At 46.6% G+C, this 144179-nt stretch overlaps 3 protein-coding genes across 3 annotated transcripts; all 3 read right to left on the reverse strand.

Moving 5' to 3' along the window:
* Positions 1–8098: 8098 nt before the first annotated feature.
* LOC119452962 (myophilin) lies at positions 8099–16145 on the reverse strand. The gene is made up of 4 exons (XM_037714923.2): positions 15949–16145; positions 13040–13149; positions 10669–10879; positions 8099–9171 (listed from the first exon to the last, which is right to left on the reverse strand). Exons 1-4 carry the CDS (start codon positions 16012–16014, stop codon positions 8977–8979), a joined length of 582 nt encoding a protein of 193 aa, XP_037570851.1. The 5' UTR covers positions 16015–16145; the 3' UTR covers positions 8099–8976.
* Positions 16146–20503: 4358 nt separating this feature from the next.
* LOC119452963 (polycystic kidney disease protein 1-like 2) lies at positions 20504–75982 on the reverse strand. The gene is made up of 31 exons (XM_037714924.2): positions 75698–75982; positions 75285–75469; positions 74689–74899; positions 73271–73439; positions 72448–72632; positions 71127–71396; positions 70384–70535; positions 68532–68700; positions 67364–67533; positions 66160–66282; positions 57716–57824; positions 55201–55274; positions 54668–54798; positions 50613–50739; positions 49931–50110; positions 48913–49132; positions 46342–46577; positions 44942–45166; positions 43106–43207; positions 42926–43041; positions 38962–39127; positions 37990–38268; positions 36116–36245; positions 34647–35002; positions 33230–33350; positions 31843–32081; positions 30419–30590; positions 28557–28894; positions 26725–27081; positions 24652–24843; positions 20504–23406 (listed from the first exon to the last, which is right to left on the reverse strand). Exons 1-31 carry the CDS (start codon positions 75789–75791, stop codon positions 22810–22812), a joined length of 6195 nt encoding a protein of 2064 aa, XP_037570852.2. The 5' UTR covers positions 75792–75982; the 3' UTR covers positions 20504–22809.
* A 2549-nt stretch (positions 75983–78531) lies between these two features.
* On the reverse strand, positions 78532–101367 carry LOC125945548 (uncharacterized). Its single transcript, XM_049667444.1, has 13 exons — positions 100706–101367; positions 94918–95106; positions 93220–93533; positions 92204–92399; positions 90605–90780; positions 89187–89406; positions 88194–88424; positions 85786–85995; positions 83173–83352; positions 81715–81938; positions 80378–80525; positions 79107–79202; positions 78532–78648 (listed from the first exon to the last, which is right to left on the reverse strand). The coding sequence occupies exons 1-12, from the start codon at positions 100836–100838 to the stop codon at positions 79108–79110; spliced, it is 2316 nt and encodes a 771-aa protein (XP_049523401.1). The 5' UTR covers positions 100839–101367; the 3' UTR covers positions 78532–78648; position 79107.
* Positions 101368–144179: the final 42812 nt, after the last annotated feature.

The following is a 144179-nucleotide window of genomic DNA, read 5'->3' on the forward strand; positions in this document are numbered from 1 at the left end:
TTTGTTCAAGGCTCCGGGCAGTGTCTCGTACATTATACACTATCAGATACTATACGCCACTATCAGTTCGCAAAATGATACTGCAAGCCTTAGGTTATAGAAGAAAGTATTGAAGGACCCTGGTTATAGTGTTCTTCGGTATGGTATTACGACGTTCGGTCACTGCGCGAATCGTTGGAAAAATAGAATAAACTCTATCCTTCTCTCTATTTTGAAAGTGATTAGTTATGATTTAAGACTGCCCTCAGGCACAGACCTTTTTAAATCATTACGATGCTCTAACTTTGATGCCCTTCTGAATGAGACGGCTGTCCTGAGGCATTTTTGGTTTAACAAGTATAAAGTTCCTTACGTCCCTACACGCTGCCTTCGACCTAAAAACCGTTTTCGGGTGATTCGCTGCTCCACCAGATATGGTCAGCGCACTCGTAGCTACTTTATACCGTCTTGCTTTAATCAACTACCCCCGAGTGTCTTTCGTGCAAAAACAAAATTCAAGCTGAAGCAACTGCTTCGTCGCATTCATCTCTAACTCTTCCGTAACTCTTCCGTACCCGCCGTGGTTGCTCAGTGGCTATGGTGTTGGGCTGCTGAGCACGAGGTCGCGGGATCGAATCCCGGCCACGGCGGCCGCATTTCGATGGGGGCGAAATGCGAAAACACCCGTGTACTTAGATTTAGGTGCACGTTAAAGAACCCCAGGTGGTCCAAATTTCCGGAGTCCCCCACTACGGCGTGCCTCATAATCAGAACTGGTTTTGGCACGTAAAACCCCATAATTCAATTTTTTCTAACTCTTCCGTGATATCTGTACTTTTCCTTCGTTAAATGCCGCTGCAGTATCAAAAACCTTAAGGTAACCATGTATTTCGGGCTGCACATAGCTGTTGATGTATTAAAGGCATTAGAAATTTTTTCTCTTCCTCGAAACTATGATGGTGATCTATTATTGTATTTTTGCCATTGCATGTACGAATGGTCAACTCATGTAAGGCTGGGTGACGTTATATGTATTACCATCAGTTTTTCTTCTTCTTCATGCACTGCTGTACACGCGCGTCTAGTGTTTGCATGTATGCGCGAAAGGAAAAAAAATGTATCTGCACTAGAGTGGTCCTAGGTAAATGAATTCCTGTTGTCTGCTGTCTGTCGGCTCTGCCCTTCAAGCCCAATGAGGCTTTGGCAGGCCAATTTTGTATTTGTTTCTGTACCAAATGTCAATAAAGTATTATTATTATTATTATTATTATTATTATTATTATTATTATTATTATTTATCGGCTGCATAAACTTGGACACATTCGCTTACTAACTGAATTGACAAGCGTGGTGTCATGGCGCACAAGTAACATGAATAGATCACACTGAATGACCGCAGACAACGACTGTCAAAACGCTGGCAGCAAGGGCAGCCGCCGCCGGTTCGTGCGGTCTATCGCTTCGACGGAAACTGAGCGGCGAATGCACAGCGCATACAAAGGTCAGAGCCGCGTGGAGAAAGAGACGGTGCGGGCGACAGCCACCACAGCCAGTGTAAGCGTAGTTGTTGGCAGAGTAGAAGCTGTGTAGAAGGTGTTACGTAGAATCTGTTAATTGAACGGCGCGGCTCACATTTGTGCGCTTATCATGGGTCATCTGCCACGTGCTACACTACATGCCATCCCGATGAGCTGTCTTAGTTCGACGTCCTACCACGTGGGGCGCATGCTTCGAAGGCTGTCAATGACCTCAGCTATCCATACACACAAGGATGGAAAAGGCAGTGCCCATGGTACGGTGGCTAGATGGGTAGGTGTGCCGACCGAGCGTAGTTCACCACTTCTCCGCATCATGACGCAAAATTGACGCTGCGGACAGTAGAACGGTTCAGCGGCGCGCAACGGCGGCTGCGCTGTGTAGACGCGTGTCTGATAGTATCGCTTGCCTCTGATTGTATCTTTGAAGTGCGCGTTATAATACCGTTCTGAGCAGTGTAGGCCAAGCCTGAATGAGGAACTTGTTGTTGTCGCTGAGTCAGAAAAAACGAAATACTGAAGTAAATTTTCTAGCTTGGCAATCGGTCACATTTATTGATATAAACGCGGCGCTCCAGCCCATTGCATTAAAGACGTAAATGCATTTTTTCCATGCATAAAACAATACTGCAATGGTTTTATACGGTATGTGGAACAATGTTTACATGATATTTAGCGAGTCCTAATGTTTCAATTTCGAGAAATCCAGCTATTGTTTTATTGCTGCGTCAGTTACGGTATCTAAATTGGTGCGAGAAGAATTGTGTTGGTAAGTGCATATGGTTCACTGTTTCATTGTAATAAAATAAAGCAATATGCCTTGGACTAGATTCGTGAATATATTTAAAATACAAGAAAAGCTCTCGTAACTTGAGTCAGCAAACGCACCAACATAAATAGCTTAGCGCCAGCAAGGCCGCAACGTTGGTCCACCACATCATAGCATTGTTCACAGCACACGCCTCATCTTCAGGTGCTTCCTCTTCTCCCTGTTGCTTTCGCGCGCTATGTTATTGCCCTTGACAAGAAAGTAAAGGCGTGTAATTGAATAGAACTTCACAACATCGTTTGTGAGCTCTTTCTTGTGCCGCTTACAGCCGATCAAATTCGGGTGATTCAGCTGCAGAAAGGATGCAAAGTCAGCGATACACTGTTCCTTCGTAACTCATTTAAACTGAAGCACAGCTTGAAGGCGTCTTCGAGCGATGCTACCAGTTTTTTTAGTGCTTCAGAAGGGAGTAACAGCCCTGACCTACTCATTCTGTTGAATTCAGTAATGTCCCTGAGCAATCGGAGCACTTGGCTCTTTGCAGGAACTTCCTTGCTACATAGCCTGCTATATAGAATATCAGCCTAGAATCACTTTTCTTTTCCCTGTAGCAGCGCAGCGGTGCTCGATGTCGCAGGCGCTGAGCACCTTATGTGCGGCTTGCAAATTTACAATGTCGAGGAGCTCATGGACGTACGCTTTTCGGTGTACCGCTTGCTCATTAACGTCGCCGACACAATCTAGCCACCGTAGCGATACTGAGCAAGCTACTGAGCAGCTCGGGGCGAACATTTCCGCTGTCAGACAGCGGAACAATTCCGCTGTCTTTCTCACAAATTTAGAGCCCGACTTGCAGTTTGGAGCGAAGCAGTAGGTCTCCTTGGTGGTCTTCTTTGGTGGAGCAACGCCGCCGCTAATCTTGCCGGTCATCTTTCCTACCTGGAACATTCCACATCGCTTAGGAACTTACAAACAGTACGAGAGATGCGGAGCTCTTCACCTTTGAAACTGACACGAACAGACGACATACAACTACTCCAATACGGGCTTTATTTTTTTTTTATTTTTTTGCTCGCCGCCAGTCCGCCAGCCCCCTGTAGCAGACGACGTGCGCTGCGGAACCGTTCTACTGACCGCAGCGCCAATTTTGCGTCATGACGCGGAGAAGCGGTGAACTACGCTCCAGAGGCGCCGGTCGGCACACCTACCCATCTAGCCACCGTACCCATGGTGCTTCCCGCCGGTGCAACCATTTTATTCGCATAGTCTCCGCTCCTGCGTCCCGAGTCGTGGTTGTAGCTGTCTTTGGCGCATGGTCGTTCCTTATCCTAAAGCCGTGATCGAGCAACGGTCATGCATTGCTGTGCAAATTGCCTTGTGGCCGCGAATGCTGGTTGCTGTGCTCTGGCGCGCCACTAGGCATGTCACGAAGAACAAGTGAGTTGTGAGCGTCACCACCTGCGTGTAGACGAGCGGTACGGTGACCCAGTCGTAGCACCATAGGAGCGAACACTTTGCGCGGAACTGATTGAGCTCTTCGAGTAGGTGTTTGACCGGTGGTCCGGGCTGAAGCCGTCCTTGCTGTACGGCTACGTTAGTCAGGTTGACAAACCACACCGAAGGCAGCCAGTTACGATTAGTGCGGCTAGGCGTTGCCTCGTACAGGGACCGTTCCTCGGCCGTCATGAAGCCCGCTTCCACTAGGTGACGCATACTCGGGAAGCGCTTCTTCACCGAGCCGCTCACCTGGACGCCGATCCGGCCCTGCTGATCGGCAGGGCCCGTGTTAGGCAGACGGGATCACCGGCCACGTTTACGTAAGTGTCTGCGCCCCGTTGAGGTTGCAAGGAAGCGGAGTAGAAGGTGCTAATTAAGGCTACTAACCCTCGACACTTGTTGGTAATTAAGCTATAGTTAATTAAGGCACTCAAACCAACTACCTTTAGTGTTAATTAAGGCACAGTTAATTAAGATATAGTTAATTAAGCCACTCGAAGCCACGACCTTGGGTGGAAGTCGAGCCCTCGACCTTCGGAGTTAAGAGGGATGACTATGCACAGTACACTAAGCGAATTAAGGGGGATGACTAAGCGAATTAAGAGGGATGACTAAGCAATGCAGGCGGATGTGTATGTCATGTTCCCGTCTTTAATGCATTTGCACTTGGGCTTTTTTTGTCTTAAGGATAACATATGCGACCCTGTGAATTTTTGTTTTTGCCCTACTTCAATCGTTGGTTTATGTGAAGTCAGACTCTGGTATCGGTATGGGCACTAAGACATGAAATAATCGAAGACAGACAGTCCTGACATAATATGGGGCCTTCCACTACAGGATCATCCAATATTTTTGGTGCCGCTATGGGGCGTTAAACTCAACTGAGTTTATATAAAGATGCAAAAGCTGCATTTTCTGATTGAGACAGATGTGTAATAATAAGCTGCTAAGGTGGCAAGACCATAATTATTCATTGACTAATCCTCTAAGCGTCGGGTGATAAATTCCATTAAAGCATTGCAACGTTGAAGGCAATCAGTGAACATTTCCTGATATAACGAAGGGATGGTGGTGGTAATATGGGTGGGGTCGTTATCTTACAGTGCAGTAATGTTTCAGTTCTTCGAGGTACATGAGAAGTCAAAGTAGGCACTCACCTTTGTTTCATTAAGCTGTAGAATCTGTTGATCATCCACAAAGTTCTTTTCCTAACTTCAATAGATGCGTAGGTGAGCATGTGTTTTCCATTTTACCTGTTCTGGTTACTGCAGTAAATCGCATCGCTACTGCAATCGCTTCTGTCTCTTTGCATGTGTCATGCTCTGAGATGACATCTGCACGTAATTGTCGACCCACTGTAATTGTGTTTCGAAGCAAAACGTCGCAGTTGCCAACACCTATAACGAAGGTTATAACACCCGGCTTCTAATCGGAGGTAGAACACCCAGCTCCTAATCAGAAGGTCGTAAGTTCGAATCCTCCTCCAGTCCACTACATTTTTTAGTACAACTTGCACTGCGATATTATTACAGCTTTAGTTCTGCGAACTCATTATTTAATCATTTTAAAACGAAACTATAAATAAATTTGAACTATAAACTTGCAGTATATTGCATAAGAAAAAATAAAACTTGTCTTTACAGAAAACCCCACACTGACGAACTCATCAACTGTATCTTACAAAAATGTTTTATTCAAACGTATAGCTTCACTGGCTTTACTCAACAATAAAACAATAACAAAGCATAGACGTTTCGCCACCTATGCGGGTGGCATCGTCAGTACACAAATGGCGTCTATGCTTTGTTATTGTTTTATTGTTGAGTAAAGCCAGTGAAGCTATACGTTTGAATATGAATTCCCCTGGCTTCTGGAACATTTTTTCAAAAATGTTGTGAAATCAAGGGAAATTCTTTGTCGTAGTTAGGGAAAAAACACCTTCGGAAAGTGACAACACTGCTCGCTTGTGACAAACGCTGTTCCATTTTAAGAACGCGTATATGAACATGAACGTGAACACGGCATGAAGTACAGGAACTTCGTGTACATCAAATCGACGGGAGTGGGTCGAGTCGAATCGGATATCGAGCTGACCCAGACCGACCCGACCAAGTTTACCACGTGCATCTTATTTTTATCATTGTTTCAGATACAGCTTGGTGAAATTATCAAGCGGGTCGGGCGAGTTAATGCCATCCTTGCAGGTACGTTGAGTGAACTCACCTCGACGCTAGCTTGGACCAACCCGCTATATAGTCTTTTACATGAACCCGAAGACCGGATTGTGTACCGACATAGGTCTACGGTGTCGTTTGTGCGTGTGCGTGCGGGCGTGCGCGACATTGGTGTGGTTTTCACGTATAAGCCGCGAGAAAATTATGAGTTTCACTATTGTCGCGGCTCTTCTCGAGCACCGCAGCATCGATAGAAGTCGGATGGTGAGGCGAGCGTGCCCACCCAGGCTGTTCACGAATGACGGCTTGTCTGTATACACAACACAGAAGTAAGTGACGTCATAGCAACGCCACAGCAGTGCAGTTTTGGTTATGTGCCGCAGACGACCACATCTGCAGACAAAGAATGGCGAGTTTGTGCCCCCGAACGCATGATTGGAATTTAAAGAGAATAATTTATTGGACGTGTTTACATATGTCTTGGAAAGTATTAGTTTTCGCATGCTCTTTCACACGCTAAATGTCGACAAAAACACATTTTGACTGGGGAATGACACATATAGCGTCTGCAGTCTTTTGCCATGTCAAGCGTTTGCGCATAGCGTCAAATCTGGCTAACCTGCGTGGTCCTTTACACGAGCACTAGAACGTTGCACATTAGCCGCTTCCCGTAGTTTGTGCGTGCGTATTCTTCTAGTCGGCAAAATGTACGGGGAGAAGGTAAAGAAGCACTTTAAAGATTAATTTTGCTTTGATAATAGTTCGGAACCGAAAATCCCCAAATACTCTTTGAGATTCGCATAACGAGAAAAAGCACAGTAAACTGTCTCACTTATGGTGAACATCTCAACTGCACTGAGGGAGAAAGAAACTTAAATTATTGGGTTTCCGCGCCAAAACCATGATCTGATTATGAGGCATGCTGTTATGGGAGCTCCGGATTAATTTCGATGACTTGTAGCTCTTTTAACGTGCACCTAAATCTAAGTACACGAGCGTTTTTTTGCATTTCGCCCACATCGAAATGCGGGCGCCGCAGCGGGGATTGAACCCACGACCTCGAGCCCAGCAGTGCAACGCCACAGCAACTGTTCTACCGCGGCGTGTTGCACTGAGGCACATGGAAAGGGTACACAATGAGAGTAAAAAGAAAGACGTACGTAGGAGAAATCCAGTGTAGCGCTGCCACGCAGGATCGCTTTTCATGCGGATAATACGCGTACGATAATAATCGTACAATACGCCAAAGACGCAGGGGGTGTGCACAGAAACGGGCTGGGAGGTGAAGTTCATAAATCCTGAAACGCTGCGCTCTGAAAAGCATCCGGGAAGTGAATGCGCCCTGCAAGTTGTCCTGTAGGAAGTCCCAGGTCCTACTTTGCTGCTCTTCGTTGACCTTTGGTGTTCTGCTTATAAGCAGGGCACCAAAGACTTACTTTCGGTGCCCTGCTTATAAACAGGACACCGCAAGTAATCGAAGGACAGCGAAACAAGAGAGCAAGACACGAAAACTGGACACCGAGGGTCAACGTAGCAGTAGGACAGCGAAGCAGCTAGGACAGCAAGACCTAAGGCTTCCTTCTGCCAGCTTGCGGGACGTTCTTATATAAGACACTGAAGTTGAAGCAAAGGTTGGCCTCTGATGTCCTAACTAATTGTGCAGGAAATTTCAAACAAGCGCTTAAAAGATAAATGTTGTAATTAGTTCTGAACACAATGTCCTTACATTAATTATATCTGCAGCTGCTTAGACATGCTGGTAAAACAAATTAGAACGAAAAAACACACACACACGCACGCACGCACGCACGCACGCACGCCCGCACGCCCGCACACACACACACACACACACACACACACACACACACACACACACACACACACACACACACACACACACACACACACACACACACACACACACACACACACACACACACACACACACACACCAACACGCCATCACTCCAAAAATACCCCCCAAACACAAGCGTCTGTGTCTGGGGACTCTTTTTGTAATGATTGCGTGTGTGTGTGTGTGTGTGTGTGTGTGTGTGTGTGTGTGTGTGTGTGTGTGTGCGTGTGTGTGTGCGTGTGCGTGTGCGTGTGCGTGCGTGTGCGTGTGTGTGTGTGTGTGTGTGTGTGTGTGTGTGGGTGTGTGTGTGTGGGTGTGTGTGGGTGTGTGTGGGTGTGATTCCTTGCGCTCTAATTTGTTTTACCAGAATGAGTTACAAACTAGCCCAAAATCAAGTTCTTCTATGATACTTAGACATAAAGAGGTAGAAAGAGAGAGGGCGAAAAATAAGTTTAAAGATGAAAAGCGCAGGACAGCGAAGATCGCACGCGGATGTTTACTACACTCAATTGCGCAGTATGTAAGTGTCGCAATCCTTTGAGTCATACGACACCAGACTGTGTGCATACATGAAACAAACATCAGACTAACTGTCTTAATTCTTGAGCCTATAATTCCTATGCTAAGAGGCTGCACAACTGAGAGCTGTAGACATACGTGTGCAAAAATTGCCTGAGCTGCAGGCAGTGCTATAGCACCAGCGCGCGAACCGGCTTATATGGCATGACACCTTGAGCCATTATGTAGTGCCAGGCCAGTCAGTGAACGCACTTCTCTGTTTTGTAACAATCACGACATCATACCTGTACATATATTCAGTCGGCTTTAGCGTATCTCTAAAGAACACAGACCTGTCACTTTTAATATGAGGCGGCATGAAAGTCAATGTTTCATTATAGAAGTGTAACAAAAAGTTGTTGCGACACCTTAGGTTCAGTTTGGCCTATGCGAACTTTTTTCTCTGCTATTGGGAAATGAAGGCTAAATTTACTATGTTAGAGGGGGGTGATCCCTCAAGATGCAGTGCGCCCCCACTCATCAGTGGAACCTTTGGGGGCATCCGCCCCCACTGCCCCCGGTTTCGGAGTCTCTGCAGACGACCCTTATTTCGTTTTGTCGCCGCTAGGAAACGTTTCACTGCGTTCAGCACCGTGGCCTGCGCGGAGTTCAGCCGATGGATATGATGTCTTCCCCTTCGGTCATTGAAGGCAGCCGGCGGATGACGTCACGGACGTTGACGTGTGCCACGTAGATGTCGTCGCCGATGGGCATGCCTCCACGACGCCGACCGGCCGCCGCGTTCACGGGTTCGTAGGGTTCCTCGCCCAGCTTGGGTCCCGAATAGCTCGAGTCCTGATCCACCTGCATTGCCGTCGGGGTGGGTAAGAGGAAGCAAGTTTCTTCATCGCATGTCTGTAGCAATCGTCATCATCGCCGTTCTAATTTTCACTCATGGAGGAAGGAAAAGGCCAGAAGGGGGAGTCACAAGAAAATTTTGAAGTCTAATCATAAAAAATTGAGAGCCCTTCCCCTGTCGAGAAAATGGGGTTAAGCGAAGCTTGTGACAAGACGACACTGTCGAAGGTGTTCCGCTTCGTTTGCCCTAAACTCAGGGTCGGCGGCTCTTCACTGGCGTTTGGTCTCAACATCGTGCCCCCGCATTTGGGTGTCCGCGGCTCTTCGCTGACGTTTCGCCTGGGCTTCGGAAGCCCTCACGCAAGAATCGGACAAGCTTCGCTTACCTCCATTTTCTCAACAAGGGAAAGGTTGATAATTTTGTCTCTTTGGGACCCACGTGTGACAAAGGTAGTTTAAGGGCGCGCTACAGGTCCCCGAGCCTCGTGCCATTGAGCTTGGACCCTTTCTGCGCAATCACCAGAATCGGCCAACTTTTCAGCGTGAGCCTATAAAACTTCGCTTAAAACAAGAGGAAAGGCTCACAGAAAATAGGCCAGCACCACGTGATAGTCGAGCGGTGATGTCCAGCCGTGGACTGCGCGAAGAGTATCGGGGACTGACAAAGGCTCAAAACGATGGTCGCAAATGGTCGCTTTGGTCGAAAAGCGACCGATTTCGGGAAATTGCTCACTGACCGATTCTTCAGCTCCATGACTGGAGTAGCAAATCTGCCGAGCCAATAAGCAGCGCAGGAGCAGGGCGTCGGGATACAGTGATACGGTTATCTTCCGTGGCCATGGTTGTGCAAGCAGAAGTTAAGGGCAGGTCGCGCTCGCCGGCGTGAATGCCGCCTGACTGCCCGTGACTTTTGGCGCATACCCGCACACAGACCAAAGTATAGCCTGAAGGACCGAGCAGCACGAAGACAAAAAAAGAAAAAAAGAGAAAGAAAACAAATATGGGGTTTTGTTTTATTTTATTTATTTACCAAATACTGCAGGCCCTTTAGGGGGCGCGCCCAAGCAGGAGGGGCATAAGAATACAATACTGCACAATGTGAATTTCATCGCAATGACAGCAAAAAAAAAAAAAGACGTACCAAACCCACGCTATGATATGGGGCACGCCGTAGTGGGGGACTCCGGAATAATTTGGACCACCTAGGAACGCTTTAACGTGTACCTAAATCTAAGTACACGGGTGTTTTCGCATTTCTTCCCCATCGAAATGAGGCCGCCGTGGCCGGGATTTGAACCCACGACCTCGTGTTTAGCTTCCCAGCACATAGCCACTAAGCAAGCACGACGAGTGAAGACCGAACAAGCGGTTCAAGTTTGCGCTTCGTCCTTTTCATCCCCGTTGTTTACCTATAGATACAGCATGACATTCTGACGGTGCGATTGTCGCCGAAGCGGAAGAGGGTTGGCCACGGGGATGTGCACTGATCGAGCCCGTACTCACCAGCTTTCCCAGGGCGTAGATGCACCTGGTGACTCGGGGCAGGTGCCGCAGAAAGAGCAGGTCCTCGGGCTGGAACAGCAGGCGTTCCTCGACGCCGTATGATTTGGCGGCGCGCAGAAAGAGCTCGATGTTGCGCTGTTTCTGACGGAAGTCGCTGCCGGTGCTCACTTCCTCCATGGCCACTGAGCCAGGCCGCACGTGGTTCATCAGCCTGCGCCCGAGGACGGATTGCTTCACGGGTTCAAAATGCTACTATACTCTACCAAGCACAGAAACAGCACCGAAACACCGCTTTCGTGATTCTGAGGCAACCAACCATTTCTGATATCTCTCATATTATATAAGTGACTTCAGAAGATGTCAGCGTGCTTATATTTCGGGGACCTTGCTCGTTCTCTCTGTTGCATTTACACATCCGATATGTTCGAAAAGAAAAATTGTTTTAGAAATATTGTTGCATTGATTGACACTTCACGCGTCCTACGTTCACAGTGTATAACCTGGCCTATGGAAGATAATGACCACAGGCACGTTCGCGCACTCGCCGACTCCGTGATAACCCGGATGCGGCGGCGCATGCGCACCCAGCGCGCTGTTTGTTGGCATTTGACCGGCTTCGGCTGCGAGGGCGAGCCGATAAAGCTGATGCCTTGATGCAGACCGTCTTCGCGCGCGCACCCAGTGCTCGAGGTCGCATGACTCGAGATTAAGAGACGCGGCACAGGGAAATAGTAAAGGGAGCACGGAACGTCCACTTTGGGACAAGCAGGCGCGCTCTACGCAGCCGCGGCATTCATCACGACAGCGTTGTGGCTCTCGGTCATTGAATGAACTTCGTTGATGTGTGTCTTTGGGCAGGCGTGGCACCGCGCGTATTTATTTAGTAAACGAATGTGTACTGTATTTTATAACGCCAATAAAACTACGAGCATTGCTTCGTGTAATATTATAACGCATTGCTTTTGCGTCGAGGTTTCTGGGGAAACGCCTTCATCGGGGAAACTGCGATTTCTTCAACATAGACATTTATATTTCCTTTTTTTCCCAATCGGTACACGAGATGAGGCGGAGGTGTGTACGTATCAGTGACCGATAGAACGACATGTAAAATAGAAGTTCCCTTGTGGTACTGACAATTAAAAGAGGTTGGCCGTCGCCGTAGCACAATTGGTAGTGCAACGCACGCGTAATGCAGAGGTTGCGGGTTCGGCTCCCGCCAGCTACAAGTTATCTTTTCGTCCACTTTCATTTTCCCTTTTCTTCATTATTTTCTACATTCCAATTTTAACCACAATTTCCCCGATGCTTTCCGGCTTTGCTTCATTGTCTGTTGGCTTTATGTGGTCATGATTAACAAAATAGAGCCCCTCGGTTCCCCTTCTTATCATGACAATTAAAAGGTACTTTCTGAGCGCTACTGTAAGTTTCGTTTCACAGTTGCCATGCATAACGCGTCTTTCAAATGGCTGCATCTATCAACAGTTTCTTTGAGTGCAGTAAAAACAAAACGCTCTGCCCGGAAATGTTTCCCATTTCTTCGCGGAGACTTCAACTTCGATTACTGGTAGTCAGCAGTCAAGAAGAAAGCACGATTACTGGTCTTCTTGGAGTCCTATTTTGATGAGAATGCGGTAACGTTAACAAGTAGAATAACGGAAAATTCTGCAAAGGTGCTTTTTGACTTGCTAATTACAAATAGTGCAATTGATTCGTGAAGTAAAAAGTGCAAATGAATGACCACCTTCCAGTCTGCTTAATGGGAGCGATCAAGCCTAGCGGACTAGCCACAGAAATAAACAAGACGCCAACACTACACAGTGGGCATTTTCGCCCACACACTTTATTCATTTCAGCGGGAGATTATGCATGGTAGTCTTTGCACTCCAGTCTTTGTATAAGAGACGGCTGATGGCACTGTTCTGAGGCTATTTGTCGGACTTGTGGAGCTGGTGACGATAAATAGCGTCTTATCAGCAGCCTGCTCGTTGGATGCTGTATTTATTAAATTTATTCTTGATGAAATTCGCAAGTTCCGCGTTTCTCAACCCAAGGAAGTTGACGGGGGTGAGGAAGGAAGCCGCAAGTATCTTTTCGTTCACTTTCATTTCCGTTTTACAAATGACCCCAGAACCTATGCAATGGCTTTATTTCTCATTATATTATGATGCATTTAGTTTTTAATAAGGACGTTTAATCACTCACTTATTTCCGTTTTTTTTTAGTATTCGACATTTCCGTTTAAAAAACAGCAATTTTTCTCATGCTTTCCCTAGCTTCATTGTCTGTTTACTTCATATGGTTGCACCACATTGCAAAATGCGTGTAAAAATGTAATCAACATTAAGATAAGTGGCAAGTTAGTGTTACTCACTTGCAGAGAGCCACACCATCTTTGAGAAACTGGTCGTAGTCGAGGCAGCTGACCATCTCGAGGCAGTTCCAGATCCATATCAGAATCTGGCTCTCCTTGGTGTTGTCGCGCTGCAATAGGAAATCGAGCGCTATCAGCAGAATATCCGTAAACAGGTGACCCCACTACTGTAAAAAACATTACGAGAGGAAATTCGGGCAACACTTGACATATCCAAATCGCACTTGCATACGCTTCTCGGGAACAATTTAGCCCTGAATATGAGTTCTGAGAACGTCATACATTTAGTTATCTCTTAATGATCGCACAAATTTTTCGGCGTCTTTCGCAAACAGGGAACTGTATTTCTACCCATATTTGCCACGCTAGGAACCATATTGCCACGCGAGTATTATTCACACTTTTGATCATTCGCTTTCGCTATACGGCGTTTTGTTATCACGTATCTGTTGTCACACGAGAAGGTGTTCGCGATATCAGACAATGCAATAATGTTGTACGTCGCCGTTCTTTCCAGAAAGACAGGCCCCAGAAAGAGAGGCCCCAGGGATATCTCGCTGCTCAGCTCAAGCCTGCAGGAACAGCAACGGCTGATCCAGCGGGCTCGCCAAGTCGCGCATGGCAATGTAGCCCTGGACTGAGGGCCCCACTCATCGAGGAAGAAATTCCGACTCGGTTTCCATCATCATCATCAGCCTATTCATGTCCACTGCAGGACGAAGGCCTCTCCCTGCGATCTCCACTTACCCCTGTCTTGTGCTAGCTTGCGCCTGCAATTTCAGATTCCACTTGCGCCTGCAAATTTTCTAACTTCATCATCCCATCTGGTTTTCTGCCGACCTCAACTGCGCTTTCCTTCTCTTGGTATCCATTCTGTACTTGGTTTCCAAATAAAGTTTATTCTCTCTCTCTCTATCTCAAAGGCCATGGCTGAGTGCACTTCTTGTTACCGCCGCCGATTGAGTTGTGTCTTTAGAGGGCGCAAGCTTGTCCGATAAACTGTTTCCAGTTTATTCCGTCTCTGCCTGCCTAACTGCCTGCCTGCGTGTATGCGGTGAATGGACGTTGTAGTGGAGCGCTACGGATTAACGTGAGTTACTTGGCACAACTAACGCGCTTTCATATCCAAGTCTATGAGCGTTCTTTTGTTTATTCTCTGTCAGAGGCTGGAAGCTTGGCAGAAATGTGGTCTCACGAATTCGTCCTCCTTCCGTAGCCACTGAGCTGACGAGAATGAAAGGCCGGCTTAATTGTGGGCAAGATATGCGCCGACGAACCGACAGAGTCGACAAGAGTTCGACAAGAATGCCAAAAAAAAAGAAAAGTTATGCTGTACGAGGTTAGTACTCTTAAATTTGGAGTACTTAGATTTGGTACTCCTAAATTTCTGGTGCTCTACAAAATTCACCTCAGATACTAGAGTCGGTTTATCAATAATTTTGCAGCACCTCAGGAGCCGTATTTTGTAACGATTCACTTTCCATCCTTTCCTTATAACCCACTGTCCTTGCGAATGCTTGTCGTGGTGATAACGACGGCCTCCGATCGAATGACGGAGAGAGAGAAAAGAACGGATAATGAAATGAATGAAATTAATCGTAAAGAAATACGGCGCCACCAATAGCGATGCTTGTTAGCGCTAAGGTTAATCTTGACAACAGCGTGACAGACGGCGCTGCACATGTGGACAACACGAACCAGCTATTATAAAGCGAGCAATTAGGGAGCGAAAGTCGAGAATTTCATCGAATTGGCGGCGCCTGGAGGTTAGCCATCACTGATGACTGAACTCTTCTTAGACTGCTAATCTCCGGATCACTCATTTTATAATTGCTGGGCCTAAAGTCGTCCATTTGTTGCGCTGTTTCTAATATACTTAGCTTGCCCGACTCTATATATCGTTAAGTCACGGTGTCCACATTTGTAAGCGCGAATTGTTTTTGCTACAGAAACTTAGCTGCGGGTCAATTTAGCCCATATGCTGACCCACTGTTACCCCGGTTCACTTCAAACTGCAGAGTAATATCGCTGCACGTGACTACCGTTTACTAAAGGCACTATAGCGCATTTGACGGTTTGTTCAACGTGCCGCGTTCTGTCAGCAATTGTGAAGCAATAGTTTTTTTTTTTCGTTTCACGTTATATTCCTGTAGCCAGTAATTAACCTGTACAAGTGGTTTGGTCCCATTATTGAAACCTTTTTATGAAAGAAAAAATATATCGATATTGTCTGCATACTAAGTCGGAATTCAATTATACTTCGTAATTGCGAGGACTTGCTATAGGAAACGCAGAGAGTGTCATCCTACTATCTTTGCTTTGTTTCAGAAGCATTTGCAGTCCTTGGAATAAAATTAGATTGTGATTTTGACACATTCACTATATCGTGTTGCAACGCGATGCATTGCATGCATTGCGTGCAATGCATTGATTACAACGCGATGCATTGTAATCCGCGACCGAAGGAACCAGCGCTAGAACTACGCGTGCCAGCACTATAGAGCCGTAACGTCTCCTTCGCCTATATAGCGGCCAGAGAAAACAGTTTTTAGCATATATGCCTTGTCAGCACTTTCGCGTCTACAAGTAAACCGCTCGTCTTGAGGCACATGCGTCCAGCATCTGACCTGATCTGGCACCAGCGTGCTGGAACGTATGGGAGCGCACGCAATCTTGGCCGGACGGGCCGGGCGATATCAAGCGTTGATATACAGAAGTGCACGTCTGCCATCGTTCGAGATGCATCATTTCCGTGGAGCCGTAATGCCGGATGGCGTCAGTATATTTTAGTAGCACACTCAAACTGCCACAGCTCCTACTGGCCTGCGCTAGCCCCTTTTCGACCGAGCAAGATGGCGCGAGGTGTGTCGCGAATTTGGCATCCGCAATGATTCAAGCAGCATGCTCACCTGGTGCGGCTGCAGGTCATCCTCCCACTCCTTCTGTTGCACGTCGGCCTTCTTCAACTGCCGCATGACGCCGGCTTCTTGATGTTATAGGCCTAAGCTATCCGCAGCCGCTTGCTCGATCCTGCGACGTTGCCTCGTGAGCACTTTTCGAGGGAGGCGCTGGGCGACTCAGCCCGGCCGGAAATAGAACTTAGCGCGCCGAAGGCAGAAGGAACAAAAAAAGAGAAAGCTTGCAGGCAGAAAAGAAGTGAGGGTGAGTACGCGATGGCTCAGTTTAAAAGTAAGCATCAACAGCGGGAAAGGGAGTCTCGAGGGGCGAACCACGCAAATAGCCTGCCGGCGCCCGGAGTGAGCGTTGTGTTGTTCTTCGTGGGATTCGATACATTCTTCTCCCCGGCAACATTTCTTTTCCCTCGTTCTACGAAACGCATACAATGCAACTTGTTCTTGTCCTCACGTACTTGCCCCACTAATGAGTGCTCTGTAAACTGGATCTTGGGCACTGAAATTTAAACTTTCCATCGCTTTTTTCTACTTCTATCTTTGCTGTTCATTGAGGTGATGGCAGTTCTTCAGCGTAATTCATTGAAGTGTAACGTGCACTCATATTTGGAACCAATTGAGCTTATAAGAAATACAAGTGCACTAACATACGATGACTACTTTGCGTAGCGTATGCGTGTCCCTTAATCTCGCTAAAAGATTTACGAGTAGCATTGAGAGACTAGAATCTGGGAAGCCAAGAGGCTCAAGCTATTGGTATTAATAAGGAAATGAAGGGGGGCAGTAATGAAGTCAAGTAAATCAAAGGGGCAATTAACCGTGCTTTTTAAATTGAAATGTACATAAAAAGAAAAATCAAAATGGAAAACACCCTGCCGCCGGTGCACGGGAGCTGAACCTAAGACCACCGCACGACGCGTGCGATGCTGTTTATATTGTTCTTGATGTTACTAATATTGTCAAGACATTTCGTGGGATGCTCTGAATTTAACTACAGACACTCGGAGAGTGGACTAAACAACTGCCTTCACAGACTCATACATACACACACACACAAAAATATTCATAATGGCAGATAAGGCTCCACAAAGCTTACGAGTATATGTAGGTAGCCAGAAGAATACATGTGGCCTGCGTTTCGCGTCGGCTGCTTATGACGCCGCCAGCAGGCTGCCAGGAAAGGCTGGGCTGCTGTTAGGGCCAGCTACGCGCCTCGATCGCGCTAGTCGCGCCGAGCGCGATAGTGGAACGGAGGAGGAGGGAAGTGGATGGCGCTACTTTTATAAATATAGGGGTTTTAAGGCTCGGCTGCTTTTAGGGCCAGCTATCGGCGGCTGAATGAACTACAGACGCCAAGGCAGTAAATAAGTTGAAGTAAAAGAAGGGGGGAGTAAAATAAGTTTAAAGCCGCACCTGTACTTGCTGATAGCATCTGTAAAGCTATTCGCTGTTGCCTTGTGGTGGCACAATGAGCGGCCGCTGCGGATCGCAGGCCACGCGCTCACGTATTCCTTTTCATAAAGGGGCTGTGTTTATTTCCCATCATCCCTATATGCTTATTAAATAAGGCCACCATATTGGAGGTCCACGGCATTTAATCGAATACCGGTTATTTGAAGGAATCTGCTTGCTTCATAGAAGTCGCTTCATCAAACGTGTAGCTGTTTCGTCAAAAAATGTCACAGTTTCGCCCTAAGGGCGAAGCAATGAATGCGATAGCAACACAGTAATGTCATACGAAGTAAGGTGAGCGGCCTTGGTAGCAATATGAATTGTAGTAAACATGAGCTGATTAAGTAAGCAGGTGTGCTGCGGCGTAAGTAGACCGACATGAAGAGAGACTCGATGACCACGAGAAGGCGCGTGTGAAACGGTGGTGTTGATGAGAAGCGCTTACCGTGGGCAGCGCGTGCGAAGGGACACACCTGTAGTGCTGCACTGCCGATCTGGGCAGCATTGCATGTGTAGCGTGCGTTGGAAAATGTGGCCCGACTATTACTAACTGAATGAACAAGCGTGGTGTGAGCGCGCACAAACAAACATGAATAGATCACACTGAATGACTGCAGCCAACGACTGTCAAAACGCTGGCAGCGCAACGTACCTTCGCCCGCGCAGCGGGCGAAGAAGGTACGTGCGGTCTATCAACGGAAACTGAGCGGCATAAAGGTCAGAGCCGTGTGGAGATAAGAGACGGTGCGGTCGAACGAACGACGAGCGCGGTTGTTGAAAGCGTATAAGTGCGCCCCCCCCCCCCCCCCCCCCATGCTTTCTCCGGCGCTGGCTTCCCGCTTCCTGGCTTGCGCGTGGGAGAGATAAGAGACTGTGCGGACGAGCGACGAGCGCGGTTGTTGGCAGAGAAGTGCCCCCCCCCCCCCCCCCCCCCCCCCCCCCCCCTGCTCCCTCCGGCGCTGGCTTTCCGCTTCCTTGCTTGCGCGTGGGAGATTGAGTGCGTTCGCTCTCCGTGACAGCGCGCGTCCCCCCACGCTTCCGCTGGGGCATACGGCGCGCGGCGAAGATTTTATCTATACGGAACGTCACGGCGACGGCGACGGCGACGACGACGACGACGCCGACGGCAGAAATCCGGTTGAAGTGTCCATATAATTGCTATCGCAATAAAAAGACCGTGCCCGTTTCATTAAAAATGCCGTAGCCATGGTTGTTTCATCCAACGCTCTTTAGCTACCCATAACGGTCACGCTGAAGTGGCGTGTGCTTGCCGAAAGTAAAGGCGGCTTACTGCTGTCACGTAGGACGTGAGTGTAATTTGCAGACCTCAAACAGCGCACCCCACGAGACGTAGTGAAGGAGCATAAGGCGTTCCTCAATTAAAGTTAGTCTTTGGGCAGACAAAGGGTGCTTCAGCCTGGAGCCAACGTTTTGGCAAGGAAACTGGCCTTCACGAGTGAGCGAGACAAAGTGACACTTTGTCAGAACGTTGACCCTTTTTTCTAAACTTCAAAAAAATGGCTGGCATTTTCTCTTCTCCCTTTCGTGGAGTTTAATGTCCCGAAACTACACAGTCTATGAGGAACTCCGTAGTAGGGGGCTCCGGATTAATTAGGACTGTCTGAGGTTCTTTACCATCCACCTACATCTGAGCACCCGAGGGTCCTTGCGTTTCCCTCCATTGAAATGCGACCGCAGCGGTCGGAAAACAAACCCGCGGCCTTGCTCGCGACCACCACTCGTGTTCAGCAGTAGAACGCCACAACCTCTGAGACACCGCGATGGGTAATGGCTGGCATTAAACTATGCCAAAATATATCTTTCTAAGTCATATAGCAGCCATCAATGATGGTTTGCAAATATTTCTACTAACAAACGGCGAATGAACACTTTTGTTGAAAATTGGGTAATTCCGTTTGTAATTTCAAGATGTACCAATGCAGTAGATATTCGATGAAATGTCGTCGATGACATGTCTTTCGATGAAACCGCGTTCTACGGAACGGCGTTCAATGACATGAGTAAACCCCCCCCTGTATTGGCAATGATGGAGTGTGACATGTTTTCCTGGCTGTTTTATTTTGTATTCTGTGTGAAGTCAAATATTATAGGCTGCTGAGGCACCTTGGTCGTATGTATGACTTTGTGTCCTACCCATACTATTGATTCTTTTTTTGTCTTATTCGTTCCATGTACTGCTTTCGTGCAATTTGCGCAAGACATGATTGTTGTTCAAGGTTAGGGTGCACAAGCCTGTGCTCGTCATGGTTACTTCCACAGCCACGTCGTGTCGTTCCTGAACTCAGAAATTCATTAAATCAAGAGTTCGTGTACACGCGAGTCGCCGTTTATAAAGTGCGGGTTCCTTGATCTATGCATATATTTTTCAAACTCACTTTTCCCGAACACCTAATAGAAAAAGGACCGTATTTCCTAGTTGGCTTTCTATACCTTTCGACATTGATAAGCTTAAAACACCTAGAATGATACAAATAATGCTAGGATAGTGAGGTGAGATATCAGGAGAGTTTCCACAAAACATCAGTCACATACGAATGTCAGAACATGAAATATTGGCGGTTGGCCATTTTACGATCAAATCTTCGGACAAGTGAGCCCGTTGAAGTCGGGTTAAGTAGGGTTCAAGTCGGGCGAGTGGTTTATGTGCTTCGACTTTGGGTGCTATTTCGGACACGAAAATGCCGCCATGTTGTCGAATTCCACCATGTTGGCGTGTTGAGCCAATCAGAGGGGCCGTAGTACGCCTGTGAGCCAATCAAAAACTGTCAAGATGACGAATTCGACAATGTCGCGGAGTTTGACAACGTCCAGAATAGCACCTGTTAACATGGACGGTGAGCTTTCGGGTGACTCGTCATGGTCCCTCGTATGTGCGGGCAGAGTGGTGGCAAAGCAGTACCAATTGCCATGGCGTGACACGACGACTTGCACGACAGCTGAGGATGTCACGTGCGAGCCAACATTGGCCCAAGACTAGCACTCCACTGTTAGGGTCTGAAGAGCACTTGTGAGAGAAAAAGTGACAGTGATATCACTCCAGCAGCGAGTGCTTGCATGCCAAATAAGCCTCAAATTTGTGAACAATAATTTTATTTTATTGACATTATGTACAGCTGCGTGCGAAAAAAAGAAGACCAGGGTGCTTTGCAGTGGCTTGTTTTGAGTGCGGAAGTTTCTGGCAAGCCGCACGTGCGCAGGCTGGAAGATGCTTGAACTTTAGTGACCACACGGAAGGAAACAGATTGCCTGTACGCTAAACTTCTAACGGACGGTGGCCCGTTCCATATACCTGACAAGTATTGTCGCAAGCAACTGAAGTGACTAAGCATCAGTTGTTAAGTCGAACCTCGGCTCAAGTGTGTAAATTTATAAGGTCGGATGAGGTGCAGCGCTCTCGCCACAATTTGGAACATTTCCTTCTGAACATTGTAGATGCAAGAAAAAATATTCTGTATACTGAGCAGGTACACCGGAACCTATAGTGCTATAAGCATGGCCTACAGCCCAACAAGAAGTCAGGGTTACCTAAACCTACAGATAACATTCATGATATCGCCGACTGGTCACATTGCGCGCAAGTGTAGCCGTAATAATCACAATTATTTCTTCATGTTGAACAGTAACTAAACTTTCATATTCGCGTGTGAGATCCCCAATATTTCACTTTGGGAGCATTTACTAGATTTTCTGGCAGTAAATGTTTTCCGGATACTTTCATAAGAAACATCTAGAAGGCCTTCCTTGTTGCCGAATGGACTATAAGATATGCTAAGCCCGCGGAAAATTTCCAGTCGGTCTTGGAGCACAGAGATAAACAGCATTCAAATGCCTTTGATTTTGAGGTTGTCGACGCCGTAAACGAGCAACTGTATACCCGAGATCTAGACCATCTGGCAGGTCTACAGCCGAGGACGAGTGTCTGGTCATATGGGCACAACAGTCCCGTGACTGTTGCTCTGCTCTGCTAATCTGCTAATTACTCTGCTAATCACTCTGCTAATTTTATATTAGTTGATGCCATTTACAGATCATGTACAACATGGCGTTTCTGCCTAACCTTGTTTCGGGCCCAGATCATCGTTGCAGAGCCAACATCGAGCACGTGCTCTAGACCATGTGACTAATAATTTAACTGAATAATTTTAACGTTTGGTGCGTCGGTAAAAACAACATATAAAAGTATGGGTCAAGAGCGAAACCTGACGTGTTTTCTTCTCGTTACCTAGACATGCTCCGATATCCCACATTAATTTTTTTTAGTACAACAAGGAAATTATATTGTGGAGATCACCTGTATTAACCCTGTTGAAACAGCTGCGAAAAAGAAAGCTAATAAGGCTTTAACAAGCACGACAGAGCATTTATTTAACCGGAAATTAACATGCGTCAATAAATGCTTTCCGATGCTAGTAAAGTGAGGTTACTGCTGTTTAAACCCCAACAGAGCCACAGCGATTGCGAAACTTAATGAAAGAGCTTGTGCAAATGGCGCCTGTGTGGGATGCTCACACGAAATTTCAGTGTAGGTGACTGGAAAGACATAGTATTACTACTTTTGCGACGTCTTTGCTGTGCTTACACGCTGAAGAAGAAGGCCTTTATGAAGCAGCCAACCCGTTTTCACATGTAAGACGCGCGCAACTTGTATCGAAGAGAGCGCACTCGGAAATCTGGCGTGCATCGTCATTTTATCTGAAAGCTTCGTTTAACAGCTCGTCGACGAAGCAGCAAAACACATTTCAACAGTGTCAGGCACCTTTCGTACACAGAGCGGTTGGTGCAAGCTGAAAGCATCTATACACCGTAAACAGTGCAGGTTTAACCAGCGCTCTGAAAACGTCATCTGTTACTGCTGAACGTTTCTAACGCAATGGCCTGACATATGGTGTTAACTCGCAACTGTTCGCACATTGTCTGCGATTGCTTGAATGGAAGTTGCAGTCTGCAAGCTGTTCTTCAAGTAGTACAGTCAGCGCCAAAATTTTACGGACCAAAGGATCTAAGAAAACGTTGAATTTCTGAGGAGTTTGTGACCGTAGCCAGTACAACACACTGTTGTTCGCATGTACCAGCACAGGCTGGTAATCCGAATACCAGATTGCGTTCCCAGGCTGCAGAAGAAATATTCTGCTTTTTTTTAAGACTTCGCGGTATATGAGCTTTTGACGCCTAATGTAACGTATACATGTTAACTGTGTGGGCTCGAAAAACAAGCGTCACCGTAGGCGCCAGCAATGCGTTTTTTCATTAACGGGACACAATTCTTTAGCAAGAGCTGAAATGGCCCATAGCCTGGGACCATATAGCATTTCACGCTCAAGTCATACGACATCGAGACAACTGAGAAAGGACTCCAGGTTTCCGAGTGCAGTCAAGGCCAGCCGCTTAGAATCGCTTCTTCTTCCTCCGTCGTGGCGCGGTCTGTGGTTCGTCGAGTGGTTCGTCGGACACTTCCATCCAGTCGAGCATCGCCCCTTGCAAGGGCGCCTGCTGAGGCTGAGTGGGCTCTGGTGCCTTGTACAGTGCGCGCAGGGCCCGTTTGCCCGACAGGTCGAGCCGGCCGTCGAAGTACATGTCGTTGATGTAGAACAGGAGCCGGTCCACTTTCTCCGGGAAGGTGCTGATCTGCGACTCCAGCGTGGGCGGCTTGGACGTGTCTGGTTCGAGGTCTGCTGACGCCAGTCCCAGGAATCCCTTGAACTTCTTGCCCACGTAACTGACCATCTCGAAGTCGTTGCACTGCTTCTCGACGTCTTCCTTCACGGACTGGAAGGAACTGATGATGAGCGTCACGAATATGTTGAGCAGGATGACGGAGGTCACGAGGGCGAACACGAAGAAGACGAACGGTCCGATGACAGGCGAAGCCATGGCGATGTCTTCAAACTTGAACTGGCCACGCGCCATGTCGAACGCCGTTTCGGCAGCCGTGACAAAAGTCGAGAACTCCATCATGTTGGTCCCCAACAGGATGTAGAACACCTGAAAAGGGTAGTGCCACAGTCGCCCATTAGGTATAGTATTTCCTGTTCACTTAAAACGTGTCCGGCACACGAGACGAGAACACAAGAGAACTACAGAAGGCCAAAATTAATACAGAAAGCGAAGAACCCCTATCTCACATAAATTTTAAACGAAAGGAGCATCGCACACGGTAGGTAACCAAAACACACATGGTATTTCATTGAGTGTCCTGATAAGGCAATAACAATATGTACCAGCTATCACGTCACTGATTCATCATTATGGGCGAAAATGCAACCTAATGTACATCAGTTCCCCCATCACAATCGCCATCATCTTAATTCTGTCCATCTTTTTTTTTCTCTTTCTCCCCTTAACCAAATAATGAATAGGTGGCTAAAGCTCTCAGACATCTCAGCTTTGCCGTAAAACAATCCTGTCTTTTTCTAAGCAGGATTTTCAGTTGGTTCCAATAGCTCTGACGGCTTCAATGCGGTCGCATCTGTCTATGACTGGATTTGGGAAATCAAAGCAATAATTAAAATAAAAACGCTTAACCTTGCACTAGGCCGCGCAAAGCTTAAAACGGCGAAGCTGGGCGATCGTAGCCCAGCATTTTCCGGAAGTGCACGCGAACTTTTCATCTTATTACTCATGATGATGGTAATTTCTTTTCGCGCGTCTCGAACTTACGGCCGTCACTGCGCGTTGCACAGCCCAGCTTGCAACACCGACACCGCGTTCCAGGAGACCCGCTCCGTGAATGCGTCTCTCTCTCTCTCTCGCTCTCATAGCGCGCAAAACCTCTTCACCTCGCAGCGTACGAACGTACGAACGCGCCAGCTGTGGACAAAGACGACGACGCTCGAACGCAATCATATGGTTCGCATAAATGCATGTTCTTCAAGCCTGGCTATATAGCCTAGAAGTTACGACGCTCGCCTTCGGACCGGGGGTACGCGGGTTCGAATCTCGCCTCGGCAAGAAAGTTTATTTTATTTCCTTTCTTGGTAGTTTCTTGATACGCATTACAAATTACGGCTGCCTTAAACAGCTTCGCTGTTAAAAAGAAGACAGTAAATTAAGTAGAAGACGCTGAAAGGCAAGTACAAGGGGTAGACAGGGACATAGCCTCAGATCAGTGCCAAAGGACGATCTCCCTTGTCTCAACCAAAACAAGTCCCCCTGTGCTACAGCCTTGTTCAACCTCTTGCTACTAAATGCCTGGCGTTTGCACACTGAGCCACTGTAAAGAAAACTGACCTGCACGAAGGCGAAAAAGATGACCCAGAAGACGACGAAGAATGAACTCAGGTCCCTGGAGCATTGGGCCAATGTGCTGTAGAGGATTCCAATGCGCTTGTTAAAGCGTAGCATCTTGGTGAATTTGAGAATGCAAATGAATATCAGGAAGGACATCAGGTAGCCGAACAGCTCGTCGATGGCCGCCACCACCTGCAGAATCATTTGCATATAGCTGTCAAATGTATATACGCCACCAGATACTGTGAACGAGAAGTGCCACAACGAATTCTCTCTCAAGGGCCACGACGTATCATGTTTTGTTAGTCTGCACGCCCTTTGCGATCAAGATTCATACTCATTTCTGTTTTAAAGTTACGTGGCCTTCGAGCTGCACCAGATTCTCGCATCTTTAAGGGGCACTGCTAATGCACTGTGCGCAACGAAGGCGCTGCTAGTCTTCCTTCTAGACATTGGCCTGAATTAGATACCTCAGTTACCTGTTACCGTCTGCGCTTGTGCTTGATACCTGTGTGTGCTGCGTGCGTGTAAACTATAGAGGGTGTTCTTGTTTTAGACAATACACATTTTTGATTTAAAAAAAAAAGCTATGGCTGTGAGACACCTGTCGTCTTCGCATACGAGCTCTACGGTGCGGCGGAAATACTTTGCTTCTGCTAAAGTTAGTCTAAAAAGACTAATTGAAAAATTGTTAATTGACTTCTTTATTTTTAACTTGAGGGCAGTTGTTTATATGGCGAATTTGAAGGCAGCCACATTTTAGTGCACCCCCATTTTTTAAAGATATTTAATATCGCACCTACTTCGAGATAATTCTAATCACATTTCAACGGCAAATCCAGGCAGTATCGAAACCGAGCGCCGCGTGAGCGTAGAGAAGTCGGCCCCGTTGTCATATCATACCGAAACGCCCGCGATGACAAGCGGGAGGAAGTTTGAAACCGAACGTCTCGACCAGTCGCGCAGCTACTGATACGGCACGCTTTGCCTGACAAGCTTGTGCCACTGTGTACCGGTTCAGGATTTGCCGCAGCATGCTATCATTCAAATTTCTCCCCACTTTTTACAGGGCTTTGCCGTCTGATGCGCAGCGGGACGCGCTCGATCTCGCTATTGCCTGGATTTGGACTTCAACTTCGATGATGAATATTTCAAATTACGTGCAATTTTTTGAATTGCTACAAAATGGGTATGCCATAAATTATTACGCACTACACGTTTTCAATATAAACAGAGTGCCGAAAACTCTCGTACCCCAACTCATTTCATGCAGACTAATATGTGGGCGTATGCGTGTATATGTGCATGTATACGTAGTATAATTCCGTGCGTTACTACGAGCACTGAACGCTGGAGATGCAAAGATAGTGAGCCAACTTGAATTCAACATGGCTAACAGAGCATACAATGGTACAAGTGATTAAGAACAGGACAGATCCGCTGTCGTATTAACGCGACAGCGTCAAAGGCCCCGTGTCGCAGAAAGTCCGGTGTCGGCATCGTCGCCGGCGTAGATGTCCCGTGAGCAAAAAAATATTCTAGCAGCACTAAAATTATTCTAATACTAAAGTTGCTCACACCGCGTCTTACATTCTTAAAAAAATATATTCCTCGGAGTTTTGAGAAAGACAGCGCACAAACAAAAGTCATGAAACAAAACACCGTCAGCACATGCCTTTTATGTTAAATGGTCTCAGACTGAAATATTAAAAGTGGGAAACAATAACAGAAGATCGGCCCACGCAAGAGGCCGCATTTCTACTAGAAAGCTCACCTTCGTGCATATAGCGTTCGCCGCCAGCGTTTCCCGGTAAATATTACGTTTCCATAAGCTGCAGTTGCCAGGAAGCGTGAGAAGCAGCCAGGGATCCTAGAATGCTATCGCGTTCCACTCTTAAAGGCGAACCTTAAGCGTCCTCTAAATTTTTACTTGTTACGCCATCTGCGCTGTTGGCCACGTGTAATGCAAAGCAACTCGCCCCAGTTAGAACCATCGTGCATCACATTGCCGTTCTGCCTGAAACGAAAGTACAGCCAACTCAAAGGAAATAAATAATGGAAGCTTTACGAGACCTGCAGCTTGACGTAGCCGTTCCCGTGGCTGCGCTCGAAGGTCTTGAGTATCTTGTTGGTGACAATCATGCGCGATATGTAGAAGAACATGGCCGAGTAGGAGAGCCCGAGCGCCACCAGTTCTGCGATGTTCCAGTAGCTGCGGAAATAGTCGACCCGCAGGTTGAGGAAGGTGCGAAACTCGTGCACCGAGAAGTACACGACGAAGCCGACGAACGTGAGCTCGCAAAGCAACACGAACAGGCCGAAACCCTGGTGGTAGCGCATCAAACGGATGGCGTCGATGCGAACGTTGGGGATCAGGCCGCCTCCCGGGTGGAACTCGGCCACGATCGTCACCACGCCAAACAAGTTCACCTGCGTAAAGATGAAAGTTATGAGTTACGCAGGACTGTGGATGCGAATAACATTCTTGGCTTTGTCACACTGGTTTTCTTTCCCTACTGTTTATCCAACCGTTTTTGCTGGCCGCAGTCTAAAAAACGCGAAAGTTTGCACTCGGTCGTGCAAAGCTTAGGCACAGCGAAACTGTCGATCCTCAAGTCTTACTAGCTGCTACTGCTAGGTATTAACTTGGTTGCAGCTAGGTCTTAACTTGATTTAACTTAACTACGCATGTAGGAAGGATATATTCTCGAGCCATCATTTTCGGAGGTACCTTCCCTTTCGCGACATTTCGCGTGACTATCACTAGACGCGTCAGCGCCTTCGAGCGACCCCGTTCCTGGCATGCCTCAAACGCAGGCTGGCTAAACAAGGTTGACATAATGTCAAGAACGCTGTTGCTTGCCGACGCCGAACGTGTTGGAGGCTAACCGCTCGACATCAGTCGGCCAGCTTTTTATCCCCCTGGCTCAGCCAAAAGCTGTCTAGGAGTGCTGGCTCAGCGCACCGCGGAGAGAAGAGAGGCGGGGTCGGGAAGGGAGGCAGCTGGCGAGGAGCGCGGTCTCCTGCTCCTCTTCCTCCTCCTCATCCTGGTTGCCATGGCTACGTCGCGGCAGTTTCTGGCAAATTACGGCTGGCTTAAACAGGTTCACTGTTAAAACGTGGGCAGATCCTTAAGGTAGTGCAGTCTAAAAAATGCGGGCCTTACCTCCCTCTAAGAAAAAGAAAATGCTTCAATATTTCTCAGAATTTATTTTGGAGGGGAAAGAATGCTATTCGCATACTTAGATAATCATCGTGCGTGAGTTCAGCCCGAAATTCAGGAATCTGAAGCTTTGGTGACACATGTGCAGATGTCGAGCCGGCTTGTGCACAGCGCCTCGAAATTAAAAAAAAAAATAAACGGGCAAGTTTACACTCAGTCGCGCAAAGCTTAGGCACAGGTAAACTGTCGACCCTCAAGTCTTACTGGCTGCTACTGCTAGGTATTAACTTCGCTGGTGCTAGGTGATAACTTGGTTTAACTTAAGTACACATGTAGGAAGGTATTCGGAGGTACTTTCCCTTTCGTGACATTTCGCGTCACTAGCGCTGGACGCGTCGGCGCCTGCGAGCGACAGCGTTCCTGGCCTGCCACAAACGCAGGCAGGCTAAGCAAGGTTGGCACAGTGCCAAGAACTGCTGTTGCTTGCCGACGCCGAACACGTTGGAGGCTAGCCGCTCGATATTAATCGGCCAGCTTTTTTTTTTCTCCTGGCTTAGCGCTCCGCGGAGAGAAGAGAGGCGGCGGTCGGGAAGGCAAAGAGCTGGCGAGGAAGAGACCGCGTGGGCATGCACGCGGTCTCCTCCTCCTCCGGGTTGCCATAACTACGGCGCGGCAGTTTCTTGACACGCACCACAAATTACGGCTGGCTTAAGCAGCTTCATTGTTAAAACTGTTCTCTCACCTGGGCATTGTAGGCGCTGAACTCGACGAATACGGCCCTGGTGCCACCGTCGATCCAGTCTGCCTTCTCCAGCTGGTTAAGCTTGTCGATGATCTTCTGGTTGGGGCCTCGCAGTGGAACCAGGTATCCACCTCCGCCATACACGTCCAGCTTTCCCCAGAAGGGAAGTCCGTTCAGCTCCTTGGCTCTCCGGTGGTGCCACTCGTCCACGGGGCTGTTGGGGTCGGCGACTTCTTTCCAGCCGGGCTGGTAGCTCCGCTTGTCCTCGTTGAGCAGGTTCGACTGGCCGCGGCACTCGTCCACAAGGTTGCGCATGAGCTTCTCCACTCGACACGAGTCTGCGCAAGAAGCGAACGAGCTGCCTGTATACTGCCATGCCGGAGTTCTGACGTGAACAATTGTGCCTTTGAAAGCGGAACGCGATAGCATTCAAAGATCCCTGACTGCTTCTCACACCTCCCGGCCACTGCAGCGTATGTAACCGTAATGTTTACCGGGAAACGCTGGCGGCGAACGATATGCACTAAGGCGAGCTTTCAGGTAGAAACGCGGCCTCTTGCTTGGCCCGATCCCGGAGGTATAGTGCACAGCCGCGCTGAAAAAATTACATCCTCTTCAGGTTTCTGCAATTGTTTCACCCTTTTAATATTTCATTCTCAGAAGATTTAACATAAAAGGCATGTGCTGTTGGTGTTTTGTTTCATGCCATTTGTTTGTGGGCTGTCATTCTGTAATGTAAGACAAGGTATGAGCAACTTTAGTGATATATAGAATGGATGTGGCAATTTAATCCGCATATACCGCACGTCATATAGAAAGGCGTGGCATATACATATACCTAAATATATACGGGATTTTTCGCTCACGGGATGCTGGCGCCAGAGGCCGACGCCAACAGCGGATTTTCTGCGACACGGGGCCCTTAACGCCATAGCGTCAAAATGTGTGCGAAAGGTTCTTCTGGGCAATTAGAGATGGCGCAAGCCGAGTTGGCCGCGACGAAAATACCGAAGGCACTACGGTGCTTTGATCTGAGTTGAAGTCAGCTGAATGCCTCTCGAAGTGAATGTATACATCACAAATCAAGCCATCACATTGTTCTGCCGCCATAGGTCGGCGAACGCACTCATGAGTCGAGTCACTGAGACTCACTCAGACATAGACCAACCCATGAGTCTAAGTGAGCCCGACTGAGTAGACTTTTGATAAGTTTGAGCCTTAGTGAGCCCGGTTGAGTAGAATTCTGGTGAGTCTGAGTCAGAGTGAGGGGCCCAAAGCACAAACATTTAATTTGTAAGTGATTCTCAGTGAGTTTCGTTTATTTTGAAGACCTATGTCTGCCACTGATAAAGATAGAAAACTTTTATGATAAACGAAAGTGATTACATTATTACCAAGACTTACCATTGTACCATTACCATGGCTTTCACACACGAGCGGGAGCGTTCTTGTATATTCATTATGAGCGATATCATGATACCTAGGGTTATACCCATGCTTATGTAATGCCCCACTAGGGGCCCTTAAGAATAAATAAATGATGATGATGATTGCTACACGGTGTCAGCAAATTTTGCTTCCTGTAATGACGTCACAATAACGTCGATGACCCCAGGTTGGGCATTTCGAGAACCACTATAGTGTCCCGTTAAAATATGTTTTGAACATTTCATACCGTCACACTTGCTAAGTTGTTGTCCTTTTGCGTGCGAGAAATGAGTGTTTCTACAACTTCGAGAATATGTCAGTCCTTTAAGACACAGCGGTAGGAGACACGAAACCAATACAGCAACTTTGCACATGGAACTGTGACGTATGCATGAATATGCAATATGATGAACAATGAATGCCGAGACGCTTACGGGGCCGAGCGCGTATCTGCCGGAGTGCTGCGAATCCCATGATGCGGTTCACCCTGTCCCCGAGGAATCCACGCAGTCCGAATGGCTGTTCTCCATTGTACCACGGACCGGCCTTCAGGTTGGGCACCAGCACTTCGCGCGACCACTTCCAGAACTGCTGGGCGCTGGAGATCTGCGGCAGGGTACAAGTTGCCAAGCCATTGTATCGAGTGCATACATATGCGTATACGACAAATACGGTGCCGTGAAATCTGCATGCGGCGCTGCTGCTCTCGTACTACACCTGGGAATCCTTCATACAGAGAGGCATTGTATACAGACTCCCTGACTTGATCAAATCAAAGATTTACAGTCCCAGTTTTTAAACAACGATAAATACTGTACATAGCTTGTTCGTACATCATCTAGTTTGCGTTGTCCAATGCACTCATCGTGCCCTCCTCATGAAGTATGATTGCACCGTTCATAAATGTCCTAGTTCCTGCGCAGTTGACGCGAGATGATGAATTGTTGCTAACCACTGCACCATCGGTATTAAATTGCCGCGAAACTGCTCCTGAGTCCGCACTGAAAGTCACTGGACTGCTGGCAGGTTCTTTGTGCGGTGTTTAGTAATAGGCTGTCCCACACTACGGATTTTCAAGAGTTCTTGTACTTGGTGCACGGTGCCCCATTACAGATTTTTGTTGTGCCCACGGGGTACCACGGGCTTTGGACAATTATTCACTAAAGAAGTGGAGTGCCGGACCGGGAGGATATCCCATTTGGATAACCGGTGGGTTACCGGTGGTCCACGTGCTGCCGCAGCCGAAACGGATGCTCAACCACGAGGCTACGGCCGCGATTTGCTCTGCTGTGTAAACTGAGACTGAATGACCCCCCTCCCCCTTTACTGTGCACAAGTACTCTCGATATGAAATTAAAAACAGGAAATTAAAGAGTCTTGCTCACGAGTATACATGTGGATATTGCCTATTGTTATTTAGCGATGCTCTCGACCTACACGCGGTGAATACGAAACATACTCCGAGATTGAAGTAACTACATGCCACGTGAAGCTTGCAGGAATCCGCACCCATGTCCTTTTTACATACCACAAAAGGAAATTAATGCTGCAATCAAACGCAGATGCGCACATCATTGTGCGATCCTTCTATGCGATAGCGTTACAGAAGCGGTCTGCGCACCGAGCCTAGGGGAGGGTTTTCTTCGGCAGGTGCGGACGGAGCACTCTATGGTGGTCAAGCCGAATTAAACCTGGTTCTTGTTTGGGAATGCTGCGGTCCATGTTTCCCTCATCAATGGTAGCAGCAATGCATACGCGCTACAAGCTAAATAGCAGCAGACAGGTGGCACAAATAGAGCCACTGTCGGAGAAGCAGAGTGGCGCTTGAAACACACACGTGCAGGAGGTTGTCCGTTACCTCCATGAACTTTCCGTTGTCGACGAACTCGTGTCTGAGGCTCTGCTGCAGGAAGTATGCGCTGGGGTCCCTGTTGCCGTACGACAGCACGGTGAGGATCCACAGGAAGAAGAGGTAGCTGCCAATCTCTCGCAGAATGGCCGCCATCTTGAGCTCCCGGAGACGTTCCTCGCGGACGCGGTCCAGCTCCCAGCTATTCTGCGGCTTGTACATTCGCCGCCGCCGGTGGCTAGGCGCGTCTGCGAGTACGATGGTCTCGCTTTGTACCGTGACGTCAGGAAGCAAGTTTTCTTAGCCCTAACGCGTACAGACGACATTTACTTGTGTAACTTAACGTTAACGTGAAATGCAACTGTAAGAAAATAAAGGAAGTGTTCATTTGGAAATGAGCGCTTAGCTATGCAACCGCAATTTTAGAGGTACACCTTGAATTAGTAAACAACGCACGCGTCGCAACCTGCACGTAAAACTTTATACTATCTGCAAAGTCACATTGAAATAAGTAAAAGCAACGACACACTTTTGGCACCGTATTATAATTCCTGAGGCCGGCGCATCAACAGCGACAGCAAAGTATTAGAACATTACACGGAGTAGTTATAGGGCTCGTAATTTTATGGACAGTATATATTGCAGTAAACGTTCCCTTAATAAGTAAACACCGCATGGTGTCACGTCCGTTCAAACGTACACGTGAACAGCGTTCACTCGATGACTGTTAGCACTCGCAGTTACAACGCTGGCGTGATTTGGATTGCAGGCAGCGGAGAGCGCACGCCTGCTTGTCCCAAAGCGAACGTTCCATGCTACACGTGCCCATTCATATTGTTCTGTATGCGCATGCGTGACGTGCGTGACTACAGGGTATATATGTAGATTCCTTCCCTGCCATAAACATTTATGTGTAGCGCTTGTATTTGACTCTCTTTCTTGTGTCTGTGTTTTTCATTGCGCTAATTTACTTGTTCAGCTATGAAAATCCAACTTGCCCAACAATCAATTCTTCTAGGATACATGTTGCCCCCCACTTAACTTCTTTACTACGCAGTACTTTCGAAACTCAGCAGATCACGTGACTTCTACCGCTGGGTGCACGAGAAGACAGCGCCACATTAAGGCACCAGCTTTAATCTGGTGTTGAATGCGTATTGCATTCCACAGTGAATGCTTAACGTTATTTACCTCCGTAGAAAAGTCTACTTTCGCGCCAATAACGTGTGCAACTCGATAGGTCGTGCTGTCGCATATGATAAATCAGTTAATATGTGCACGAACTGAGTTTGCGACTTGCGCGCACTGCGAGCGTCGCTTTCTCAAAAGACCGCAACGAGACTTAAAGTCGGCAACTCCTCTCGCTGCGACTGCAGAGCCCTGCGGTGCCACTCACCGCTGTGCAGCCACTCCTCGTGCTCGAGGAGCTCGGGTTCTTCTTCATCTTCTTCCGCTTCGTCGTCATCCTTGTCCGGAGACTTGAACAGGCTCGAGAAGATGATGGCCAGCAGGAACACCTGGGAAGACCATTGCGCGTGAATTGACCGAACTGCGTTATCACGCGTCACTTTTAAGTGTCGTTGAGCGCTCATCTAGTTTACTTTCAGATCTCAGGATACATCAGTTACAAGCGGTTCTGACAAAGAATAAGAAAAATAAAATCGGCAGAGATACTTAAGACTGCTCACGTGTGGGAATACGAAAACATTATACCATTTATAGACCTCGGAACGTCAGTAACGCGCTCATTTTATGCACTCATGACGTGGCGCCCCGCCTCCCCATTGGCTTCGCCGTCACGTGCCCAATGACGCACGCTTTATAGGCCGCACCTTTAGTCCGCCAGATGGCTGCGACATGACGTACGCAATGACGCACGCACTAGGCACACCTTTAGTCAGTCAGAACCATGAAGCCGCCGCGGCAAAAAAAGAAAAAAAAAAAGAAAAAAAAAATTGGGGGAAGCGTGCTCGTCTCGCACCCCGGGGTCCCGCGTTCGATTCCCACCCAGACCCAAATGTACCAAATTGTCATTTCAAAGCCATTAATTTACTTTGTTTACAGAAACTTAGCTCCCTGAGACATTTGACGTCAACCCGAGCATTTTTTTTGTTTTTTTGTTTTACTCTTTGCGCCGTCCGTAATTTTTGGTACCATCTTTCGGTCACGCCGATTACGCCGACGGATTTTCGCGCTATGGGGCATATAACGTTTTCGCATTAAAAAAATTATATATATATATATATATATATATATATATATATATATATATAGCACGCACATAAGAAGACCAACACGCTTGTGGTGAAAAATTTACTGAAGGCGATGTTACCGTTAACTGATTAGGCGGTAGACGCCTATACAGGTAGAATGATGTGCATTGCAACACACCCTAACAACTCCCGAGAACGTTTTCAGAGATAAAAAGAACAGCAAGATAATTTTGTGTTTTATTTCATTGGGATTAAAGACAACGCCGTGTGACTCGGGTGACGCGCCTCACTGCCTACTGTCTGTTGGCGATGTATAGTTTGTACCGACGTCACAGCTTGAAATCGTGGGATAGCAATCCGCCATTGCGATGAACCATCGAATGCTGACTGGCCGCCGCTGAAGGTATACCGAAGGTGCCAGCCAAAGTCGTACATGCATATTTTCCGATTCAAGATGGCCGTCTGCGCAACTGTAGAGTGCTCCGACCGCTGTCATAACAAAGCGAGAAAGAAGCAGTTACAAAAACAGGCCTGGTCTATGGGCCAAAATACGAGAGATTTGGCAGCATTGTCCCTGTTAGGTGGCCAGGACCGTCTCACCTTGATGGGCTGCGTGATGAGAACGGACATGAAGAAGGAGACGAGCAGCGAGGTGATCCACTTGCGGGTCTTCTCGTCTCCGAACTGGACGCCGTAGGCCCAGATGAAGAACACCGAGACGAAGATGGAGGCCAGGCAGAGGAACCAGGCCACGTAGCGGCACCACCAGGGGAACATGAACTTGCCCTTGCGCTTGCGCCTGCCCTGCTGCAAGCGCCGCCTCTGGGCGAAGGTCTTCTCCTCGAACACGTCGTTCAGCTCGGTCTCGGTCAGTTGCATCGTCGACTCGGACTTTCCGGCGCGGGCTAGCGGCTTGGACGCCGCCGCGGACGAGGCGCGGCTCACCACCAGCGAGTCTGCGAGAGATGTCCACCGTTCTCACATTGGTGCGAATTCGCAACTGAGAATTCGCAGGCGCGGCAAGTGGAGCTCTCGCTCCTTCGTCAGTGCGATATTTCCCATGTTCGTGTAGGTGCTCAAAGTTCTCCGCGAAAATCGCGCATTGACGGCCGGGGAACCATTAATTAACAGCGCGGATCGTAAGATACGTCACCAAGGCCTGCCTAGTTTGTTTTGTTTTGTTTTCACCGACGCAGACCGATGAAGCCTACGCCAAGAAAAATTGAATTTTCCACAAAGTGCATTCTCAAATCAGTGCATTGGAACGGTAATGCACAGTTCGCACTTGCGAAAAACCAATACTGCGAAAAAAAACAGAGTTCGAAATCACAGCTTGTAAAACTGGTATTGTCAGCGCGCTGTTTCACTGCGTCCTGTAGTTTTGGTTGACGGGCCGACACGGTGTGAGTGAGTGATTTATTTGAATGAAATTGGAAATGTTGGCAACTATTGTGTCACAGGCTTCTCCACAAACAATAAATTGTTCAATGATCAAACGATGATAACATGAGCTGATATGAAAAAGAAAGAACGTTCCTGCAATAGAGCTCATTTCGTAAACGGTCTTAAACAGTCAATGTAGAAAAAAAAAACAGGAAAAAAAAAAACGTTCCGGAAATAAAGCACATTTATAAACGGGCTTCAACAGTCAATGTAGAAAAAAAAACACGGCACATCCTGCATATTCTGCAATTAAACACAAATTAATCAATTCAATCCTATAATACAAAATAAATAAATAAGTAAACACGCAAGGGTGCTAATAGAAAGATACAATGTCACTTCAGTAAAGAAGGTTATAGCTTTCAGAGCTGTAATACGCACAGCTGTTTAAGAATGTAAGTCTTGTACCGCGAGATGCATCGGTATTTCTAACCTCTGCAATTTTGGACTAATGCTTCTTATATTGAGCTGTCGGTTTTTAGATGAACAAGCTACACGTAGCAAAACAGTGGACAATAGACAATGAGACAGCGCTTAGTGTGCGACCTTCGGCGTTTGCCTATAGCTTCTCTATATGCGAGTCCTTGCACTTCCAAAAGTCAAAACGCATAAGTGCATGCCGTCACCTCTTTTCTGGCGGAGGGCCTCGGTGATCCTGTTGGGTCTCTTGCGTCGAAGGCGCGACCTCCGGAAGAGCGTGATCATCAGGAAGGTTGGCGGGAACACTATCAGGTTGGCCATGATACCCACGCCCACCTGTGCACACGATACAAACGGCTGAGTGGAATACTCGCTTGGCAGGAAGACGAATACTGAGTTCTGCAATTGCAAACGCTGAAAGAAGTGTGCTCTCATTGAACGTCGTATTCATGCCACGCAGAATCCATGTGAGTCACTGTCAGACTTCACACCAACACCGAAGACACCAGAAGGGTAGGAGCGCGGCTAGTTTGGGCAAGGTTTACGAGAAAAAACATTCACGCAGAAACTCCTCCGGGGGTAAGCATTGTGCCACTGGCTCATCTTCACGCATCCCGGTGTCATTATCAATTTTATGAAACTTGATCCGGCCAGTACAAACGACAGCGCTGCCGCGACGCGAACTGCTGAGGACGGCGGTGCAAGGTGAATTGATGACGCAAGCAAAGTACTGCAGGTGGCGGTGCCAGGTGCGCTGATGACGTTCCAGTCATTACAAGCCGTTATCGGCTTTTAGCGCCGTATCCATCCGCGTCGAACTATCATGAACCATGATCAACCGTACTCCGACGGCAGCTGCGTATGGCACGGCCGCGCGCGCCGTATTTCGAAAGCGATCTCCGATGTGGACAGAGTGCGGCGAGTGCTGATAGCTTCGTGAGCGCTGTGTTCTCGCCGCTTAAGCGAGAGGAAGAACGACGGTGACTTTGCTCACTGCTGCAGGCGCTATCTCGAAAGCGGTCGCTTAAGGAACGTACGGACGGACGGACAGTTTTCCTCGTTGGGTAAGCATAAAAATGATTACGCATTTAAAAACGCGAAATAAACCTAGCTGTGTCTTTTATGCCATTTTTAATGTTAAAACGATGAAAGACACGCTTTCAGCGGCCTTAATAGAGAAACGCAAGTTCTAAATTAGAAATGTGTACTGCTTCGGGACGAATTCAGCTTAAGTGAACACAAGCTCGTCAAATATGTAGCCCCCTTCGGAAAAGAATGACGGCTACTAATGCTTGCAAGGTTTGACGCATTCGCTGCTTACTTTGCTCTGGTGGCAGTTGGCAGCCAGTCGTTTCATTTGTTGTCTGTGTGGTAGGTTTACGTTTGCAAGTAATAGTTATCACTTCCAGTCATGAATTATGACTGAGTGTCCTTAATGCCCACAAATTTATTTATGTATTCTGGAAACACGTCACGAACTTCTCTGAAAAAAGAATTGGGACCTATAGCATAAATATTTAAGGTACGCCAGACGAGTCATCATCATTACAAAAAATGATTAGAGTATTGACCTTCTGTAAATGATACATTACATCATGGAAATCACTCAAACCCTTATTACATGTAGATGCACTGGTTTATTATTATCTTCAAACGCAACAGAGGACACTAATTAACAGCTGTGATATAAAACAACAGCTTGAATTTCTTTCATACCTGGTAGTGCGCCTGCTAAATCATATGTGTTTTAATTATTTTTCGTGATAATATGACTTATGGCATTGCTTTTGATTAGCTAGTATAATATTACGTTTATATCCAGTGCTATGTTTTAAAATCTAATGCGATAGCGTTACAGACGGACCTCACCCACTTTGTAGCTAGCGAATCCAATAGGGCACTATTCGATTTGTTATTCGAAAGTTTCGAATATTAGCACACCCCTATGTGAAACGGAGTTAAGTTCTGGGCTAGTTTTTTTGTATGATTTTTTGTTGTTGTTGTCACTACTTGGAGTACTGAAATTGAAGTGGCGTGTCCACACGAATACACCGTGATTAAAACGTACAATGCTTCGTACCTGTTCTGGGCTGAGTGAGAAAGGGCCAACGTTGACGGCCGATGCGGACGGCTTGGAGGGCACGCGCCCATACCACATGGCATTCACCAGCATGGATAGGTAGAGAAGCGCCACGCAGCACGAGACGCGCTGGACGCGCGTGAAGCGGCTCTTTGGCGGACGCATGAACACGCTGAACCACAGGTGGCCGTCGGCGAGGTTCTTCTGAGACTTGAGCTGGAACAGGTGGCTGAACTCGGTCGCCTCGTCCTTGCCGGCCACGGGCAGCAACCGGTCCGTCTGCATCGCGCCCAGAGATGGCTTTCTCAGTTCAGAAGGTACGAGACACGCTGGCGGAGGGCACAGATTGATACGCCGCCAAGCCCCATTCGCTAGTACCCCATTCCAGAACCATCACGGCCTCGCTCCCTGAGTGCCACTCTACAAAGGCTATCCAGGTCAGCTCACATCCTAAGGGCACGTGGGCACGGCCGTGCTGTGGGTATGATATTCCCCTCCCTTCCCAACTGGGGGTGGGGGGGGGGGGGGGGTTGCATTATGTAAGTGTCCACCTAGTGGACGTACATGTCCATTCCGTTTACTGCTGAAGTGCTGATTGACTGGCTGGAGTACCTGCCTCCTTCTGACGCGTACCCCAGCCCAGCCAATCAGAACTATAGCAGCAGACGAAATGGACATCTCCACTAGGGGGACACTTAAAAAATACCCCCCCCCCCCCCCGCCCACGTTGCCTCTAACCTTCAATTTCCCCCTACATAGGACTGGCACATTCTTTCCAAGAGCAAGCATCCCCCAACGTTTCTAGATGCGACCAACACTGCCTAAAGGGCTACGTCCGGAAGTGCTTGTAAAAATTCACCAGTGCAGGATCCCTGAACTGAGGGTTCCCTAACCTAGCGCGGCACCTTTCTTTCCTTCGTACAAAAAACAAATCCGAGTGACTTGAGCGAAGAAGTAACGAGTGCGACGTACAAGACCGTCGTCCTTCTCGACGGCGAACCACCTGTTGGCGATGAAGTCGTAGCGCGCGTTGGTCTGCACGTCGCGCACCGATATGAAGCGCAGGTGCCAGGAGCGCATCGAGGCCTTGCCGCTGTTGTCGTGCCAGATGCGCATGTAGTTCAGGCGACCGAGAGGCCTGCGCAAAGGACGCGCGCACACAATAGGGTGAGAACAGAAGAAGCGATCAAATCACAGATTACATGTACTAATCTAAGCAAGACAGAGGATCACAGGAAGATGGAAACCAGAAGTCACCGATAATGGTCGAACGACGACTGTCCCTGAAGCCAAAGTTCATACTAGGGCACTTGTTTTCGTCATGGCAACGGGAAAGTTGTCGTTGCCCTGACAAAGACAAGACCCGGGCAGTCAAAACCACGCTGTAAGAAGATAGGTGCTCCGACTAAAAAGTACCGCCATCTACTCTTTCCTCCGCCGCCTCCTCTCCTAAAGAGCTTGCTGTTTACTTTTTGCTTGCGAAAGCCAAGTCGACGGTGGCGCACCTAGAAAGTCCACGTTGAAGCTTTCAGGCCGGGCGCGCGCCGCCGCCGCCGCCGGCGACTGCGGCTGCGCAGAGGACTTTCAACATGGCTCTGAGGCGGAAAAAAAGAAAATATAAAGAAGTGAAAAGCGCGCGCTATCATCGTCCAATCGGAGATACAGGAGAGAGAGAAGCGGCGTTTATCAAAGGATGGCGGTACTTTTCTTATATAGGGATTTTAGCTCCGACGGTGCGCCCGCGTTGGGGCGAGAGAGCGGCCACTTCGTGTGACCGGAAGTGAGCACCGCCGCTAGGGGCAGCACGTGTTCAGGAGGCCTTGGAGAAGCGGCACAACAGTGGATTATTTACGACCTCCGTCAGCATTTAAACACCCATACCCAAAGATATGCAATTTTTCGTTATTTAGACGCCAAATCCTGAGCAGGTAGAAGGTTTCATGCCACTTACAGTCAAATGCCGTCATTTCGAACACGAGAGAGACGCGTCGTCTGCTCGAGCAGACGGCGCACTGCGCTTACCGCTGCTCGCCGCGTCGGAGTCAACAATCGGAATGTCGGCAGAAATATAAAGGGATGTTCCTCCAACCAAGTAGAGTCATTTTAAGCAGGCCAACGACATATATTCATCGAAATGAAGCACTTCTGCCACGCGTGCCCATAAAAGCGCCAGCAAAGCGAGCGAAAAAGTGGCCCCCAGAACAGGTGCTGCCCCTTGTGGCAGCGGCGTGCGTAGAGTCACACTAAGTGGCCGCGCCTTGCGCCGCCGTCGGATCACCTTTCTTTTTAAAAAACACCGTGGTCAAAAGGTTGACTCTAATGATATCCCCTGTTCGACCACTGATGCACAGTGACAAAAGTCTGGAGACCAGAGATGCCGCTAATAAGAAGAAATTCGGCAGAGACACTTAAGACTGCTTCGTGTGGAAATGCGAAAGCGTTATAGTCGCTTTGGTGAACTAGGCCACACCGTCGCAGCCAGATGGCTGCGACGTGACGTGTGCAATGACGCACGCACTAGGCACACCTTTAGCCAGCCAGAATCATGGAACCGCCATGGAGTCGGGGAAGCGTAATGGTCTCGCACCTGGGTTCAATTCCCACCCAGACCAAAATTTATCTAATTTTCTTTTCAAACACATTAATTTACTCTGTTTACAGGAACCTCCCTGATTATTGTGACGTCAATCCGAACATTGTTTTACATGTTTTTACTCTTTGCGCCATCGGCCATTTTTGGTACCATCGATGCGTCACGCCTACGGATGTTCGCGTAATGGGGCATATAATGCATTCACATAAATTTTTTTCCTTCGCAGCCTAGGCACAAAGGCTGAAATAAGGTAGTACTGCCTATATGCACTTGTTTGACCAGCGTCATGCATACAGACAATTTCACGTTGCACGTCTGAGCTAGAATAAATTAATCTTTTTTCTGCCGATGCCATGGTCTCTAGACTTTTGCTCTCGACTGCATGTATACAGCGCATGAATTAAAGTACAGTGGGAATATTATGGCGCCATGTGCGTGCACGCAGATGTGGACCATCCTATGTACGGCGTCCCAGACTATCAATGACAAATGCAAGATGTCTGGTGGGAACGTGCTGTACGTAGACTTCTCAATTAGATTTTGCTTTATTTCCTTTATACTCTCAACAGTCCAACATCTGCCACGATGTGTCCATGTTTGCAACTACATATTGGCTTTAAAAAAGAGACGCAAGAAGATGTTCAGACATTGCTTTACTTCTGGAAAAATCCTCTTTGCGAAAAGGAAGAAGTCTATTTGATAGACATTGAAGCATGCATGAAATGACGCCGGGTTCCGGATTAAAAGTGTGCCACGCGAGTATTGGTGCGCACACAACCCAGTGCTACGTGCTGTGCACTGCGTTGTGCACACGTACCACCACAATATAAGAGCGGCCTGCGTACCACCCGCGAGAGCAATTAGCAACTGTGGCCGAAGCGTAGCCAAGTTGTCCAAGGGTACTAAATTCGGCTAGTTGATTTGCGAATATCGTGCGGAACACAGCACATATACGCTCCATCTTGTCCTGTATTCTGCGCTCGTCATCGTGGCAAGCTGTCCTGTTGCTTTGCAGGCGCGCTGGGTGCCCCCTATTTAATTAGGTAAGTTTAGAACTTATTAGAGCGTTTATTTAGTTCGGTTTATCCTTGGTTACATTGTGGCACAAATGAAGGGCGGCTAGCAGAAAGGTCGTATCAAGTACAGTGATGTACAACGTGTTTTTGCTACCTGTTTATCCGTGTATACCATTTAACCTTGTTTTTCTTTTCTTCTTCTTTTTTTTTTTTACGGGTGCAAAGATGATGACCAAAGAAAATAGCTCCACTCTGGCAGTTTCCTCCGGGGCAACAGATTTCCGTTATACTGGAGCGTGTAGCCAGCATGTGCGATGACACTTCCAGGCACCATAACTTGCACCATAACTCACTTCAACCACAGCCACCGGTCCCAATTTACAAAGGCCACGACAACTAACAGTCGGTGGCAGACGCCCTCAGCAAGTTGGACACGTACAGTCGTCAACTATATGAAAGGGAACATCTAATTTTTTTCAGACGCCCGTAGGGGCTAAACACACATTACCTCCATAAAAGTGTTCGATGAGACTTAAAGTTCCACAACGAAACTTATTGTATGTGTCAGGTTTCTAGATCTGAACCCATGCATCACGAGTTATTGTTAAAAAAAATGGCAATCCTTTTCGTACTGATGACGACTGTACATGGCAGCCTTTATTAAATATAAGCATATAATATAAGCCCTTTTCATGCAGATACTGCAACAGTGACTTGTGTTGTCCATAATCTATCGTTCATAGTCTTCAGCTTGGCCACTGCTAAATTGCACACTGACCAAGTTGAATGCCATCAACGTTCCAATAAAAACCTGATTGAGTATGTGCGAGTCATGCGAGACCTTGTAGCACCGCCAATAGGGCGAGGAAGAAGTACGCTAGGCACGCGGAGGAGAGCGACTTAGCAGTCGCACATCTGAGGGTATTTCTCAGCCACCACACCCACGTCTATCCCCAAGCCGGCACCCGCAATAAACACGGTGGCTACTCAATGCCACGATGTTTACTCATAAGTAGTCTTGTCAGGCTACTCATAGCCACCACATAATTGGTGACCCGGACGTCCATGCTCCCAAGATGGCTATCACCCAGCAGGGCGGAGAGCGTGTTCTTCCTCGCGTGCCAGGCCTACTTCTTCCTGGTCATCACCGCTGAAGCGCTGGCACTACAGGGCCTGCAAGTGCCGACCTAGGTCAGCTCTAGCCCACAAACACCAGAATCGTAGTGGGTTCGAGTGGAAACACGCAATAAAGAAAAAAAGCAATATGCTCGAACATGATCACTCTAGAGGCGCGCCTAAGACAGTCCAAGTTCTGAGACCCGCTCACCGAGGCACTGTCATAACGAACGTATCCGCGGCACCTTTCCGGAATATCTTGCGCTTCTGTTCCCCAAAAGTGCGCACTTCTGTTTCGTCGTCATCGCCGGAAAGGATGAAGAACACCTGAAAAGCAAAGTCGCGGTGACGTTAGCGTCGCTTCGCGTACGAGCACGTGTGGAGCTCTTACATTTGAGTCCGTGGCTGCTCCTTTCTTGTCACCCGTAAATACGGCGATTTCGTAAATATACTTGTCCTTGGGATCGTTGTCTTGGAGGGGCAATGCCCCGAGCTTGAACGAGACCAGTGAAAAGCATGTTATAGACTTGAAGAGGCGGGTAACTGCGTGAAATGAATTCTTTAGCAAAGAGGCTGAGAAGACCACAATACTATAATAGCGGCACACATCTATTATATCTGTATATTGCTTTCCACAATCCTTCACGTGTAGTAGCCACAGTAAAGCAGTAGTGAGAATGATTGACCTGACTGTCAAAACAAGCCACGTGTGATTTTCGACACTCATGTGCAGGTACTTCTTACAATACTCATTAGAAAACTCTGCATTTTCGCATATTGAAATATTACAAATGGTGTGCTGTACGTGACAAGAGGACGTGAACAATTTAAACTTTCCCGCAATCTTGGCGTGTAGGTTTCATGCAGATGTCTACGTGCAATGTGCTAATAAATCGTAGACAGTGCGCAGATCGCGATGTATACTGTAGTCGACATCATTGTTTTTGTGACAGCCTCTTTGATCTTAAAATTTCAAGAACAATTTTATATCGAGCTAGTTGTTGGTATGACAAGAATTCAGCAGGCAATATGGACAAGGATGATACACAACACACTCCTTGTTAGCAAGTAAACGCCGCATAAAAGGTCAGCAAAAAGCTAAATATTTCTCGATTTGTCATTGCCTTTTCAATGGAAATGCGTAAGCTGGAAATAAGAATTCAAAGCAAGTAAAACAAATATGTCCTGCCTTTCTACAAGGTTAAAATTAAGTTAAAATTATAAGCGACAAAACTTATCCAAAACCTTAAGAAGGTAGAAAAAAAAAAATACGTGCGCAGCACGAATTTAACTGACTCAGTATTGTTAAAGCTGTCGTACTGAAGAATAACGTTTTTGTTTTTGCAATAAGCCTGTCACTTACAAACAAAAATGGTTTAACCGACTCATAGGTTATAAGTCATTAATTTGATACAAAACTTCCAATGAACAAAAAGCGCATTGTGAATTGTTGAATACATTTTTTTAGGTGCGATGAAGGCTGATGTGTTACTTCTCGAGGCTTCGAAGAAATCGCGTGGTGTCTGAACAAAAAAAAAAAAAGAAGAATAATAAAAAATAAATAAAAGAGAGAGAGAGAGAGACAGAACGACGGTACTAGACGTTTGCGCAAATTGACACTTTTGCTCTCATGCCAGTTTAGAACGAACGGCATCACGAAGACCAAACGCACGAATTGACCGGTTGCGGAAATGTCGGTTGTTCTGAGACTCGTGCACTTTATCAAGAAAGTCATTCTTGCAAAATTAGACGCGGAGAAGCTGTCTACGATCCAATTACGTCGCTTACGGCCCACTCATAAAATTATCTACGTGCAGCAGCAGGAATTGTCTGTTCGAAGCATGTTTATCGACCGTAAGTTCGCCGCGCAGAAGCAGTATGTCACGTGGTGCTTTTTAGATCTAGTGCGCTTCTTCAGCAACTCGGTAAAATTAAACTTACAACGGATGCCGCCATAAAAACATGTAGAGATATTCCTCAATACACTTTCCAAGTTTTGTATTGACTGTCTTTAAAAGTTGGCACAACTTCGTTGAAACAAGCCGTATGCGTCAAGATTGCGTTCCGAAATTCGACTCAAGCTGTTAGCAAAGACCTGCGTATCATTCCAAATAGAACAAAACAAAAGTTAAAATATTGTGCTCTACTTTCAAAACGCAAATGACAGACGGACGGGAAAGAAGCTCAGTATATGACGGTGCTCAGAGGTCGAGAATGTCTCGGACACCTTCTCGACGTCTTTCTTGTCCTCGTAGCGTGCCCAGATGAGAAGCACGACGTAGACGAGCATGGTGATCACGACGGTCATGTAGATGGTGACGTTGTCGGCGAAGCCAGCGTTGGCGAACACGTACGAGAAGTCGATCGTGTTGGGCATCACGAAGAAGCCGCTGCCAAACGAGGTCAGGTGGTTGCACTTGCACCTGGTCACCGCGTAGTTGGCGTTCGCCACCTGCGCAGTTTATAGTTGGCCACAGCGTCGTGGCTTGTATTAAAACATCACAACACAAAAATATTGTGAAAGCAGACGGCCGTTACTCAACGGCTTGAGGGTATGTTGGTCCCCATTTTTTGGCAATGGTGGCGACAAACCCACAATGTAAAAAAAAAAAGAAGACTGTTTATATTAAGATACGAAAAGTGAACTAAAGCGAAGTGCACACTGAGCGCCCATCAGAATTTGTACTAATAATATACACTAGTAATGTGTCTGCAGCATTGCGAATTTTGTGTTATAGGACACTAAACATTAATGTAAACCTAAGATGTTGGTATTTTCTAAGAAATATGTTCAGTGTAATTTTATCCTGCCTCTATCAGCTTGATTACAATACCACCGAGAAAACGTTAAAGAAAACGTTATGCGCAACGTCAGTTACAGCAGAATGGCAGATAAAGTAAGATTTCGTTTAGGCTCCCATTTGGCATACAAAGATACTATACACTGCATCCAGATTAGCCAGGTTGGTCTTGTCATAAATATATAGAGACATTAAATAGTTTGCAAAGAGCGAAATATGCATCTAAAATTTCAGTCATATCCCCATCGTTCTATCAAAAGAACTTTTCCAGAGCCTGCATAAAGAGCGTAAGTCTAAGGTAACATGGATGCCTTAAAATGTGCAATGTGCTCGACTGGCCGCTAGCGGCGATTTTTCGTGTATTCACGGGCTTCTCTTACGCTTGGAAAAACACCTTTATGTTCCACGTTTTGAGCAATACATATCTGTATCGGAAGTTTTTCATATTGCTCTACAATTTTCTCATTGACACTTCTCATCTAATTATAATATATGAGAAGTTGACATTAATTCAGACTAATTGGGTAATTAAGCGGGCAGAAATTGCCTGAGTATCTCCAAGCGACGGCCACCAACATTACCTTGGGTCTGTCCAGCTACGTGGCATTTGCATATTTTTAATGTTTCGCTCAACTTACGTGGGACAACGGGCACAGTTACTGAAAAACTGGCGCGAGAAATTCCCTCGTGAGAATTTTTATAATCGCAAAACTACTTGATACATAAACCGCGTGAGTATAATTACAAGACTATTTGGTACAGATGTAGTACACACGAGTTTCCTCGAGTACGATTTGCTCTAAAATTGACAGCATGCTCTGCTTACGAAGCAACCGTCGGCCGACCACGTCTTCGTCTTCGAGTTGAAGAAGTAACATCCGGAGGTGTAGATGCGCACGGAGTAGTTTGTGCTGAACTCCCGGCTCACATCCGACAGGGTCAGGTTGACCGGGTCGTCCATGCTGAACTCAGGAACGCTGCCGTTCGGCTGGACCAGGCCCAGGTAGAAGAAGCCAGTTCGGTTGGCAACGAGGGCGTTGTCCAGGAATATGTCGTACGTGCCTGCCAAAGATGTTCCGAAGGAGGGATGTACAGCGCAGCTGTGGCTTTATGGCCCAAAGTAATGACGCGCTTTCTCTGCGCATGTATGCATGAATTTAAGGCAGCATCGGCATTTCTTAGGATTGTGTTACTTGTGGAACCAACTACACGATGCAAAAGGTACTCTGCGTTACGGAACCTGTGCAGACTTTCACACTGACATGTTATTCATCATCTTTAGCAAATGGGGGGCAATTAATCGTGCTCGGCGACGGCGAACGGTTAGATGGTCTCGAGTGCAGCTCCGTGGCGTAGATACTGTGCAACTATATACAACGCTACGCAAATGTACACAACGGCATACATTCAATACCATGGTAAGAACGGAACGCGACGACACAGTTTACGATGCGAGACGTTCAAAGTGTGGAGCACCTGTAGCCCTGCTTTTATTCTCGCCTCCGCGGCATCTCCCAAACGTATAGTGTCACATGAGCACAAGAGAGAGAGAGAGAGACAGAGATAGATAGATAGATAGATAGATAGATAGATAGATAGATAGATAGATAGATAGATAGATAGATAGATAGATAGATAGATAGATAGATAGATAGATAGATAGATAATGCAAAAAAGGGAAGGCGTGCAGACACGGACACAAGAGGAGAGAAGTGGCCAACACGGTCGCCGATGTTTTGAATTATGAATCCTTACCAACTAGCTCGGCTTTCTGTCGTTCTAAGATAGATAGAATTAATCAGAAAAAGTGTCTGGTGGGCTACACTACACTGGGGGAAGAGAGAAGGGGAATGGAAAGAAGAGAGAGAGAGGAAAGTGGCGAACGTGCACATCATCACAACGCGAACACAACAACGTGAAACCGCCATGAAACTATCTGCAGCTATCAAGGTTGTCGCTCCGGACGAAGCCCATAGACCAATGCCCGAATCTGTGCAATACCAGGCCAACCGAGGCAGTTTTTGTTGCCTAATTAGGAAGCATGGTAATGTTTTATTAAGCTATGTATGAGCATAACCAGTTTCGTGATGCATTAGAATGCATTCGTGCTGTTTACGGTTTCTTTCTGCTTGTATTTGGTGCTGAAACACCCTCTCTTTCGAAAGGTGTAATGATGAATTTTCGAGTCAGTGCAATTCGTGTTATGTACCGCCTCACACCACAATTTCCCCACGAAAATTATCTATATTGACTCCGGCAATTAAACTAAACTATTGCAAGCGTTCAGACGGTGTACCAGCCTCCCGTTCCCGAAAGAACAAACGAGCAGCTTTCACGGCCTCTAGACAAGAATACTAAATACCACCAAGAATCTATTAGTGCATAAAAAGCAGGGGCAACTGATATGTGACGGCAACGCATCGATTCAACCAGTCGAGGCATCTCCTTGCAAGTGTCTGCATGTTTGCCTCGCGAAACGAAGGCAGTTTTCACCTCCCTTAGAGACATTGGTCTCAATGAAGCACTTACCATGTTGCGTGTAGTTGCGTGTTCTGTGTATGTTGTGCACCTGTGACGGCGCATTGTGCATATAATTTCATTTCATCATTCTCATCTGGTTAGCAAGCTAACCCTGCCACCAGGCAAATCTCTCGAGAATTCATTAGAGCTCTCTCTCTATTTCCTTGTATTGACTCTCAGAGTCTAGTGTGGAGTTCTTTTACTTTGCTATGTTTCAACCGTTTAGCTTGTGCAGAATCTTCGTTTGAGCTAGTTGGCGAGTCATGTTCGAGTAAAGAAATTTACGGCGCAAGCTAGACGAGGACATAGAACACATACGACAGGACGTACGCCAACTTCCAACTGATTTTATTCAAGACAAGAATTTGTTTTTTTTATGCACAGCCAAATCACGTGATTATTGTGAACATGCTACAAAAACAATAACAAAGCTCGAATGTTCTGCGATCAGATGCGCATGCATGCTAAACTTGCGCAATCTTTTCGTTAGCATGCGCAGATGATCGCTGAACATTAGTGCTTTGTTTATGTGATTGTTTTTGTAGCGTGTTCACCATGATTACGTGACTTGGCTGTGCATAAAAAAAAGCAAATTCTCGTTCTGAATAAAATTAGTCCGAAGTTGGGCCCCGTCCTATCGCATGTGCGCTCTGTCGATGTCTAGTCCATACGCCGTAAATTTATTTGAATAACCTAACATTCGTTGCCAGTGCTTCCAAACATTTCCAAAGAACGTGCTTTCTAATGAATTTTTCTCGCCTTCAGAATTTGAGGAAATACCGCATCTATAGCTGCGGAGCTCTTTCTGCCCTCACACATGCAGAGCACGGTTTCTTTTCATCAACCTCGTAGTGCTTTGAGTCTCACAGCGACTGACCGTTGGCGCTGCGTATTGTGGACAAGTTAACCATGAGGTCGTAGGCGTTGAGCTGCGGCTTGACCCGGTGCCTGATGTAGACGAGGAACTGCGAGCTGGGGTCATGCGGCGTAATCTCGATGTTGACGGCGGAGTCTGGCTTGGGCACCACAAACTGGTGGTACACCATCTCCTCGTTCCACTTTACCTGCGGCGCAAACTCCGTCGGCTCCGGGAGGCCCTGCATTGAAACAGAGGTTGCAGCTTGGATGAGTTAGGCCCCAGGTGCTTGTCGCATCTAAAAAACTGTCCCGCGTTGCACGCTTCACTGGAAAGTGAGCATTCACAGTAAAGCTTCAGGAGCAGAGCGACCAGCTCCGCCTTTGTGTACTCATTTTGAATTCGCATTGGTTACCAAATGGCCCAATGAACAACGGAATGAAAAAAGGAACCACACCTGGCCTCAAAGTTTGCGTGGACTATTCGGAGACATCTGCCCATATTGTTCGTCTTGCGCAGAGAAAGCTACGATCACACATCCCTTTGGACCTGCCCTGGTCCAAACCATATCCGATGCTACCTGCAAACCATGGGCCTTCATCTCAAGGCACCACCGCACTACGATTCTCGTATCCATGGACCCTCACCGAGCCTTACTGATATACATATATTGCCGAAACCAGCCTGAATTTGTACATTTAGTAATTCGTGCCATTGAGTAAACATCTGACAAGAGAAACAAAGCACGTGGACCAGTTTCATGCAAATGCTGAAAGAGTGACTGGTATTATAAGCTTTTCAGTTAGGTCAGTTTGTAACATAACAGCCCCAAGTGCCTTTTCAGTATAGTGCTTCGTCCATGGGCACGTATAAAGCAGTTGATGCGCACCCGCCGCAGACGTGGGAGCAGACCTCGCCGCATATTGCGCATGTACTCCGATGGTGGTCATCGGGTACGAGTGACGGTGAATGTCATTTGGACCTCGGTTATCATCGACCTCAGTGCGTCAAATTCACGGCGCACCTGGAGTGTGCCTACCGTTCCGTTATCCTTGGCCCCTTTGCGCGGGACGATGATCTCGAAGTAGTCGGTGGTGTTGCTGACGTCCACGCGGTACAGGTTTTCGTCCAGGATGACCAACTGCAGCGTCTGCGTGTCCTCGGACAGCACGTCCACGCTGCCGCCGAAGGACTGCAGGATCGACGGCCACGACACGGCCTAGACGCGCCAGGACGTCAAAGGGTCAACACAGCAGCGGGATATTCAACCTTTGTGCAACAAACCTGCGTTCATTCAACCATCTGCCAGCATCACCGGTTCTAAATGCTCTCGAAACAATGCAAAAAAAGATGGTATGTTAAGAAAGGGAAGACAAGAAAGCGCTGGCTATCAGATATGATAATCAAGACTCTATTGTCTCGCCCTTCTCATACGTCCCGTCTTTTCGCGCTGTTGCGAGAATTAACGCGAACCCACCCAACTTTCGATACTGTTGCTCTAAATCACACTTTCTTCCCTACAAAGCCAGTGTGTAGTCCTTCTCGGGTTGTAGTTTCCTACTCCTTTGTGAAGCATCTACCGTAAATGAGTAAAGTGAAATCCCACGGCAGTGCAGGGACGAGGTAAAAAAAAAATATTTACCGAGGTACCTGACAGACCCGAGAGGCAAACTCCCGTGAGTGAATCAACGCTAAGGACGGCGACCTCGATCGTCGCTTACCATGACGCCGAGAGTCTCGTTCCCGGCGCATGTTGGTCGGCTGGCGAGGACGTCACAGATTCCGGGAAAAATGTACACCGCGTCGCCGTGCTGAATGGCACGACCGCTCAGCGCTCCACCGCTGAACCTGCACAAAAGGCACGCGGCGGGCACGTCACTCAGCGTCGTTGTTTCGTTCACTCCGCGCTCTATAATATCGAATGGGAACGACAGAACTCGGTAAGGCTTCTTTGTAAGTAACACGTGAATACGACATTTGGCCCTCTGCTTGCGGTCATGGCTACGGACCGTAAGGAACACGTTTGTACAAGATTCTTGGTGTTTATAACGATTCAGCTCATTTAAATTTTTTTCGTCATTGACAAGAAAGATAACAAGGAGACTTACTGTGCGCGCACCCGCAGATGAATGTTCGCTCACGTAAATGTAAACTCACGATAAATGTTCAATTCCAAGCACTCGTACTCCCAAGCACTTCTCTTCAAAATCGCATTAGCGCTTTGGTGTCCTTGTGCATACTAAAGGTCCTCGGCCAATATCCCAGGATCCTAGCTTACGAGAACGATCTGCAGTCTTAGAGGCAATGATTCATACGCAGGATATGTTGCTGAGAGTCGTAGGTTGGACACGGAAACAGATTGTGTTCTATGGTCTCATCCCGCCCGCAAGAGTTCTATATGCCAATTTTGGCCATTCCGAAGAGGAATGAGTAAGCGTTTGTGAAGGCAACGCCCAGCCAGAGGCGGCATACTAAAGTTGTTTCACGACGAGAGAACCCGGATGGCAGGCGAAGTAGCCTGTCAAGTTTCGGTGAATATATAATCGCGAGTTGGTGAAATCCGGCGAATTCCAATGTCGAAGCGTAATGCTACGTGCATGTGAGTAAAGTTGCTGCACTGCACCGTTTCTCAACAGTGGTATACGTGCGCGCTGATCTTGCTGGCGAGCAAGTGCGTTCTTTCATCTGCCCTGTCGTTGCCGACAATCTCGCAGTGGCTCGGCAGCTACCTGAAATATATTGTCATGGGCATTCTCGAAAGCTTGGCGGGGAGCTTGTCTAATTTCATATACCAGCTGACCATTAGAGCCAAGACCGGAACAAACTCTAGCGTTTGCAGTACCCATTGATCAGGCGGTTGTTGAATCACATAGTTGATGGCACATTGGAGAGCCACGAGTTTCGCTGCTGTCGATGCTATAACACCCGAGAACCTTAAGTGTATAGAGATAGAGCTCGATGGCACAATTAAAGCTCCGGTAGAACAGTTGGAACTGGTAGATCCGTCCGTGTACGCGGTCAAAATAGGACTCATTTGTGAGAAAACGAGACAGCCGCTTCAAGGACTAGTGGTGTCATGCCAGCCTTCTTGGCAATCCTAGGAACTGAGAGGGAGCTTACGTGAAATTTTTAAATGTTTACGAGGGCTTACAAATGTGCCACTCACACATGTTATTGGCATATTTCAGAGCGGTGCATAATTTATAAATTTCGTTCACTCTAGATGTCTTAATAAGTGCACTATACAAAAATTTGATGTAGTTTATAATGGCTGAGATGCATAGTTGTAAATTTGATAATTCAGGTTCTTTTTAGTTTTGCGATTTTCAAGCATTTTCCTAAAAAAGTATTATCAGCTTAAATTGAAAAGTCTACTTAAGAGGAAGCTTTAGCTCGAGTGCTCCTATCTAAATACATGTAAAAGGAGAATTCGTTTTTTTTTCGGCAACCACTGCACCAAATATGACGAGGTTTGTCGTATTTAAAAGAACAAAAATCAAATCAAGTGACTGTTGGTTTCGAATTTTTGATTTAGGTAGTCAATTCTTTGGTAAAAATTGACAAAAGGTGCACATTTTCAGAAAACGATACTATCAAATTCGCAACTGTGACTTAGCAATGAAAATGTCACAATTCTGTGAATTGCATCTAATAGTACATCTAAAGTGTACAAAATTGATATGTTACACATGAATCTCAAAAAAGCTTATTAATATGAAAATGAAGCTTTTGAAAAACCCTAGTACACAACGTAACGAATTGACGTAAGATATAAATAGACGAATCGAATTTGTCCGCTTTGAATGGTCTAATGAATGCCATTTACAAAACCGCGATATTTGTTCTTAATGCAGAGGTATTAATTTGTAAACTTCGTGCTTTCAATTTTTTTTAGAATTCGAATTTTTGAAAATTCTTTTAAGAGATTCAGACCCTAAATCGAAATTCCGCTTCCAACAGCCACTATAATTTAACTTTTTCTCTCAAACGCAAAAATTTCATTAAAATCGGTTCAGTGATTATCTCTGAAAAGCGTTTCTGCGTTTTACATGTATTTGAATAGGCCACGTCGGAATTGAGCCCAAGCTAAAGTCTCTTCCCACAGTCGACAGGTTTTGACGTTTTATTTAACTGCAACAAATCTAATCAAATTAGGCGAAGCAAAGGCAAAACAAAACAATTCTTCATTCCCGTGTATTTGGGTACAAGCTCCTGAAGGTATGGCGGTGAACACAAACTATTCCGTTTAGTTTTTCACTCGTAACCGAGCAAGAGCGGGGCCTGTTCCTTGGAAACCATCTGAAGCTGGCGAGAATGGCACAAGAAGAACAGCACCGAGCTAGAGATCGCGAGCGAAGGCGGCAGTGCTACAAAATGACCAAGCCGTAGAATCATGCGCCATCTCTTGATTTTTGTCCTTTCAATAGTCCTTCGATCTCCGACGTAGTCCTAGTCCGGAATGCATGCTCGTGTTGCTAGCTCGCGCGCATTTCGACCGCGCTGTAATGTCAGTGTGAGCACATTAAATTCCCAGTTGCATCCGAAAAAGGTGTTCCGCCTTAGGTGTGTTGCAGTCGGATATTGTACAAAAAGTGGTCGGGTGGACGGGGCACAAGGAGGCGAGTATAGCGTCTATATATCGCAGTACAATTTCATATAGTGTGTGCTCGGTGCACAGAAATATTCACGAGTGTTTTAAGTTGATTATATATTATGATACACGTTTGTTAGCCATAGCTTAAACGTACCTATAGTGCTGTAATCAGCTTGTGTGTCGATGTGACATTGTGACACCGTAGTTATTGTAGTGTCTCTGTATAACGGAGTGTGATTCTCAACATAGTTGTAAACTTCATGGTGTCGAAGGTTAGGGGTCCTACAAGCCACTCCTGTGACTTTTTCCGTAGCCACCTTCATTTTAGTGGAAATAAAAGAAACATTATGACCTCGGGTGAAGCCACATTTCTCCCGCGAAGTATTGTACAGAACCGTTCCTCTCCTCTCTCCAGTCAACCTATATATTTTTTAAGTACTACATAGAACACCAAGTTAATTTATAGTCCTGCAAACATCTATTAAACATCTGAATACCACACGTTGATTTCTAGCATGCATATAGCCCCTGGAAATTGCAAAGCCTGGTTATCGAACATTTATTATACTTGCAAGCGAGGTTCGCAGCATGTTTCCAGAATATTGTTGTTGAATTTTTCATGGAAAAATGCAGTATGCTTGCAAATACAGGCCTTCTGAAATTTATGCAATGCTCAGCTTAGCGCGCACTTTCAGCGGGTGAAACCACAAAGTCGTCGGGCTAGAAAATGCAGTTTCCAGCTAAACGTTCAGAACCACACTCCAGACTATTTTGGAAAAGTTCCTTTGTTTTCGTCCGAACTCTTCTGAGACCTGGGCGAACCGCTTGGGACGGTTTCATCGTTTTGCTCCTGTTCAGGTTCAGGTCCGAAATGACGACATAAATTTAGGTTCGGGCTCAGTTCCGGTTACGGTTCGGCCACTCTAAAAATGCTCCAGTTTGCAATCGCATGATCAGATGACAAGCAAAAATGTCGATGTACATATAGTTAAACCTCGCTATAACTAGACGGAATATAACGAAATAATGAATATAACGGAGGGAAATTTTTTTTGGAATCCCCATAGAGATTCATATTGAAGTACATGCAATAATGTATATAACGAAGTAATTCTGTTTCCTTCTTCAACTTCGTTATAACGAGGTTTCACTGCGGTGCCGTGTTTGGGCGGCGCGACTTACATGGATATGGTAAGGCCGAGACCGCTGGGCGCGCGAAACTCCAGGGGTTTCTCTCCGACGATGATATTCCGAAGGATGGCCAACACCAGGTCGATGGTCAGCTCCACCATGGTGCTGATCTGGCGCTCGGCCTTTGTTTGAAGACAAAGCGGCGTTCTTAGGAAGTGCTCGTATAGGTGGCTAACTGTAATCTCTGTGTACAAAAACTTCATTATCCTCATTCTGAAGGAAAAATGGTGACACAGAGACAAACGTACATCGCATAGGTAACACTGTATGAGTAGCGATACAGAATATTCCTCTTTCACTGCTCCGTTTTGGACCAGAATATTATTTCGTATAAATGCGCATGATACGATATTTCAATAAATACAATTTTGGTTGCAACATATCTTACCGAATAAAAAATGCTTTACAAGAAAATAATACATCCTGCATACTTCTTTTATGCTTGTAACGGTGGCCGATATCACCAAATGTGTATCTGTAATCGGCAGAGGTCTCCTAATAATGTGGCAAGACGTGGTATATACCTCCTTTCTTTCATTGAGGACAACGGCTCTCGCTAAGGCGACGTCCATAGGAACAGTCCCGTCAAAGAGGCTCTCTGCAAAGAGAACCGTTCGCGACAGATCAGTTTTCTGAGAAGTGCGGTTAGCAAACAACAACAGACATGGGCGCGTCGCATCGCACTTTGAACGCACCGAATCCATGCAAACAGCGATATTGCACTAGGGAGGCGAATCGCATTATTTCGCTATAAAGAGGGTATACTGAGAAGAGTAAGTCGTCTCAGGCGGTGCATACAAATGCTGGTGTATCGCTTTGAGAGTGAGATGAAAAAATGTGGTTGATCCCTCTTATATAGGAATCGGTATAGAACACGAAAGTGAAACGTGTCTTCACAGAAGTAGTGTAATGTTTATTGCACGTTGATATATAATGTCTATTGGTGTTTTGTGGCTAAAGCGCCCTTAGGCGTTGATGCACCCACGCTGACGCCTGGTGGCACGTCTCCTCCATCACGACTACCAACGTCGATGACCATGAGCAACCGTCGTGCATATGGAAGCTGCACTACGCTGCACACGCTAGCACAACGCGAAAGACTAAGCACGTAACTGACACACTAATACAACGCGCAAGACAAAGCACGTAACTGAATCGTCAGCGAGTCAAATCAGCGCGTACAGCGCGTCGTAATTGCAGCCTCCGCGATCAACTTCAGAAACATTTTCAGAGCTAATTGCGGAGGCCACGCTCCGCTGTGCTGAGTACGGTGAACGCCACCTAGGTGGCGTTGGTAGTGCTTCTTGATGCCAGCGTCCCTTCGAATGCTGGCATCGAGGCGTCATAGTGCTGAGACCACCGAAGCGTTCACTGTCGGTGCGCGTTAGTGTCATAATGCAGTACTTCTCTTTTCTGCTCGTAGGCGGCGGCACCGCCCCGAGCAAGAGCGCGGGTACACGGAGGAGTGTTAGATATATAAGGCGCGTCTGTGTAGCTCTCTGCAAATGCGTTTGTGGCGCAATGGGTTAAACGCTCGGCGATCTATCGTCGCGGACCGAGAGGTCGTGGGTTCGATTTCCAAATTTTGCATGTTTGTGGAACTTTTTCTTCTGGTTTCTTTCTTTGTATTATGTTCTATGACGTATTTCCGTGACGGAAATACGTCAGTGAAGTCTTGGTGGACCCCGGCATAAAACACTTTTGTGTTAAAAAAAAAATCACAGCATATCCACGGGGTGAATGATGATGAGTGGGCGAAGCTCCGGAGGGAATCATCGGATCTCCCGCTTAAGGCGACGCTAGCACAAACGCGTTAGAAACGTGCAGTACTCTCTAGTAAGGGGAGCGGCCACAGCGTCTTACGCAGCCATTTACACATGCCGGAACGTGCACCGCGTTTGCCGACGCCATCACATGACTGCTGAGAGAGTATACCCCCCGTATTCATAAACGCTCCTCGACTTGAACTTGACTTGCCACCGCCTTGGGCAGCGCGTTCGAAACGCGTTGAAGGTAAGGCGGAGAGGCCACAGCGTCTTACACCAGCTTCTTACACGGGCCGTAACGCGCTAGCACAAACGCGTTAGAAACGCGCTAGAAACGCGGCCTTTCGTTAATGTTGGGTATTTATTGCCATCGTGGTGCGTTTGTCCATGTGCGCTTCGTGGCGTAGTGGGCTAACGCCGCGCGCTCGGAAGCGAGGGGTCCCTGGTTCGATTCCGCGCTACGGACACAACTTCGGAATTTTTTTTCTCAGACTGGTTACATTTTTCTCAGACTGGTTACACACTACTACTACTACGACGGGGACGGAACGGGTGCCGCTATAAGGAGCTTCGCTCCTAAAAAGTCGCAGTTTCACCCGAAAGGCGAAGCATCAATTGCGATAGCAACTTAGTAGTGAGCTATACGGAGTAAGGATAGTAGTTTTATCAGCTGTATAAACTTGTACATGCAGCAGCACCAGAAACGCGCAGAACTGTTGTCGACGGCGTCGGCGTTTTGCCCGCGTTCGCACCGAACGCGCGCGGCGTTGGGGACTGTTGCCAGGGCCTCTGGGGCGGCGACTCGGAGGTTTTCGACGAGATCAGAACGGGACACTCGTCGAGCAGCGTCGGAAGTCTTTATCACCTTCTCGCCTCCCAACGTTTTTATATAAATACGCATTTGGTGCCTCAGCTAAACGTCGCCTCCCCTCCCTCCCTCCCCTCTCCCTCCCTCCCCCATCGGCCTTTCACTACAGTGCCTAGAATATACAGTATAATATACTTAAGTATATTCTAGGCACTGTACTTTCGCCCGGCGGATGAAGTCGCGTTTGCTCTACATATTTGGTGATTTATAATGGAGGAAAGATGAATTGAGATTGTAAAGGAGGAAAGAGACGCTTAATTCTGCAGCCCTTCAGGGAGCACGGCGCAGAACGCGCGTTTGTTCTCCGCCGTGCGTTACGATGTACTATTACGACGCGCTAATAAATGCGATACGCCACTGCCGCATTGATCAAACGCAGCCAGCATGGCCGAGGCCTTGTTTTACCTTTTTCGGGCTCCCCTTCCAACGCGATCTCCGTGTCGTACTCGATGTTGACGGCCTTGGCTCGGTCCGTGGGCATCACTATGCCCGAGATTAGTTGCTGAGTCATGCGCTGGAAGGCAAAAACGTTATTGCTCGTTGGTTGCTTTCTTAACTGCTGAGGAACGGGAAGGTATGTTACATCAGAGTCGGCTGTTATAGTTAATAAACTTTAGTTAACTCGTTCCCCAAGTTATAAGAACAGCCTCACCGAAAGATAGAAAGAGATAGCGAAGGGGTGTGGGGGCGGGGGAGGAGAGGGTCCCGCTGGGCTACCATTCACAGAGAGACAGTAAGGAAGGCGAGGGAAATAAGCAAGGGACAGTTAAGTCGCGCGTACGCTGACTCGTCCTTATTAAGTTACACGTCCAGGTAATACTACTATGTACAAGGTATAATGGTACACGACGTACGCCTTCGCAGTATGTCACCTACATTATTTGTACTGAAGTCATATAAAATTACGAGAGTGGCACCACATTCAAAACATTCGTCTAAAAAAATGTGATGAAATGTGCATTGACGCTCCGATTAAGATCGCTCCGAACTGATATAGAGGAACGATTTTGGGAAACTTAACTCGAAACGCCAATGTGTTTGTAGCACATCAGAAGGACGGATAGCTCGAAAGTGCACGAGCTTAGATTTCCGTTAAGCAGACATGACTTTACCACAACGCGACTTAAAGTTACCAATTGCAATATGTGCACATAATTATATTACTAATTAGTTTAATTAGCTATGCTATATACGGAACTACGTAGTGAAAAAACAAAAGGCAGCTAAATATCCTCAGTGCAACAAATATGCGCCTTCAAATGGAACATTTTTTTTATTTAAAGCAAATCTTTCTATCTCTTCTTTCTCAGAAAGAAGATAAAGAAGAAGAAATCGCGCGTCTGCTCTGTCGACTTCTTGCCGTATAAGGCGAGCCGGCTATGCAGACAGTGCAATCATGTGATCTTCTGGATAGCGTGTAGATAGCGGCTTTGAAAGGATTACGCATCATGTAGAGGGGAATCCAGCGCAATAGACCAATTATGCCACGAACGGACGCAAATGCACGATTGAATAACAACCGTAAAACTCTCCTCTAATACGAAAGCTAGATATTTGAGGTGGTTGGCGCATGCGTTACACAACGTCAGCGTGCCTCGTCATTCCAGTTCGCAGCTAGTGATTAAAGGCGCTGTGGCATTACACCACCTTCAGTATAGGCAATTCTCTGTTTACCACTATACCATCGGTATGGAAACAGGTGTGTTTGTGAGTGTATGTTTGTGCGTGTGTGCATGTGTCCGACTCGAGTCGAAGATTACTTGCACGAGAAATGAAAATGCGTAATGGACTAATTAGCAAAACTGTTTTCATTAACTATTCAACTAATTACTTTACTGCCCAAGTTGAAATTTACGGATTGTAGCCGTTGAGTTCGCAAGATGTATCTATTTGGAACAAATTCTGAGGATGACACCAGTTTCGAGATTTTAACTCCCGAAGTTGACTACGAAGTACACTGGCGCGCAGTTACTTTTGCGCTTGAATGAATAAAACGACGTTCTCTTAAAAAAAAGTAAGTGAAACAAAATTGCATTTTTACCGAAAGTTTGACCGCCCATATCTCGAAACCGGCGCATCCTCAGAAGTCGCTTTAATTATGTATACCTTGCAAACTCACCGGCTACAATTTGCAGATTATAATATGTGCCATACGTTAATTATTTAAAAATAAAATTTGTGTGATTTCGTTAAATCGTTTATTACATATTTTGACTTTTCATACAAGTAATGTCCAGCCTCTTTGGGCAATTTATGAAAATTCTGTATGGCCTAAAAGAAGACTTGATATTCGTAGGGGTAAAACAATCAGACGCCATGCCATCACCGACGCCATCATATATACTGAGAAGCAACGGTTTAACCGACGCTTTTATTCCAAAGCACGAGCTATAGCGCGCCGAAAATCAACAACCGAAGCGATGGTGATGGTTATGTACAGATGAGAAAGATGACGTCCTTAATATAAATGCTCACACTTATTGCCCCCGTGGACGGAAGCGGCCAGCCTGGCCGCTAGATGGAATGGCTTGAGGCGGGAAACATGAACAATTTCTGTCCCGCGGCAGCGTCGGTCAGTCGGTGTATCAACAGGTGTAACGCGGTAGTTCACTGGTGAGGTCTGTTCTATGACTTCGTAGGGGCCGATGTACCGAGATTGAAGCTTTTCACATAAACCAGGCATTCGCACAGGGGTCCACAGCAGTACATCGTCGCCAGGGTTGGTAGAAAACGGCACGGTGAGTGGCATCACAACGACTCTTGCGGTCTTCTTGGCTCGCATCGGTGTTCATGCAAGCACGGGGGCGACATTGGACAAGACGAGACACAAACTGGTCGCAAATGAATGATTAGGTGTTTAGAGGACCAGAAAAGAAAGGAACGTTGAGGGCAGATGTTGGATGTCGGCCGTAGACAAGGAAAAATAGAGAGTAGCCAGTGGTTTGCTGGACAGCGGTGTTGTAGGGTAATGTTACAAATGGGAGAATACCATCAGCGTCAAGGTAGTCGTCAAGCCATGGTTAGTGATGCCGTCACCTCGCCCTTGTCGCTGTATAGAAAAACGGCCGGAACGGAGCAACGAAGAGCGTACCAGCGTCTGTCGAAGAAGAGAAAGCCGAAGCGGCATCGGGACACGTGCCCAGAGGTTGCACGCTCCGGGCGCGAGCTGCGCGTTCTGCTCGCGGTCTCATCGTTCCACGTCTGCCGTCGGAGTAAGGCTGCCAGGACGAACGCTCCCGGAGCTTCGCTCGTTCCATCAGATCGCGACCAGCTTCCTGACATGTCAACCGTCCCAGCTCCAAAGCGCGCCAGACGCAGGAAGTCACATTCGAAGCTATCGTGCGGCTCACCGAGCAGCGGTACCAGGAACGCGGCGTCCAATATGCAAGCAAAGCTTCCAGAACTCTTCGGCCGACTCACGATCCAGCAGAGTGCTAACGAAGACGAACGTCGGGGAGACGCTGCCGGACACAGACCACCTGTTTCCAAGCGCTGTCCGCAAGGTGAGCTTCCCACTACTCCAACTGCGACGCCGAGTGACACGACCGACGCTCGGTCATCACCGCATAGCCCCAAGCCTTCGGATAGGAACGAATGCGAGGCAAGCACTTCCAAAGTTGTCGAGAATGAAACAGGTTTAATTGGAGGGGCAGAGGGCACCGTGCATGAAGAGCCATATCCGAAGGCTGTCACCGACTCCGATGTGGCTGATATCGTAAGGCAGCTGCGAGAACTCCTGCAGGAGAACGGCCCTTCCCAGGAGGAGGACCTGCTGAAGGCGCTGAGCGCTTCGCAGGCTCAGCTCATTCTCGAAGCGTACGGCACTTTGACCGCCTTCCTGGACCAACGGCCAGGATTTCGTGTGCTGCATGAGGACCTCTACTCCTTCGTCTACTACGAGGAACCCGGCGACGAAGACGAGGAGAGCAGCTGCTCCTCCCTCGTAAGGGATGGAGCTACAGCCGTGTCGCGCTTGGCTTGTTCCATGAAGTATGACAGCAGACGCCATTACGCGGTGGCTCGTGACGGCCGACCTCGGCGAGCACGCACCAATTCATCTAGCAGTAGCTCTTACGAGTCTGCCATGGATGGAGAGGAAGGAGACGAAGAAAACCACCAACGTTACCGAATGAAGGATGTCTGCAGCCAGGTGCCCTCACGTTCCGATTGTCAGCCACGAGCCCGGCAGGTGGCGCGGCAAACGCGCGACGCCGAGGTCCAGACACAGGAATGGGACGCCACAGAGATGGCCGAGTTGGAGTTGACGCTGTCGAAGCGAGAGGCCGAAATCGCGAAGCTCAAACAGAGGCTGAAAAACCTCGATGAGAGCCATGCACGCGAGATGCAGAAGCTTCGTATGAAGGTCGTGAAGCTAATCAAGAGGCCACCATCAGAACCGCTGCGTAGTGCGGCAAAGGTAAAGAGCAGCCGTACCACCTTGAACGATCGCAAGCCTACCGCCACGGACGGGGCGTGCACCCACGAGAGCGCGCAGCCACGACTACGGCGATTGCTGCGTCAGAGGTCTCCGCCACCTCGTCCCAAGCCCGAGGATAAACCGCGCGCGCAGGTCGTCGACCCGAGACCCCGGCCAGTGCCCGCCTTGATTGAAAGTAAGTTGAGGAGGACGACAAAGCGGCCGCCGGTGCCGGAGTTTCCTGAAGTTCCCGAACGTAAGAGGCAGGCCGCTGCTCCGGGCTCGGACATTCAGTGCGGCTCCGGAAGATGCCCTACCAAGACCAAGACGGAGCTGCTGATTTCAAAGACGGTAGAGATGATCAAGAAGAAGCAGCCGAACTACACGGACCAAGAAATCCGCAGGCGTGTAGACCAGTTGCGCCGGACCCACGGCGGCTTTTCCGGGATGACCTTCAACGCCATCGTGGCACTGATGCTTGGCCAACTGAAAGGCACACCGCAGCCAAAGCGCTGAAAGCATGTGGAGACAGCCAGCTACTTCAGAGATGCTGCCAGCCGGCTACGCCTTTTCTTTCTTTGATTCCTGTGAAGTCACCAATTAAAAGTAGTGTTACTTGTTTATCTGCGCTTTGTTTGTTGGTGCTGCCTTCGTGTTGCTGCTAAGGCGAGCTCGGACCAGCTGCGGAAGAAGCGTGGTGCAGTCAAGGCTGGTGTTACGAGAACTGCTGCAGCAGCCGGACCCCGACGCGTTCCACGTCCATGAGCCACATCAACTACCTCGCGGCCAAGGTAATTGAACTCGGTGTTGCAAAAAACAAAAGTGATAAAGAATAAAAAAATGAAGTGTTTAGGTATGCTACAAGAGAAATGTGAGAAAGTGGTCACGAGTTTTGATAACTTTTGAAATGGAAATGACATTGTACAAAACTGTGTGTGTGTGATAATGGTAGAAAATTATCAAAACTACGAAGTTACCAGGGCAATCATCTTTTTGTTGTCTTACGTGACTTCGTGTCTTACGTGGAGTGATACGTGACAACGGAGAAAACAGCTTTACTAAGCCATCGTGATTCAAAAAAAAAAAAAAAAAGTAACGCGTTGTCGCAGAACGGGCCATTTTTTCATATTGTAGAGCACACGTGATTAAAAGGGAACAACTCAACGATACTGCAGCCACAACATCGACAAATGTTCATGTTAAATAGTTGCTTACTTGTTCGTACTAAAAAATACAGGGTGTTTCACTTAATTCGGGCCAATCTTCAAAAATATGCAAGTGCTACGTAGCTGGACAGAACCGAGGTAACGTTGTTTGTCATTGCTTGGAGATACTCGGATTATTTCTTACATATCGCCTAATTAGATAGTCACGCTTAATTAATTATTCAGCTTCACAAATATTATAATTATATTAAATGTGTCAATGAGAAAATCATAGAGCAACTTGAAATTCAACTCCAGATACAGCTTTCTGTTGCTCAATACGTGCTGCATAAACGTGTTTCTCCGAGCCTGAAAGAAGCCCGCGAGTACACGCAAAGCGCCTCGAGCGGCTGTGAAGTTGAATAATTAATTAAGAGTAATTATCTAATTAGGAGGAATGCAAGAAATAACCTGAGTATCTCCAAGCAATCGCAAACAACGTTACCTCGGTTCTGTCCAGCTACGTATTATTTGCATATTTTAAAGCGAATCTTTATATGTCTAGGCGAAATCATATATGGCTAGGCGAAATCGCCTGTGTACAGGAAACTATCATCATTGGCTCGAGCGTTGCCTTCTTCCGCAGCTGGCTAGTTGGCGCCCCTCGTGCTCGTGCTCGGCAAGCGCTCGTGCCACTGCTCCCGCGTTCGTCGTCGTCGCCTTCTTCCATAGCTGGCTGCGTTGCCGCTCATCATTCCAGCGTAGAATTTCACTTCTCTTCTGTCGTCGTAATGGGGAGGCCGCGTTTACGGGAGTATGAGCCATTGCTTAAGGCGGTATGAGCAATTAATTGTCTCACGTAACGGACAGATTTAATTTATAAGCATTTAAATTTCGAAGAATCGCAAGCGGCAATGGTGGGCGAATGCTGCTATAACCACAACGCCGAGCAAACTCGAGATATCGAACGCAAGCGACAATGGCGGACTGCGGGCATACCGTCAGTGACGCCAATCTTTCCGTTGCAGCCGAACGTGTGTGTAACCTCATAATTGAGAAATACTTTAATGAGTCCTCGGGATTAACCCAGGGATAAACACCGGGGCCGCATGTTTCAGCTTCGCTGGTTAACCATCTTCACGGAGTGGAAGGGCCGACGAATTTTTTAAAAGATTGGCCCAAGTTAAAATGAAACACCCTGTATATATCATGTTCAAGAAATGGCCACGAGTTGAGTTTTTATGTGACGGCAAAATTGAAGGGTACTCAACACTGCGGTATCCAAATATGGCGTTCCCTCTCACTTTGTAGGTGCTCCCACGCAGTTCGCAGCGTGTCTGCATGAGCCAAGTGATGCGGGAACTTTCTCAACGCGAACCTGTCTTCGCGAGCCCTCCCGGACTTTGCTCACCGTGGTTCACGCTGCTGTCCTGTCGAATAGCTCACACACAGGACAACACTCGTATAACAAATTGGCTTATATGTGGTCCCGTCTGCACTACCGCTACAAATGTGCTGGTTAACGGCACTGTTCTCCGAAGATTTACGCGGTGAAACAACAAACGGTAAATAATATCCTCACTGCAATAAGCATGCCCCATGAGAAGCATAATTGCTTTAATAAATCAAATATTTCTATGCCTGCTTTGCCGGGGTATGACGCGTTTGCGGGGTCTGTTTCTTTTCGAGCAAAATGAACCAATACTAAAGATAGTACACTATTACGATTGCACTATCTCCAGGATCGGCCGGCCCACTCTATTCGGTGGTTCGACATTGGAGAATTTGGAGACAGTGCGTGTCATAGCAATGCGGGTCGATGCCGGAGTAAGCACTGTCTCCTGCATCGAGGAGAGGGTGTAATGCACGGTCGCTTAGGTGGCGTGGTGAAGGGTCTCGGCGTCTCGCAGACATGCCTGGAACCGGGTGAACGTTTTCACTTTGCTGCAAGACGCTGTACTGAAGGTAATCAGTAGTATTCAATTTAATCAACCACTTCCCGAAAAAAGCTTCACATAGACTGCAAATGTGCGTTGAATCTGCATATATTTTTTGAGTGCAAAATATAATAAAGCGGAACTAAGCGCTAAAGCATGTATTCCACTGCAATTAAAAATAATAATGTGACCTTAAACATCTTATGAAGCAGTTCATGTATTTCGCAACATTCTAAATCTGATGCCGGCATTCAGACATTATATGAATGCGTAAATTCAAGCAATACATGGCCAGAAGAATCCGCATCACGAATCCGTGTGGAAGATGAGCGCCCCATACGAACTGCATTAATTTACAAGATGCGTAATATGCACACCTTCGCGGACACACTACGTTAAAAGAGAAAGTCCGAAAGCCAACGGAACCACATGAGCTTTCACTCCAGAACATACCTTGACAATGCCTAACCTTGTCAATATCGTGTGCTGGCAAATTATCGATGCACGTCTTTGGAAGCGAATTTTCTAAGTAGCCGAATAAAGCATTAGGTCGGGTTTGTGTTCACCGACAGACCAACACGGAATGGAGGCTCGACGGGTGAGCCTTTTGTGTCCTGACGTTTCACAAACGCAAGATCTACCGCTTGCTCCACGACGCAGCAAACCACGGTGGCATAGAATTAGCTGGTCGTATACTATTCCAAGCTGCAAGAAACGTCACCTCAAATGAATGCAGTCGCAACTGTGTAGTAGTCAACTCTGGTGCAAGAGCAGTTCCAGCGACAACTGCGTTCTTCTTACATTAATGCAAATTCCATACGCATTCTCAAGTCACTGATATTGCACAATAATACAGTGACAAGGCCCTCCTTATGTCGCGAAGGTCAACTACCTAATTGTAAGATCGCACTTGTTTGGCTTTGCCCAATTCAAATGTATGCACATTTGATTAGGCCGCACAGGGGCACATTTGTTGCAGTGTTATAGCTTTCAGCATATGGTTGTGATTGTATAAGCTCGTGAAGCTAAACAGCGCAGAAAATGAAACCTGCTAGCCACTGCTTTTACTGTCAGTCTCCGTTTCTGCGCTGTTAACCTATATAAACCCCATTGAACCAACTCGCCCAGCGTTGCACGCTTTTGATAATTATTAACCCGTGCGATTTGGATTTTCCGAATATCAGGCACACAATTACCCAATCTCCCGCGTTGCGTTTTATCGACCTGTCATAGCATTCGATTACATTGTTTTACCCAATCTGCCACGCTGTGTTTCATCGACCTGTCATAGCATTCCATCACATTGTTTGCAGTAGTTCACCCACGTGACCTCGTGGTGTATGTACGCACCGAGACGATGCCTCCCATGGTGCCGACAGCATACATGCAAAAGTCTAGAAGTTGCTGGGGCGCTTCCACCTTCAAGTTGGAAGCGAGCGACACGGTCTTTTTCAGCAGCTTGATGATCACCTCCTGCAAAAACGAAAAATAAAAAAAAGGAAATGCTCGTATTTTACGTGTTAAAACCACGGCATCGTTATCGAACGAAAAATCTTAGGAGTAACGTTGAGAGACAGGAAGAGAGCGGTGTGGATCAGAGAACAAACGGGGGTAGACGATATTCTAGTTGACATTAAGCGCAAGAAATGGAGCTGGGCAGGCCATGTAATGCGTAGGATGGATAACCGGTGGACCATTAGGGTTACAGAATGGATACCAAGAGAAGGGAAGCGCAGTCGAGGACGGCAGAAAGTCAGGTGGGATGATGAGGTTAGGAAATTCGCAGGCGCAAGTTGGAATACGCTAGCGCAAGACAGGGGTAATTGGAGATCGCAGGGAGAGGCCTTCGTCCTGCAGTGGACATAAATATAGGCTGATGATGATGATGATCGTTATGACGCACGCCATTGTGGGGGACGACAGCGAGGAGCACGGAGCCTTATTAGCAGCACGCTGACTGCACGCTGCCGGGTGACGTAAGCAGAACGTCGCGTCGAGGGGCGCGGCATTGCGCTCTGACAGCCGAATTTCTTCATGCCACAATTCCGCGGGTAAGCGCATTTCTCTAGATTTAAAAGTTGATATGGCTCGCTTCAATTTCCCCATTACGACGAGCCCGCTGAAATTAAAAGCTTAAACGCAAATAATTAATATTTGTTATTTATTGATTAATTACCATGTATCAACCGTCGTCACCTCATGCTCACCGCCACTGACGGTATGTCTCCGAAGGAACCGTTGTTTTATTTAAAAATGGCTATTTTATAAATATATCATAATGTCTTCGTAAAAACACCCTGTATATATAGTCAATATAGCCTCTAAACTTGGTGTCTAGACTCCTTTAAATTAGAATTTTGAGGTGTCAAGCTCAATGTATCACAAATTATATGCTGAGCTTAGTAAGGTTGAATGGGCACTGAAGAGTGAGTGAGTGAAACCTAATGAGATTAGGCTGCTACGAAATTCTTGAAAACTTGTCATTCGTTCTTTTTGTTGGCGTTGTTTTATGCGCTGTTTTTTTTTTTCCCCCTCAATAACCATTCGCTTGTACCTTTCCCTCGTTGTCGACGCCACTTCCGTCTCCGGCGATGGCGGTGAGGGCGCTGCCAACCTGCTCGAGGCTGCTCAGTGTGTCCACGTTCATGATGGAGGACACGGAGCGCACCATCTTGGCTCTCAGCAGGGTCTGCTCCTCCAGCTCACGGTCCAGCACCGCAGGGTCTGCGTAAGGCCCCAAGCTCACCTTACAAGTACAGGTGGCGCCATAGGAGGCAACCGTGCGCCTCAAGGTCTTTGGCGGTCAACGTCTGCCGTCATTGAAGTAATTACCTTCATATTTTTAATCTCTATGGCGTTTCTGGCCACTTACGGCTAGCTTTAGTGTTATCGAAAGTATTGCCACAGGTAACTGCAGGTCGCTGGGAGAGATCTTTGTCCTGCAGTCAACTTAAGTATCTACTCCTGACAGTGGTGAAATGGTCGCCATAGAGAAGCACGAAATCAGCTTAGACTGATACAGTAATCTGAGAAAACTTTGTTTTCGTTAATTTTGCGGTGACAGGTTGATTATATTAGAAGATAACATGAAAGTCAAGCTTTAACTTCATGAATTTCGCGTCGGAACCAGCATATGCCCGTCAATACGACGTCACAGATATCAAAGCAATTTCTTGTATATGACCGTTGCGGCTTATTAAGAGTCCCTGAGACTTGCTAAGTTCAGCATTCGGCGCTTCTAGAGCACAATGTAGTCCATCTTTGCTGATAAAACATTGTTTAGGCTCACCAGACGTCTTCACCATTTTTTACGCTACCACAAGCTGGCGCGGAAACCTAAATGTGACGTCACCACCTGTAGTTTGCTTTTTCATCTTTTCTGACTTATCAGACTTTTCAATGTATGCGTCAAAAGTATGCGTATGCGTCAAGTAAAAGGATAATTTACTAATGCATCTCAAATTATTTTGCTTTTCAGTGCTCCTTTAAGCTGGAAAGGCTTTTAATATGTGCACGAGGGTACGGAGATTGATAAGTGGCGTAAACGGCTCTCATGGAAATTTGTCAACGGCCCGGTGCCGTTTTCTCGATGGCGGCAGCTTCGGAGCAATGCCCTCCGGGCCACCAGCAACAGCTGTGGCTGTGCCGCATCGCATCGCTCTCTAAAAGCCCCGGCCACGGGCGCACTGTTAAGCCTTCTTGGCAGACAGTCAGGGACCCACCTGAATAGTTGATCTCGTTCTCAAACTCGTCGGGCAGGCGCACGTTCATAAGCGACGTGATGGCCTGCGACATCTGGTTCATGCGCGCCTGGTCACCGGCGGCGTCCGCATTGTCCAGCGAACGCTCGCCCAGGTACCGCTCGAACTCCTGCCGGGTGGGCAGGTACGTCTGCGCAAGTAAGAAAACACAGAGCAGCATTGCCGTAAAAAAACGTGATCTGACTGCTCTTGAAGACAATTTGAAAATCGCTAATATTGGGGAGAAATTCTAGGACAAGGAGTGCATGTGAGTTTTGCCTGGTGCCAACGCCGCGCGCGTTCGGTGCGAACGCGGGCAAAACGGCGACGGCGTCGACACCAGTTCTGCGCGTTGCTAGTGCTGCTCCATGTCCAAGTCTATACAGGTGATAAAACTACTATCCTTACTCCGTATTTTCTACTAAGTTGCTTTCGCAATTGATGCTTCGCCTTTCGGGTGAAACTGCGACATTTTTTATTCCAGTTAATAAAAAAAGAAACATTGCCAAATGTCTTTTCAGCTATACGACGAAGCAAGGCGCTGTCAGCTCTTCAGGAATCAAAAAGTCACAGATTGGAAGCACAACATAAAATAATCTATGGTGCCGTTCTGCTGAAAGCTTTCTTGAAATAAATGCTCTTACACGTTGTGCCTTACATTGCATAAATTAGACCACATGCACAATGTGCTTCGCTGTTGTAACGGTTCTTCCCGTTTCTTTCTCGACGCATTTACGTCCCTGTGTATGTATGCAAAACGCACGACACCAAATATTATGTCAGTATGGAAAGGCACGCAACATTGCTCAAGCTCCCACTTGTGCGGCTGTTATATAGTGGGTGCCCCACGTACCTTGTGCCGAATTAAAAAAGAATTATGCAACTGCCACGTGGCTGCGCGTAAACAAGGTAATGTTGCTTGCCGTCACTTGGAGCAAGTCACTATTTTCTGTATCTCACCTAATTACATAATTAATCAACTTCAACAGCATCATATAAAGAGCAAAAGTGTCAATGAGAAAATTGCAGTACCCCCTGCACTCACTATCCTTCCGTTTGCGTGCGCGCGCGCGTACACACACACACACACACACACACACACACACACACACACACACACACACACACACACACACACACACACACACACACACACACACACACACACACACACACACACACACACACACACACACACACACACACACACACACACACACACACACACACACACACACACACACACACACACACACACACACACACACACACACACACACACACACACACACACACACACACACACACACACACACACACACACACACACACACACACACACACACACACACACACACACACACACACACACACACACACACACACACACACACACACACACACACACACACACACACACACACACACACACACACACACACACACACACACACACACACACACACACACACACACACACACACACACACACACACACACACACACACACACACACACACACACACACACGAGAAAAATGTTAAGTGGTGATTTATCGGTAAATGCAAGAGGAATGCGTTAGCATTACGCCGCACCTCTTTGTGATCCCATATCCCTGATTTAAACCTCGATCGTTCACCGCATTACGAAGTGCAACTGGCGGTGGTCTGCTGCGGTTCACCGGCAGTTCTAAGCTCTGCCCATCCCCTATCTACCTCTACCACGTGACCGGCTTCCCACATTTCACACGCGCACGCTTGTTTCCACTTTGACAATCCTAATACTCGCGCATTAAAAGCAAAGCCTCACACCGCAGCAGTCGTGAAACACTCACTGAGATGGTGGTCATGTTGACGCGCGTGGTGGCTCCTTCCTTGTCCTTGACGTCGGCGCCCACCTGGTACTCGCCGTAGGGCAGCACGAGGGTCACCTCGCTGTCCGGACCGTACGTCAGGAATGTCAACGCCTCGTTGGCCACGTTGCGCACTGCGAGGTTGCCGGCGAGAAGGTGGTAAGCCCTCGGTAAAAGGAATCTGGGCTGGTAATGTGCTCACAATTTTGTTACGGCTCACAATCAGTGCACAGCTTAGCGGTTTTCCGATATTCCGGCAACCGATAAGGTACACTCGACTTCAGAAGTTTTCGAAGCGCGGGAAATGAGAATGAGGTAAATTTTCTTACGACCTCAACCCCAGAGTCTCAAAAGTATGTCAGGAATGTGATGACTGTTCAGAGAAGTACTAACTCCACCTTTCAGTTCGAGGACGTGTACCTAAACTGCGATTAAATTAAGATTTTACTCGGATCTCGTGTTCCGAAAACTTTTGCGGGGGGTGGGGTGGGGGGGGGGGGGGGAGGTTAGGCTGCGTAAGCATTGTACCGAAGGAACATTTATTTTAAAACTAGGTATTGCGTCTATTGTGCGTAAGTTTCTTTGCGAAAATCCAATCATTCTGAATCGGCAACTCGATGGTATTACAGCGGATTTCGAAGAAGCCAACGCTGTCATTGACAGTCATTGTTGATGGTTATTAGCGGAATGTTTTTTTTTAGTTATTCAGCGACACACCGTCTCACCCCAGAAGGCGAAGAACTCAATGTCGAGTCCCTCGGGGTCGCTCCAGTCCGAGCACGAGGCCTTGAACTTGTCCATGAGGGCACGTCCTTCCTGCGGCTCGAAGGAGCAGATGCCGTTCTCGGGCGGCTTGTTAATGTGCAGGAACAGGTCCGAGATGCCGCTCACGCCCCACTGGTTGGTCACCGTCAGGCGAGCCACAAAGTCGCCGAAGCTCGGGTAGTACACCTTGAAGAAGTCGTCCGACAGCGCCATCTTTTGCTCCGTGGCGCCTGCATATAGGGAGGTCGTCAAAAGAAAGAATTTGATTGGGGAAATGAAAGTGATTACGTGGAAGTATGCAGGGGCAAGAGAAATGAAAAGGATGAAATAAACCATTTCTTTTTTCTCTCGCATTTGTCTCTTTTCTTTCTTCTGGAATTAGCGGATGAACTGTACGCACAACCAGCAGCCAACACATGGCTCAGGCCGTTAAAGAGCAATAACAAACCATTGCCAATGCTCTGATGGCTAATCGTTATTTACATATTCTGTTATAAGAAACAGAATAGCAAAGTAAAGCTGAGCGAGTTCGTACATGTTCATATACAGGGAGAGAAAAAAACGTGTAATGAATGAATAGGTAAGAACGAGCGCGAGGAAAGCATTGTCCTGATGCTGTAAACAGACACAAAAGCGAAAAACAAGAATTTACCGACGATTACGATACTCCCTAATGCAAAATTTGAGCGCAGCTCTATACGTGTTTTCATTTCGCGACATATTGGCTGGCGCGGACAATCTGTCTCGTGCGGCACGTGCCAAACGGAGCGAAGTGTTGCGCGACTGCCTCGCTAACCGGGAGATCGCGAGAGGCAGCGCGTGGGTGACGCGTGGGCGCGATTCACAGCAGTAGCCGCAGACAGACCTGCCAGACGACGCGTGCTACCCTGGCGGGATCTTGTAGCCATCGTCACTGCAGAGCCCGTCTTGCGCGGCGCTACGCTTTTCTTCTCACGCTTTCGCCCTCCCCTCCCCCTCCGCTTTCCACGTCATGGTTCCGCTGCACCCTCCACCTCCGCTTTCCTATTCGCGCTCTCTTCGCTATCGCCGTATTTCACCCCCCCCTGCGCTGCGCGTTCGCTCTTTCATCCTTCGCTGTGCTCGTTCGCTCGGTTATGCCGACGTTCGCCACAGGAACGGGTGCGTAAGAGCTGTGCTCTTACAAGTCGAATACAAGCTGTGTCTTACAAGACGAATACAACAAATTTGACGTAGCCTTTGTTGTATTGGCCTTCTTTTTTTCCCCTTTATACGAACGCATAGAATAGCTGTGCTGCTCACCGACTAGGTAGTCCCTGGCATCCTCCAGGTACACCTCTGTGAGGTTGTCGCTGCCGAACACTTCCCAGTTATAGATCATCTCCCCGTCACAGTTTTCGATGCATAGCCCGATGAGGCCTACGCGTACAGGGTTGATCTTCTGTCCGATAGGGTCGTTGGGGTAGCAGAGCTTCTCCGTCTGGCACCTGCGCAGTGTAGCTCACCTTGTAATCTGCATGTCGCCGTAAATGAGCACATGATCTCTCAAGTCTGCTCAACTTTATAGTTATGTACGAGAAGACTTATGCAGGCTCCTGTGCTTTTACGAGGTTTGTCCCAAGTATAGAACGATGATTTCGGTGCTTGTGCCCCACGTGATACTTCCTGCATGCAAGCATGCAGGTGACATGTTATACTGTGCGTACGCAAGTGTTTGCTTTCGTTTTTTATTTCTTGACTTGTCTATTTCTGATCTCGGGATATCCCGGCTCTAAAAATACGTAACCTTTGGTTTTCTTTCATGGAATAAAGAAAAGCTCAAATCATTGCCAAGAGACATTTTTCGGGCTATAAGATGTGCTGGAACGTGCGCCGGATTCAGCGTTTCAAGCTAAACTGAACAAAAGACATGTTGAAGCTTCACGTTTAAAGATTCGGTTTCATCTACGAGCTGCCAACGAACGCAGTTCTCAGCGTGCTGGTCCTCCAGCATGGCATCTTGACGTATTTTTTATCGCTCGAATGTGAAAAATAACATAACTAAACAAACCTGTGGAGATGCCACCATGACGGCTAGCGTGACCGAGAGCGAAGCAGAGTTGAGCGCGCAGCAAAAAACGCTTACTGGACACTGATCGAAGGTGGCACTTTCTCCATGAGCACGAGCTGTATGGCCCCCCAAGACGGTGGACGGTCCGGCTTCTCAAGCTTGGCCAGTATCTCGTAAGTGGCGTTAGGCTTGTAGAACACTATGGTGCTCCACTCCAGGTCTCCGCCAGTGATGTTGATCCGGCCTGCGGAGAGAGCAAGTGGCGAATCTGAAATCTCTCTTCCGCTCCACGCAAGGACCGCATGTACAGCAAAATAAAGTATGGCTAAGATGCGCTTAACCACAGCAGAATCGCACCCTAAGCCTAACCGCAGCCTAAATAAGCCTAGCCACAGCGTAATCACGGCTGCAAGATACATCATAATAAACGCCACACCCGCGTGAACCGTTGTGAAGAGCGGCGTTTAAGTCAAGACCAATCTTGAGCATTGCTTACGCAAACATTTGTTCGGTTATATTACTGATGGTTCTACGCCATACGAACGGTTAAAGTGCAATGTAGCTGCTTAGCGCAGTTATCGACTCGGCGCTGTTGGGTCAGCTTCATTTTTCTTTTCGCGAACCATTTCGGAATGAAACATGTCTTATCTGCAGACGTGGTGACGGCCGATATTGCTGTTTTTTTCGACAATTAAAATGCACTAAATGTATAATAATAACAAGCGCACGCAAAATATATTAATGTCCACACAGTGTACCCAGTTACTGCATCGTACATTGTAACTTTACAAAGAGGACTTGAACGAGGAGACATGGCGCATGTGTTGTGTTGTCTCATTCGTGTTCTGATTGAAAATTTACGCTTTGCGCTACAGTAAGCATGAACCAATTAGCTCAAACGAAACCGTTGTTGATGTAGCCAGTTCAATTTTATTTTCCGTAACTTTTAACGAGTTGAGCAACTAAAGTGCTGAACTGTATAAAGCAGCGCATGTCTATCTTTTCGTCGTTGATCTTGTTTAATATCTGCACACAGGTAATAATATAGGCGACATTGGAGTCTGTTATATCCTAATAGACAATTGGGAGATAGTAACTATCGATTCCTTCGTAAATACGCACACACACGCTACAAACATACAAATATACGAGGTCTACAAAATAAACAAAAGAAAATAAAAAGAAAAAGAAACCCCAGCGAAGCGACCAATACACGCGTTCACGTACACTGTTCAATAAAAATCCCATTATACACGTAACTCACGAATGCCATTTTTCAAGTAGTCCTGACAATTGACGCCCCGTGTCGTCGTTTCATGTTTTCTTTCTCTGTCTTCGTCTTTTATTAGCGGTCAACATGACATGCAATTTACATAGAGTTCATAAAAATGTCTAATAAATATTCAGGCGTAGGCACTCGTCAACACGGGCTTCAAAATGAGAATAATCGTGTTATAGAATGATTGCAAGCCTCGCAAAATAAGCATCGGCACCTGGTCCTGTGCCGAAGCAGCCACCCCGGTCTTCCATGTCCTCGGCCGCGAGGAAGCCAGCCACGTCGAAGTCGTGACCCTTGGCCGTGATGTTGGCGAGGCTGCGTAGCCGGTGGTAGAGGGGCTCCGTCACGTTCTGTTCGTCGTCCGGCACCGTCCGGTTGATGACCTCGTTGGGAACCCGGCGGCAGAACCAGGTCACGCTGAAGTTCTGCGGCACACGGCAGACGCAGGTGATAAAAAAGAAAACTGGTTATTACGACTTACACACGGACGAAAATTACTTTTGTAATACATGGTATTGACAAGATGCTGGCGCCTTTAATTGGCTCCCTTTTCACCTAGAAATTCGTCTAATTGATGGGCACAATTAAGCTTTAATTGAGAAATCAAATCGACATCTGTGTATCTGCTGTCAACATAGAGACTTGTACGAAGAGAGGGGACAACAGCGATTTGATGAGATGGCATGAGATAGCATCAAAGATGCAAGCCAGAAATGGGTGATCACGAATCACAGTTCATCATTCCCTTCATTGCGCTTCATAGACAAGCGTTAGCTTGTTCCTTTCTGCATCGCGACATTTCATATTCACCTTATCAGACGGGTCGTCAGGGTTGATGGAATAGTTGCCTGGATTGAGCGTGAGTGTTTGCGGGAAGCCCCTGGTTATCCTTGACTGAGCGCCGTTGGACATTTGAGGCAGCAGAGGCGACGGCTTCATTTCTATGTAGGTCTCGGCGAAACGTTTGTGGAACATTGGTGGCTTGGCTCTCGGTGCTGAAAGCATAAACGTAGGCGATCATTGACTTGCGACATTCTCAGATACTGGCCACAATATTTCTCGCTAAAACTGCGCGAAATTCGACTAATGTGGCGGGCACGTTCTCTTTCAGGTTCTCTGGTTTTGATAACACTAAACACTGCGTGAGCGCTATCAAGCATGGTAATTGCTAAACAAATCACAAAGCAAGGACACTATAGTACAGCGGGATCTCGTCAGCGTACCGCTCATGTTGACGTTGTAGCGCAGCTTGTAGAGACCAGCTTCCAGGAAGAATTCAGGAAGGAAGATCATCGACTTGGTTCGTGAGTCGAGCATGGTCAAGTCGATCTGCCGTATGGGGTCGCCAGTCTCGTTCAGCAGGAACGCCTCCCAGGCACGCGTCACGTCGATGGAGATGTTGCACTCGACGGACGTGAAAGTATACAGCTCGACCGGGTGTAATCTGAACAGATCCCCGTGATCAGCTTTGAAGCACAATGGTGAAGCCTACTTTGGACTCTTATAAGTACAATGAAGAGAAACACGAAGTTTAAACGGATTATGCATTCTTTCTGAGCTCCATTTTTGTTAACTTCACGATAATAGATTCATTAATAGAAAATAAAATACAGGTCAAAGTTTTTTTTTTTTTTCACACTGAAACGTCAGTTTGGCGTCACATATTTCAAACTATCTTCTGTCTATATTGACCATTGTGACTCAGCAAAAATTTTTGAAACTTGCCAAGCTTAGTCCTTGGATCTATTAGAACACATTGTAGTCCATTTTTACCGATAAAGAATGACCTAAGCCTGCGCAGACGCCGTCAAAATCCATGACGTTACGGGCAGATGAGGCGGGAACTTCAAAACAGTGTCACCACCTTACATTTCTTGCGTCATTTCCGGCTTACCAAGCCCCCTCTCACGGCAACAGACGCTAGTTTTGGTATTGTAGAAAGGTAATATACTAAAACGGCTCAAATATTTTCTACTTAGAGTATCTTCAACACTCAAGTAAGTCAGCAAATAGATAACCATCGTTTACTGAGGATCATGTATTAGCCTAAAGATAGACGCAGTCATGGCGGGTTTGTTACACAGACTAAAACAAACTAGATAAAATTGAAGAAGTACAGAAAAATGTCGTCGGGTTTATTTATAAAACTAACTTTCGGATGCAGATAAATATCGCAGCTACCATACAGATCTAAGCTACCGTCCTTAAGTGAAAGGAATCGCATGAAACTACTGAAATTTCTCTATAGTCTTTCTCCCAGAAGGCGAGCTTGGCCGACAGAACGCTACAACACTGATATCATTATAAACAGCTATAGCAAGAAAACTTAGCCCGAAATGTACCTGGGCAACCTGTAGGAGAGTCAATAGCTTTAGGATCGTTAAAATTTTCAGAATGGTTGGTGCAGACCGCACTCGTAACAAAACTCGGTGTTCTCTTGCGTCGCAACTTATAAGCGGCGCCGTACCTAGTAAAAGACGGTAGCATTTGCAGGGTCCAGAACTTGGTTGCGTATCTTGATGACGGGCGGCTTGCACGGCTCGTTGTTCACCGTGAAGTTGAGCACGCTCGTCTGCTCGCTGATGTCGTTGAAGGCCACCAGGGTGAAGACGTAGTCGAACCCGCGCTCGTAGATGTTCTGCAGCCAGAGCGGGTTCTCGAGGTCCCCTTCGGGTTGGAACTGCTCGGGCCGGTATCGCGTGAAGCACTGGGAGCGAGAGCCGTAGGCGCGCTTGGGCGACTCGTCACCGTAGTCCACCACGACGCACGTGTCGGTGCCCATCAGGTCGAAGGTGACCATGAAGTTGCGGATGTGCTCGTCCTGCACGAGGGACAGAACCAAGAGTGTTGGGTGAGAAAAATTAAGGGCCCATGCTTGTCCCATCAGGCGGTTGTTCGTCTGGGTCTTACTCAAGGGACGGGCTGCACCGTATGTATTGTGCCAGAATACAGCGTTGGTGAATTTCGAGTGACTGTATCGGAAAGGCGAATGTTATATACCATATTTTCCGGACTATAAGTCATGCTTTCTCCCCGTGATTTTCTTGCTGCGTCTAATACAACGGTGCCACTTATACGTGGGATGTTGCGCGGGATTTTGCGCGGAATTTGACGCGGAATTTGGCGAAGTGGGCAAACGTGTCAGCGAGACCTCGGATTCTGTCTCTGTGAAAATGGTAGTGCTTGGCTTCAAGAAAGATGGGATCTGTGAAAGCACGCCTGAAACCGACGTCAGTGAAAGCGAGCTATGTGATAATGAGCCGGAGGACGAGGGAGATGTGCCAGCGCCATCTGAAGCAAGTCAACTTGTTGCCACTGGAAATGAAGGCATCCCTCAAGGAATAAGATCAAGAAGTAACAGTACCATGTCTACTAGGCTGCCTGCCAGGTAAAGTATTGTGAACCTCACAAATGGGCACACACCCAGCTGTTGGCGGAAACCGAATGGCTGAATCAAAGAAAATATGCTGGTAAAGTGTTCGCCAGGTTGAGCTATCCAGCTGCACATCGAGCCCGGCTCCCGGAGCGTTGCTTCCCCACCGAACTCTGGACATGTCAGAACACGCAGTTTTTGTGCAGTGCTGCCGCCCTTGCCTGTTTTTCTGCTCCCGAAGACGTGTCTATGGGGGCGAACTGCAAAAACGCCCGTGTACCGTGCATGGGTGCACGTTAAAGAACCGCAGATGGTGAAAATTATTCTGGAGTCTCCCCACTATGGCGTGGTTCATAATAAGATGGTGGTTTTGGCAGGTAAAAGCCCAGAATTTAATTTTCTTTAAGTCGTGTCCAGGAGCGTTTAGGCATGTATGAACACGCTGGCTCTATTCTAGCCTTCGGCGTTCGCTCTCGTTCTGCAATAACATTCAGCTGTTTTGTTACCTCTTGCCTCGTCCCCGCCGGGATCTCCATCAGCTCCAGACCTTAGGTCCTCGAGCGACTTTATACCCTTCAAGACTCAGCTGTCTCTCGTGACACCGCGATGAATATAATTTTACGAGTGCGTGCGTGCGTTTGAGTCAAAACAATAGCAATTATGCCGTACCTTGGGAGTAGTCTCGTTCATGTACACATCCAGTCCTTCAATGGGTTCCATGCTACGGAAACTGACGACGAAGGGATCTGTCCTGTGTTGCACGTGGTTCCAGGCGTACACAAATACGTCGTGCTGGCCTGGCTGCGTGGAGAGAATTGCGAGGAATGTGAATTAGTTAACGGCACACACACCACATACGTGAAATGGCCAAATTTATGCGTGGGTTGGGCTCCCATCTGCGGAAAGTTGCCTTTTCGTCCACTTTCATTTCACTGTTCTCTACCATTCCTACATTTCATTTAAAAATCAGTCAATTTACTCTTTCTGTTGCTTCATTGATTCTTGGTTTCATACGAGTTAGTATGCGCATTTTAAGTAAAAGCTAGGCCCAGTTCCATCTCAGGCCACCAAAAAACCGCCGGCTTGAAAAGCTCAAGTACAGCAACCCCTACTCTTTGGAGAAATCGAAGAAAGTTATTTCTCTAGGCGTGCGAGAGCTCTGCGGCGCTAGGCATACGTTAGAGTGTACTAGAACATTCTACACACGTTATCGTACACGTACAGGTTGTGCGTCGCTTATGTGACGCAACGGTGCTCACCTCAGGAAAGTTGAGCGTATACTTCAGTTGCTTGCCCGTGCCAGTTGGCCAGAAGTTGGCCCTTGGCAGTCTCGATTATGAACATTTCCACAACGCCTGAAAGCGAAAGGATTGAAGAAATGGAAGACGCATCGAAGGCGAAGGTAAACGTGCTTTAATATATCTTTGAAAGAACAACACTAAGAAAATGCTTGTATATACGATACCAAATAACTTCGGCAGATTTATATTAGACAAAATATTATTTCGCTACAGTCACGCAGTGCAAAACAGAACGCCCACATTTCATCCTCTGCGTTCTCTATTACGCTGCTTTGACTGTTGGTCGTCTAAATCACAGAAGTTAAAATAGAAGGCGACAGCGTCATTTTTTAAACTGAAAAGCCTACAGTTTATTTCTGATGGGTTGTACCTACGGGAAATGTTGTAAAAAAAGTTCGACGCAGAAAGCACAAGGGGACTAATAACAAGAAACGATTGTGTGTATTCTTGTTGTTGTCTATGTATTTATTCTCTCACTATGCAATTTTGCTGCACATCTTCTTTTTGGTACAAAAGTGCGAAGTTTATCTACTTGGTTGATCTACTTGGCTGTGCGTAACAAGAAATCGAGCGTCCCGAGTCCCCTTATTCGCCTCGCTCAACGCTATACGTGACCTTAGGAGGCCCAACAACACTGGTACGATGTTCGTCTTCCTCTGGTTCCGTAGCAATCGCCGGTGCGCATAATGTTCCTTGTCAATTTGTATTTGACCCGAACATTGGAGACTTACGAAGCCAGATACCATGCACACAGTCTGTCTGAACGAAAGAATGAAGTGGAGACGTCTCTGCGAATGAAACAAAATATACGTTGCTAAACGTCATCCAAAGAAGCTAAGAGTATCATTCTGTTCTCAATTGCAAGTAATAAAAGAAACATAATATGTTGTTGTTTTTTGTGGTTTTTAGGCATGTGTGAACACTACAAATCAGTTCTGTGGAATTGCGCAAGCTGGAGAAGAAGTATTATGGAAGCGAAAAGCTGTCATCCAACCGAGAGTAGCAAAAAGCTGCAAGAAATCGGTTTGGGTTTCCTTTGTAGTTTTGTGCCGTACTTCCACGCGGACGACAGTTGTTTGCTTCTATGCGTAAATTCAGATTTGGAGTGCATTTGAAAACAACAGTTCCAGTTTGCGAGGCGCAATCGTTTGACTAGCTTCATCTACCTCGTTCTCAATGAGAAAATACTGAAACATCAATAAATATGCCGCAGTTCGCTGCCCGCTCACCGGTTCCCGTCTTGACCGTGAACACGACGGGTCGTGTGGTCGGGAAAATGTCGTTGGCTGAGCCGAGCCCGACCCGAAGCGGTGCGTCGTCCGTCGGCTGGAACTGGACCTTCGCCAGGAGACCCGTGGTGCGGGTGGCCGTCTCCACCTGCCAGTCAGACAAGCAGTCGCAAATTGCTTTGCTGCTACTTGCGACGTTTTGCCGGTGGAAGATTAAAGTTGCGACTGAACTTGGGCATGAACAGGAAACCAGCGAACAGACACCAAAGAAACGTGGCGGACGCTGACGCTTCGCCTTTAAGAGTGGAACGCGATAGCACTCAAAGATTACCGACTGCTTCTCAGGCTTCCCGGCAATTGCAGCTTATGTAACCGCAATGTTTACCGGGAAACGCTGGCGGCGAAAGCTATGCACGAAGGCGAGCTTTTTGGAAGAAACGCGGCATCTTGCGTGGGCCGATCCCGGAGGTGCCAAAAACGGTTGCATCATTTTCAGATTTCTGTTATTGTTTCGCACTTTTAATATTTCAGTCTGCGATGATTTACCATAAAAGGCATGCGCCGTCACTGTTTTTTTTTTCATGACATTTGTTTGTGGGCTGTCATTCTCCAAATTCCGAGGAATAACTTCATCAAGAATGTAAGACAAGGTATGAGCCACTTTTGTGATAGAATGGTGTGGCAATATAACCCGCATATACCGCATGTCATATAGCAAGGCGTGGTCTATACTAAATACATGCGGAAATATTCGCTCACGGAAAACCATGTTAACGGGGCTGCCTGTCCCGTGCTTCCGGCGCGCTCGTTTTTAATATTGCTGGCGCTAGCGGCGCATTTCAATGTGTAATATAAACAACTGTCCCCAAGGTTCTCATAAAAAGGTAATTAACAATTTTTAAATTTGTCTTCTCAAATTTACGTAGTATGTGCACCTCGCCTTACAACTCTCCTGCAAGAACGCCATGATCAATATGTCCATAGCCACTTTATTTAAAGAAATCTAGATAGTCGTCTAAGAAAACACCCTGGAGAGTCACACCAATGTGAACTGATTTTTGATGTCGTCTTATCAAGGATCCTGAATGTCAGTTTGCCTTGCCTTCAGATAAATAAAACGTACGTCGGTCTAAATTTTACACCATTTGTGCAACTAGACCATCGTGACACTGCTGACAATTTTGTGACATCTGCGGAATGTTGTGTGAACACGACTGTTCTGGCTGCTGAGTATCTCACAATATCATGCGCAACATTCGCTATATCATGCCTAGTTTAGTCTGCTGTTCGCAAACGCAGACATCGACGCGTCCCAGGTATAACAGAAAGTGACGTACCCTGGTCGTGAGAACGTAGTGCGATATCAGGTTGGAGATGTTGACGGCAACGTTGTAATGGCCCGGCCGAAGGTACACGTGGCTGAACTTCTGCGAAACTTTCTCGGCGGACTCGCTGGGCACTTTCCACTTGGTCTTCTGGCGGTCGCCGAACGCTATTCGCGCCACGGCGTCTGTGGGAAGCTTCTCCGTTTTGGGGTAAGTCAATGTCAGGTAGATGGCCTCTGTGGAAAGTCAAGCAAAGGCGAGTGCATTCTCTCCACTTACGTGCCAAAAGCCTGTACTCTTTCAACGCCACCCTAGAGTGCTTCACTCCACAAACTCAAGCATAATTCTGCATCAACACAGATTGTGGCTTGTTCCCCTTCATATCTGGCTATAGAGAGTACATTCGCATAAAATAAGAGTGAAATGTTAGTTAATCAAATTAATTTGTATAGCAATTCGTTAATTAGTAATTGGCTTCTTCAACTATCCGCAACTGAGGACTTCCTACAGGATGTCAGAAATACTAGCTATGGGATAGCAGGACTCTGGCGCGAGTTGGTTGGTTCATGATCTTGAAGCAAACTTTGACCAGCGCGAGGAAAACGAGGCGAAAGACGAGAAACACGAAGAAACACAGTCAGTGCTTGTCTGTGTTTCATCGTATTCCTCGTCTTTCGTCTCGTTTTCTTCGCGCTCGTCAAAGTTTGCTTCAAGGTAGCTATGGTATTTGCGCTAAGTTGCTCAAGCTAAAATCAGAATAAGGAGAATCAGAATGAAGAGTTATCAAAATGTGTGCAGTCAAAAGAGATACAACGGGCTTTCTCGGGTTCTAAATGCCGTTAGCAATTATTTGAACGAATTACACTAAACGTTAATAATAGCGTGCTTTTATTTCGCACTTTTCTTTGTCAAGCCATACGCACACTTGGGACCTTCGAAACACTGCTCCGCATTCTTGTATTCGATCTGACAGCTCCGTATTCGCTATCCTTGTTTGCCTCGACTCGTGGACACAGTCGTTTGAATGTTTGCTCTGCCATGCAGAAATTTCTTTTAGATTGAACGCGATTTAGTCGCTAAATTCTGACCTAATATTTCTATCGCCAAATTGTTTTGGTCTGTGTTATGGCTATTGATGTTCTCATTTATTCTTTTATTTTCAAGTTTATATATTTCTTTTGATTTTAACCTGCCTATGTCCTGTTCTCAATCACTGGTTAACTTTTCTTGCATTTCATACATTCTAATTTATTATTTTGGGCTGCCCGATTCTTGGCCGACCCAACAGAGTGTGCACGTGCCATTTCTCTCTCTACTTTCCTGTCACTTTACCTCCCTCTCTCCTCTCTCCCCAGCGCAGGGTAGCAAACCGGATCTCCCCCTCTGGTAAACCTTCCTTCCTTTGCCCTTTCTTCTGTCTTTCTCTCCCACATACGGCTATACATCTGAATGCCGGCTTCTCACGCTTACCCGGAAGGATGACCGGAGAGTTCGTGAAGAGCTCCCAGGCCTCAGTGACGGGCCTCTGGACGGACACACTTCGGCGGGCGATGAAGTTCCCGTGCAAGTTGGACGAATTCACTTGCACCACGTACGTGCCGGGCTCCTTGAAGATGTGCTTCTTCAGGAAACGCTGTCCCGCCAGGACGCCTGCAAGGACGGCGGGAAACGTTCCGAGAAATTCCAACAATTGGTAATTCTTTAGCTTTCCATTTAAAACAGAATCTGAGGTCGAGGTAGGCAATTTCAGCGTTGTCCTTAAAAACAAACTTTAACTAGCAGCAGGTACAGACCCCTAATTGCCATAGATAAGTGAAAGCGAAGACCCCGCGATGAAGTCGTTGCAGTCATTCGCAATTTTCTTCCGTTAACGCCCGCCCTTGCCTGGTGGATAAAACTTATATATAGGTGCAAGCAGTTGCTTTTTTTAACTTCTGTGATAAATGATCCTCGCTGGCATCAATTCGCCTCTTTGCAGCGTGAACGACTTGTACTAAGTGCGGTGTTATCCTTTCGGTAAGAATGCGTAAGAAGAAGGATGAGAGAAAGAGAGAAGGCAGGGATAAAAATACATTCTGTTTCCTTTGCATTCAGATGGCATAGCAACGAAACATGTAGGGAAAAAAATTTGGCTTTGAAACCAAGGAGACATAGGCGATTCGGGGGTTAATCAACGCAAACCACAAAACTGCATCGGTAAAAACTGAAGCGGGAGATCTGATCTATAAGCTTTAACACTGCTTTTAATGAGAAACAAGCTAAAGTAACGAGATACTATTGCTTTGTTATAACTAAAGCGCAAACGTTCAACGACACAGGCAATCCCAGCGTGGTGCCCCGTTCTGTCACTGTTGTTGTGGGTTTGCGCATGAGTTGAAACAGTTTTGTGGTTTGTGTTGATTAAGCCCCGAATTGCCTACGTCTTGTGGGTTTCAAAGCCAAATTCTTTTGTTTGCCTACATGTTTTGTTGCTATGCCATCAGAATGCAATGGAAACAGAGCATATGCGTGGAGAGTACATAGCGTATCTATACATGTGTATGTCGAAATTAAAAGAACTCGTGATGAGCTCAAAAATCTTGTTACTGACTGCAAGCGCTTTTACGGTTCCTCTTTTCTCTATCTCTCCCCTGCGCTTACGGCACAGAGTAAAACTACTTTCAGCTCACACGCTGCAGAACTTTTGTGGAGATCTCGAACTGATAAATCTTGTGAAGAAAAACAGATTGCCAAATGAAGCTCATCGCCTAATCGAATCTTGGTATGTGTAAATACAGGTTAAGTGTAGCAAGAAGAAGAAGAACGTAAACTTTATTATCAAATCGATAAGATTTGAGTTAAAACTGCCTATGTCCTGTTCTCAATCACTGGTTAACTTTTCTTACATTTCATACATTCTAATTTATTATTTTGGGCTGCCCGATTCTTAGCCGACCCAACAGAGTGTGCACGTGCCATTTCTCTCTCTACTTTCCTGTCACTTTACCTCCCTCTCTCCTCTCTCCCCAGCGCAGGGTAGCAAACCGGATCTTCCCCTCTGGTAAACCTTCCTGTAGTGTAGCAAAGTGGAGTTCATTATTTCCAAACGTGTGAAATACAAAAGATAAAAGAAGTAATTGAAATGCCACTATACATTTTATTACTTTCTCCAAGTGCTAAAGAGTAAGCCTAAAGGTAAGTCTTTTACAGTCCTAAAATGTAAGCCTACGAGTTACGAAATGCAGTGAAGACAGACGGAGACACGACCGGTAGTCATACACTACTGTCACAAGTGGCACATAATCTAAAGAAGGTAGCTTGAAGGTACGACGTCCCCGTGGTTTTTTTCTGCGCCATGCATGCCAATTATGTAAGATTTGCAGGTATGTAATTAAAGACCGAAAAGAAAAACAAGGTTGTGAAAAGAAGCATGCTAGGTCTTTTGTTGAGTGCTCTGTGGGAGTATTTTACGAAATTCCGTTAAGCTGTGGTAAGGCACACGTCGGCCAAACTGGCCGATGCATAAGTGATTGCTTACGAGAGCGCGCTGTCCATGAGGAACGAAATCGGTTCCCATCTTCCTCATCACTGTAAATCTTACACCTGCGAACCCGCATTACGAGCTTCTCAAGTTTTACAACGAAGTTTCGTTATACTGTTGCGCGTGAGTTGGCTGAGGCCTATTTCATCATAAGGGAAGGTGATTCATGTGTAAGTGAACCTTCTATCGCAATCCACAGTAACGAATATAACTTTCTGGGATATCGCTTTTGATTGTGCTTGTTGCGCATGTGATGTACACCTCTATATGTAAAATGTGTTCTTTTGGAAGTAAATCAGTTAAAAGTGTGCGCCTGTCTATGCTGCTTAATTCTGTCGTGCCTCGTCTTTGTCTGCGCCACGATTCTGATAATTAGTCCTACAGAGCTTCATGTGTTCATAAACAGCGAAAATTCCAGGACAATCTTTGTTTAGCACATCATAGCGATTCATAATACTTCCTGCGTTTAAATTATTTTTCTGTATCCGAACGCAGTTCTATACGTTCTGACTATATTGCCTTTACAACGCTTTACAGCTGCAAAGAATATGGAATGAACTTACTTTTAACAACTTCCTTAGTGGTGTGGCCATCACCGAAATTCCACATCATTGTGACGTCACTCCCACCAAACATGCGTGCAGTAATCTCGACTTCGGTCCCTGTCGGCACTTGATTCCTGGACACGTCCAGGCGGAAGCTGGTCAATTTCTCTTGGCTACTCACGTCCGCCATCTTGCGTACGGTAGTGTCGTGGTGCCTGTTTTGTAGACCTGCAAAAAAAGAAAGAAAATAAGTCACTTAGAGCCGGCACATATCTCAAGATTTGCGCTTTTGGCCGGCAACCTCAGGTTTCATGAAGTCTGTTTATTTAAAGGGATTACCGCGGGGGCTCATTTTCGCCATCCATATATACCGATCGTGCTGAACTGTCCTCGCTCCTGTCGAGCAGTAGGCAACTAGTTTACGTTAATAAACTTGAGGCTTCCTCAAAGAACAGCGCAGCCATCTCACCTTGAGCTTGTCCAGTCATATTCTTATTTCCCGTTTACCCTGGGGCGGAACAGAGCAGGCCAGAGATGTACAGTTTCTGACTTAAGGCACTAGAGGGAACTGTGGCGCTGCGATCGTTGTGCTACAACGGGAATGATGGTCATTGTACATGGAATTGCACGACCATTGTCCTCTCGGCTTCAGCTGTTCTTGCACAGTTATTTATTACGCTTTGTCGTTTGAAATTTCCAAGTAGTCGTGGTTTTTAGAGCTCTGCAATGCAATAATTATTTGCGCACGTGCGTAATCACTGCCAACTGTTGCGTTTATAACACAATATACTTGTCGAAGATGATCAGCTTGCAAACTCGCAAAGTCGTACGAAGCCAGAAGGACGAAGTTTAGGCAAGTCCATCCACTACTAATCATCATTCCCACGCTATTTGCGTCGCTAGACTTGTAATTCCCGTAGACACTTGCGACAGCGTTTTCACTACAGTCGACTCCCGCTAATTATACTCCGGTTAATTCGATATGTCGCTTAATTCGAACGCACCGGGAAGCCATGGCGAACAACCATAAATTGCTATGAAAGGAAAACTCGTGTAGTTCGAATTTGAACTAATTCGGGTAATTCGACCCCCCCTCCCTTCCTCCCGGCGACCTCTCATGCGCGCCGCTGTTACTAAAACTTGAAAACAAAGGAAATTCAGCAGAAGGTGCTACATGCTTCTCTAGGCGTGCGGAGCTGTTTTATTTATAGTTATTTTTACATTTTGCTGGCTGACGCTCATTCCACGTGCGAAGTCATTCGTTCCCGCTTGTGTCATGTCTTGTAACGCTGAATCTTGTCAGCGCTCTTCGCCTCATGCTGGTTCTGTTGTGCTTCAAGAGCATGGAACAAAAATACATTACCTGACTACTTCAAGCAACAACAACACCAAAAAAAATGTTGAATTCAATAATTCTGCCACGGCTTCTTAATTCGACGTTGCGGATAATTCGATGAAATCTTGCCGCCCCGCAAGGGTCGAATTAAGGAGAGTCGACTGCAGTTACTTCTTGTAGGAAATCTGATGGCAAGACACACGCTCTTCCGGCCAACTTCTACGACTTTCCTTTCATAGAACTTTCTTCTGTCTCCATTTTGTAATCGCCATGATATGGCACCAAGAGGCAAGCAAGGAGAGCACGAGTTTCTGAAGTTAGCTCCTTTGTATGTGGGAAACTGTCAACTAGTGGCAGTAGCGTTCATGTTTCAGGCTAGTTTTAACGCTACAGAACAGTACTCCATTTCGTATATAGCTCGCACCGCTACGATGTCTAGAAAGACTTCTCTCATTGCTCGTACTCGCGTGCCAAAAAGTGCTTCAAACATGAAAGAGATTTGGCACGCTTCACGTAATTCAATGTAACATTAAGTCTCATACTTTATGCCGCGAAATATGACGAAGTTATTACATGGAAAGCGTCGAAGAGCTGAACCTATTTGCCAGCGAATAAGCAGAGTAACGTGCTTGTACAGTCAGCAGCCACAGCACACCGCCTGCACTCTAAATCAAAATATAATACGTCACATATACTGAAAGCGCAAACGTGCACAAATAATATGTGACCCGGCATAACCTTACATCCACAAGTTGTATAGTTGTAATATGTGAAGAAGAATCCGCAGAGGAAGCGCCCATGAAGTGAGACTTCTATGACCGCAATACGTTATCGACGTCATAATCTAACTCTCCTTGTTTAAAAGATGATTTTGACGGGTCACATAAAGCCAGCGTTATAAAATATGAAGTATCTGATTTTGCAATTGATTAAGCATGACAAATAGTGCTGCGCAAACAAAATGCGCGATGCCATCATGCGGAGCGTGCTGGAAAGAAACACCCGATTCCATGACCTATTGTGGTCGTTGTAAGCCCACGAGAATGTGCATTGAGCAAAGGGTATTCCTAAAAAAAAGTGGGTCACTTACTAATTCTGAACTCGTATGCGCCGGGCTCCACGTAGAGGTAGTCGTAGGTGAGGTTCACAGAAGAGGTGAGCAGAGCGCCGACCAGGTAGCGCCGTCCCATCTCCAGCAGGTCGTCGGTGCGGACGGCCTGGCCTTTAAGCTGATTGCGTTTGACCAAGTCCGAAGGCTCGCCGCTGCGAGTGGCTCGGTAGGCCAACCGGCCGCCCGAAGTTGTGAAGCCCAGGATGTCTCCTGTCAGTTGTCGGTGGCAGACATAGCGATGTCAAACGGTGCGTAAACAGGTATCATATAGTAGATATTTCACGAGCGTAACTTCAAGTTGAAGCCCAGCTTGTATAAGCAGCAAGAATCACGGTTACGCTGACGCTGTCTCTAGCTACATGTATTTTTACTAATGCAAAAGTTTCTTGATTAACTTAAAATAAATACGTTGTTGCTGATGAAGGGGACGCTAAACTGCCGGTAGGAAGAATTCTAATTTGTCAAATAGCAGCTCAAGTTTAGTTGAGAAAAGAGAAAATGGTTTCAAGGAGAACCATCACAAGACTAACCTTTTTGTACACTCTTTGTCAAAAGTATACGGGCTACAGTCACTTGCGACCTTCAGGCTGACAACAGGCGATTTAAGACAGTAACTGTGGAATATGTCGTGAATTACAACGCCCTGGGGGACGAAAAGAACTCTCATGCTCACCTCTCACAGGTATGGAGTGCCATAAGCGCCACAGGAACCATAACTCACACAGCCGAATAACATAGTAAATGGTGAAGGCGGTGTGTAGCTCGAATACATTTGACAAAGGCTGCACGTTTGGCGCTAAGTGCTGTGCACCGAAAGCACAAAAATACATAGTTTTGTACGAGGGTGCACCAAACAATCAATTCTAAGCATGACAATAGTTTGAAATCTACAAGTCTGTACAGCCGTATTCAAGCGCTTGGAACATTTCCTTCGCTGGGTCTGATACCACTGATAACAGAATCATGACGAACCGGCTACTATGGGCACGGGGCTGGACAGGCGGTGCACGAAGTACCCCTTGTTGACCATGATGGAGATTGTTTCGACCATCTTGTAGATGGAGTACACCTCATTCTTGGGACACTGGTCGCTGCGCAGGCAGTTGGCTTCCTGAGAGCACAGTGAGGCCCCCTCGTGGCAGGTGACGTTGTTGCCCAGGAACGTGCAGCCTTGGCACGTGGGACGCAACAGCTGCACGGTGTAAGCCCAACAAAAAGGTATACAGCACCCGAAAGATGCTTTCAGCGCTGTTGCTACAATACAGTACAGGAACGTCCAGTGTCTTGTCCACCTTCTGTCCTGGAGTGCTATTTGGGACATTGTCAATTTCCGCCATACTCTCAAATTCTGCAACGACCGCACTTTGAGCCAATCAGAGGCGCCGTAGCAGCCCTCTGGACCAATCAGAGCTGACCAGATTGCAAACGCGACAATATGGCAGAGATCGACGATGTCCTAAATAACACCCTGCTCTTGTTTTGTTTCCCATTACGTGCTGTGGCCGAGCTTAACAATGACCATGCAAGCGGGGAATCATATCTCCTGCGGTATTCGCTGGCCAAGGGCCACCATCTGCATCACCAAATTTAATACAGAAGCCCTGTCTGTGTTTTTAATCATGGCTTTATTTCGTACTAAGGGGCAATAAACACGTCTTACTCGGTCTCACCCCCCCCCCACACACACACACACACCTTTTGTTCTACGCTGGCTGTCAGCACCTAGCAGGGCCCCCTGACTTACATAGATATCGGCAGCTAAATTCTTCAAGCTGACTGCTTGCTCTTAGACCCGACCACCTGATGGGTCATATCAATCTGCGGATGCGATGCGATTATGCTGAGCTTCACTAGAAAGAACTTTACAGACAGTACAAGAACAGGAAGAGATAAGCGCAAGAGTTCCTGTTCCTGATAACTCCTGTTCCTTTTGTATTGTCTATATTTTTTACCAGGGAGCGCAATATATTGGCATTCTGTAACTAACTTGTCCAAACATATGATCTGCAGAAGGTGCCACTTGAAGACGTTTGTGCTTGTTGTCACTGTCGTCATTCTTGTTGTTTAATAATAGCAAGCTTAAAAAAGCTCTCGTGTTATCAGTCCGACATGGAGGCACTCCAAGACCAGGATAATCCAACGATTCCATTTCCATTTCTCTTTGTGCCCCAGCAGTGGCCATAGAGGCAATCCATCGACAATATCACCCTTAGGGAACAATGAATAGTAATAATGGGATAGAATTTGGTGAAAGCAACGTTGCACAATACCGGCATTGGGATTCTTTATGCGCGATACCATGTGGATGAATTCGAGCTACAGCTTCGTCCCGTCACAAAGTTTGTCGCGTGGCATGACATTGCTCTTTCACATGGTTCCCTCGCACCCACCAGTATGTCCATCTTTCCCGCGACGCTTCCGTATCCGTGGATGACGTCAATCTGGGCCGAGTGCACGGTGCGTGCCATCGGCAGGACACCGGAGTCGGCAGTGTCGTCTTCATCCGCCACGATCTCATCCGTCTGGAACTGGGGCACCGGCTCGCCCATGGACACGGGCACCACGTCTGCGTGTCACCGACGATGAACATTTCTGTGACGTCTACTGTCAGCGACAGGTCACGAATGCAGCGGCAAACGCCCCACAAAAGGAACATGTACGTATGCTACAGCGAATCACCTCGTTTTCACCTTTCTATATACTTAATATTTTCTTAATACTTGTAATTATGTCCTTACATCTCGCTTCCTACAGATGTGTCACGAAGCTCATCACCATGGCAGGAGATGTCTTTATGAGTCAAGAGTAAGCGATACCTCTGTGTAAGGATCGTTCGGATCATTCAAACACTTTCCTGGTACTTCTTGACAGAAGCGCAGGCGCACAAACACACAAAAAGGGGTCCATTGTTGGCGAGGAGGCACTTTGCACGCGAGAATAGTGAGATCCTTCTCTTGACTAGTTGATCAGGTGACCAGACGGCATTTCACCAAGAAGTGGAAGAATTGGCTTCAGCTTCTCACGGTGTAAAAGACGCGAAACCACGGCAAGAAATGACCTGCTCTTTCCTGCCCTGCCGTTTTTTTTTTTTTTTTTTTTAAACATAGATTCGCATCGTTTTCACCGTGAGAAGTATGAGCCAACTAGCCTAGCAACAAGTAGTGATCTATTGCATTGAGCATGCGACACAGCAAAATTTCAGTTTTTGCCACCACCTTCTAAAGCACCGCGCATAAAGTTTTGTGCTCACAAACTGCATGACACAGGGAAGCAAGAGCATAACGCACAATGCTTTGACATTTTCTCTGATTAAGCCAAAGCCCGGACAAGATTATCTGTGATGGTTAATGGATGAACAGGGCCAAAAACATGGGGCGTGATCGCTTATGCGGGCACAATGAAGAGTCGTCAAAAGAAGTGCAACATTACTGTTGATAGAGAACGCCGTATCTGGCATACAGCAAGCCTCACTCTAAGAAAATGTTACGAAATCCGCATTTTAAGAACAACACTGCAGTCAGGGTAACGTTCCCTGATTTCAATATCTCTCTAAAAAGAAGTGGAATTTAATAAAAAGCGGAAATCTCAGGAGTGCCCCTTACCTATCTGACAGCACATGACACACATGCTTAAGTAGGACTTGTTGTTGGCCTATTTGGTACGGGATCATTTTGGAATAAATGGCATGAAATACGACGACACATAAGACTAGACGAGAGGGCAAGTACCACTACCTTTGTTTTCTGAAGGCATCGATTACTTGTATGTGTCTGAGATGTGATATCTCGCGAGTGTTTTCAATGTGCTATTGTAATGGGAAGTTTGAGCATTGACGTGGTGCGCTTGCGCTGTGGGGAACATCTATGTATGTCTTTTAAATGCCTTCAGAAAACAAAAGTTGTTAGTGACAATTTCTTACAAGATGAATGTGTAAGCGGCAAAAGGCCGGACAACATATATTCGAGTGCTAACGTATAGTGTATACTCACCGGGCAGCTTCATGACCTGACGCCGTGAGCCGTCGCCAGGGTCAACATCGGCGGTCATGTCTGCGCCCGCGCTCACGCTCAGGTGGCAGGTGAAACCCGCTCCGGGCTCCACCAGTGCGGGGCAATTCCAGTGCACCGAGTCCTCGTCTGGAGCTGTGGTCACAACCACCATGGCCTCCGCTCGTACTGTATACAACTGCACAGTCAGACAGAAGCGCTCAGCAATATTCGCTTAGCTTACGCTTTCATTGTCGCTCGTTCCATCTACAATCCAGATTAATTGCTACTATAGAACCACAGTGCCTTGAACGTCGTGCGATCCCACAGGCGTCGCAGTCCATTTATCCGCATTGCCTTAACGCGTTTACTAGCCCGGAGAGAAGGGCATCACTGTTTCAATAGGTCACGGGTGAATAATGTTTGTATTTTATGGATATGCTAGCTGGCGCGAACTTGCCTACCATTAAACGAACCCTGGTAGCTCTCATCTTCTTTGAGGCACGCATGGTACTACTACAAAGGCTATGGAGGATTGGAACACGCGAATGGGCGTTGTAAAGCCCTAGCTTGCGGTGGTGCTAGTGGGCTGAACGTCACGGTGCCAAAATCAAAGCCCAAGGGCCTTGATAGCGTATAGGCTATTTTACGGAAGCGTTTGAGTACAGCCATCTTGCGCTATTAACGCTGCCGTTTTCTACCTGCAGCAACCAAACTCACGGGATAACCAAAGTGGATTCGTAAGCATGAAAATGGTTGTACAGATATGTTCGGTGTTTCATGACCATAGTAATTTGGCGATAACAATATACGTACACACGTACATGCATACATACATACACACATACATACATACATACATACATACATACATACATACATACATACATACATACATACATATATATATATATATATATATATATATATATATCCCTTAACAGTGCGAGATGGCGGCCACCCTATGAATAGAAAATATTGTCTTAGTATAGCCCACAGCGAAGCGGCGCTCTACTCACGTCCGAGGCACCGACGGGCGTAGCGAGCACGACGATCTTGTAGGTGCCTGGCCTCCAGTAGATGTAACGGGGCTCGCTGTTCAGCGTGCCCCGCGTGCCGGGCAGCCCGTCGCCGAAGTTGAACAGCACCGTGGCATTGCGGCCGGACTTGACGGCCAGGTGCAGCGTCACTTCCTCGCCCACGCTCACCACTGAGGACGACGGCATCACGCGCAGCCCCTCGACGGGCGAGAACAGGTCGGAGTGGAAGAAGCGTGTCGACAGCTGCTCGCCCTTGTCGCACACGTCCTTCTTGGTGGCCGTCAGCCGCTCCGCTGCGACAAAGCGCGCACAGTTACACACAGAGCAGGCAAAGGGGATTCCACGAGCCGTAAGAAAGCAGGTTCATGTAAGCGTGTTGTCTTAGGGAATACCTTTGCCCAAGTGGCAGTTCAACTTTCCTGCCTTCTCTCTTTCTCTCCTCCTCCTCCTTCTCCAGTAAAACAAATTAGACAATCTTCCGCTGTCAAAATGTACCATCGGTAACTGCTCAGATAGAGTGATAACGGAATGATAAATCGTCCTGTGAGAGCGATTCGACCACTGGCATCCGCGTTATGAGAGTGGCTGTCTATGGCTGCTCAAAAAAGTAGTGTGTTTTCGAAAAGTCTGCAGGTAAGTACGCGACAGAACTCAATATAGAAGCATGTCTAATTGCGAAAGCAAGTACTACTTGTGCTCTGTGTCAGTGCGGAGTCATTATTTTCACTGTCGGTAGTCCGTTATACTGACGCTCAGTAGGGGCGCTCTGAAACGTCGGGCGACCGTGGCAGTATAAGCTTACGGGAGGCGCCGTGTCAGTTACGCAGCTGCTAAAAAAGAAGCAGAAAAGTTTACGCAGAATCTACACTGGAGTTGCCTAAATATGCGTAAGCATTGTGCCATTTGCTCATGTCCACACAGCGCTGGTGTCATTATCAATCTTATCAAACTTGATCCGCCCAGCATAAACACTTATCAAGCTTCATCGGTGGTTATCAACCTTATGGGACTACATCCGACCCTCATCAACCCTTATCGGTTGTTAGTCACCCCTATCGAACTCGACCCGACCCTTATCAACTCTTATCCGGTCGTTATCAACCTGCTAAGGTGGATGTCCAGCAAAGCTGTTGCAAAACCACCACTTCAATTGCTGAAGGGGGTATGCAATGCTTTATTGGTGGTTCGGATGCTTGTTTTGAGCTTGTTCTTTATTGAAACGTATGCTGTTCTGTGTGTTGTATGGGTTATTTCAATGAATATATGCACTATTCGCTTCACTTTGCTGAGCGCTTGTAGCCTCAACCTTACGGGGGTATGAACCATTGCATTCGTCTTACGTGACGGACGAACGGGTTTCCTCGTTGGGTAGGCATAGAAATGCTCGCGCATATTAAAACGGAACCGAGGCAGAGATAAGGACAGTGTGGCCACAGGTAAAAGACACGAATAATTCTAGATTGTAATAAATATACTAATTAAATGCCGCAGACTTGGTGACTGTTTGTCGCCACCGCGATTCGAAGCCATTGGTGACCATCATCATCCCACTAGCGACACTGTGTCGACATGTGTCGCTCTTTGGAATGCACGTGCAGTGGGGCGTAGTGTAGACATCTTTCCGTGGTCATACAAACAAAGCGGTGGAGGGTGGTAGTCGACGGCTGGCAGACTCACCGAATGGATCGTCGGAGCAGAGACAGTATCGGTTGGACTGGATGCCCGAGTAGGGCGCCGATATTGAGGCACACAGGTTCTGGCAGCGGGCGCCGTCCATGCCTTTGGTCGGGTCGTAGCCCCCGGGAGACAGCTGGAAGTACGACGCCGAGTCCGCGCGCAGGCAGTCGCCATCCTTGAGAGCGCACACTGGGCGGCAATTTGTGAGGCGTATACAAGTTAGACGTTTAAACGTTTTGCACTGTAGCGGCCATGCAAGTTGCATTAGATCTCCTACGAGGGGAGGCCCAACAGTAACGAGAACTGCTTTTTTTATAATGAACATATTCGAACATTCGAACATATTACCCATGTTTAAAGTGCACTTCCTCGGACGCTATACACTTGCTTCACCGCTTTATCTATTGTTTAAAGTTGGCCAGCAACTCTTGCAAACTGATGACCGTCACTGCTTTTGTCATCTACTGCTTTATCTCCTCCATATCTTGAAAACGCTTTCTTTTAAGCTTAAGTTTCAGTTTTGAAGAACGCGGTGAGTAGGGAGGATGAGGCAAGGTAGTGTTGTCATCCCATTGTTTGTCAGGAAGTGGGGGGGGGGGGGGGGAGGGGGGGGTTGTGCCGCTATGCAGTGCACAAGCCACTTGCGTGAGTTCCACAGATTGGAGTGTTTTCATCGCACTGCATCACAAAACCGATTAGGCAGTTTCACCCAAAACTGCTGCTTCACTGTATCACTTTACGATACAAACTTGAAATGAACAAGTCCTTTGATGTCAAAAAGTTTCCTGAGAGCAAATAGAACATGATTCACACACATTGTTTTCCGATGTCCCACATCGCAAAACTGAAATTGAGGGCGAAATGTGCAAAAAAAGATGCAATGGGCCAACAAAATTTACGAAAGGACGCTGCATGATGAACTGATTGGGACAATATTGTATTATGCCCGCTCCTAGCGGCACACGGTGGTGTTAGTATACCCATCCACCTCAGTAAAAAGATTCCCGTTACTTTTGGGTCCCCTCCCTCCTCGCATATCAATTCTTCAGGAGAACCTTCAGGTGACAACAGCCGTCATACTCTAGGAGTCGAAGGGAGCACTTTTGCAACTATCTCGCGGCATGCCTCAAAACAAGTTCTGTCGCCAGTCACTGGCATCACTTAAAGAAATCGTCAAGAAAGGAATCTAGACAAAATTGCAATTTTGCAACCTTCGGCATGTTGGCATTGCTGGCAAGGAAAGGGCACATGCTTTCGCTAATAAAACGCTTTCAATGCAGCCAACAGTGAGATAATTCGTTGCCACTTTAGTTCACTTTGGAAACCACCACAGCAGCCATCTGTTTTAAAGGGACGTAGCCGCACGGAAGCCACCCTCTTGTACCGAGTAATAACAGGATCGGCCTACACTCCTGCATGGATGTTCAAAGTTAGGGTTGGTGCTTCTGCATCTTGCACCGAGTACAATGAAATGGGCGACGTAGAAAATTTCATCTGGTCCTGGAAGCGCTTCTGTTCTGAAAGGATGAGACTTCTGCACAGCATGGGAGGAGGATTTCCTCGAGATATCGGACAGTCTTCCCGGAATAACTGCGGATAGTACACAAAAAAGTGCCACACATTCTTTTCACATTTCCGCGAGAGGCAGAACTGGTAGACACATGGTGACATATTTGGCGCAGAAAGAGATGCTCAGGCGAAGCAATTGCCGGCCAGGTCTGCCAGGCTAACCCCGCCTGTAGCAACATCATTACCACTACCACCACCACAATATGTCAACAAGGAGACGAAAGCTTGTTGGTTAGTAATGTGGCTATTTGGGTTTGTTGGTACAACATACGAGTTTTGGTGACTTGCAGCGCAGATAAACACAAGGACAGAAGAAACGAGACGACAGACGAGCTTCTCGTTTCTCCTGTCCTTGCGTTTATCTGCCCTGCAATTCACAAATATGTCGGTTAAGTTATCATCTTGGAGCATGCGGTATTTTTTACGCGAGAAGTTAGCCGAATATGTAGGGACGTACTGTGCGAGTCGTCTTATACGTCATCGGTTAATGTGTCGTTAACCTAACCCAATAGCAGGCTTTATATGCTGAGTATTTTCGGTTTCGACGGGATATTGCTCAACCGGCAGCAGCGTGACGATACAAATTGGCTGCACAGACGTGATAGTATTGATGCAGATGGTGACACGAGTGCACCGCAGCTATGAGGAGCGCAACACGCGTGACGACGGCGCTTTCATTTTCTAGGCACGATTGGCACCGTTACAGGTCGCACCACATTCGCCCGTCTGCTGCTGAGCTATGCTAGCGGCCAAGTTTGAGAAACTGAAGCTTTTCAGAATGAAAGGGCTGCTGTCTAACGTTTCTCACCTTTTCAGGAAGTTTGCATCCTTCTGCACGTTTACCACTCCGACTTTTGTTACACACAGCAAAAGCTTGATAAGTCCTACTTTTATTCGATCCTTGGTTTTATAAGGTTATTTGTAATTATATGATTAACGTGCGTTTGTAGGCATGCATGGTGCATCGCTGCTTGTGGGGTCGGGCGCGCCTGCAGTCGGGACTCCCTCCACTGCGCACGCTTATCTAAAGTCAACTCCCCATAACAACCTTACGAACTTTTCGTTGCGGTATCGCTGTACGATAGCCTAAAGCCAAAAAGAGTCCTTGCTTTTATGAAGAAATGTACATAAAACGTGGCGTACGTGTACCTGCATCTACCATTGCTAGCTCAAAAAAAAAAAAAAAGAAATAGAAATGTCGATACGAGGTCAGGCATCCTCGAGGTTTATTGCATCATCAAGTTACCAAAGCCACAATTCAGCTTGAATTTGTGAACACGCAGGTGTCAGCTGACAGTGCGTTGTGAGGTGAACTATTTGCAAGCTGCCTGCAACTTTGGGCTCGTTCTGCCTCGTTCCCATTAGTGAGCGATGGTGTCAGCGGCTCGCCTATACCTTTTAAAGTCACGCAATAAGCACTATTGCGCATATTCATCTTCAACCCAATTCTTACACTTTCTGGATTAAGGTCCTCAATCATTTGCTGTAATTCGTCTCCATTGTTCCTATTCAGCAACAAAGAAGAAGAATTACAGCAAATGATTGAGGACCTTAATCAAGAAAGTGTAAGAATTGGGTTGAAGATGAATATGCAGAAGACAAAGATAATGTTCAATAGCCTGGCAAGGGAACAAGAATTCAGGATCAACAGTCAGCCTCTAGAGTTTGTAAAGGAGTACGTTTATCTAGGTAAATTACTCACAGGAGACCCTGATCACGAGAAAGAAATTTACAGAAGAATAAAATTGGGTTGGAGTGCATACGGCAGACATTGCCAAATCCCGACTGGGAGCTTACCACTGTCCTTGAAAAGAAAAGTGTAAAATCATTGCATTCTACCGGTGCTAACATATAGGGCAGAAACTTGGAGGTTAACAAAGAAGCTCGAGAACAAGTTAAGGACCGCACAAAGAGCGATATAACGAAAAATCTTAGGACTAACGTTAAGAGACAGGAAGAGAGCGGTGTGGATCAGAGAACAAACGGGGATAGCCGATATTCTAGTTGACATTAAGCGGAAGAAATGGAGCTGGGCAGGCCGTGTAATGCGTAGGATGGATAACCGGTGGACCATTAGGGTTACAGAATGGATACCATGAGAAGGGAAGCGCAGTCGAGGTCGGCAGAAAACCAGATGGGGTAATGAAGTTAGGAAATTTGCAGGCGCAAGTTGGAATACGCTATAGCGCAAGACAGGGGTAATTGGAGATCGCAGGGAGAGGCCTTCGTCCTGCAGCGGACATAAAGTATAAGCTGATGATGATGATGATGATGATGATGATAATGATGATGGTGATGATGATGTTGATGATGATGATGAATAAGCCCTAAAGCTTTGCGTGGCTACACAAGGTTGACCCTGCTCTGTTGCTTGCTCGCGATGTAACAGCGAATCCAACACTGTTCGGACGTCTCCTCTCATGTCACGTCACATTTGTTCCGGTGACTCAGGCATGGTAAAGAGGGCTTTTCCTGCCAACAACCACCACTCACTCCGTTCACACCAGTGCCCGGACACGTTTTGTATCTCTGACAAGTGACTTCAGCCTGGGCTGGCCAATGACAACTTGGTGTTTCAGCATTTGTTCCCACAAAGCGGTGAATGCACTTCTGTGCTTCTTGAGGACGACGGGCTTATGTGAACGTCTTTGACTAATAGTGCGATACCACACGCGTCAGTGAATTCACCGCTCATTTCCTTCTTCCCTTCCCTCCTCTCCCTCTCTGTCATCTTTGTGTTCCCCTTTCCCATTCCCCCGGTGTAGGGTAGCCAACCGAACGTTATTCTGGTTAACCTCCCTGCCTTCTGTATTTCTCTTTCTTCCTCCTCCTCCTCCTCCTCCTTTCAGAATTTGTTACAAATTAGACATAAAATCTGGGCAGTACAACTAAAATGTGAACACACATGGTAATATACATACATGTTCACATGCGTTGATTGATCGATTTACCAGATTGGCGAACAACGCAAGTATTCGTTTGACAGCTCCGCAGTCAAATATGTATGCTTAAGGATCTGTCTTTTACGAGAGCAAAACTGATGCAAACCCACGGCGCAATATGCACATATTTACAGGATTATATATTATTGTTTACTGCTGTTGCAGAATAGGGAAGTAGAATGCGCTTGTTTACCAGAAATTTACAGTATAAATACATTGTGTGCTCACTCGCACAATTCTCGCTTGTTTGCGGAACGTATTTGCTTGCTTATCAATTGAGGAGAGCTCTGAAATTTTAGCCTAGTCAACTTTCTTGTATTCGTAAGAAAGAACTCTTGGGGAATACTGAAACAGGCGTGATCAACGAGTCCAGGTGGGAAGAAGCATTTTGCAATGTATATAGTAACAGTATAATGTAATATTTTACTGTTATTGGGGAAAGGGGGTAATAAGTTACCCGGCAAGTATCGGCGGTTTCCCACTGGTATTCGTCATTCCGTGCATTCATAGGCACCATATAACAATGTAATGAACTTGATCAGCGTCACTTTAAACGCGACTGGACAAAGGTACAAAAGACCACATGCAGTGCTGCATCTTACTTTTTAAAGCACTTTCCTATAACATGTTTGAGAGGCTACATAAACAGGCCTGGAAGGGAATTCACCAAATTTTTCGTTCGCAGGAGCGGTTTTCCACAAGCTGTCCAGTTTATTATTATTATTATTTGATTTGAAAACACATACACAGGAAATGGAAAGCGAGTAGCAAGGCTGGCAACTGCCACTGGAAGTGGCACAACGCCTGCCTACTCTTCAGAAAGGAGGAGACAAAAGCTAACAATGTGTGCGACATCACAATTCACTGGCACCTGCTCCTACGAACAGTTCTCGCGTGAGAACACTTTTGTAAATACGGGTCCTGAATTAGTAGTTTTGGAGTTGCTTCGGAGAGATAGAATGTCTACTAGAAAGCGAAAAAGAAACCTACAAATTACTCTGGCACGCTGAACTGTGTGACATTGAACTTGAAGTTTATATGTGAAAGAAAAACCGTACAGAGTAAGGTTAAAACTGTCATTCACGCACGGAAAAGGTCAGATTAAAAGATAACGGTAAGGTCGCTCGCTGTTATGTTGCTGCTGTGAGCGCGCCTTCGGCGCGCCCCCCTCTTTTATCTACGGTTCGCGTTTTCTGTTTAGTGCTTGTTTCTTACGTAAATAAGAGATCAACACATCCCCGCAAAAGCGTGAAATAACTGACTGTTGAGCACGTTACCATTTTGAATGATGACTTCGAGTACGACGATCCAAAGTCCCAGCCGCGCAGAAACAGGAGCTCTTGTAGTGCCCCCTTTGGACAGAGTCACAAAAGACATGCTTCTCCGCTGGCTCTTCATCATAGCCGTCATGAAAATGACCACAGTCTGAACGGCTAAATAAAGCAGTATAAATCAAGTATTGTGTATCAAAAGAGAATAGCTGCCATCATGAAGCAAAGCAAGGCGGATGCCTTGCCCCTCCTTAGACTCCTAGCCTAACTGCGTTTGAGGACGTTTACAGCAATGTCTCCTCTAATTCTCAAGATTCAGACTTCTTTTGTTGGACCTCGTGTGTTCGGAAGGTCTCCGCAATATTCTATGCCCAAACACTCAGTCCTGGCTGCCACCTTCAGAGACAGTTAGATTCTGACAGAACGCCAGGCAACCCAGAAGAGGAAGTGGAGAACGTAATGTCACGCTCCCAGTTCAAACAATGGTATTCGTTTCTAGCTAGAGGCCTACAGGTGACCCTGACAGAGCCGTGGGTCAGATGGGCTCGTACTGGCTAGGTACAGTCCGCTCAGGGCACCACCACGTCGCTTGCTTCTAGACTAGCAGGGCGCACACGTATCCTTCGCAAGCCGGCTTCGCGCCACCGACGGCTTATGCGTGTTCGGTGGTTGAGGAACTGTCGTGGAACTGCGCCACGCTGGCACGGTGGCCGAGCCGTGTTGCGCGCGCTCGAGCGCTCTGTTATGGCCCGGTCGCCCTGGAGACAACGCATGGCCAACCACGGTCGCGCCAAGGTCGAGACCTCGTGGTGCGTCGTCGCGAATGACGATGAGCTGGGCTTCAATCAGCAGTGCATGTTGCACGGAGAGTCCGCCGGCCGAGCGCTTTCGTCTGTGACCTATAAGGGCATTGCAGAACAGAGCCTCGGTGCGGCCGCAATTTCACCAGGGCAACAGCCAGTGCTTGACGTCATAGGGTGACGTCTGTTAGTGAATGATGAACTTGGCTTCGAGTAGAGCGTAAATAGTTTGCGGCTGAAGAACGCAAAAGGCATTTCCTGTACCGACATTGACATGTACCGTCAACCACAAACGTTTATGACCACGGGATCTCAGGAAACGTTCAATTTCCGAGCAGCCGGTAACAGTAGTCAGTAAAATCGAACATCACAACATTGTTCACATATACTGGTAGAGGCTGTGAATGCAAATGCTAGGCTGCATTGTGAAGCTGCGCAGATATTCAGCTTTTTCTCAGAGTGTTCCGTAAAATTTTGTGGTTGACTGTAAATTTTAATGCTGACGCGGGATTCAATCGCGACCAGAGTCAGCCACCTCGAATGACCAATAAAAAGTTTATTCAAAAACTCGTATACTGGTGTGGGCTAATTTCTTCATAAATAAATAATTAGACCTCCCCCCCCCCCCCCCCCCCCGCGTGGAATAGCATAACCTTTTATATAACTGCAATTCACCTTATCATTGCACGTCACGCCTGCAAGAATAACAGAACATTACTCGGAACCGTGCTCGCAAGCATACAGTATCACGTAAATTATTAAACTAGATGTTTGGCTCGACTCTATGTGGTTCAAGTCATGCGGAAACCGTCACAAGCTCTGAGGCACGGCCCACGTACCCACGCACTCGTTATCGCATCCTTTGAATAAGGCAGCAGGGTGCTACAGTACCTGGCACTCATACTGTTCTTTTATCGTTTTTTTTTTCTGTGAGTAAAACGACAGGCAGTTTGTGGGCCGAGGTTGACAACTTAACTATGTGTCCGAGTCTATAGGAAGGCGTCCCGTGGATGCTCTGTTAGTAATACATCAATAAGTGTTCTGACTGTCGTTTTTGGATTTATAAACAAAAAGAAAAAAGAGAAAGAAAAGGTGTAAACCAACCTTCAATTGCACTGACACAGGAAGAGATTACATTCTTAGTTCATTCTCAACAAGTTTTCGTAAGGTATAACCGTCTCATATCAATTAATTGCTATCAATTTTTTTTGTTTCTTTATTATTTTCTTTGTATGTGCGGTTCGTATACTGTACCGTACGTCCCAGCTAACGTTAGCCAAGCGGTTTACCGAATAAATAAATAAATAAATAAATAAATAAATAAATAAATAAATAAATAAATAAATAAATAAATAAATAAATAAATAAATAAATAAATAAATAAATAAATTATTAATTAGTTAATTAATATCAGAGCAAGATACAATTAAAAGCCTACGGTGTTCGGTCGTCAGACCTCTGAACATCGGAACACCGTAGGCTTTTTAATTGTACCTTGCACAGTGTCCTGTAAATTTTTTTTAGTTGATCAATTTGGCTAACGTTAGCTGGGACACCCTATATGTGTCACGTTTCCTTTACAATAAATTTTGAATGCTGACATATCAGCATGTTCCGTGCGGCTTATTTCTCTGTATACGTTGTTTATTACGTGATGCTAGCATGAACTTGTGAATGCCGGCCGGAAATCGTTAAAAATTAATTACATTCGGGGGCTTTACGTGCCAAAACTACGACTTTATTACTAGACACGCCATAAGTGGGGGACTCCCGATTAATTTTAACCAATTGGGGTTCTGTAACATGCACCCAAGACACGATGCACAGGCGTTTAATGCATTTCGCCCGCATCGAAATGCGGCCGCTGTGGCCGGATTTATCCCGCGACCTCGTGCTTAGTAACGCGACGCCGTATCCGCTAAGCCACCACGACGGGTCGCCGGAAATCGTATCTGTGCCTTCGCGCTCGGTGTAGGGGATCGTCAAAGCCAATGCACCATGTTTTGGAGGGCATATACTTAATTATGCAATTTAGAGTCTTCATTTGGCTCTTTATCACATGACTCATGCGCCGATGGCATATGAAATACGAGAAGACCACCATCAAGCTATCGCTAAAGGGCATGAAATTATATTTCAGTGGCTGTCTTGACATACCAGCATTGCTGGTAATGACCTCGCCGACGAAGCCGCCCGATCTGCCCATCTGGAAGGCCTGACCAGTTCCAATCCCCTTATCCAGGACCGACGCTGCAAGAAAGCTTCATATCGTGGCTAAAGCTAAGACACACAAGTGTTGGTCTCCTCCCAATCTCCCGAAGTGTCATCTTCATAGTCTTGATCAATCCCTAAAGCTACAAGTGCCATCAAAAGTTTCCCGCTCTGAGGCGACAGTACTGGGCCGCCTCTGGCTCGGGGTGGCATTTCCAAAGGCATACTATCATTCCGCATTGGAATGGGGCATGCGACTCTTGTGGAACCAGAGAAACAATTGAGCATATAGTATGTCCTTGTCCCCCAGTACGTCGTCGAGCGTGAAGCTCTCCGGACAGCATTGAACCGGCTGGACTCTAGACCACTTTCGGAAATGAAGATCCTCGGACCATGGCGTAGCCATATCACATCTCATGAAACGAATAAATAACATACCCGCAAGGATACAGCCAAACTAGACATTCTAAAAATATGTACACACGCCGAAAAACTAGCATTTACAAAAATAAAAACTGTATGTTTGCAACAACTGTACAGTGAAAATATATGGATGAAATTAAATATATTTCAAGCGAAAGATAAATAGCGGCAGGCAATGAATTGACATATCTGGTGCGAAATTTTGAGAAAAAGAACGTCTTAACCGCTAGAGAAAAGTTGTTGCTCGTTTCAGTTTTATTGTTACCTGGGCTCACACTTAGAAATGTAGTCCGCCAGCTTTTAGTCACTTTAGTGACTAGCCGCAGTGCACGGTCGAGATTGCACGTCTCGAAAGAAACTGCGTCGACCAGACGCTCCTGGTACGTAAATATCCAGCGCAGCCTACGGTTTGTGTGGTGGGATTTCGACCTTTTCCCGCGTCGATATATCGGTATGCCACGAAAGGACCAAATTTTAGCCGGCACTTGTGCGACGCCAAAGTTGGTTCTCGTAATCGGTAGTGCGTGGCCATCCTACTCGGCGGAATGAGAGCCCACCGAGCGCTTAGCCAAGCGGGGCGAGCGCAGGCATTTCGTCAGAACATATACCGCATCGACCGGATTGCAGTCCGCAAACTGGAGCTCGCATTCTGGCGAAGATTCCTTAACGCAGCGCAGTGAGGTTAAAAATAAAGGAACTGTTTGGACAGACATTACTGCCACGACAGCGAGAGTATCCAACCGGAAACTTAATCTGGTTAACCTCTCTGCTTTTCACCTCTTGTTTTTCGCTCTCTGTATGATGAAGGCATGGTGCGAACGGTCTTTAGCAAACCCAAAACTGTGCAATACTGATAAATGCTTCAGGTAACGCATTATTGCAGGAAATAAAATATTAAATATTGGTTTTTATGATCTAAAGTCACAATCTGGCTACGAGAGACGCGGTATCAAGATGTTCCTTTTATTGAAATAAAAATGACATTTTTAGGGTGCTTTGGGAATGGCCAGTATTTTTAATGCGCTAACAATTACGCGGACGTTGGGCTCGCAATAACGCCGCCGTTGTCGTGCTGTCCCATTGTCCTGCTGTCACGGAGGCTTAGAGGGCTTCCAGAGACGCGGAGTGCGTTTCGCTGTAACGAGAGAGACGAAGCTAAGTCGACGCTTCGTTAAGGCTACGCTCAATCACCTCGGTGGCGGAGCCAGAGGTGATTGATCGTATTAAGCTGCAGAAATTCGCACATTCAACGTTTTGCAAGTTTCAAGTCACGAGCTTGGAATCAATCGCCCTACTCTTTCAGTTAAGAAGTAATTACTGTAATTTGCCTGGTCCCTTGTCTAATTATCTAGTTACTTCCTTGAATCATTTTAAAATTCATGTCTTTGGGATCTCGGAGAAATCTCGAAGAGTCACTTACTTATCACATCTTTTTTTTGTATTTAGAAAGTGTCAAGCACATTTTTTTTAAAACGCCCTGTATATTGGTGTGTCGGTGGTGGTACGTAGTTTTGTCGTGAACCGCGTAACCTCAGAAAAATCTTCGCGGGAAAATAATAGGTAGAATGCCGTTGCACCCGGAGCACATTTTTAAGAACGGATACTGATATGAGTAGGATGGGCAACCGATGGGCCAAATCACTTTCTGAATAATACCGAAAGTCCCTAATAGAGACAGCAGAACCACGAACAATATAACGGGGTTTGTTGTTGGCTCAAGTGCGTGAAATTAGCATATTTACGCATTGTATGAATGCACTACTAGTCTGATATGAGATCAATTTTTTATGCAAACTCTTACAGTAAGTCTTTGTGACGAATTGATTCAGTTGATTGTGCTCTCCGATGGCAAGAGGAAATAAATAGCGCATTACGATGCCATTGATATGAAACGGCCTGGTTACGTTTCTATGCTCTTGGGTACTGTGGTGCTCGTGCTTATAAAAAAAGCAGGCATAATTTGTGATAATCGACCTTGTGCTGAAGGCGGACAAGCCGAAAAGGAACTGTGTAAAGTGTCATAATTTTACATAGATAATCTATGCTGGGCCTAGGCTGACCATGAAAAAAAAAGCGTTTGTGACGTTGAAATTGTAACCTGAGGAACGCACCAAGCGCGTATTACAGCGGGGAAATTGCGGTACCCTACACACGTGGCCGTTCGAGCAGTCGAGGCGTAACCGCTGCAGCCGGTACATAACTGCTGCTTGGTCATTTTTGTGTCGTCTAGGCGTGTTGTGCTGTTTTGCCCCACCACCGGTAAATTTTCCTTTCCCTCTATTTTCTTTTTTTTTCTTTTTTTTTTCTTTTCCACCGGACAACGCATTGGCGAGGGCCGTTGCGTGCAGTTCGATCAGCGCGATTGTTTGTTTCTCGACATGGCCTGAAAAACGCCTCTCCTATTTCCGTCTTTGGCGAAACAGTCATTGAAACAATCCTGCGATGAAACGTATAAACCGGATTGAACGAAAAGCGAACGGCTCCGTTCGACGCGTATTGCTGAAGCGCAAGGCGTGTAATTCAGGACCCGGATGCCCCGAGTTGCGACACGCGGAATTCAGCGTATCGACTCGTGCCCGCTCAACGTGTAAGTACGTGGCAGCACTGTTCGAGATAACGCGGGCGTAATGTTACACTACTGAGTGACCAACGCGAACTACTTTGTGTCATATAGCTTTCTATAAAAATTGCTGCAGGGAAATAGACACTAGTGGGTTTAATAGAGCTTCAAGTCTGGCGGCTCCACCTGCATGCGAATGGGGCTAATACACGGATTGGCTTAAATTTCGTGCTCCAAGCTTAAAATGGCTTTATAAATTGCCAAATTGATAACGTTCAACAACACATTGCGTTAAAATCACATTCATTCGTCATTACTGTGCATTTGCACTGATATTTATTGGCTTATTGTGCTTTGAAAATTACGATCGGTTAAAAATTTCGAGAGGTAAAGCGTGTTAAATAACTCCACAAGAACGTCCGAAGCCACAAACACGAAGATTAGATAAACTCATTTCCACTGTAGCTTAATAAATGCTGCGCCACAGTTCCCTCTAGTAATTCTTGTAGGAAACTATGCGATGTCTATTTGCAAGGTTGACCGAGTCACTGATTTTGGCGAAACTGAATACGTTAGCTGAGTTTGTCTCTTGTGTTTCCAAAAAGTTGAACTGCTGTATGTAAAACAAAAACACAAGCATTGAAATGTGACGAATTAAGGAACAGGGGCAAATTAATAACAATACTGACACAATGCAACGTACGAACCACGTGGCGAATGTACAGCATGGAAGTGATGAGGGCATCGGAAGACAGGAAATAAAATTTCAACGATGAAGCGCCGTTCTAAATGTAACAGCGTGACCTCGAAGTGAGGGCATAAACCGTGGAGCAGACAAAGACAAGCGCTCACTTTCAACTCGGAATCAGAAATACAAATCAGAAATTTATATGCGAATGTGTTGCAGAATGAAACCAGACACCAAAGGGATATTTTCATTGCAGAATAAAAACAATTAAGAAAGAAATATTTGAATAACGCGACGCGAGCTAGTTGGTACATGATTTGGAAGCGTGTTTTAGGAGTCTTTTATCGCTTTTTTTTCTTTGTATTTGTGTACTTTGTTTTTATTCTGCAACACGTACCTGCTTCTTCTTTCAAATAAAGACTGCTATCCTGTTTATGTCTCCGTTCAAACTCGCTCTGTCACATTTTAAACAATACAGAACTAACTAATCCAATTTTTGACATCACCAAATGAAGCACCGAGAGATAGGTTTCTACGCAAACAAGTAATTTCAATATTGTTTTACCTTTGGTGGCTCAAGGTGCTTTGTCTGGTGTCTAACCTTTGCACGCGTACTACGCCAAGCTAACTATATTTGATGGTGTTTCCTCTTCATTTTATACTGGCTGAAGCTATAGGAATTCTTTTCTTTTGCGGATTCTACTTATTGGAGGGTACATATTGCAATTTATGAATCGGAGGTGGTGAGTCCGAAAGCCTACTAAGAAAGAGCTTAAAGCAAACTTTCAGGCTGGCGCCATTCTCGAAATATGCACTTCCGAACTGTGCGAGGTTCTTTAGTGTTCCAGTTAAATTTACTTTGACTTGCCCTGCTCAAGAAGGCGCTTTGTTAAAAAGAAGTGTAGTTATGAATTCCGGTCACTTTCATCCAGAATTCCAAATCTCAAATGCCAAATAGCGCAACTGTCGCTTCCTTAGCTAACGCACATGTGTGCACGTGACAGCAGCACTCTTCAGCATTTCAGTTTTGTATTTATAGACGATATGAGCCAAAATTCACAAATGTGTGAAAATTAACAGCGTCAGCTTTTTGTTAGCCTACGAACAGTTACGAACTCTCAGGACGACGGGCTTCAAGTATCGCATTAGGATCAATCGCCTGATCCCTTTCCGCTGAACGCTTATTCGTCCTTTCATAAAAACTTGTATATTTACTACTTAGATTCATTTTGTAATGTATGTTCCTGCGATAAAGGAATTCCAATAAAAGTGCCTAATTATGTCCTTACTGATAAATTGTGTTTGTGGAGAGGGTGGTGCCTGTATAGGCAAGTGGCACCGGCTACTCCTGTTCTCAGACATGATATAAGTGGGCTCAAAACGATGGTCATAGTAGAAGCAACCATTTGAAAAAATACAGTGACATCATTGCTAAAGTTGTTACTGGTATGCTAACAAAATATAAATGCTCGTGGGCGATTGCAGATGTAGTCCGTCTCAAGTGACACATTCCATGCACCATATTTGCAAACACAATGGCACAGGGAGACATACGGTCAAGAGCACGCGCGATTACAGAAAAACAAGAATAAGGGGAACGAGATTAAAGGTAACATGATAGGCGTTAACCCATCATATCAGCTTGTATATGCGACCGATGTCATTAGTAAAAGGTGTTGAGTTCATGGCCGTCTGAAAAATTGCAGGAAAGTGCTGCACACCAAAGAGCACAGATTCTGGAGACATCACCGCGCAGTGTGTTTGAACAAGAACAGGAGAATACAGTTTTATTCAAGAGACAAAATACTGCTTATTTCTGCGCTCACCTTGAGCGAATACGTGCCGCGTATTCTCCAACCGCAAAACTACGCAAGCTAATTATCACACTAAACACCACACGAAGATCGGAGGCGTGCTTTTCGGACCAGATTACGATTACGGACCGCGTGCGTCTTCGATGCACAAAGCCACAAAAGCGCTGCTGCATTTCTTGAGAGGCGCAGCCTATATCAACGTCTGATTGTCACGACCTGAAAGATGAACGCTTTCAGCGTGTGTGCGTGCGTACTGCGAACATTTTTTCGCCCCTCCTATTGAATTTTGGACCTCTGTATATGTAAGGTGAGTTATTTTATTTCATTCACTTTTGTCCCTCATTGGCTGGCATGACGCTACGTTATCTCTATCGCCAGTATTGATAATATGCAAAAGTGATAAATAAGAAGTTATTAGATTACAAGTAAAAACAAATCCCTACATCAAACAGTCCTAGGTCATCATTAAGGGCCATCAATGCCAATATTTACATGGCAAGGGCGTCGCAGCGGGTCAACACAAAATTACCCACAACGACAATGTACGAACTCGTGATGTGAGATAGAACTGTTTTATTTTTTTAATAATCGTATTTTAGGAGACGTTAGTGCCTGTAGGTGAATCCGGCTACTTCACTTCTCCGACTCGATAATTGTGCTCAGAACGATGAACACAACAGAAGCAACGATTAAAAGAATTCAATTTATGATTGACCTTCAGATTTTGTATCCGAAAAGGAGTTGACGAACTCGTGGACGAAAGTGATTTTCCTCAAGCTTTAGGCACGTGGAGTAGAGAGAGAGATAGAAAGAGACATTCTTCAATGGGTGCTGGATATTACTGCCTGGCCATACGCCAGCATGCCACTCTAAATGACAGAGGTGATGTACGAAATGACACTCGTACGCAGCACACACGCACAGAACATGCTAAAGTAATAAGCACAGCCATAGAACCTAAACAAGTATCTACGTTGTAGTTCAGAGCAGTGTCTCGGAAGAATACTAGAGCCTTAGTTGCGCGCAAAGCTCTGTAGCAACGCTGCTCCAAGGTCCAAGAATACTTAGCAGCCCGAAGGAACTGCCGCGTAAATTTAAGGAAGTTTGAGGACTGCTCTTGTGGCCGCGTAGAGTGTGTAGACGCACAAAAGGTTATGTAAGCAACTGCAGATATTGCACACACTATACACAGGGATGATGGCATCAGTTGCAGTTACAGAAGCAGTTTGTTTAGGCGATGTCGAAATAAATACGGTGCAGCCATTCTGATATCCCCATTCCGGCCCATCCGCGGCGGGTGCCCAGACCCACGAAAAGGACGCCGGACTCAAATCGAATGATTTGGAAATTAAGTTTACGTTCTTCTTCTAGCGGGTGTGGCCGCGCTTGAGAGAAAGTTCCAGCAGGGACTTCGCCAAATGACAAAGAGGGCCTCCAGGCGGCGGTGACGCGTTCTCAACTCGTGGTTCCAGTGAAACAAAATGATGTGCACATGGTGCAAGAACCAGGTGGCAAGGCCGTCATGTTCCCGACATAGTCATGGCAAACACTCCGGTTCCAACGTGCGAATTTTCCACATAGCTGTGCCGACTGTGTCAGAGTAGTTGCGTGCACAACAACCGTAGGGCGAAACCGAATAAAGAATCCTTTGCTCCCGCGCACTCTCGACCATGCATGTTATGTGCCGCTCTCGGACGCCGACACCTTGCGTTCTTAACGGCAAGGTTTCTCAATGTAGCTAAGACTTCCTTCTTAATACGATTTATAAAACGTACTCCTCGAAGAAACCGAATCACCGTTGTTTATGCAAAATTAATCATGGCACAAACTCACGTGATCTACATGTATCTACGGGCCACTTTGTAAGTAGGGCGATAAGGTTCTTAACTCTGCCCTTTCGAATGCGACATCGAAACGTTTTGAAACAGTCACAATCAAATAAATTTTCTTTCAGGCGTAAACGGCTTAACGTGATCACTTCCTCGGCGAGTACTCTCCGACGAGAGCGAATTGAAATATTTGGCAATGGCGACCGCCGTGTAAGGAAGTGAAGTTCTCGACAGACGCCGCACCGGCTTGTCCTGTCGATCGGACCATCATCATATGATCACCATAACTTTATCGCACTACATTAGGCGCGCGTGGGTGCTATTCTGGCTACTACTCTAAAAACTGTGAAATTCTCCATCATAGCAGCTCTGATTGGCCGACAGGGCCGCTACGGCCTGATTGATTGGCTCATAACCTCCAACACGGTGAAATTCATCCATACGATCGAATTCGACAGTGCGCAGAACAGGAATAGCACAGCGAGATAGGCGAGAACAGTGCTGGCTTCTTTCAGACCGCTGCATGGAACTACGTCGGCACAGGTATCCGGCCGTCGATTGACACGAGTATGCCTTTCCACAGAAGTAGCGAATCGTTATGCTGAAGACGCGGCAAAACGCCGGCGGCCGCCGCGTGTCCGTGCGCGTTGCAGCGGCGACGTTCCGCCCACCGCGTCTGGCTCGAGTGCGTCTGGGCTGCGGCGCCTTAATCGCAGCAATTACGGGCTCCGCTGTTTCTGCGAGTGCATCTCGCACCCGCTGACCTCGGAGCCGAGACGTGCCGCCTCGTGTCTTTGCCTCACGCCGCGGAAAACATTCTCCTATAGAGTCGTTTGTCGCCGGGTGCACGGCCTCCTGTCCTCTCATCACGAGTTGTGCGTCTGTGCGCAAGGAGAGGAGAGAGCGGGCCTCCAGCAGGAATGAACACGTGCACGTCATGCACTCATTTGCACTTTGCCACCCCTCCAATTGCAGTGTCTTCTGACTAAAAGTTTACGAGTTTCAACAAGCTTGCAAGCTTTCCATGTAGTATATCAAAATCGGTGCGAAATGTACAATACAAATAACATAGCGGAGCAAGGACGAGGACAAGTCTAGACAGGACAAGCGCTAACTTAAGCACATGCAGCGAGTGAAACGAAGGAACATGGATCCAGAGCAGCGGAAAGGCCCAAGGTACTTCAGAAGGGAATAGGTTTGGGCATGCTGGTTAGTCTGTCCTGTCTCGACTAGTCTCTCGTCCTTACTGCGCCATGTTATTTGTATTACGATGAATAACCAACATGCCCAAAACTATTCCCTTCTGAAGTGTGCAAGTTCTTTCATAGAGTGCAAGCGGTAATAAAATGCTACTATTTTTTTTTTACGTTAGTGTGCCCTTCGGCATCACAAATTTAGCTACACGTAACTTCGACGCCCTGTTTCATGAATAAAGTAAAAAAAGAGAGACCGTCGCAGATGTATCTCAATCCGAGCTATTCGTACATCAAAAACGGACGAAGCTGTGCAAGGGAGTTCTCATGCCATTGGGGAGTCCTAGGTGTCATCACAGCCCAAAATCTACCCAAGAGTGCAAACGCTTCACTAAATCCAGAGCAATTCCTTCCCTATACCCGAGAATTTTCAGATTATGCACTATATTATATATTTGTACAGACGCATTTTTCCTTTATTACTGAAAAAAAAGGGAAAAAGTGGCACAGCGCGAATCTTACTCATAACAGATACTAACGAAGGGAAGTTAATTTGGACATTACTACACGTAAATGTGCAAGAACTACATGAACTGCAACTCGGCTTTAGTTCCGCACGACTAAACATTGATCTTAGCCAAAGACCCGAAGGCGAAACCCAGAAAAGGTTTGTCAATTTTCGCCCCTCTTACCTGAACTCCAACGTGTAGCCGGTGAAACGCTAAGGAGCAAACAAAAAAAAAAAAAATACGAATTACTGGTTAAGCAAGACAGTGCGAAGAAATTGTCAATTTCAGGAAGGTATAGGCGAGCTAACTTTAATTTATAACTCTTAAAAATGACGTTTCAAAGCAAATTCAGGATTCCGACGCAGGCTACGTTGCTGATAATTGAGGTTGAACAGATTGCGACCTTTGATGTAGCCTGTATCAGTTCCAAACCATCTGTAGCACTGTCAAATAAGGAGTCAGATTTTCTGCACATGCGCTGAGCTCTACTCCTGGTAACCATTGTTTGCAATGTCTTTCTTTTTCATTGACTGTGTATTTTAATAAGCTTGTGCGCTTGTGACGTTTTTTTGGCAAATTGCATAAGTGCCGGCTGGCTTGCACCCCTGCCTAGCTTCTCAGGACCTAAATAAAGTGTTTACTACATAGAGTTTCACACTATAAAACCTAGAGGGAAATGTGGCGCTGCTGCGCCGTGGTATGCAAGGGTATGCCGGTATATTGTGGATTCGGATTGGCATCGTTCTTGGAGAGCCCGAACGCCTTGAAGACGCGCCTGGCTAGCACCATTCCGTCTGTCACAATCCTGCTAAAACAGCACGTAAAAAACTGCTTTAGCTTTATTATTACACAAAAACATGTTTTGTTTAATTTCGAGGACATACTATTGGATGCACAATTCTATGAAACGTAAAAAGTATCAGCTGGCCGCTAAAGTTGGAGGGCAGACGACAAGATTCTCGCTCGCTTTGGAACAACTTGTCGTCTGTTCTTGCTTTTCTTCGCTTGATGCTGCATTGTAGGTGAGTAAACTTTATTGAGAGATATAATATGGGTGAATGAAAGCCTTTTATGTAGATTTTATTTTAAGAACACGTTATTTGTGACTACTGTTGGATAGCGATGTGTGTGTCTTTATAGGTGGTGTCCAAAACATGGCGTTCGTGACGTGTTTCTGGCTCTGGAATCGCTTCCAGCCCATGGAGTCAGCAAAAGTATAGCCTTTGAGATTGGTTTCTATTACCCTAAAGGAGCCGTCGCTGTGACGCGGATGCGGACGCCACCTATTTGTGTCTAATTGTGTCTCTTCTTGCTTGCGCTGCTCAAACGCTTTACTATGAGTCTACTTGAGAAAGTCCGGCAGCTAGTTAATATAAAGACCCAGGCGGCGCAGCTCACATCAACGGATGTTTACATCCACCCGACGGCCGGTTTCCGACCCGATTTGATTGAGTACATGTAAACGTGTCGCAGTGTGAGTCTTTTTAAGAACCAGGTTTCCAGGTAGAACCGACACCGGTATTCAGCGCGTGTTTTTGAATGCGCGCGCACGAATGCCGCGGCCGCACCCAAAACGACGCGTTTACGTAGTCAGACGAAAGTTGGCTTGTTCAACAAACTTTGAGGAATATAATGCCGCAAATGGGCTCATGTTGCCGACACTTTCTCTTGCAGGTTACCATCGCCTTGAGCTACAACATTGCTACGTCGAAACAACGACTCTAGAAAACTACCACATCGATGATAACAGGGCAACGTCTACAAGGGCAGGTGCAGCAGTCGAAACGCCGGTCCGCCTTTCTGGTCCGTGTTAACCGTACACTTCGATGTCTACGTCGGTTCGTGCATGGCCTTGCATCTTGTCGTTGAGGCGCACCGAGAGGGGGACTGACGCCAATTCTCCGTTAGTTAAGTGTGCGCCATCGGTGAGAAACAGCATTGGACGCTCGACAACCACGCCAGCACAATGCCAAGTCGTCGCTTTGCCTTGGTTGGTTTCATAAGGAAACGCTCGCCAGGAACGAGAAGCGAAAGCGCGTGTCCGGAAGCTCCGGTCACATTCGCTCACTTTGCGCTTGATCTCTCACTGAAACCTATCATCAGTTCCACGCCGGACGCCGTGTAGATTTCTGTTCTTTCTTCTTATACTTTTCTTTTTGTCCCTGCGCACATAAGAGGACCTAACTAGGTAACCTATCTGTGCAGGAAACGAGCCGCTTGGACGGCTCCACACTGGTTACTTCAAAGCGTGCCCTACGTGCGCGATTATCACGGCTGCTGATGGTGAGGGGATGCAGGGAGGGGGGGGGGGGGGCGGAAGAGAAGGAAGGAAGCGAAAGCCCACCCCGGTCACACCAGCCGTGCTCACGGTCGTGTTCGGATCGCGTCGGGCGGCCTTGGGAAAATTACGCCGCGTTAAGTAACGCGTGTAGACGCCAGCTTGCGTAAACCAAGGTTACAGACTCTGCGCAGCTAACGACCAACGTCCTAGGCGACGTTGAGAGCGATTGCGTAAGCTTCCCATCACTCTCTCCAATTCGCACCAAAGAGACATGCATCTTCCTGCTTGGTTTATTTTTGAAAGCCTGTTCTTGGCACTTGTCATACGCAGCTGTATGTTCATGTTTCCAAAGGTTTACTTTTTTATTAGTTCATATACGTTGTGCTGTGTTGCACGTGTTTGTGTTTTATTCTTGTAGCTATTTTAATGGTTACGTTGTTCAGAATGGCACAGGATTGTACTATGAGCTTCTAAATCTTAACCTCGAGTAAGTTTGCATCATGCTAATGTCATGTTGAGGGACGTAGATACCGACGAAGCCTCACGTTTCCTTACAGCAAACAGGAAAGTACGCTTAAAAGGGTATGAGTGCGAGCTAATTGGTACGAATGCATCGATGAAAAAATAGCGCGAAAAAAAAAAACACGGAAAATGGAGAAACACAGGACAAGCGCTGACTGCCAACTACTTGGGCTAATTGTGATCATACGCAAATATACCTTTGAAAAGGGGTTCGTGGTGAGGGGGAATATTATGCGGACGGAAAGGGAGGGGAATCACAATAAACCTAAGTAGTTGGCAGTAAGCGCTTGTCCTGTGTTCCTCCCTTGTCCGTGTTTTTTCGCGCTGTTTTTCGACCGAACGAAAGTAAGCATGGGGCCTTCGCATCAGTATGGTCTAAATAGTGAGTGTCGTCTTCGTCAGATCTTTCAAAGTTTCAACTTCAACTATCAGTAGTTACGTATAAATGAATTCGCCGAACTGTGCCTACAGATGACCTTGGATTGCCAAGTTCACTTATTATTATAATTATCATTTATCGGGTACCTGCATCGCCTTTTACTAAAAGCAGTCTTGCAACTAACTTGATTATAGGACACTCAATTTACTGCAACTTAATAACTTTTTGAGTCAATAACTAATACTTCAACCTATTTACTTTTCGACGGCAGCTTGTACTCATTAGGTGAGTTACTTGTAAGTTACTTCCAGCGTGACGAAGAGTGAGCCACGTTTGCGGCCCAGTCAGCGCTTTCGTCTAAGTTTTCTATCATGGGAAGCTTGCCTACGCACAATAGAAATCCGGTGCCGGAGAAGTATGTTATAGGGAGTTTAACGTAAACATGAACTTGTACCCCAGCTCTACATGTATACATTCTGACTATTTAGGGAATGGTTAGTGCACTGTCGTGGGCAGCAAAGAGCTGGAAAATATTTCGGTTTAGATTTCTTTAAATGATATCTGCAAGACCTAAACAAGTTGCACATACTTCACCACCTCATTTATACCTATGAAAGTATCAAATATGAATCTAACGATTTTATATTTTTCGTGCTTCGGAACCACCATCCCGACAAAAATGGGTAATTTCTTATGTTTTCCTCTTCTGCATGCTTTGTACTTGTGTGCGTTATACCTTTTGTCACTCATTAAGTGTGGTATCCTATGATCGCTCTGATAATCTTATCTTACCTACAACCCCTATTATTCCCACTAGTCAATCTTCAGTGACTCAAAGGCAGCCCTACAATCTGTGCTATCAGCTCTGCGTCGCGGGCCATACGAACAGCTCGTATTCGATATTAGATGCCTACTCCATACATCACATAAGAAAGGACACCACGTGACGTTTCAGTGGAGTCATTGCGGCATCATAGGGAACGAAGACGCCGATAATGCCGCTCGGGCAGCTCTTGAAGATACACAGGAAGAGGCCATACCACTTTCATGGTCTGACGCAGCCAGCAGACTTCGAGTGCTTGCACAGATCTCGCTCTCTCTATGGTGCACACCAAGCAGCCAGACCAACCGGCAATACCACCTACCCTCTTTGATGCATCTCTGTATGCCAACTGGACTCCGCCGAAGAGAGGCCACTCTGCTTTATCGCTTATGGCTAGGGGTGGCATTCACGAAATCTTATTCATTTCTCATCGGAATGGCCGACAGCGCTCTTTGCAATGCCTGTCTTTGCGAGGAGATGCTAGAACACATTCTATGCGACTGTCCTGAATATAATGTTCCAAGACAGCCCCTGGCGTCCGTTCTAGCGCACCTTGACAATAGACCAATGTCAGTCGAAACGATTCTCACGTGTCGTCGACAGAAGACATCGCAGCTGAAGGCGACGAAGGGACTACTATAGGTTTTTGAGAGAAACGGGGTTGGACAAGCGACTGTGACAGTGATGTCACGTACCATGCAAGAGTGACAGACTGTGACTGACGATGTGTGTGCTGTGCTATGTGCTCTCTCTCTCTCTCTCTCTCCGCCCCATCTTTCATTCTCCCCCATCCCGCTCCCATGTGTAGGGTAGCAAACCGGTTGTGCTGAACTGGTTAACCTCCATGCCTTCCCTTCTCCACTCTTTCCTTCCTTCCCACTAGTCATGCTAAGCGATGTCGCAGGAACGCTGTACAAGCTATTCAAAGTTATGCTTTTTAACCCGATAGCGTTAAGGGCCCCGTGTCGCAGAAAATCCGGTGTCAGTGTCGGCGTCGGTGTCGGCGTCTGGGGGAAATAATCATGCCGAACCACATTATCCCGAACCACCCCGACCGGGCGGGCCCTTCGCGTGGCCGCAAGGCATTAGTGAACAAAAAATGAATTTCTCAGAGTAAAATACGTCAGAAAAAAAATCATAAAATCGGACTGTAATTTGAATGTACGACAAAAAATCCTGATAAGCAGCCAGGGATCTTTGAATGCTATCGCGTTCCACTCTTAAAGGCGACGCTTAAGCGGCCTCCAATTCTGATGGTGTTTCGCTCTACTTTGGTTCTAGGCAACATTGAGGGAATGTTGAAAACCGAGCCTTTCTCAATTTTATCGGGCCCCATGTCGCAGAAAATACGGTGTCGGTGTCGGCGTCAACGGTGTCCAATAACGCGATCGCGTTCCACTCTTAAAGGCGAAGCGTACTCCAAGTTTTTATAATACTCTCATATTAGGTTATAGCTGTTGTAGTAACTGCCAGTTTTAATCTAAACATTTGTCAAGGACAAAGTTCTATGCGTAACATTTACACGGAACAATTGATTTATAAACTTACAGTAAGAGCAGTAGCTTTTTTTTTTTTTTGCGAAGTTGAATGCGGCCATTATTACAGACATACTGTTTTTAGAACTGCTAAACTCACGGCGTGCATCAAAACTATGGTCATCGAATTCTGGCCTCAATGCCCAAGTACACCTATCGAGCTGCCAAAGGCTGAAACCATGCGGTGAAGCCTTACACCTTGATTTATGTTGTTATGGGGAGCATGGCTCATAACAATATCATTGACTCAGGTCATGACCCGATGTCTTGTTGCAGCCATTATGCTGATAACTCTGTATGAGTTGCTGCACACCATGAAACGCCGTACTACGTCGCTGGCCACAATGCTTCTAGCAACACCGCATTGCGTCACGCTATTCGAGTGCTCGCAAATAAGATGCTACTTACAAGCCTGACGACCGCTGCCTTCAACTTTATTAAAAAGGCAAAAGAAGTGTGATTGAACACGAAAGCTGCTGCTGCTATTGCTGCTGACCACGGCAAAACTTTCTAACTCGAGCATGTCACCTGACTATCGGTCACCAAGAACCACCGACAGGACACAGAATGGTCTAACTGTATTCGAATTTCGATTAACAATTGTGAGGGCAAGTATATGCTATTATGGTAATGCTGTACTTAACGATTGTCCTCTAGGAATCTATCACTTGCAACTGTAACTTGCAATTAACGAGTTACCTTTTAAGTAATTCTTGAAATGCAGTATTTTTAATGGCTGCCTAAAAGGCAATACAGGAGGGAGAATAAGTGAAGTCATCAAGTAACAAACGATAACAAAGCCATTGACCTCATGGAAAAAAAGGCATCATGTGATAAAGAAGCAACATACTGTGCAATCGAATTCCAATCTTGAATGACATGAACGAAAAATGAATAACGAAAAGCATCACCCAAAAAAGCGATTTCAAAAATTTTCAAAGTGTGGTCCTTTTGACATGAAATGTGGTGGCCCTACGTGCATTTCACGGTCTATTCCCGTTTTTGAATGATGTGTTTTGATGTATTTGATTTCCGTGCTCACGTTGGTTTCGACGGGAATTCAGGGCGCAGGCTCCTTTCCCAAGCGTATCACCCCTGAAGGAAGCCAAACGCCAGGCCGGGGTACGCTTGTACCCTTTTGAACCAGTGGGTGCCCGGCGGCGGTGGGAATCGAACCCACAGCCTCCCGCAGCCGAGGCGGGCGTTCTACCATTTTAGCATCATGTTCCTTCTGCCACCTTGAAACTGTTGGCATTGCAGTTGTTTACTTGTTCTCACATGGAATGTCCTGTTATAATTACCAGTAACGAAGTGCACTGCCATATTTTGAATATATGCACAAGTTTAGATGTGTGCGGTCCCTCAAATGCCGAACAGACGTAAATAAAGCATACGTCTATTGCTTAAAGGTGCTCGGAAAATGTTTAAAAAATGCTCTGAAAAATACAAGTCCACTTGTCGAAACGTTGGCCCCTAGTTTCGCCTTGTTCTCGTCTTGCTCATCGTCGCGAAACGTTTGCAGTTTATCAGCAAGAAACCAAGAATAGCAGTTGCTTTGCTAGATATGCAATCAACAAGCGCTTTCCGTCAAAAATATGACATTTTCCATCGTGTGCGCCAATCAACAACTAAACCCAAATCACTTCGCACACAATCAGACTCATTCACGTTATTTGCAATTCTCTATACCACACAATCATGTCCAAGTATCAAGAACAGAAATGACCCTACTACTGAATGCTGGGAAACGCCAGAGCCAATTTAATCTGCGTTGAATAGATATGAGAAGACGATGAGTGACCAGAACAAGCGCTTTTTAAAGCGCCAGGGAAATGCAGCCCATTACTGTCTATGGCGATTGCTACATCTGGGAAAATTCCACAAGCCATGCTGCGATCATGAAATATTCTGTCTAAAACAATTACACTCTGGGCTTTTACGTGCCAAAACCACGATCTCATTATGAGGCACGCCGTAGTGGGGAAATCCAGATTAATTTTGACTATGTGAAGTTTTTTTACATGCACCCAATGCACGGTACACGGGTGTTTCTGTATTTCGCCCCCATCGAAATGCGGCGCCCGCGGCTGGGATTCGATCCCGCGACCTCGTGCTTAGCAGCGCAACGCCGCAGCCACTAACCAACCACTGCAGGTGTTATCTAAAGGCATGTTGGGCCTGGTTAAGAAGGTTACGTGTAGTTAGATGCATCGTTATACAAGTATGCATGCAGCACATGTTGTATAACATTAAATGGTGCACTAGTCAGGGAAACTGGACTGCAGTTCTCGACGTAGTGTCTTGGCCTATACTCTTAGGAATTGGTACCACTGAAGCCTGAAAATCATCTGCACCAACACGCCTAAGTTGTTTTGACTTTTTCAAACCGCTTACAGACACGTGACAAACAAGCATACTTCGCGCGTTGTACGTACGCCTGAAGGAGTGCGCACGAAACATTCATAGCGCATGCGCCGGATCACTTAGTCATGACCTTCGTTTCGTGGCACGGCATCAAATAGCTGTATAGCGTTCCTAATGGCAAAAGGAGCCGCCAAAGCATGCGGCGAGCCGCAGTACGAGACAAGATGTTCGGTGAACTGCGGTTTTTACTCAGCTGCGTGTGTATATGGGCTTGCGTAGATTCTATCGGCGTTAATTTAGGCAGTGCAGTTTTTTTTTTTTTTTCGAACAAGCAGGTATTGCTTGAATTGCTGCTCTCATGGCCCCGCGTTTTGATATGCATCTGGTCCACACAACAACAGGTTGTTGTTATCGTTTATTAACTGCGACAGTAGGAAAATTCTTACTAGACACCCAGCTATCCCAAAATTGTTGCTAAGAAATAAAAAAAAAGCTCTACATCAGCATGATTAAAAGGTAGAATGCAGTATTACGTAAAATAAGAAGTTGCCGCCTCCCATAAACGCGCCTCGAATTATCGCGCCAACGCAACAAAGACAGAAAACAAAACTCGGAAGTATAGCCAGCAGAGCCAAATATAAAAAGAAAAAAAAAACTAACCGGTGCAATCAGAAGAAATTCCGTAAAGGCGACACCCATGACGACGGTTCCACGCCCCACCGGTGAAGTGTCACCGCAGTGAGTGTAGCCTGTTGTCCTTGCGTCGTTACCACACATCGTTGCCAGTCGAAGAAACGTGAAGCCTCGTTCTCGTCGTCAGCAGGGCACGCTTGAAGAACTTGCGGCGGTGAATATTGCCGCGGCTCGCCACCGTTATCCGCTGGACACTCGTTATCTCCCTGAAAAAAAAAAGAAGAAATAATAACGGTGTCGCAAGAAAGCACCGGCGAAAATGCGCTGGACAAAGCGGAGATGGTGACGAAACGGTCCTGGGAAACGTTTCCGGAGCTAAAAGAAATTGCGTAAAGGCAATACCCGCTATACCGGTGCCACTCCTCCTAACTCATAGTGCTATTTTTGTACCAACGATAATATTAATCGTCGTCAGATATGCGCCGTCAAACTTGGAGTAAGCACGTACTGTTGTTCCACTTATTATTACGCTGCCATTTTATGCATTGAAGCTCGGAGAGCAATACTGGAATGCCAATGCATTTCGTCGTACATTTTGGGAATATTTCGAAACCATAATGGGATCCTAAAAATCCGTTCCATGTGAACACGCCTTGAGAACTCACCGGCTACAATTCGTAAATTCCAATATGTATGGATGGCAAAAACTTTATTCAGGCGAAATGCGAAAACACCCGTGTACTTAGATTTAGGTGCACGTTAAAGAACCCCAGGTGGTCCAAATTTCCGGAGTCCCCCACTACAGCGTGCCTCATAATCAGATCGTGGTTTTGGCACGTAAAACCCCACGATTTAATTCTTGAACTTTATTCAGATCATGTGCAGGGTGTCACCACCTGCCTGGCTAGTCCCACGTTGGGACCGAGAGGTCAGGCCTTCTAGCCCTATCACGCGCGTACTGGACAGCCAAGACTTGAGGGATCGTGGGATTTAATCATTCCTGAAAACCGATCCAGGGAAATGCCAGGGCCGAGTGACCCACACTCCCAGAGCTTATGTTTAAGTGTGCATATCTCCTTTTTGCACGCTTTGCATATAATATTCATGTCTTCAATGTTATACCATGCCTTCATTTGTGCGGCCCGGTCTGTAAGTTCGCGGGCGACGCTGTTGGCCGACTCATTTGGATTAAGGGGAAGGTCATCAAGTGAACCAAGGTGCGCGGGAACCAATAAATGTAATGTGTCCTGGTGATCGACTACCACCGCCGCGAACTTAGTTCGATTCTTGTAGGCAGCCGAATCAACAAAGCAGGCTCCTCTGCCCCCGTTATCCATTTTCTTGAGTAACGCCCTGGCTCGTGCAACCCTCCTGTTGATGTTATTCGTTAGGTGCATATTCCTGGGTAGCGGTGCGACAGTTATGTTGTCTGCAAAGTCTTGATGAACTTTAGTGTACTTCTCGTGATTCGTAATGGGGTTGCTCATGATGTTGTCTAGGATTGATCTTTCCGCGCTTTGGACATGGATTAATCTCCACGGTCGTGTTGTGTGCTCCTAACTTGAGCACTTTTTAAGTGCGAGTTCGAAATGGGAGCCCCAATGCACTTTTAACAACCTTCTTGATCGCCGCGTCAAGCTTCTTTAGTTTAACTTGCGTCCAGTTGTACATGGAAGCGGCGTATGAGATATGACAGAGTACGAAAGAGTTGATTAACCTGATGAGATTACCTTCTTTCATGCCCTTGTGTCTTCCTGCCAGGCGTCTGATCATCCTGTAGGCGTTCTCCGTTTTAAGGGTGATTTTCTTGAGCTCCATATGGCTTCCACCGTTTGCATCAATGAAAAAGCCTAGTACCCTCATCACGTTGTCTCTGAGTATATTGACACCATTTTCTGTAAATAGGTGTATATCGCTTTCCGATAGAGGTTTCCAGTCCTCAGGCCTATGTGCCGCAATTATTTAAGAGCTTAATTAGCGAAATTTTGTTGTTCATCGATTATGCGTTGCGATTTATAGTGCAAGTAATGTCCTCCTCCCCGAGTAATACAGCGCGAGGACTGAAAATGTGCTATCTTGCACGGGTATCTTCAAAAATTCTGCAGGGTCTTAGAAAAACGAATGTCTTATTAATACGTTGGCTTATGGCTGAGGCTTCTCGTTTTCAGCCCCTTTTAATCTACGCCTCCCTCTTCAAGTAAACCCTTCATTTTGTTTGGATATGGAGCAAAGTATTTCATGGCAAGGTTTGGACATAGATCTAAACCGGTGCTTTAGTCTTGGGAATTATTATAAATATGTATATCTTTTTTAACACGTGTGCCAGCATCTGTTTGCTACGGCGACAAGTGCAGTGAAATATTTTATTACATAGCTAATGAATATTTTGTTAATCACCGAACGATATAATATTATTTCTCATGCAAGCAGTACCGGTCGCTACAAATAACGAACTTGCAAGAGCAGAACTGCGTTATTGGCAACAGCCAATAACGTGTGTGTGTGTGTGTGTGTGTGTGTGTGTGTGTGTGTGTGTGTGTGTGTGTGTGTGTGTGTGTGTGTGTGTGTGTGTGCGTGCGTGCTTGCGCGTGTGTGCGTGCTTGCGCGTACGTGCGTGTGTGTGTAAATGAACGCACAAATCAACGCAAATGTTCTAAGCATTTTTAAGTCAACACAACACTCGCGATTACGTACGCCAAGAGCGACGGCAACACCGCTGATAGCGAAAGGAAACACGGAAACACGAATGCATGCAAATACATAAATAAATTAATTGCGCACTGAAATGAATCTAATTATCGCACCGGCTCGCTCTTCAGCACATTTCGCACACTCCAGTTGCTGCGACGTCGTTCATCAAGCCACGCGCGTGTTGTCCTTGCGGTCAGGGCCCCAACAGCCGCGGTGTCTTTGTTAAGCAGTGCGCACGGCCTGTTCCGGCTGCCAAGTCACGATCATCTTCGCGCACTCTCGGCAGCGCGGCGCGAAATCTTTCCGCCTCCCCGTAATCACGTTGCAGTGCTGGGCGTCTCGCCTCAAGGCTTCCTGAAAGAATGAGCAAAGCAAGGCCACATTCCTTACACAGCTGTATAGGCGCTGCACTGCATCTTCATCGCTGTGGATTGCTCGGTTCCCTTTCTTCTCTCTCTCTTTTTATACTCTTTCAAGAGGAGGCGTGACGTTCTCTCGATACAGAACCCGAAGAGAAACTGTGCTGCTGGGTGCGGTGCAGGAATACCCGATGAGCGACAGGGCTGGAAAAGAAGTCATATGCCCCGCTCCGAAGTCTGAGTGTGCGGCTCTTTCTTTCGATCAGTAAGAAAGCCAACGTTGACAGTTTTGTAACGTTTTGGCGTCACTTGATGCAGAAGACATCAACGCCTCCATATGTACATTTATGATTTATATTTAGTTTGTCCAAGCAAAAGAAAAGTTCACAGGAATATGAATCCCTAAAGCGCCTGACTATGGTCGAGCAAGGAAATATATGCTGTTGCTGCCCCACCCTATCAAAAAATGTATGAATATGGGTTCCCACATATAATATATGAATATTTGGATCCCCATAACATAGTGAGTTATGGGGAACCCTATAAGTCCCCACGTGTTCCCATATGTCATTTGGCGCGTTGAGCTGCTGAGCACGAGATCGCGGGATCGAATCCGGGCCGCGGCGGCCGCATTTCGATGGAGGCGAAATGCAAAAACGTCCGTGTGTTTGCGTTGTAGTGCACGTTAAAGAACTCCAGGTGATCAAAATTAATCCGGAGCCCTGCACTACGGCGTGCCACATAATCAGAACTAATTTTGGCACGTAAAACCCCAGAAAGAAGTATGTCATTTGGCGCTGCCCCTATATTTCATATGGGATACGCATGTGGGATCCAAATGCGTTCATATAATGATATGGGACTTGCCCCATATGATATATGGGAAATACGGGTCTTTGTGGGGAGCCATATATGTTCATATGAACATCACATGGGACCTGCCCCATATGATTTATAAGAACATACGGGTTTTTTTCATATCTTGATCCCACATGTTCAATAGGATTATTCGATATAGAGCATATTGCTTTTGTCGATACGGTGATCGAAGAAAGTCCCCTTGCCGAAACTTGGCTCCAGTGATATTCCTTGTTCAACCACACAATACATTGTATACGTCATTGCCTTTTGCAATTACTTGTTTTCATGGCCTAAAAACTTTTGTGCGCATTGTTTTAAGTGCTTTGTCTCGCCCACTACACTGCTCATCGATTCAAGTTCGTTCAAGCTAAGAGCTCGTCATTGTGTGTATGTTTGTGCTTTTCGATGCTCATTTGCTCATGTCATTTCTGTATATTCATTACACAATCCAATTTACGTGTGTCTGCAAGACCTAACCCGGCGAGTGTTAGTCGGCGCCACTCATGGTCATGCTGGAGGATGTGGAACATTCTTTTGACCAATGGCGTCACGGAAATACCGAAGAATGGTGACGTGGGAACAGCCGGCGCCGTAGCAAAACTGGTATTGCAACGCACGCCTAATGCGGAGGTTATGTGTTCGGCTCCCAACGGCGACATGTTTTTCCTTCGTTCACTTCCATTTCTTTTTAGCTGATCATTTGTACACTACAACTCAAACTAGAAATAACTTCCCCCCATGCTTTGCCTGGCTTCACCCCAGAACACACGCTCAAAATGTTCATATAGTCTTAAGTCCTGTAGCTTTGGAAAATACCAGAAGTGGTTTTGATGCGCGCCATCCGCAAGTAGTCTTTCTCCACGGGCCAACAATTTTGCTCTGTTTCAAGGTTGAGCCTCGGTACAAATGCATCACAGCCTTCAGATATTGTCTTTCTGATGGCTATAACGACTCATCACTTGGATGAACTCGTTTGTTATGAAGCTGTAAATACGCGAAGTTTGGGTACTAAAATGAAAGGGAGAAAAACATAGAACGCTGCTGCATGTTTCGTTTTTGTTTGTATTGTTTTTACTTGCGCACTGCCGCGTTCCCTCAAATGCCAAGGCCGCGTCTCTGGCAGTGCAGAGGCCGCACTGCTCGAGTCGAGTCTTTCGGTGGAAACGTGCCCGGCATGTGAAACAGGACAAGACGGACGAACTGCTTGTTTCGCTTTTCTTCTTTGGAATGTCCTTTCTCACGCGTCTGATATTTCTTTTGCTTCGGGATCGAGGTGGAGATGCGGATTCGTTTACTGTCTACTCGCGTCTTCTCCACGCGCTGAAAACTCCAAGTAGCCTGCGTGAAAGAAATAGCGGTACAAGGCTAAAAATGTCGAACAGCGAGAGCTTGGTATCCCGACTGTGTATGTTCCGCGTTAACTGCAGCGTACTAAGCAGCACACCGCCACTGCCTGACCCGAACACTTTTGGAGTTTCGCATATTAAAGAGTGGACTCGTTTGCGTGTGTTGTGAACAGGACAATGCGGCGTAACGAAAATCCTTCTGGATTTGTTATATCTGGAACTACTCGCTTCTCTATGCCTGAAATTATAGAGTTATAACTTTTCAATGTTCAATGTCAATCGAAAAATTTGAGAAAAAGAAAGAATTGCAGGGACGGTAACCAGGTTGCACGTGGTTTGCCTACATGAGGAAGAGAGAAGCGAGAACAAAAGGAAAGGGGAAAGATAAGTCATGCGGGCGCCCGCACAACAGCGTTCACCGTGCATTGAAAGGCGGAGTCATCTTTGAAATGCGCAGCATGTAAAAAAAATGATGTGCTACTGCTACATCAAACCTATTGAAGCTGTATCAGCGAGTTCTAAGTACTAGGAATGTATTTGCTGGCTGCTCTTAGTGATGATTCATCCCCGACAACCTGGTCACACTCATGTGGAGCTCCTACGCAGCTACATTGCTGGCCACCCCATCGGCTTCCTCCGCCGCAGCCGTGCGAATAACTGCTGACCTCGAACGCAAAGCCGGTAAAATGCGACGTGGGAAACCAAATTACAGATTACTGGATAAACAGAGACGGCGCAAGGCAGTTGTAGTCTATTCGAGTAAGGTACATAAGGCCACTTATATTTTGTAAGGGATAATTATGTTTCAAATGGAAAAAAGATTAAGCAGACTTACCTTTAGTTGACGTCTACGTAGTGCGAAACATTCACGGTTTGGTAGAGAATGGTTCTTATGAATCATATAGCTGATAGACAGCGAAATGTCAATGTTCTTGTGGCGTGTTTCGAACTGATTCGCAGTGCAGCGCATGGTGTTGTTTGTTGTTGTTGTGAGGCCCACTGATCCAACTTGGTGTCGAAGAGGTTCATTGAAGAGCGGCCCATATCCAGCGGCACATACCCACGGGAATGGTCCACATTTTAGACTGCACTTCCTCCCTCGTAAAGATATAGCCAGCATGGTGAAAGGCTGCTCATTATCTCGATCTGCTTTTTCCCGGAAGCACAGTGGGATGTGAACAGGACAACAAAATGGCGTACGTGACGTCACATATTACTCCCTCTAATAGTAACCTTCTGAATCAACACGGGTGGTTGTAAAGGTCAGGGCATACAGATGTCTTGCTCTCTGGGCTGTTACTGTACACGGTTAGATAGTGCTCAAGTTGCGGCCATTTATTTATATGCTCTATTGATAAAAGCTGCAGATGAAGAATATGGAGGTTTACAGGAAGTTCGAGATTTTATGTCGTCAGTAGTGGAGAAACAAGGAATATAGAATTTTGATTAGGGGACGCAAGCGGCTTAACTTGGGTCCACGGTACTGCGCATGCACAGACCCCCAACACAGAGGTTCGCGCATGCGCAGTACCGTGTCCCCTAGTTCTTGCGTACGCAAGCCGATTGCGTCCCCTAATCTAAAACTCTCTAATGTCTCTAGGGCCAACGTTTCGACAAAGGAACTTGTCTTGGTTAGGCCCTCTTCCATTGCTGTGCATGAGGTCGTGGGTTCGATACAAGGACGAGGCGACTGGTGCCATACAACGACGAGACGAATTTAGTGCACGTTAAAGAACTTTATGGGGTCCAAATTAGCAAAAACTTCATTTGGGTAAGTTCTTCACAGCACACCGAAGCAGAGCGAAAAAGCTGTCAAAGACGCAATAAATTGAGATAATGTTTCACCGCACAAGCTACATTTCAAGTCAGCAACAGAGGTGGAAACCAAATCAAAGCAAACCAAACAGCCCAGTGTGGAGGTTCGGTTGCACCGCTCGAAACAGAGACTCGTCCGTTGTCTCGTTCGACGTCCAGAGCCTTTGAGCTCACGCTCCCAACGTCGAAGCTGATCACGTGATGTGCAGAACGAATGCCTTCGCATTGGCGATAAACAAACAGACGCCGACCAAGGTGAAAAAAAATGATAAAAGTTAACGTTTTGGCCCTCACACGAGAGCCTTCAGCTTGAGTTCAGAAATACGCGATGTAAAGAGAAACGCTCAACCGTGGCCATCCCTCGGCAGAACGCAGGTCAATCGCACCACCAGTTCTCCACGTGGGCAGTGATGACGTGGGCAGTGTTGACGTCTAGGCAGCACTTCTATAGTCTGCACGGTGACGTGGGAAGGTACGTTTGTAGCGTATACATGCACTGTGAAAATCCCAGTGTCCTTTTACAGCGTAGATTAAACACGTAGCTTCGAGTTTCTGCGCAGTTAAATATTGAACAACAAACAGTACACATACGTGGAAGAGAGAAAGAGAGACAGAAAGTGCAGTGTGTTGTCCTCTTTCCGAAGCACGAACTTGTTGTGCGTTTCTTTTTTTTTTTTTTCTCGAGGTTTCTATGTCACACTTTGCAGGTTTATACTCTTGCATAGACTGAAGTAAAGCGAATTATAACATGGACGGCGAAGTTAACGACATCAAAACCTGCGTTACCGCACAAAAAACTTCAGCCACGCTCATAATTCTACAGGATTCTGTTTTTATTGAAATTAAAATAAAATAAAGAGGCGTAGTCACCCTCTAATGGTGACAGATACTCCTTTTTGCATAGCGGAAACAACATTATGAAAATATATATGTACTAACAAAAGGAAAATAAACAACGTCCTAAAGACAAAATTCCACAGCACACAGTCCTATAGGCACACGAACATATAGATATAGAAGGCGAAGACAAGTTGCACCACATTGAGTTTGCAAGCAGTCATAAACACATGCACGTGGCCGCGATGCAGTCTGCGATGAGCAGATAGACAGATGATGAATACTCACTGATCAAATAATGCACGCATAGAGGTATGATGGCCAAAGGGAGCTTCAGCCCAGAATACAAAATAATATAAAGCGTCATATCGCACATAAATACAAATATTGGAAGCAAGTTGTAGAGAGAGAGAGAAAAAAAAAGGTAAAGGAAAGACAGGGAGGTTAACCAGAGGTTATCTCCGGTTGGCTACCCTGTACCAGGGGGAGGGGTAAAGGGTGCGAAAGGAGAGAAAGAGAAAAATAAGTGAACATAAAGAATAAACAAAAAAGGAAGGAAAGAAAAGAAAACCACACACGCACACAAAACAGAACTGTTTCTGTGGGCACTGTCATGAAGTCCGCGAAGGCGTTCTCGTGTTGCATAGTGTGAACGTTCCGTCCTAGGTAACACAATGCAGAGTCACAATTTGTCACTGAATCCGGTGTCTTTCAAGTAACGCAGCAGTGCTACTACACAGCAGTACACTGTGTTACTATTCAGTGCAGCAACTAGTGCCGCTTACGGATGCCTACGTCTCCGAAAAAATGTTCCAGAGCGTTCAATTCTTTTCGCTGTGTTATTTTCGTTGGCCAAGGGCCCAGACATCATAGATTCGGAGTAATTTGTCAAGTTACAACAAACGCCATCCGAAGTTAGTGGAAACCGAAGATAATTTCGTGACGGCTTTTCCTTCATAATAAAGATTTACGGCTTCTATGAGACGTTGCATTCGGTGCGACAGATGGAGGTACTCAAAGCGTCTTTTCTTTTCGTGTCGAGCCTGGGTCCGGTTTGTCGATTATGGCGGCCACACCTGCGGTGCTTGCCAATGCCGTTGCCACAGCTAGCAGTGTCGCTAGCGGGCGAGGATCAATTAAAGCTTATCGAGTGGACCCACAGTGGATGCGGCGTAGCCGAGGCACAGCCAAGAATGAGCAATCAAGAGCGCTGCGTTCATGCGAAAAAAAAAACGAAGTGTTTCGAGGACGGACGGCAGCTGAAAGCCAAAGACGTTGCGGTATGGGTGACCGGCTGAAAAAGCGTGTTCGTTAATCCCCGAAGGTCTAGATGGGCCGGACGCGTTGGTGCGACGCGAGGTGTATTTCGAAATTTGTCGACGCGAAGGACAAAGAATAATGTCCGCATCAGCCTTCAATCCACAGACGTCTTCAAGTGATCAGCCGTAGCCTAGACTGGTTCACTTTAGTATAAATTGGAGCACTTGGTATTTTATAGCATGAAACTTGCTGGAGAGAGTGAAAACAACAAATGAAAAACTAAACAGTGAGCCATTCCACTCTCTGTGAAGGTGGATGACCAGCGAAGCTGTTTAGCGCACGACACAAGCATGACACAGAATATTTAACAATAGTTCGGACATATTTATTGTCTTTATCGGTGGTCATCGTTACGAAAGGTACGCACACACATTCATTGTCTTGATAGGTGGTCATTACTTGTGCTGATTGGTGGACAATTGGTGTTTGCGGCCCGCCGGCGCCGATTGCACTCTCGCATCTGTTCTCGCCATCCCTCTTCATAGGCGCGTTACTCCTCAGGAGTCAAGACTACACGAGGCCTCCCCATTACGACGACAGAAGAGAAGTGAAATTAAAAATGGAGAACGGCTTTCTGGTTTGTTTATATACCGCCACCACGGGATAGAGAAAGCAAAGGAAACTAGATACGCAAGCGCTTGGAACGCCAACAAAGAGAGGGCGGTGCGAACGCAGACATGGCCGATGCGGGTCGCACAGCCGCAAATCTTAGAGAAACCTTTATGATCTACCTGTCAGTCTACTGATCTTGAAAATGGTGCCTATTGATAACTAATCTATTCGAAATGCACATCCGAGGGACGCCGACGAGCCAGATGTGGAAGACGACGACGACGAACGCGCGAGCAGTGGCACGAGCTCGTTCGCGCGGGACCTGAGGTTTTGCTTACGCACACGAAAAATCCACGGAACCCTACCCATAAACAGATTCGCTGCAAAATTATGCCAAAAGAACTGTCTAACACAAGTAATTGCGCTGACGTGTTGCTATCCCGCGCAGAATGGCATTCAGTGCGGGGTTATTTTGTCATGCATATATGACCAACGTATACATTCTCACGATTACGTTTTTTTTTATTGTAGCGCATAACGTAAGCATACATATTTGTGGACTCACTTTTACCATCCACGATGCGCTTAGATCAGCAATGGCGTGCGAAAAGCTTATTTGGAAGCAATGAAATGAAATTTTTGACATCGTTGGATGACTGCACGAAAATAACTGAAATAGTTGCTGCATGAGTTCATGCGCTTTTGTTCTCGTTTAGAAAATACCGATTTTTCGCGTGAACGCTATTTGGACGGACATTTACTAAGCTCACTTCACTGGAAGAAGAAATCGACAGCCAGAAAATCGCGCAAGGCTTTTACGGATTCTCTTGTTTATAGGGACAAGAAAATGGGTCCGAGAAATTTCTTTACCATTGCGGTGATAAGGCAGTAAAGCAGTAAAATAAAGTCAAGAAACTGTAGTAGGTGGTCGAGCCGCGAATCAAAGCCAGTAAATCTCGATCGAAAGATCTAAGAGAATTAGTGCCAGCGCATTACAGCGCACGCCAACCACTGCTGCCAACAAAACGGGAAATGCGTCTTGAAGTCCCATCTACAGAAGCAGCTTAAATTAGCACTGAACGTGAGATGCTATGTTATTGGCAAGAAGGAGCAGGAGAAGATGATGGTGACGCTTCGGACAGTTATGTAAGGACGCAGCTAAAAGAGGAGGCGACGAACGACATACCGTGGCAAGCAGTCGGGATAACATTGTTTATACCGAGATGATGTACTCGCTCTTTCTTCTACAGCGAAGAACAACTATGATCTGGAGAATTGGCTAATGCGTCCGTCCGCTCGCACGAATTTCGAGCGGAACCTTAAAGCACCCCAGGTGGTCAAAATTAATCCGGATCACTACACTACGGCGTCACTCTTAACCATACCCTGGTTTTGACACGTAAAGCCCCATGATATGAAGAATGTCTATTGATTCTCATATAACGTAAAGAGGTGTGTGGAGCTGAACAGGCACTGACACTCCTTCAAGCCGAGCGCTTTATAACCACTGCTCCGATCACGCCACGAAGAACCGTTGTAAGCTAAAAAATCACCTGAACGTGTCTGTCTCTGGCTCAGCAGGATCCCCTGGCTGCACAGAATGGGTCGCAGTAGAAAGGGAAGAGCTTCGGCACGCTGGGCCAGAGATGCGCATTAAAAAAAAATAGGCCTCACTCCAGCTCGCAATATCAGGGCAGTATGCCGCCACGGTAAAAGACGACGCTCACCACGGGACCGTAGGACGGAGAAACGCAGCTGAGTCATTCTAATTGACTGATAGAGGTCGTAAATGGTTGAAGCCCGAAAAAAAAAACAGCCCGGAGGGGATGCGTACTCTTAGAAAGCACTAGGCGGAAGACGGTGGAGCAGTTCGAAAATAAGCACACCGGTAATGGAACAGAACTGCGTGCAAACTCCTCGTGTCTACTTTGCGCGGAAAATGAGTTAAGAGAATCAGAGATGATAACAAAGAAGAGAGGGAGAGGGAATCAGAGAGCCAGTCACTGGAATCGGGTGGAAATAAAAACCCACCTTAAATCTCCCGACGTAAGGTGGCCCTTAAGCTGGTGCCATGGGCGGGAACTTGACTCCTCAGGGTAACCCTCGGCTTACTTCGAGTTACCTTTCTCACCATTGGCCGCATTACGTATAAATTTTAGCTACTGAGATTTCCTGTCGTCAATATCGGAGAGTATCAGTGTCATTGAATGAGGGAATAGAAAGTAAAGGGAAGGCTGGGGAGAGAAATAGAGAGAAGGAGCAAAGGCAGGCAGGTTAACCAAGGTTTCGCCCGGTTTGCTACCTTACACCAGGGGAAGGGGTAAAGTAAGATAAGAAGGAAGATGGAGATAAGAAGGAACAGTATGAAAAGGAAAAGGAAAGGGATAAGAAGTGATGCGTGCGAACACATAACGGCGTTAACCTTGCAATCAAAGGCGGTCGTAGAGCAGTGCAGCAGTGCTCTGCTATTTCTATTCAGATGATGACTGAGTCTAGGACGCTATATATATTTTTGTTTTTCATCCGTTAACGTTCTGTCGTCAATCCGGCTTAAAGTAGTCAACAAAGTCTGTCCTTGATCTTTCATCATCAAAAGAAGTGAGGATGGTGGAAAATGGCCTCGTCGCAATCACAAAAGTTGCACGACGCACCGTCCGTCATGATGACACCAAAACAGCAGGAGTTTGTAAAAACGATGCGCTGCCACGAGCAACATTTTCACTTAAACCACTGCAGCTAACTCGATCTGTGATTGTGTCCTAGTTCAGCTGTGCCCATATACAGCAGCAGCCGAGGGTCCAGTTGGAGTCTCGGACTTTGAGAGCCAGACTGCATTTGTATATTGTCTTTGCTGTAATGGTATCAAGTAGAAGTGTAATAATGACGATTGATTGATTTATTGATTGATTGACCGACTGATTGATTGATTGATTGATTGATTGATTGATTGATTGATTGATTGATTGATTGATTGATTGATTGATTGATGGGAAGAAAGCCCTTTTTACAGCTCAAGTCATCGCGTGGCTTCAAAACTTTTTTTTCACAACGCCGCAGAAACCAATGAGCCCGCGCCTCTCGTTCTTCGGCCGCAATCCGAAAGAATGCCGACGGGCGGCCAGAGCCAAGCCTTGGCCGACTGCCGCGCAGTGCCGTAATAACTCGCCCTCCCTTCCACGCCTCTCAGAGACTCGCTAAAAACGCGCAGCTCGGCGAGTGCTGGAGCCTGCCAATGGGAAGATCGAGAGCAGCGGTGCGCGTATTCTTCCGCGGTGGCACGCATATCCGTACACAACCACGCCGTCTGTTCTTGCAGAAAGTAAGCACACGATGTTTCATCACAGCCGGAAACTCACGCAAACTTATCGCTATTTAGCCTAACCGTAGTTACTGCAGTAGGTCGCTATTATCACTAGATTCGTATCAACACTGCTGCGCTCGATCAGTTAAGGCGGCGAAAACGATCACGTGGTTGCGTACGTATAGAGACTTTACCGGTGTCCTAGCGTTGCGGCGTATTACGAAAATAGTATGCTTTATATGAAAGGCAAAATAGAGGATAAGTGTAGGATCTGGCTCTTCTGTACGGCCGTCATCCCAGCATGTGAGCACCAAGTGGTGAAGCTAAGTTTGTGATAACATTATTCACCTTACAAGATGCAGTTAACTGGCTCTTCGTGTAGAAACATGGATTGGGCTAAGAAGTATTGAGTGTGCTTCTTGAATACCATACATAGACAGATGGGTAGGCGTAACTCGGGTAAAGCAGGTTCGAAGCGACATGCTGTCGCCTGTTTCCATTTCACTTTTCTAAAAAGAAAGACATTTTCACACATCGGCGCTGGTACACATGATAGCTAAATTGAATTCATAATTTACTACCGTGAGCATTTTTCGTAAGAGCTAAAATTCAATATACGAAAACGTCACTAACACGGTAATAACAATGCAGTTCACAGTGTTATGTTTACGATCTGTGAGTGCTGTGCTTCTTTTGTGCCGTATCTCTCTAACAGAAGTCCCCAGCGAAAGCGATGCAGGTATATATTCGCTTAACATAAGAATGTCGTGCAAGCGTTGAAGCCACGGGCGAGTATGCAACGTTTTGTTTGCAGGGTCATCTGGACATTCACTGCCGAGACTGCGGTTGGGCATCTCTTTTTAATGAATCCAAAGTGACGCCAAAAGCACAGGACCCATCTAATTCGCGAATTATCAAGGCTGAAATGATAAATACCCACAGGGATATGTGTGTTTGTGCACCTCTCGTTACACTGTCTAAACATGAATTTGAATATCTTGTCGGGTTTTGAGGCAAGTATGGGGTTGCGTGTTTGAGCGAGAGAGAGAGAAATAGAAGCGAGGAAATGCAGAGAGTTTAACCAGACGCACGTCCTGTTTGCTACCCTGCATTGGGGGAAGGAGGTATAGAGATGAAAAGAAAGTGAGAGGAGATGGATCAAACATGACAAGTTATGCATGATGTATCAGTCGCTCTTTGTGGTCTTGCTGTCTGTTGATCAGTGTGTTATATCCGGTTATTCATGAAAATAAAACTAGTTGCAAGTCAGCTCTCGTTCAATCCCTGCTTGCTTCTTATTTCCTTCATATGTGTGCTCTGTGAACATGGAGAGCCAGTTGGCATAAGATAATTGAACTCGGTGCTTCCTGAATGTGTTAGGGATCAGTGTCACAGCGAGCGTCAGCGAGAACGCTGCGGTTTACATCTCGCTGACTGCGAGGACGTTGCGCTGCTTTCTCGCCCCGATCTCGCAGTGTCGCGCATGCTGCACGCTTCTCGCAAGACAGAATGCATAATGCACTGGCACGGAGGGGGGGGGGGGCGTCGAGCCGGCGTCCTTGTTGCGTCGTGCTTTCTTTTCGCTGGCGCCGGCGGCGGCGGCGGCGGCGGTGCAACACATCTCGCGCAGGCAATGCCAAGGTAGGCCGCCAACGCCAAGGTTGAGCGCCGGCGCCACGCTTCCGAAACGCGCCTCCCGTCATCAGGCAAGCCTGTCCAGTGCAGAACGTTGATGCGTTGGTGATACTAAACGCTGGAGGAGCTGAGAGCAACTGTGTAATACGATGCAATGTCGCCTCATGTAATGTTCCGTGCAGGGACTTTGCAAAATTAGGGGGTTTTACGTGCCAAAACCACGATCTGATTATGAGGCACGCCGTAGTGGGGGACTCCAGAATAATTTGGACCACCTGGGGTTCTTTAATGTGCACCTAAATCTAAGCACACGGGTGTTGTCGCCTTTCGCCCCCATCGAAATGCGGCCGCTGTGGCCGGGTTTCGATTCCGCGAACCTCGTGCTTATAACAGCCCAACACTAGAGCCACTAAGCAACCACGGCGGGTGTATTGGGACTTTCGAAGTGATAATCAAAAATAAGATAAATAAGTAAATATAAATTAAAAGGTACATGTTAGGGCGTAATATATAATGCAAACAGTTCCTGCGGAAATCATCTTAACGATTCTGACAGAGAGCTTACTTTGAAATCATCATCATCATTATCATCATCATCATCAGGCTATATTTATGTCCACTGCAGGACGAAGGCCTCTCTCTGCGATCTCCAGTTATCTCTGTCTTGCGCTAGCCGATTCCAAGTTGCGCCTGCAAATTTCCTAACTTCATCACCGCAGCTATAGTTTTCTTCCGTCCTCGACTGCGCTTCCCTTCTCTTGGTATCCATTCTGCAACTCTAATGGTCCACCGGTTATCCATCCTACGCATTACATGACCTGCCCAGCTCCATTTTTCCCTCTTAATATCACATATTCTTTCCTAATTCCTGATGGCCGATTACGGTAATGATCTCAACGATGTTTCAAATGCTCTTCTGTCCAATTTGTCTTCACTCCTACCCTTACTCCTACTTGGTTCACCTGTACTATCTTCATTTCAACTGTTATCATTCCTCTTCTCACCTCAATTCAGTTTCAGTTAAGTTTTCAGTTTATTTCTTTCGTAAGTGGTATACATGCATACAGAAGGAGGTCCCAGAGCATGTAGCTGAAACGGGACCTCCTGTCAGAAAGTATACATTTGTGCAAATAGATAGCATAAAACAGCCATGTAGTAGTCACGAAGTTGAATATTACGCAAAGCAAATATAATACAAACTGCACTTTCATTTGACTGGGCCCCAGCAGGAGTAAGTATCCTCTCAGAGGACATTTTATACGAACCACATAAGCCCTCACACAGACCTTCGCACTACGTCCTCTCCAGCGATACGGTCAGGGCTTCGATATAGGACGTTACGCATGTCAACCTGTTGCGCATCAGTGTTGCAACACGCAAGGGTGATGTCTCGCGGATCTTTCTTCCACCGGGATGAAGCATTTTCAAAGACTTGACAATCAGCGTAATCGTGATGATATTACGCTCATATTTTTCTCTGACTCGCAGTAGCTATAGAGAACTAATTAATTGACAAACATCATGACCACATTCCGCATTCCAAATCTCTTGTTAATCGCAGCTCGCGTGTGCTGCGATTTACCTGCTTGGTGCATCGGTGAAGAGTTCCTCTCTTAGCCGCACTTAAATTAATCCAGTTTGCAATAATTCAAGGTGATGGGGGTAAGTATAAGAAGTAAGTACATAACTCAGTCGACATCATGAGGTGGATAAAATCGTAATGCAATTTCATAGGGAGAGCACTCACGCCTGCAGTTAAATTACACAATAGGTGCGAAGAGGACTCAGAACTTCTGTATTTTTCTTGTTTCCTTCACTAGAACACAAGTTGCGGTTCAGCTCCGCCGTGCGGCCCTTGCGACGACCTTTGCCAGACCGGTTACCGTTGCCGATCGTACTTCTGAGGTTTTGTGTGAACGCCTGAGAGCTGAAAAGACTACGCTGGTGTGAGCGCTGTGTGCTACAGTAGAGCCACATATCGTAACTCTGCAACACCAGACAACTGGCATACAGAACATTGTACATTGTGACTGTAAACACTGCCCGTTGCCGTCATTATCAACATACTGCTCACAGTTCACTTCTTTTAAATCCATCCACAGACCACCGCAACGCCCACAACTTTCCCAACGTTAATAATGAGTTTTCCAGCTGTGAAAACCTGGTAACTGCAATATGGTTCTTTAGGTTCAATCGGCGTCACAAATTTACGGTGCGTGACACCTCAGAAGAATCTCAACATTTCCATTGCCCGGTCACGCATGATTGAATTTAGATCTGCAGCCGGGGCTGCTATATCTGAACCACCCAGTGATTTGCTACTTTAGTGAATGCGTATTAATAACCTTGCACTCGGCCGCGCAACGCTTGAAACAGCGAAGCTGGGCCATCGTAGCCCAGCATTTTGCGGAAGTGCGCGCGAACTTTTAATCTTATTACTCATGATGATGATAATTTCTTTTCGCACGTCTCGGACTTATGGCCGTCAGTGCGCGTTGCATAGCACAGCTTGAAACACCGACACCGCGTTCCAGAAGACCCGCTGAGTGAATGCGTCTTTCTCTCTCTCGCTCTCTCTCATAACGCGCAATACATCTACACCTCGCAGAGCACGAGAGTACGAACGCGCCAGCTGTGGACGAAGACGACTACGCTTGAACGCAATCATATGGTTCGCACAAATGCACGTTCTGCAAGCGTGGCTGTAAAACCTAGTGGTTACGACGCTCGCTTTGGCACCGTGGGTACGCGGGCTCGAATCCCGCCTCGGCGAGAAAGTTTGTTTTCTTTCTTAGTAGTTTCTTGATGCACACCAGAAATTATGACTGGATTAAACAGCTTCGCTGCTAAAACTAAGCGGGAATACGACTTAGTCACGATACGCATGCCCCATAAACTTTTGGCGCCGACTGTACATTAAGAATTAGGCGAGCGCTGGAAGACGGTGATAATTTGTAATGGATTTAATGTCTCGAAGTTTTCAATGTGTCAGCAACCATGGGATTAAATTAAGATGGTCTTCTAAGATAAGCGTGCGGGACAGGATTGCAAACAAAAGGCGAATGACACAGCAAGCACGCTCGCCATGTCTGCAACGTGCCCTTGTGCCAAAGAATTTTTGAGATATAGAATAGCAGAGCGCTAATGTGCCGTCGAATAATGATGCGGCCTGGTCTAACAAGCAATGTGGTCTGTTGTCAACAAAGTTCTGGCCGAGTACCAAATTCTCGTTCCTCTTAAAATAGCTCGAGGTCAGCCAAGAGGGCAAACAGCGACGCGTGCACACATGAAACACGACGTCTAGACCGTCTGGTATTTTTCATTAAGCTATGGCGATGACGCTGGCAAAGATGTCACCCCTGTCTCAAACGTGGAGCAAGCGGGTCTCAGTACAAAAAAAGGAAAGTAGCCAGATCCAACACACATTTTGGAATCTCTATGAAGCGAAGCTTTCATAAAGTGCTTAATTACCTGTTACCAAGATATTGATCTCCCGCACTGCTTTTTGCAGCATAGCCTGCACGGCACGACGCGAGGACCCCTAATCCCGCGACCCACGTGACCCACGCGACGGCGAAATGCACTGCGTTCTGAATGCCTTACTCTTCATCACGCCATCTCCAGGTTCAGCTCAGTTTACTAGTGTAAGATGACCAAGACCAGTGCACCTTACTCGGCCAAAAGCCGACCGAGTCAACCGCGCTAAACACCAGGAAAGATGGCATAGGAAACTTCCCTTTAATAAAGAAACGCTTGAACGCGTTGCCGTAAGGATACTTGGGTATCGTTTGTTGTTCCATTGCGCAATTCTGTTGAGAACAGAGCCGGCCATAGGCACAGGGGCACACTACATATGGCTATATAAAAGCTAATTCGTTGTACGGGTGCTGTCGCGTGTGTGGGCTTCCCGGCATGACAGCAGCAACAGCCACGGTCTGAAAAGTTCGCGAAAGTTCGCAAAGAAAACTACGGTTCAATAATCACACTGAGCGCATCGCATGTCTTCCTGTGTGCTCAGTCCGCTGGCGTTTCAGCTGGAGCATGACAAAGATACCAAAGACCCAAACTTGATTATGTTCCCTCATTCGTGCTGTCACCGTCAGGCACAAACGCTAAAAGCTACTCATATATATATATATATATATATATATATATATATATATATATATATATATATATATATATATCGTCTAAGCAAACACCGTTTGCTTAGACGCTAAACGCGTTGGTATATACAATGTCCGACCGCTCTGCAAATGTCACGTCACAAAAATACCACGCTCGCGGTCATTTGTCCCCGCTGCTGCGAAACATGGTTTACTCAACTATGGCGAATATTAAATATTAATATTAACTTCAAGAGGAAATCAGGCTGACAGCTCTGTTTGCGACTTTTCGGTGCCACCGGTGCCCAGGTGCCAGGTGACGACACCTGTGCCCAGGTGTCGTCACGCTCACAGGTGTCGTCACGGTGTCGTCAGGTGTCGTCACAGGTGTCGTCACGCAGAACAAGCTCGACATCCAATGTTTCTCTCCCCTGACCGCGGTGGACCCCATTTAGTCCCAACTGAATCGAAAACCGTGGTAATCCTCACCTCAGCTTTAGCGTCCACAACCCTAAAAACAATGATGGTTTATATAGAAAGAAATCAGACGCACAGCGTTGTGTCCGTCTTCATTTCTGTAGTCTTCCGTTCTGGGTAGAAGGGGCCCATCAAAGAGATAAGATATTTTAAGGACGAAAGCGTTTACTGCAAGAGACAATAAGCAAAAAAGAAAAAAAAACAACAAGCGATACACGACTCTTGACATCATGTCACTCGGATGCGTAAGGATCTTATTTCTTTTTCTGAGGAAACCACTATGCAAGCAAGAAAAACCACACGTGCAAGCTCCGCGTCATGTTCGTGTGGAGTGGCGGACGAGGACATAGCCCACGTGCTGCTGGACTGCCCCCCTTATATGCCTAGCAAAGGCAACAGATGCGCTTTAAACTTAGGGCTCTGGGAAATCATCCATTGTCCCTTGGGACAACACTTGGACCATGATCAGTTAGTGGCCTTGAAAGAACAGCTTTCAGTGTCGTAAAAGACTTATGGGTACGGACATGTGCGCGAAATACTATAGGCACGACTTTGTGCAGTGACTCGCCTTCATTGTTATGTTTTGTTAGCGAGAGTGTCTGTGCACCCTAACGTTTTTTATTTTAATTATAATCCAAATTTATTTTTACATATAAGAGAAATGGACTGAAGGAGGACTTGTTACTGTGCTAGTTGGTGTTTATACTTAAGGACATTCTTTGTGATTGTGCCTTCGCGCCACAACATGTCGTTAAGACAAATCGCGTAGACGGAGGCGTACTGCTTCTGATCTCTCCAGTGAAACCCCATTTAACCCTACCTACATTCACGTGCCCCTCATCATGTCAACTTATATTGCTCCTAAGATTTGTCGTGTTAGTTAGCTTCTCCCCCTGTACACCCCCTTGGTCCTTTCCAGTTCAGGTGAGCAGCTGCAGTCTCTGCAGTGGGAGGACCGGTGACCGGAATACTTTTTTGAACAATGATCCATCTGCCTTGTGCTGAGGCATCTTGCGGTTTGGCCAACATATACTTTGTAACAGGTCAGCGGGATAGAGCATACAAGCCATTCTGCGCATTTGACGTAATGGTTCTTGTGCTTGATCACATACTCCGTACGTTCAAATCTTGCCCGTATTTGCCTACCTGCAGAGCGTGGACAACCTCATTTGCGCCGGGGGAAAAAAAACTACATTCCCAGCGGCCTTCCAGGCTATTTTTAGCAGATTATTCGAAATTTTGTTCAGGTAAGGGATGCCTACTGGTTACCCAACGTGTCTGTATGATTTAATGGTCGGCCATGCCTCGACAAGTGCGCTGTCTTTCGAATGATAATGACCGCGACCAGCCCGTTAATACCTCCTGTGAGCGTACGCCTGGCAACCTATCTACCGGACAACATGTCAGGCCAGACAACATGTCTGGCTCGCAACGTTATAGACTCATGGCATTACGAAAAGGCCAGGCGAGTTGTAAGGTAAATATTTACGTTGGATGGCAGCACGTGATCACTTTGAATTTGTCTTCTGCCCGTGGTTTGCAGTACCAAGAGATGGCGAATTACTGCAAAACAGCCGGCACTATCACATCAATCTTAAGTACCTTTACGGATTAGTCTTAACGCTCTCCAGGAAGGCGGGTGAAATCCAAGCGTAAACAGAGCAAAGCCGTGTTTCATTCTCTCTGGCGAGCGAGTTGTGCCCAAGCGGCTTGATTTTACAGCTGATTGTCCGCTGTTGTGTTCAGACTGCCAATGAAAGTTCATGCGTACCTACAGTGACGCTCGAGTGCAATTTTCTGCAGGGCGCCGTTCGTAAAAAGAAAAAAAATGAACAGCGGATGAGGTCACCTGTATCGCGCACCATGGTTTGGACGGCTTCCAAGAAAAAGATCGCGCATCCACAATTATACCACGGCTCCACCTGCGTTCCTGTTCCCTCGTTGACATCGCGCTCGGGTTAGCAAGGAGCCGCCTTCTGATAGGTCGCGATGGAAGCAGGCCCTTGGTACAGCGTGAGCACGAACAGCCTCTCATTGGCCCTGGGCAGTGAAGAGGGCGTGGCTTGCAGCAGTCGCTCAAGGACAGGCTATGCTTCCGCCCTCAGTGTCGCCGTTCTTAACTTCGTTGCGGTCTGAAAAACAGTTTTAGGCAATCTTCTTGCGCCGTTAGCAGCCGAAAGGCTATCTCTATTCAAAGCCGCAACTGTCCCATCATTTACGTAATTATGCGCACTGTGACTAATAGTCGACGCTGATTTGCCGGCAGGTGCAACAAGGCATCTGCTGGCTTTAAAACAGCGGTTCCGAAGTGTTTAGTCACTGCAGACCTCTTGACCAGCTCACACGTCTTGCAGGACTCCCACGATCGCGTTTTATTTTTGTCTCTTTAAATAAGAAACGTGCACCTAGGACCCGGTACCCTTCTGGCGTCTTAACTACGTATTCCAACCTAACTGTAATGGTTAAGTTATGTGGGCTTTATACATGTCACCCAATACATTCGCTATTAACGAGAAAGGTGATGTTACATTGTTGATGTCAGGGTGCTGACGTCAGCGTTTGTTGCGGACAGTCAAAGGCCCATATACTGATGGCACATATCTGTGCTTTCCCTTCTCAATTTGTTACGAATTAATGCGCAGAACAACCCACCACGGTTTCTCAATGGCTCCGGCCTTCAGCTGTTGAGTACGACGTCGAGGATTCGACTCCATGCGGCAACGTTCCTATTATAATGGTTGCGGAGTGCAAAACCCTATGCGCACTGACTTTTAGGTGCACGTTAACGAACCCCAGACAATCAAAACTGATCCGGAGCACTCGACAGTGGCTTCAGTGATGTCCCCCTGCCTTGTTTTGGAACTTTAAATCACTTTATTCAATCTATAGGGAGAACGCAGAATCGCACAAGTATGTCGTCGTAAAACAGCCCCCCAACGTCTCACTCACCAAAGATTCCACCAGTCTATATTAGTTGATGGCCCGTCCTGAGGACAGCATACAATTGGGAAACTTTATTGAGAACCACTGTTTGAGGAACACTCGTATAAAGGAACGTGTACAAGTGCATAATTTCAGATAGGCTTGCGCTTGTTTATTCAGAACGCTCCACTGTTTTTTTTTTTTTTTTTTTTTTTTTTTTTCGCTCTTCTGCACTGAAGTTTGTTTTCGCGGTTAGCTCAAGTATACCGTCCACCGATTCTTAAACAATCCCATTTTGATCGCAGAATGGAAGGCTTATTATTAAAACGATACCCTCAAAAGTTACGTCCGAAAAGTGTAAGATTTTTTTTTTTTTTTTTTTGGCAATGAAACCCGCCAACAGTAAGTGCGCAGTCGCTGGTGACATTGATAACTGGGAACGACCCTCGATAGCATGCCGTGAAAATTGAACTTAACATGAACGCAGCTTGGCAGCGCGAGAAGTTATTTCCTTTCTCTCGCGCATTTTAACTATGGCGGTTGAAAGTTTAGCAAAATGTCCGTGACTAGTGACAGCATATTCAAAACGTTATTTACCCGAATTATCAAAGATTTTTTTAATCCTCAACTTCATTGTATTGTATACTTACTCAGACACTTTGTCTTTACATATGAATCTTGGGGGCCAATTGAA

This window comes from Dermacentor silvarum, chromosome 5, assembly GCF_013339745.2.
Source record: "Dermacentor silvarum isolate Dsil-2018 chromosome 5, BIME_Dsil_1.4, whole genome shotgun sequence".
Classification (NCBI taxonomy): domain Eukaryota; kingdom Metazoa; phylum Arthropoda; class Arachnida; order Ixodida; family Ixodidae; genus Dermacentor; species Dermacentor silvarum.

Excerpts from the sequence above, each read along its gene's own strand:
- LOC119452963 (XM_037714924.2), bottom strand. The coding sequence starts at position 75,791 with ATGCTCGACTCACGAACCAAGTCGATGATCTTCCTTCCTGAATTCTTC. Across the intron at positions 66,283-67,363 it reads GCGTCGACAACGAGGGAAAG|GAGGTGATCATCAAGCTGCT; the intron begins GTACAAGCGAAT and ends TCGTTTTTGCAG. Across the intron at positions 50,740-54,667 it reads CTCGGCCTTACCATATCCAT|GTTCAGCGGTGGAGCGCTGA; the intron begins GTAAGTCGCGCC and ends CCTTTTGTGCAG.
- LOC125945548 (XM_049667444.1), bottom strand. The coding sequence starts at position 100,838 with ATGACGGCTATGATGAAGAGCCAGCGGAGAAGCATGTCTTTTGTGACT. Across the intron at positions 83,353-85,785 it reads CACTAAGGAAGTTGTTAAAA|GCGTCCTGGCGGGACAGCGT; the intron begins GTAAGTTCATTC and ends CCGTCCTTGCAG. Across the intron at positions 81,939-83,172 it reads CTCTCCGGTCATCCTTCCGG|AGGCCATCTACCTGACATTG; the intron begins GTAAGCGTGAGA and ends GACTTTCCACAG.
- LOC119452962 (XM_037714923.2), bottom strand. The coding sequence starts at position 16,014 with ATGCGGCAGTTGAAGAAGGCCGACGTGCAACAGAAGGAGTGGGAGGAT. Across the intron at positions 13,150-15,948 it reads ATGACCTGCAGCCGCACCAG|CGCGACAACACCAAGGAGAG; the intron begins GTGAGCATGCTG and ends TTCCTATTGCAG. Across the intron at positions 9,172-10,668 it reads TCTACGCCCTGGGAAAGCTG|GTGGATCAGGACTCGAGCTA; the intron begins GTGAGTACGGGC and ends ACGGCAATGCAG.